This window comes from Colobus angolensis, unplaced genomic scaffold (assembly GCF_000951035.1).
Source record: "Colobus angolensis palliatus isolate OR3802 unplaced genomic scaffold, Cang.pa_1.0 Scaffold23, whole genome shotgun sequence".
In the NCBI taxonomy this organism is placed as follows: domain Eukaryota; kingdom Metazoa; phylum Chordata; class Mammalia; order Primates; family Cercopithecidae; genus Colobus; species Colobus angolensis.
In genome coordinates, this window is record NW_012115488.1 from 21,595,574 (window position 1) to 21,726,897 (window position 131,324).

Sequence of the window (131,324 nt, forward strand, 5' to 3'; positions counted from 1 at the left end):
CTGTAATCCCAGCTACTTGGGAGGCTGAGGCGGGAGAATCGCTTGAACTTGGGAAGTGGAGGTTTCAGTGAGATGAAATCAGTCCGCGCACTCCAGCCCTGGTGACAGAGTGAGACTCTGTCTCAAAAAATAAAAACACACACACAAAAAATAAATACATAAATAAATAATCATTTGGTGAGTTTACACAATAGATTGGAAGAAATAACAAGTTTGCTAAGACATTGCTTTCGAAAATAAAATGCCATGTGCTTCTACTTCATCAAGGTGCACTTGGAAATAAAATGAATTCTGTATTTTTAGAATGAAAGCTTAGGAAAGCATTCTACACATGTATGATGTGCTAATCAAATGTTAAAAGCTATAGACATTTTAATTCTAACTTCATTCAACACGTCAATAAAATTGTGGTGCCCACATATAGTTTTTTTCTCAACTCCTTCAGGAAGGAAATTATAATGCCTAGAAAAATATACAGATATTTAATGTAATATTTTTAATAAGCTGGAACTTGAACACTTAAAGGCCTGGTGGGTCCTGAAGTGTCTCTGGAAATTTGACTTTAAAAGTTACAAGACTTGGTGAGACTAAGTGTGATGACTCATGCCTGTAATCCCAACACTTTGAGAGGCTGAGGCGGGAGTATTGCTTGAGTTCAGGAGTTTGAACCAGCAACATAGTGAGACCTTCTCTCTACAAAAAATATTAAAAGAAAAAAAAAAGCCAGGTGTGGTAGTGCATGCCAGTAGTCCCAGCTACTCAAGAGGCTGAAGAGGGAGGATCTCTTGAACCTGGGAGGATAAGGCTGTGGTGAGCTGTGATCATTGTGATTATGCCACCACCCTCCAACTTGGGCCACAGACAGACACCCTGTCTCAAAAAAAAAAAAAAAAAAACAACAACAACAACAAAAAAAAAACTCTTAAAATTTAGCTTGTTTTTAAAACTTTGTGTGTGTGTATGTGTTTTGGGGCAAAGAATGAGCAAGAATTCCACCTGGAAAAGATTGACCAGGGATCTTGACTTTCTGCCTAGGTTGTACTTTTTGTGACTCACTGACATCTCTGATTCTTTCTTCCTCCTAGGAAGAATTTATTTATCTGCTATGTGCAGAATTTATTAGGCTTTACATACCGTGCTTTGAGGGCTTTGGACTCTCACATTAAGGCATGGCAGGCTGAGGGGCAGCCTGAGGGACATAACGTTAACTTTACACTTGGCCTTATTGCTCCATACCTTTGTTTTTCTATTTGTGAAATGAGATTAAAGATTCTTGTTACTGCCCTGGAAGCTGTGTCATTTAGTATAATAGCCATGAAAGCTTCTTGTGTGTATAAGAACTTTCTTTACCATTTGAATGTGAAAGCTAATTATTAAAACCATACAAGTAGCTCAAAAGATGGGCTGTGAATGAAGTTGCTGTTGGTGTCATGTGCTCTCAGGTCTCCTGGCAGAAATTTAAGTCGTCATGCATCCCTACAATTTACAGTAGTGTTGTGGAGAATAAGGCCTTCATCTTATCCAGGGTTGAATGGTTTAACTCTCCAAAATGGGAATAATGAAGTACTAACCTGAAAGGACTGTTGTCAGCATTAAATGAACTAATCCACATGTGGTTCTTAGCACATTGCCAGTATATAGCTATTGCTCTATGACTCAAGTAGTTATTTTAGTTTCTCCAGGGTAGGGGGAGAGGGGGAAGGAATGGAATTTCAGTGGTCCACATTTTAAACATAAATACATATATAAAAATGTAAATACACTCTTCCCCAATATTTTGAAGTGGACTTTCCTCAGCTAACTTGTTTCATTCATTTATGCAACAAGTGTTTATTCAGCCCACACTCTATGTTTGGCTTTTTCCTAGACACTGACATACAATAGTATACAAGACAGTTGTAGTCACTTTCTTATGACTTGAAGGTGTAGAGAGGGATGCAGATCTATAAACAGAGACTTATAAATTTAGAAACAAAATTTGAAATAATTATAATGCCATGTGATTCATGCCATGATAAGGGTAGTGCAGAGAACCTCAGAAGATATGATGGGATGGCAGGGTCCTGGATAGGTGAATGTCACACAGTGCATCATCTCATCCTAATAGGGTTGGTGATGGTGAAGGAAAACTTCCTAGCAGCACGAATACACGAAGACCTGAAGCATGAGTGGTAGTTAGCAGCTGAAAAAGTGGGAAGATTGAAAGAGACCAAAGGGAGCATGATGCCTTAGAATGGAAGTCAGGCAGAAAATGTAAAACAATACATACGTTAAGAGCAGGAGGGAGATGCATGGCAATCTGGAGAATCCACACTGTCTAAAGGGAAAAGTAGATACTCAGTTTCAGCCAAGTATTGTCAGGTTGGGATGCAGGCCAAGCGTTGCCAGATGCCTTGATTTCTAAAGAGGAGCTTAAAATTCATATTTTATAAATATGAAATCTCCCAAATATGAAATAGCCCAAATGTTTTAAAAACTGTTCTATGGGCCAAACCAGACAAATATGTAGTTGGAATTCAACCTAGGGCTACCACTTTATGACCTCTACATGTAAGAACATGAGAGGAGTTTAATGTGACTAAAGGCAAAAACCTTAAACGGACAAGCAAGGGAAGTGCTGGCTTTGTGGAACTTGCTAAGGAGTGGTGGCCTAATCCTAAGGACAGTGGGTGACATTGAAGACTGAAACAAGATGAGATTTGTGTTACAAGATGCAGTCTAGCTACTGTATAGAGAATGAGTGGGAGGAGGCAGTGGTGGAAGAAGGATAACCATTTGGAAGCTTACCATGGTCATAGGAAGAAGTGTGGCTAAAAGCAAGGTATTCAAGCAGGAGGGAGATGAGTGGATTTCAGAGATATGTATGATACCGCCATGTTGGGATTCAATTCTCCATTAGTCACTCAGACTTTTGCATGTCTTATGAGCAAAGGCACTTACTGCTTTCATCCCAGACTCTCTTCTCAAAGATATTTGTATAGTAGATAGTTTTGGAAGATAGAAGTATTCTTTCCCTCCGAAGCAAAGGGCAGGTAGGTTTTACTGTCCTGTTTAAAATATTCAAGAACCCTAAGCTCAGGGTTCCCCTCTGACAATGCATTGAGTATCCGCTTCACATCACATGGGGGGAACTGAGTTTCAGGAGATTGGCACAACTATGCTGATACTACTGCTACTGATATTTTTGTGACTAGTATAGTCCTTTGTTTCTGACCCTAGAATTTGCTGTTTTCTTCCAGCATCGTCATGAAACTGTGGCACATTAATTTCGTTAGCCTGCAAGTAGGGTAAAAATCTCAGACCCTTAATTACTGAGAGCAATCTAGCCATATTGTCTGTTTAAATTTAAGTATAAATTAATTAAAAATGGAATAAAATTTTAACAACCCATTCCTCCATTGCACTAGCCACATTTCAAATGCTTAATAGCCCATAATGAGGCTAGTTGCTACGGTCCTGGGCAGAGAAGATACAGAAAATTTCCATTGTTGCAGAAAGTTTTATTGGACATTGCTGGTTTAAAGCTACAGATTTTGTTTGTGTTGGTAAGTGAGTAGAGACAGTAGAAGTTGTTGATTTTGACAGCATAAAAATGATGTTTGGCTTCATGTTAGATTCATTGGAGTCCCTTTAATACAAAGAAAATATTTCTGTTTGGATAACCTATACAGTACTTAGTTCAGGCCTCTTAGGGAAAAGAAGTGGAAAAGTATCTATACTGTCAATTTGGAGACTGGGCAGACTAGGAACATGTGGCAGCAGAAGTTCTACATATAAACGGCATTACTCAAATCGTGTGTGACTGTGAGATTAGGATCTGTGCCCAAAGGAGCTTGAACTTCTGAACACTGTCTTGAGCTTCATCTGCTAACCATGCTTAACACAAAAGGACAAGAGTTGCGTATTAACAGTGAGAGTTGATGGCTGCAGCACACCAACATGGCACAAGCATACATATGTAACAAACCTGCACGTTGTGCACATGTACCCTAGAACTTAAAGTATAATAAAAAGAAAACAAAATAAACAAGCAAAAACACAGTGAGGGTCTGGAGCATAGCCAGTCCAGCAGCACCTAGGCAGTGCCTACTGCAACCCAGCTATGCTGGCATGTACTCACAGAAAGGATGGAGGACAGGAACAAGATTTCCAGATGGCTCTTGTTCAGGAGTTTAAGAGGATAGCTTCAAGAAAGGAGGGAACTGGACTCAAAAAATAGAAAACATAGTACTTTAAAATACAACTTTAAATGACACCGCAGAATTAGGGGGAAATGCCAAGAAACAATCAAAGCAGCAGATCTGCTTCCCTCTCAGATAGGAGAAGCTCATTTTGTGGAGAGTGTGGACCACAAGTACTGGGAAGCAAATGCACAAAGAATGATAGGTCCAGCCAACAGTTGCAGTAACAAAGGACAGTTTTTCCCTGCATTGAGTGTACAGTTCACTGCTGCATGTACAACATAAGCAAAACAAAAACAGTGGTAGAAATAAATAAAAGTAAAGTCTGAGGCCCTTATGGAAGAATCATACTACTACCTGCTTTTTCTGTGGCTGAAAATGCCTTATCATAAATTTCATATACTGAGAATTTCACTTATTTATGCCAAAGTAAGTTTGTTTTAAAATAGTACTCATTTGTAGTGCAGTAAAATTTTACTTATATAAAGATTAATTCAAGCTTTTAAAAGTCTGAAGTGTAGAATATTTTAAAGATTGAATTTATTATTTTTAAGCACTTATATACATAGCACCCAGAACCTGTCAGGGTTGCTACCTTTTAGAACTCTTTTGAAGGGAACTTTTATGAAGATATTAATTTTGAATAACATGATAATTGTTGCATGTAATTGGAGGCTTCTATAGTGTTGAAAGAAAACTTTTTTAGGTTATATGTATACCTGTTATTTACATAATTCCATCAACAAAGCCTTATTTTCATAGACATTCCTTTCAAATTCAGTAAATTCTGGGAGAGTCGAAGTCATGTGCTATTAGGTTTTGTGTAAAGGTAGAGTCCCTTGCATAAAGCAGGGATTTGTTAACTAGTGAGATTTTTCTCCATTTAGTTTAAAACCATTACTCTGTTAAATGTCTTTTTCTTTTAATTGTGAATTTTGAAATCTTATTTCTGTAGGTGTAGAAAAGGCTGGTTGTCTCCCCCAAATCCCCCTTCCTCAGCCCCTCTAAATCTGGTAAAGTCACTTGTTCAGTGTGCTTTCGTTTTTCCTTTCTCTTTTATTTGCCACAGTTCTTACCTGTGCTTCAGGCTAGTCTTGCCTTGTGCCTCCATTCTCTTCATATAAACAGCATGAAATTGGAAATACTCGTTATCTGTTGTATTTCTGAAGATCAGAATTTTCCCCAGTTTCATGCTGTCCTTTCTCAGGCAAGGTGTGGTAAGTCATCTTTTGAAAACTGTTTCCAGTAAAACTGGAGTATGCTGTTGAAACTGTTGGTGTGCCCTCTTCAGAAACAAAACCAGGAGACTTGCTGTCTATTGCATGAGTCACTGACGGGTTTCGATGAATGGAAGCAATATTAGATTTTTTTTTTTTCATGCTCATCAATGCTACATCTTATTTTAAAAGAAGTCTGAAATAAGGAAATAAAAGTAAACTAATAAACTCCTTCTTTCCCTGGGGAGAATTTAGAATTATATTGGTTCTCATGTTTTCAGAATAAAGCACTAACAATGAGGCTTACAAAAAAAATTAGGCCTTGTCCTTTAACCCGTGATACCCTGTAGTGCTCAGAGCTTTCTAGTGGGTACGTTTTCTCAAGCTGCACATGAGTAACTTTAATCAGGAGCGAAGTGGTTCTTTTATTATATGCCATTTCCTCTGTGGCCCCTGCCTCACTTAGCTATTACTGTATGCCTAATCGACCACAGTGAAATGTCTTTAAAACATTTTCCAGGGAACTAAGGACTTTTTGCAGAATTTTTATAATAGAAAATGCCAATGAAAGTTTTAATGGTTTCTCTGCACAGATAAATGTTTCCAGAGCAGACTGATGATGAGTCAAGGAGCTGTTAATAGGATATGTAAATGTAACCTTTCACCTAGTTACTGTCACTACCTAAGTCATAACTACCTGGTGTCAGTAAATTGTTTGAACTAGTTCTTGTCTACTTCCCTAATTAAACAGACTCTCTTGGTCCCATTATTATCCAGTAGATAGTTAGCACTGTTACAGTCTGCATTGTCCTGGGTTCCTCCGCTTTCCTTCTGTTTTAATAATAGCTCTAAGTCCTATTACAGATTTTCACTAATATCGTTGCCTCCAGCTTTACCTCAGTATTAGTGGAAAAATTTTTTATCTGTGTATTTGACAGTGACCTCTAGCTCTTGGGTTTCACTTATTCAACAAATATTCGTTCAGTGTCAGCCAGGTACCTAGCACTATTCTTGATCCCAGAGATCCAATAATGAGCCAAAAATTCCTGGTCTGCATTATCATGGAGTGAAGAGTATAGGAGGAAGGCAATCACTAATAAAATATACACATGACAACAACAACAAATAATTATGTATAATTACAAGCAGAGGTAAATGCTCTGAATAGAACAGTACAATTTTGTGGGCTTATATAATAGGAACCTGAGGAAGTGACACTTGATTGGTATCTGAAGCGTGAGTAGGAGAATGTGAGATAGAGTAGGAAGAAAAGTGTTCCAGAAAGCAGAGAGAACTGCCATTTGTGCAGAGGCCCTTTACAGGAGGGAACAAAATGAAATCAAGTAACTGAGGAGGGTCAAGGGGAGAGAAGAGCTACTGTGAGGCTGGACCTCTTGACTGGGGCCAGTCCACACAGGGTCTTGCTGGCCATGTGAAGAATATGGTTTTCCTCATAAGAACAATGGAGAGTGTTTTAGGTAGGAGCTGGGGACTTGATGTGATTTGTGTTTTGGTGAGATTATCTGTGGGGTTGTGAGTTGGATTAGGGTGTGAGTGTCAGTGGGGAGAAGTTGGATAGCTCTTGCATGAATTTAATTTGACATGACTGTGTGTACCACTCTGGTGATGGATACTGGGAAGTGGCAGTGAAGATGGATCGAAAGTGTTTTGGGGGAATACTATTAATTAAACTCAGGAATAAGTCGGGATTTTCTTTTATTTGTTCAACAAATATTTAGTGACTCCCTACTTTATGCTAATCTCTGTGCCAGGCTCCAGAAATAAAACTCTGAACAGTATATAAAATGTCTTTGGACTCATGGAGCTTAATTATTCATGGGAGTGACAGACAATCATTAAGCGTAATATATATAATAAAAACATATATATAATAAATACATATATATATATAATCAGGTACTAGTAAGTCCTGTAAAGAAAAATTAGGCAAATAAGGGAATGGAGAATGATAGCAGAGGGTCCTCTTACATAGGATGGTCAACAAAACCTCTTGAAGAGGTAGCATTTGAGCAAAAACACAGATGCAGTCGGGGAGCAAACTGCAAAGATTCTCTACTAAGCAGAGGTAACAGGTATAAGATATTGAGGCTGGAACAAAGGAACTCTGCCTCTACACCTCCACCACCAAGGAATACCAAGATGACCAGTATGTCCAGAAATACGGAGGGTGAGGGAAGAAAAGTGTCAATAATGTCTTGCTGGTAGCTAAAACTTAAAGCATCTATATGGGGTCATTATTTTCAGTCCTAATCAGTTTCTCAAAGTCCCTTACTATATCGACTACAATCCCAGGTTGCTCTGCCACTAAACTGATTTTAACACAGCTACTGGAACAGCTTCCTTTACCACAGCAAACCCTGCTCAAAAACTGTCAGTGGTAACTGTTTGTCTATCCTGTCCATGACAACCCCTTCATCAGCCCAGCTAAAAATCCCCAATCTTACTTCAACCCCACATGCTGTTCCAACCCTTTCTGTACTTCTTATTCAGTTGAAGCCTTCCCTTTAACATTTGTTTAGGCTTTCCACATAATTTATTCTTTTCTTTTTTGGCATTGTTTTTATTCACCATGAAGCCTCTTTTCTTTCTGTTGGCCTATTTCCATCACTTCCTTCAAGAGTTACTTTTTCTACCTGTTTCTTCTGATTTATTCCAGCTTACCTGGATCACAGAACCCCTCGGCCTACCCAGTCTATGTGATGTTATTTTTGTCCTTCCTTGAGTCACTTGAAGCAGAACTACTTTTAAAGTGCCACCATTGTTCCAAGTTAAAATATTCATGATTGCATTCATTTTTTCTAGAAAAGATTTGGTACCAGTACTTGCTCTGCCATGTATATATGTAACATTGGCCCAAACAGTCAACGTTCAGGTTCCTTGTCAATAAGATGAAGATACCAAGGCTCCCTTCTTTCATTCAGTGTAGTTGTGAAGAAAAAGTGACGTACAACATGTACAAAGTATTTTCAGCAAATGTACATTATTTTTAGTATTTTAGGTGAGTGTAGTCCATATCCTCATCTAAGTTGCAGGTTCTTCACACCATTTCACACAGTGTAGAGTCATATATGTGTGTGCTGCTGGAACTCTGAGGATTCTTAAGCTTCCAGTCACACTATGCAAGCTTGGGCCAACTTCATCTACAACCTGCATATTAGTTTTGTGGGGCTGCTGTAACGAAGTACCACAAACCAGGTGGCTTAAACCCCAGAAATGTATTGTATCAGAGTTCTAAGGCTAGAAGTCCAACATCAGTATATTGGCAGGGTTGGTTGTTTCAGAAGGCTGTGAGAGAGAACCTGTCCCATTCCCTCTCTCGTGTTCTGATAGTCTCAGATGTTCGTTGGCCTATACATGGTTCCTTGTGTCTCCACATCATCTTTCCTGTCTTCCTCTTTGTGTGTCTGTCTCTGTGTCCAAGTTTCCCCTTTTTATAAGGACACAGTAATATTGGATTATGGTCTACCCCAATGACCTCATCTTAACTAGATCATCTGCAAAGACCCTATTTCCAAATTGTCACATTCACAGGTACTGAAAGTTAAGACTTGAACATCTTTTGTTTTTATGGGGACACAGCTCAGCCCATATTGGCATGATACAATACACATACAAGAAAGGGTAACTACAAATGTGATGAATTCGTTCTGTGTTACTAAAATGGTAAATTAGGTGTGGAGCTAGTTTCCCATATGATACAAGGCAGCAGCCCCTAACCTTTTTGGCACTAGGACTGGTTTCATGGAAGACAGTTTTTCCATGGACTGTGATGGAGAATGGTTTTGGGATGATTCAAGTGCATTACATTTATTGTGCACTTTATTGCTATTATTATTCCGTTGTAATATATAATGAAATAATTATACAACTCACCATAATATAGAATCAGTGGAAACCCAAGCTTGCTTTCCTGCGTCTTGACTGTCCCATCTGGGGGTGATGGGAAACGGTGACAGATCATCAGGCATTAGATTCTGATAAGGAGCTTGCAACCTAGATCCCTCTCACATGCGGTTGATGTTAGGGTTCCTGCTTCTATGACACTCTAATGCCCCAGCTGATCGGACAGGAGGTGGAGCTCAGGTGATAATGTGAGCGATGGGGAGTGGCTGTAAATACAGATGAAGTTTGGTTTGCTTACCCACTACTCACCTCTTTGCTGTGCAACCCTGTTCCCAACAGACCAAGACCAGTATCAGTTTGTGGCCAGGGGACTGGGGACACCTGATATAAGGAAAAATAAATGAAATACTTGATAAAAGTTGCATGTGAAATTCTGAACATTCACATAAACTTATTTTAGAATTCAACAATTCCTGTTAATTTTAACTTGCTGAACTTTCATTAAATTGCTTCATTATTATTGCTGCATCAAGATTTTCATTAAAGGAAAAACAGCCATAGATTGTTTATTTCTGCTTATTGTTTTTTGTAGGAAAAAATTAAGGAAAAAGACATATTAGATTTCATTGCTGTTGTAGAAATAAATTTCCTCTTGGTGTCCTCTCATGTAAATGTTGGAAAATGAGGCTCACAGAGGTTAAAGTAGTTTGTCCAAGGTCATATAGGTTCTAAGTGCTGGGACCAGGATTTGAATCCACAGACTCTGGCTTGGGGGCCTGTGTCACTCTGGCAGGCTTGTCATGTGGGGATTAATAAGCTCATCCATGTAATGCACTTAGAATGGAGACCAGCACACAACAAGCACTCAGTCCACTACTGTGATGACAATGACAAACTACTGCTAGTTCTCTAATTACTATAATGGTGTTAACTACTGTTACTACCATTAATATTATCCACTCTGATTCATATTCATACCTAACCATGTCTTTTAAATTTTTTTTCCTAAATTGTTTTAATTTTTAATTTTTGTGGGTACCTAGTAGGTGTATATATTTATGGGGCATATTAGATATTTTGATACAGGCATACAATATGTAGTAATCACATCAGAGTAAAATGGGTATCCATTACTTCACACACTTTTTGTGTGTTACAACCTAATTATACATTTTTAGTTATTTTAAAATGTATAATTATATTCTCATTGACTATAGTCACCCTGTTGTGCTATCACATACTAGATCTTACTTATTCTTTCCATTTTTTATGCCCATTAACCATCCCCACTCCCCCTCCAACCTCTCCACTTCCCTACCCAGTCTCTGGTAACCATCATTCTACTATCTCCATGCGTTCAATTGTTTTTATTTTTAGTTCCCACAAGTAAGTGAGAACATGCAAAGTTTGTCTTTCTGTGCCTGGCTTATTACACTGAACATAATGACCTCCAGTTACATTCATGTTGTTGCAAATGACAGAATCTCATTCTCTTTTATGGCTAAATAGTACTCCATTCTGTATATGTACCACATTTTCTCTGTCCATTGATCTGTTGATAGATACTTAGGTTGTTTCCAAATCTTGGCTATTGTGAACCGTGCTGTGGTAAACAAAGTGCAGATATCTCTTCAATATGCTGATTTCATTTCTTTTGGGTCTATACCTAGCAGTGAGACATATATATCCCAAAGAAAGGAAATTACTGAATCTTATGGTAGCTCTATTTTTAGTTTTCTGAGGAACCTCCAAACTGTTCTCCATAGTGGTTGAACTCATTTACATTCCCACCAACAGTGTCCAAAGGTTCCCTTTGTTCTACATCCTCACCAGCATTTGTTACTGCATGTCTTTTAGAAAAAAGCCATTTTAACTGGGGTGAGATGACATTGTAATTTTTATTTGCATTTATCTGATGATAAATGATGTTGAGTGCCTTTTCATATACTTATTTGCCATTTGTATGTCTTCTTTTGAGAAATGTCTATTCAGATCTTTTGCCCATTTTTTAACTGGATTATCAGATTTTTTTTTTCCGGTAGAGTTGTTGGAGCTCCTTATGTATTCTGGTTACTAATCCTTTGTCAGATGGATAGTGTGCGAATGTTATCTCTCATTCTGTGGATTGTCTCTTCACTTTGTTCATTGTTTTCTTTGCTGTGCAGAAGCTTTTTGACTTGATGTGGTCCTATTTGTCCATTCTTGCTTTGGTGGCCTGTGCTTATGGGGTATTACTCAAGAAATCTTTGCCCATACCAATGTCCTGGAGAGTTTTCCCAATGTTTTCTTGTAGAAGTTTTGTAGTTTGAGGTCTTAGATTTATGTCTTTAATCCATTCTGGTTTGACTTTTGTGCATGGTAAGAGATATGGGTCTAGTTTCATTCTTCTCCATATGCGTATCCAGTTTTCCCAGCACCATTTATTGAAGAGACTGTCCTTTCCCCAATGTTTGTTCTGAGCAACTTTGTTGAAAATGAGTTCATTTAGATGTTTGAATTAGTTTTTGGGTTGTCTGTTCTGTTCCATCTGTCTATGTGTCTGTGTTTATGCTAGTACCGTGCTGCTTTGGTTACTATAGCTGTGTGGTATAATTTGAAGTCAGTTAATGTGATTCCTCTGGTTTTGTTCTTTTTGCTCAGGATAGCTTTGGCTATTCTGGGTCTTTTGTGAATACATATAAATCTCAGGATATTTTTCCCACTTCTATGGAGAATCTCACTGGTATTTTGATAGGGATTGTATTGAATCTGTAGATTGCTTTGGGTGGTATGGACATTTTACCGATGCTGATTCTTCCAATCCATGACCATAGGATATCTTTCCATTTTGTGTATGTGTGTGTCCTCTTCAATTTCTTTCATCAATGTTTTATAGTCTTCGTTATAGAGATCTTTCACATCTTTAATTCATAGGTAGTGAATTTTATTTGTGACTTTTGTTAATAGGATTTTTTAAAATTTCTTCTTCAGATCATTTGGCTGTTGGTATATAGAAATGCTACTGATTTTTGTATGTTGGTCTTTTGTATGTTGATTTGTGTTCTGCAACTTTACTGATTTTGTTTATTAGTTCTATTACTTTCTGAGTGGAGTCTTTAGGTTTTTCCAAATACAAGGTCATATCATCTGCAAACAAGGATAATTTGACTTCTTTCTTTTCAATTTGGATGCCCTTTATTTCTGCCTCTTGTCTGATTGTTCTACTTAGGACTTCTAGTATTATGTTGAATAACAATAGTGACAGTGGGCATCCTTGTCATAAAGATCTTAGAGGAAAGGCTTTCAGTTTTTTCCCATCCAGTAAGATGCTAGCTGTGGGTCTGTCACATACGGCTTTTATTATATTGAAGTGTGTTCCTTCTAGACCCAGTTTTCTGTGAGTTTTTATCATGAAAATACTTTGAATTTTATCATATGCTTTTCCAGCATCAATTGTGATGATCATATGGTTTCTGTCCTTCATTCTGTTGAGATGATATATTACATTGATTGATTTGTGTATGTTAAACCGTCTGTGCATCCCTGGAATAAATCCCACTTGGTCATGATGAATGATCTTTATAATGTGTTAATTGCATTCAATTTGCTATTGTTTTGTTGAGGATTTTTGTATCAATGTTCATCAGGGATACTGGCCTATAGTTTTCTTTTTTAAATGTATCTTTGTCTGGTTGTGGTATCAGGGTAATGTTGCCGTCATGTAATGAGTTTGAAACTGTGTTTTAATAATAATTAATAATTTCCCCAAATACTCTCTGTAGTCCATGAAAAATAGCTTTAATTGTGTCTGTAAGTTTTTCATTTGTTTGTTTTAAGGTGATAAGAGCTATATTGATCCCTGAAGGGGTTTATATTTGTTTTTAAACCTGCTGTTACAGCATAGTATATAATATTTTGTACAGTGGCACCATTTGAATATTGCAGGTGTGTAGAGAAAAAAAAAGCCAGTTTTGGTTAAGCATTTTGGGAGTTATAAACTCCTACTGGCCATTTTAAATTCTCTTCAGACAAGTTGAGAGAGGTCAGAACTGAAAATTTAAAACCTTTATTTTTCATTACAATATATACTTGATTCCAGAGCATGGAGTTTAAGGGTGGTTGGGAACTATGTCACCTAATAACCTTTTTGGTTTCCATTGATAAACATTCTATAGTTCTGTTATAGTAATCATTTTGGTTGTCTTTTCAAAGTGAAAGCAAACCCATTTGCCAAGGGGGAATGCAATTGAAGTTTATTGTTAGGGCTGCATTCTAAACAGGGAAAACATAGAAGATGGAAAGAAAGTAGTCTTAGTTTTGAAAATACAGCCCTCCTGGTATTCAAGCTACCAACTTTGCAGTGTTTACTAAGCAGTTTTTCATCTGTACAACAACCTTGGTGGAGATGTGTCTGGCTCCTTCTCCTAAATACTTTGTCTTCATGTCTGGTGGCTTAGTCTGGCATTTTCAACTACAGGATTACAAAGGAAGGAAACTGGGGGAGTGACCTTTCAAATTATTGAGAGGAGGAAATGGATGTTTATACACTGTTGTTGGCTAGAATTTTGAAGCCTTTCAAAAATAAAGTTGCTCCGTATGCCCCAGATTTTATAGAGAGAAGTCTAGTGCCAACTTGAAAATAATGTTTTGGAATGGTTTGTCACCCCAGCAGCTTGGATCCCCCTGCCACCCACCTGCCCCTAGAGGAGCTGTGGTATGCTAGAAGGGCTGTGACTGGGTTTAAAAGAAGAAATATTTATGTTTTCTTGTCCTAGTAAACTGTAGACATCAGAATCATAACTGTTGCCATTTGTTGAGGTCGTTTTGTAGAGGGGAGAAGAAAACCAGCTTCCTTCTGGTGTTAGATATTTGCGTCAAGTCTTAACTCTGCCTCTTGACCTTGGGCAAATTACTGAACAACCCTCTGAGTGCCTAAGCTTTATCCGTTTTGAAACAGGGATGTATTGGTGTCACTTCTTACAGTGTGGTGGTTGTAATTATTCTTTGAGATTGATGCACATAAAATGCATAGAAAATGCCTGGCAAAGGGTTAACTGCTTAATAAATGTTGGATATCGTGATTATTATATGTTGTATACCTTCTCTACAGTACCTCTAATTTTTTCTATAACCCTGCAGTGTAAGCCTTCATCCCTATTTTACAGAGGAGAAAACTGAGGCTCATCAAGGTAATTGTTTTGGTTTGCATGTGAGGGTGTTTGAATATGGCCTGTTTTGTGCTGTCTTCCTCCTCCTGATTCTTGCCCTCTGTGGTGCCCCCCAACACCGAGCTTGTGAAATAGAGCAAAAGGGGACTGCATTTTGTGTTTTCTCAAACTTATGTGCTAGGATGCTTGTGCAATTCAAGAGATATGCACATGGTTCTCAAATAAGTAAACTATACAGGCCCCTTTCAAAGGAAAACACCCTTACTTCCAGTTTGACTTAATTATATTTGTCATACATAGTGTTACTTAAATATATTCAAAGTTGGAGTAAATGTCTTACTTTATAGAACTTATACAGCTGTAAAATAAAACACATTTACAAATTAAATGCCAACAAAACTATAAAACAGTTACAATTTGAGAAATTACATTAATTTATGTGACAGATGTTGATATTTTGCGGAAAGTAAACTTCTATTTTGGGTTCATCCATACTTAGGATAGATTTTATGTTCAAACTGTGTCTACCTTTTAATTTCATGATTTTAGTATATCACAAATTTTCGAATATCTGGAGTTTCATATGATTCAACCTATCAAAACAATGTATTTTGAAATAAATATGTCAGGTACCTTGGTAGTAATCATATCAAGGTGTTGGCAGTTTAGAGTAATAAGACTTCAGGAATGCCAATTTTAATGGGTGTTTCTTGACAAATGTGGAAAACTGTTTTACTTCCTTGGGAGTCAAGACATTGGCTCAATATTTAAGTGCAGACCTCATGCTAGACTGAGCCCTGAGCTTAGGAGGCCTAGAGTCAGACTTCCTGGGTTCACAGTGCTACAATGTTTTTGCATACAAATTCCTATGAAATTTACATTTTATTGTGATAAACTAAAATTACTGGGTATACAAGTATGAAGATACATAGTTGTTGCTTTGTATTGTATTTGATTGCCATTTACAGTGCAGTGACAATGTAGAAGAGTTCACAGTTCTCCATATCCTGCATTAGGAGTTAGCATACCTTTTCTGTAAAAGGCCAGATGGTAAATATTTTAGGCTTTGTAGGCCACGTGTGATATCTGTTGCAACTACTCAACCCTTTTGTTATAGCACAAAAGCAACAATAGATAATACATAAAATTTTATTTAGGGAGATTGAAATTAAATTTCTTTTTTTTTTTTTTTTGAGACCGAGTCTAGCTCTGTCGCCTAGGCTGGAGTGCAGTGGCGGGATCTCAGCTCACTGCAAGCTCCGCCTCCTGGGTTTACGCCATTCTCCTGCCTCAGCCTTCCGAGTAGCTGGGACTATAGGTACCAGCCACCATGCCCGGCTAGTTTTTTGTATTTTTTAGTAGAGACAGGGTTTCACCGTGTTAGCCAGGATGGTCTTGATCTCCTGACCTAGTGATCTGCCCGTCTCGGCCTCCAAAAGTGTTGGGATTACATGAAATTAAACTTCATATGACTTTTATGTGTCACAAAGTGTTGTTCTTTTTAAAATTTGTTTTCAACAATTAAAAAATGTAAAAAAACATTCATTCTTAGCTTGCAGGCAGTGCAGAAACAGTGAGCAGGGCATTTGGCTTGTTATGGAGGCCTGTCTTAGACAACATTTAATACAGTAAAAAGGTTTCTCCTTTTTATTTTTAATTCATTAGTTAATTAACTTATTTACTTTTTATTTTTATTTTAGGTTTGGGGGTACATGTGAAGGTGTGTTACATAGGTAATCTCATGTCACGGAGGTTTGTTGTACAGATTTTTTGTCACCCAGTATTAAGCCCAGTACACAATAGTTATTGTTTCTCTTCCTCTCCCTCCTCCCACCTTCCCCACTCAAGTAGACCCCAGTGTCTGTTGTTTCATTCTTCATGTTCATAGTTCTTATCATTTAGCCCCCACTTGTAAGTGAGAACATGGGGTATTTGGTTTTCTGTTCCTGCGTTAGTTTGGTAAGGTTAAAACCTCCGGCTCCACCCATGTTCCTACAAAAGACATGATCTCATTCTTTTTTTGTGGCTGCATAGTATTACATGATGTGTCTGACCACGTTTTCTTTATCCAGTCTGATTGATGAACAGTTAGGTTGATTCCATGTCTTTGCTGTTGTGAATAGTGCTGCAGTGAACATTGATGTGCATGTGTCTTTATGATAGAATGATCTATATTCCTCTGAGTATATACCCAGTAATAGGATTGCTGGATCAAATGGTAGTTCTGCTTTTAGCTCATTGAGGAATTGCCATACTGCTTCTGCTTTTCACAATGGTTGAACTAATTTACACTCCCACCCAAACTGTAAGTGTTCCCTTATTTTTATTTAGGCAGCAGTATAGTGTGGGGAGTAAGAGAGCCACTCCAAAGTGAGACTACCTTGCCTTGGAATGTGACCTTTCCATGTCAGGTTTTTCATCTGGAAAATAGCAAAAAATTTAGTTTCTACCTAAAACACTTGTGGGAGGATGGAGTTAGAAAGCAGATAGAAAGCAGACGTGCAACAGTTAAAGCTATGTATGATATGGAGTAAGAAGTCTGTACATAAGTATTGCTATTTCTTTAATTATTATTGAGATGGTACAGTTTTTCATGTGCTTATTGAACATCTTAATTTTTTTATTCTTTTGTAACTTCTGTATTCATATCTGTTATTTGTTCTTTACATATTGATACGTGCAAACTATTTATAAAGATTATCAACCCATTGTCAGATATTTTGCAATTCATTTTGTCTCCTTATTGGCGTTTTGGTTTTATACATGGTGGATTATTTTTTAACATACTTAATGTTTTAATTTTTGTGTAATTCAATTATTAAAGATAATTATTTTAGTTAGTGAAGATAAATTCAATATCTTCCCTTTTTTATTTCTTTTATTTCCCTCTATTCTTTTTATTTTTATAAAAATATTCTTGCTGCGAGGTCAGATACTAGTTACCTATAGTTTTTTTCTAGTTGTATTGTAATTTCACATTTTAGGCTTAACTACTTAATTCTGGAATTTAATTTTGTGTATGTTATGATATATTATCTATGTATTTTTTCCATGGATTTTACAAATTGATTCAACATCATTAATTGAATAATTATTTCTTCCCCATTGATTTAAAATGCTACTTTTGTTGTACTTTAGATAATTTGGTTAAATGGAATATGGCCTGAAAAAAAAATTTAAAGCAAGGTTGTCAATATGACACTATTCTTTGGTCTGCAGTGTGGGTACTTTGGTGTAATATGAATAATTTTGTGTTACTTTAAGAATTTCTGTCTATTTTTAGAACTTTATTTTTTAAATGTAATTTAATTTTATTTTAAGTTCTGGGATACATATGCAGGACGTGCAGGTTTGTTGCATAGGTAAACATGTGCCATGGTGGTTTGCTGCAACTGTCAACCCGTCACCTAGGTATTAAGCCCCATATGCATTAGCTATTTATCCTGATGCTCTCCCTCCCCACCACACCCTGAAAAGCTCCAGTGTGTGTTATTCCCCTCCCTGTGTCCATGCATTCTCATTGTTCAGCTCCCACTTATGAGTGAGAACATGTAGTGTTTGGTTTTCTGTTCCTGTGTTATTTGCTGAGGATAATGGCTTCCAGCTCCATCCATGTCCCTGCAAAGGACGTGATCTTATTCCTTTTTGTGGCTACATGGTAGTCCATGGTATATATGTACCACATTTTCTTTATTCAGTCTATCATTGATAGGCATTTGGGTTGATTCTGTGTCTTTGCTATTGTGAATAGTGCTGCAATAAACATATGTGTGCTTGTATCTTTATAATAGAATGATTTTTATTCCTTTGGATATATATCCAATAATGGGATTGCTGGGACAAATGGAATTTCTGGTTATAGATCCTTGAGGAATTACCAAACTGTCTTCCACAGTGGTTGAACTAATTTACGTCCCCACTAACAGTGTAAAAGCATTCCTATTTCTCCACAGCCTTGCCAGCATCTGTTGTTTCTTGACTTTTTAATAATCACCATTCTGACTGGCATGATATAGTATCTCATTGTGGTTTTGATTTGCATTTCTCTAATGATCGGTGATGTTGAGCTTTTTTCATATGTTTCTTTGGCCACATAAATCTCTTTTTGAGAAGTGTCTGTTCATGTCTTGTGCCCACTTTTTGATGGGATTGTGGTTTTTTTTTTTTTTTTCGTAGATTTCTTTAAGTTCCTTGTAGATTCTGGATATCAAGCTTTTGTCAAGTGGATAGACTGGAAAACTTTTCTCTCATTCTGTAGATTATCTTTTCACTCTTGAGATAGTTTATTTTGCTTTGCAGAAGCTCTTTAGTTTAATTAGGTTGCATTTGTCAATTTTTTGCTTTTGTTGCAATTGCTTTTGATGTTTTTGTCATGAAATCTTTTCCCATGCCTATGTTCTGAATGGTATTGTCTAGATTTTCTTCTAGGGTTTTTATAGTTTTGGGTTTTACATTTAAGTCTTTAATCTATCTTGAGTTAATTTTTATATAAGGCATGAGGAAGGGATCCAGTTTCAATTTTCTGCATGTGACTAGCTAGTTTTCCCAGAACCATTTATTAAATACGGAATACTTTCCCCATTGTTGTTTTTGTCAGGTTTGTCTATTTTTAGAACTTCAAAAAATTGTGGTAAAGAAACAGATAAAATTACTCTCTTAACCATTTTAGAATGTACAGTTCAGTAGTATTAAGTATCTTCACATTGTTCTGTAAAAGATTTCTGGAACCATTTTCATAGTACTATGATACTGGCCAACAATATGTATTTCACATTGTTGTGTAACTATAACTGCATTTATAATTCTCAGAAAAATTTCATTTTCCTTTTGTATGTCACACATTTCTTATTAGGGTTATTTCTTCATATTTAGTGGTGTTTTGAGGGTTTTGTTTTTAAATTTTGTTTTTAAATTTTGTGCTTCATCCCCCCTGCTTCCTTGTATTTTCTGATTTGTTTTTGGAAGTATGCAGAAAAGTTTTTTATTCTAATTGTTTTAGGATTTCACATTTTTACTCTTAACTACTTAATACTGGAATTCAGGGCTATTTGTATCGTAGGGCAATTTTCTGAACACGGGACTTTATCTTACATGAAATGGATCTTTTTCAAAATCACCACGTAGCATTAAAAGTGGGTAATATAAATATGGGAAAAGTGAAGCAACATTATGAATGGATATAATCTAGAGAGAAAGGAGAGTTTTTTTTTAGGAACTGAAGACTTCAAATCTTATTGTTACTCATTGAGCTCTACCTTGACTACGCTGTTTAAAATTGCAAACATTCACTTCTACTACTTGATTGTTTTGCCCTGCTCTCCTTTTCCCCCATAAACCTTGTTATTATCTAACATATAATTTACTCCCCCAGCCCTGTTATCTGTTCCCACTAGAATTGAAGCTCCTTAGGCTAGGATTTTCACAACAGTTTCCTGGGACATACCAGGTGCTCTATAAATATTAGTGAAATGAATAAAACTTTCTAGTAAAATCAAGTATTGAAGTGGGAGTTTCTGGAAAAAAATGACCTAATTGTCTAAGAGAGGGATTCTACTAGAGAATTTAAAAATTAGCCCAAATGAGGCCCTTTCTTCCCAGAAGGAATCTGTAGGTAAAATTCATGTTAAGAAAACAGCCCTTCAGCTAAGAGATAAGTGATTTATACTTGAATATGTGAGGAACAGGGAATGTCACCATTCATTCCCGGGCCTGTTTTCCTCTGTGGGGGTATTTTATTTTTCCCCAGAAATAGAGAGCATATTGGCTTAAGCCCTTTTTAATTTTCCCTACAAAGCAGAGGTCATTTAAGCTATTGTTCTCTATTTTTATGGATTATAAAAAGAGAGAAAGTTGGTTTGCTAGATTAGCGATTAATATGGGATGGTTCTATGTATTTTTGTTCTGTGATGCTGTAAATGAAAGGTCACCTGCCAAATTTCGGTTTGCCCTTGAGAGACCTGCAGTCATTTCTTCTGCAGGCAGAATTGTGTTACTTGTGACTTACCACTTGAATGGCATTGTGCCGTCTTGAGGTTAGCCTGCTGGAGATCAAGTAAGCACCTCTTGGACCCCTAATAGACGGAATAAAAAATTAAAGGAGAAAGCCTGCATCATAGAGAATTTAAAAGGAGGTCGGAGAGTTGCCTTTCTGCTCTCACCTCCCCACATGTCTTTTTTTAAAGAGTTGATTTGTGTTCCCCTGTAATACTTGCATTTGCACTTCTGCATGCTCCTTGATTTTGCCCTGTACTTATATTTATATGTTTATATTTGTTCTGTCTTCCCCATTAGATGGTAACATTGTCAAAGACAAACAGTTTGTCTTTACTTTAAAATTCCCCAGAGCATTCTATATAGTATTTTAGACAAGGAGCATTCAATTAATGTTTACCTGACAAGTAAACAAGAGGGAAAATTAAGATTGCTGGAAGGAGATTGTAATATTACCAAAAATCATATTAAGGATTCAGAATAATCAAAACTGGCATTTGGTCTCCCTGGCATTTAGAATGAAAAAAAAACTAGACCCCGTATAATGGATAAAATGAATCATGGGACTGCTCAAGTAGATTACTATTATTGTTTTCCTTCCAAAACCTAGTCTGTGGCATTTTGTTCCAGAGGAAACTTGAAACCTGTGGTGATTAAATCTTACCAAATTAGAAACCTCTGAAATTAGTCATTCTTATTTTCATTCACTTCGTTTTTACATGGAAGATTGCATAGACAAACAACCAAGTGAAAGAAGCTTAGTTTTCTGGTGGGTTGGTGATGACAGTTTTCTCAGTTTGTCGTTGTCATGGTTCCCATGGTAATATTTTATGTGTAGATGCTGTACAGGTCAGATTGATCTTGTTTATGTTTTTGGAGGGAATACTTTGTGTGTGTTTGAATCAGGCAGTCCTTAATTCTCAGAGATCTACTGATAGTATGAATATAAGATCAGAGTAGAATAGGATTACCTGTTGTGGGAAACTCCTTGGATTTGCCTTCAGAAAACCTGATGGGTTTCTCTCTGTGTCTCTAACTTGTCTTCTGCAAAGTGAAGGAACTGAGTGAGGTAATTTATAATGCAAAGTTTCTCAACCCTATTGGATCCAGTGTCTCCTTTTTTATAGCATATGTTTTGCAGTGCCCTCTTTATCACCAAGAAATGAAACTTATGTGTAATATAATCTGCCTAAATGTGCAATTCAAAAATATGCATATATATATTTCCTAACTTTAATATAAAAGAGCAATGCAGGAATAAATAATTTATAATAAGATAACATGTCTTTCCTTCAATATGTAAATGTTTAGTTATGATTACACCGTAAGACCTAATGAAGTGTTCAAAAGCTTGAGCCTCTATGTAGAATAACAGTATGTGTGACAGCTACAAATGCAGATTGATGTCTTTTTATATTGACCACTCAAATAAAGTAGTTCTTTATCTGTGGTTTCATTTACTGTGATGGTTAATACATGTGTCAACTTGATTGAATTGAAGGATGCAAAGTATTGTTCCTGGGTGTTCCTGTGAGGGTGTTGCCAAAGGAGATTAACATTTGAGTCAGTGGACTGGGGAAGGCCGACCCACCCTTAATCTGGTGGGCACAATCTAATCAGCTGTCAGCGAATATAAAGCAGGCAGAAAAATGTGAAGAGGCGAGACTGACCTAGCCTCCCAGCCTACATTTTTCTCCCATGCTGGATGCTTCCTGCCCTCAAACATCAGACTCCAAGTTCTTCAATTTTGAGACTCAGATTGGCTCTCCTTGCTCCTCAAGCTTGCAGACGGCCTGTTGTGGGGCCTCATGATCATGTAAGTTAATGCTTAATAAACTCCCCTTTATACATATATATATATACACACACACACACATACATAAAAAATATAATAGGATATATATATCTTATTATATATGTATATGTGTGTATATATCCTATTATACATATGTGTATATATCCTATATACATATGTATCCTATATACATATAATAGGATATGTATGTATATATCCTATTAGTTCTGACCCTCTAGGGAATCCTAATATAGTTACCCTTGGTCAACTATGGCCCAAAAATATTAAATGGAAAGTTCCAGAAACAAACAATTTATAAGTTTTTAATTGTACACCATTCTGAATAGCATGATGAAAATGTGTACCCCCTGCTCCATCCAACCCAGGATGTGAATTATTTCATGCTACCCACCTGTTAGACATCTGGGTTATCAAATTTTAAAATAACACGGCATATATAGGATTCTGCACTATCCACAGTTTCAAGCATTTACTGGGAGTGTTGGAAGATATGCCCCGAGGATAAAGGAAGACTACTGTACCACAATTGACATTGTTGCTGGTGTGATTTTTCCAAAATGATGAGCAATTCTTGGCAAAATTCCAAATAAAAGTAAATATTGTGTTTCTTGATTCATGTAGTAACTTCATTTCTAAACATAAGGGATTTTAAACCATGTAAAACATACTTGTGTTTTTATGTGAAATGGATTTGGGTCATCAGCTTAGCTCATCATAAAGACATTTATTACCTAGGTGATTTGTAGGACATTTGAGAGTTTAGTAGGATGTGGTGCAGTACTTCATTAAGAAAAGGTCGTGCACATTGCATGATGTACCCCTGGACTGAACTCCTGCCTACTCTTGCTGGCAGCTCTCCCCACACCAGCCCTGACAATCAGATTTCTAAATCTCACACTAGGGGGCAGTACTGCATCCCATGAAAAATCATTGCTCTAAGGCAGGTCTCTCAACCTCAGCACTTTCCTTCCCTCCCTCCCCTCCTCTCCCCTCCCCTGTCTCCCTCCCTTCCTTCCTTCCTTCCTTTTCTTTCTTTCTCATTTTGGGTCAGGTAATTCTTTGTTGTGGAGGGCTGTCCTGTGCATTGGAGGCTGTTTAGCAGTATCTCTGGCTTCTTCCCCCTGGATGTCAGTGAGTTGTGATAACCAAAAATGACTCCAGACATTGCCAAATGTCTCCTGGCGGGTAAAGTTGCCCCAAGTTTAGAAGCACTGCTCTGAGATCTCTATCAGCTCCAAAAATCTATCATGAGAATGATACAATATTCATTAATATGGATGAAAACATTGCATACAGTACTTATAGATATTGTTAAATTTTTTGTGCCAGATGAAGCCAGTAAGGAAAGCTTTAATAATTCCTCATTCTTGTGTGTGTTTTTTTGTTTGTTTGTTTGTTTTGTTATTTAACACTGGAATTTTATTATTGCCTGGCTTTAGAAGGGTTGAAATTAGGTACAGTATAGGGTGATAAATTTTGTACTATGAAAGCATAGGGAACTAGAATTTCAAGAAAGACTATTCCACTAAGGTCCTTTGGCAAGTAAGAGTTCATTGAATTCCTTTCTGACAAGTTTGACATTCATGTTAAAGGTTACAAAATCAGAATTTTAGTTTTGTAAGAAATTCAGTGGGTACCGTCTCATTTTACAAGTGAGTAAAAACCTAAATGCTAAAGTGCAGTTCACAGCTTAGTTGTGAATCAGGACTTTAATTCATGGTTTTGGTGTCCCCTGTGCTGTTCCTTTTACCACATTACAGTGCTGCACAGCCAGGCTATATTTATAAAATATTTTTAGCTTTCTGCAAGCTCTAAGTCTTGATAGGAAATAAAAAGCAAAATAACATTTCTCTTTAAGACCTTGATCTTTAGAATGCATGCCAGGAAAAATAAGTGAGAAGGTCAGCTGTTATATACCAGGACTTGCATTCATAGATTAAGCCCAGAAATATTTTTAATACTAATGTAATAACAACAATTTACATGGTGCTTCTTGTGGATAAGCCATATTCTTCTAAGAACTATACGTTTTTAATGCTTGTAACAACCATATGAAAATAGATACTGTTATAATCATCTCCCTCATGTAAATGAGGCATCAGCAACTTAAAAAACTTGCCCAAAGTTGTAAGGATAAGTGACTGGTCTGCGATCTGAAGACAGCTAGTCTGCAGTCCACATCCATGTTCTTGTTCACTACTTACTCCAGCCTTAAACATTGAACTGAATAAGAATGGATTGATTTTGTATCCTTGCTTGTGAAATGGATATTCCTAGGAGCTCAACATTTGGAGAATTTCAAACCTGAACACTTTCGAACACATTATATTTTCTTCAAAGAGTAAATCATTCTTCACACTTCTCCAACATTGGCACTAAAGGTGAATTTGCTCTTTATAGAATATAAGAGCTTCTTTCATCTTGTCCATATCTGAAGAACTTAAAGCAGGACTCTGGTATGAAGTTCATAGCAGAAACAAATCTGGATCTGAAATGAAAGGATTATATAAAGTCATCTTCCTTATTTGTTTCACCCTTTGTTTTTCCCCCGGAGGAAGGAGAGAAGATTTTGAAATCCTTTATTGCAAAATGAGTTTGAAATAGATACAAATAATAAATATGACTGACAGCTATAGAGGAGAAGGAAAAAATTTGGCTCTTGTTTTAGAAAGAGACTTGAAAGAAAATCACCTATATTTATTGAGAAGTGAGAAGTAGACGCAAATCTTTCAAACAAAATATTTAAAAGTGAAAATCACGTCATAGGATTTAGAGATATTCCTAAAGTCAATATTTGGTTTTTAAGTTCCAGGTAGTGGAAAAGTCAGAATTAGTTAAATTCCCAGAGTGCTATCTCCCTCCCTTTCTCTCTCTCTCTCTCTCTCTCTCTCTCTCTCTGTGTGTGTGTGTGTGTGTGTGTGTGTGTGTGTAATTTTATTTATTACTGGTGAAACTGCTAGAGGCAACATGTTGGCTTTTTTGGTCAATCAGTTTTTTTTTTTTTTTGAGAAATTATGCTTTTGTGAAAAATCTGCCTTTTCAAAGTTTTCTTTCCTTCTATTATAGTCCCCATATTTTTGGTGTATCTGAGATGCTAATGGGCCTTCATTTTCAAGTTTTTATTTCCCTTTTGGCAATATCACTTTTACACTTTGAAGATGGAAACTTGGCAGGAAAATTGTATGGCAGGGTATATTTCTGTGTGGGGTTGCAAGGGCAGGAAAGATAGAAAGCTCAAATAAAAGATATTTTCATTGAATATGATCTCAGCTGGTGTCGTGTGTAATTACCCAGTTATTTCTCTTATGAAATAAATGTTTGTATTTGTTGTCATGACCAAGCTCAGTTACATAGTTTGTGGGACCCTGTTCAAAATAAAAATGTGGGTGTATTGCCAGATTTAGCAAAAAAATAGAGATGCCCTGTTACATTTAAATTTCAAATAAATAACAAATAATTTCGATTATGTCCAAAATATCCTGGGACAAATACTATTCAATGCTCTATCACCACAAATTAGTTTAAATGACCATTGCTTAGATATGTCTTCAATTTCAGTGAAAGCAAAGGTTAAAACTCATCTGAGTTGCAATAGAAGGTGTTGCCTAGAATCACTGATTTTTTCAGCATCGACACCACTATTTGGAATCATCCCTTTATTTGCTCCCACCTGAAGTTTTCCCACCATGAGCAAGCTTCACAGTAGAACTAAGCCTGAAAGCCTGGGTGGGAGAAAATAATTTACAGATTCCAAATTCTGCCTCAGTACAATTTTAGGAAAGAATATAAATGAAGACCAAAGATCTAGAAAGTAATTCTCGTTAAACTACCTCTGTGCCAGTTTGCACACTGGAATGTCCTTGGGTATCCCTTGGGATGTGCATTCAGCAGTATGAGGGCCACTCGACTAGGATGAAAAAGGGGAAGGTGAATAGAGCCCAGCGTCTGCCATCAGGGAGCATACCAGCTGGAGGGTGATAGCCTCCGGAAGACCTAATTGTAGAACACGTGAATGGTTTCCCTCTCCTCTTGGATCAAATTCAAAATTCCTCATGATCTACCCCCATCTTTCCCTCTATTCTTACCTGGTGCTCCTCTTCTCCCTGTGTAACCTCTAAGCTCCAATCATACCAGCCTTTCTGTCCCTAGCGCACCTAAGCTGCTCCTGCCTATGTGCTATTGGGTCAAGCTGTTTTGGTGGCCTAGAATGCGCTTTTCAGTTTCCCCTCTTGCACCCACACACCTCAGGTTTCAGGTTTTCTTGGCAGCCTAAGCTTGGACAAATTTAGGTATCACTGTTTTAAGCTCTTGTAGGACCCTGTCCTCCTCTGTGTACAGTACTTATTACAAAAGTCACTAACGTTTGGTATTCATTAGCTTAAATTCTGATTACTATTGTGTTTTTCACTTTCTGAGGACAGGTCCCATCTCTGTCTTGTCTAACCAGACATTCCCAGCAGAGAATGTAGCCTCTTCCATGTAAAGGGTGAGCCATACATATTTGTAGAATTGAATTAAAAATGTATCAACGTATTTGTTGAATTGAATTGATGTTAACCTTTATGTGAAACATGACTTTGTGTCAGTCAGTGGCGGGCGTTTACCATATGTTATCTCATTTAATTCTCACAAAATCATTCAGGAATACATGCTTTTAGATAGGCAAACTTTATTTTTTTTTTATTCATTGATTAGGAATTTTTTAGCAAAGCAAGTACATAAATACCAGATGAGTGGTCTTAAATGCCATGTTAAGGATTTGGAACTTCTTACTAAACACCAGTGATTCTCCATATTTTGGAAAGCAGAATCACCTGGAGGATTAAAAACAAACAAAAAAAAAGCAATGCCTGCATGTAATTGGTTTAGGATCAGCAAGTCATTTTATAAAACTTCCCCAAATCGGTTTTTTTTTGTTTGTTTCTGTTTTTTTATACTTTAAGTTCTGGGATTCATGTGCAGAACATGCAGGTTTGTTGCATAGGTATCCCAAGTAGTTTTAATGCACAGCACTGACTGGGACACTAAAAAGCAGTGTTGCTAGCCCAGCAGCATTAACACCACCTATGAACTTGTAGGAAATGCAGATATCTGGGCCCCATCCCGGTTTTACTTAATAAGAAAAGGGAGGGGGAGTCCCCAGCAATCTGTATTTTAGCAAGCCTTTCAAGTGAATCTCATACCCTTTAAAGTTTGAGAACCTCTGTTATAAACAATTGGAAACTTGAAAAGCTTTATACTTTTGTGTTTTACAAAATAACTTTGGTAGATATGTGGGAGACTGAATAAATAAGGGACAAACCAGAGGGTAAGGCAACCTGTTAGAGCTGTTACCTTTAGAAGTATCATGTGGAGGTAAGAAGATGGCACTAAGAACTAGAGTGGTGGTTATAGGAAGAAAGGGAGGTGGTGGGATCGGGAGATGTTTCAAAAAGAGAAATGGTGAAATACGGTGACTGATTGACTTGAAGAGGTTGAGGGAGAGAACGAGGTCAAAGAAAATGTAGTTTCTTTCTGAGTTAGTTAATGACATAATGAAACAAGGCAGAAATGTGTTTAGAAAGTGCAAGTTGGGGGAAACTATAAAAGTATTGAATATAAGGTGTCTTCAAGCATCTAGTAAGAGATGTTTTTGCCTCGTTGGAAATTTGGTTTCTGGAACTTTGGAAACAAATGGGGAGTAAGGTGTGATGTTGGGAGTTCTCACCATTGTATTTAAATTTTTTAAAATCATTCATTCAAGTGGTTGTAGATGTACTAAATTTTTTTTTTAACATGTTCGTTTTATTTCAAATTGAGCGAGAGATGTTGAACTTTACACAAACTATAATCTCTTACATTTGATCACTTATATGTAGTTATTTTTAGTAATTATTAGAATTTATGGAATATGTTAGCAGAATTATGGTAAAGCAAAATTTGCATTTTGTAAATTTACTGTTCCATTCTTGGGTCAAGTGTACAGTGAACATGTTCATTTTCAGAGAAAGAACTGAGAGGACACAAGCAAGAATACATTTCACATTTCAGCTGTTAGAGGAGGCGGTTTTGTGTCATGTAAGCTCACAGATCCTGGAGCTAGACTGAGCTCTCTCCACATGTAGAAGGTGTGATCTGTCCACATGTAGAAGGTGTGACTTTGCACAGGCATTACTTACACTCTCAGTGCCTTCATTTCCTAATATGCAAAATGGAGAAATTAGTATTATTCATCTCAGGCTTTTTGTATGCATTGAATGAGTTAAAACCTGTAAAAGTACTTTGAATAGTGCCTTGAATTTAATTCACAATCATTAATGTAAACTCTTATTAATATCTTTTTTTATTCTCCACTTAGTCTTATTTTCTAAATTGTTGCTATTAACTTTTACTGAGTTTTTTAATGTGGTTTCTGTTAGTTTTATGAACTGCTGAACATCATAGGGAATGATCATAAACTAGTGATTTATAGGAATTAAATTTTGAACCATTCATAGAGAAAATGGAGAAAGGCATCAAAAATGTAGTATAATTTCTAAATAAATAGCAATTAAAAAGTACTTTCCAAGTTAGACACATGCCATTTTTTAGCTCAAAGTTGTGGGTCAGAGAAAGGTACTGGGCTCCAAATTCTTCACAGCTTTAAATGTTACTTCATTCATCGTTCTGAGCATAGTCAGTAGCAAATCAATAATTTACTCTGAAAAGAAACAAGTAACTTACTACTCTTTTGATATGTGGTATAGAGGTCAAGAATATATCTTAAAAACTCTACACCAAAAATTATAAATAAGATAACTACCAAGCAAAGAGTGATTATAGTTAGTAATAATAATGATACATCCCAGCAGATATATTTGACCCCTGTAATGAATGAGAAGAAGGCAACACCTCTGGAAGCAGAAAAAAATCTTACTCTTCCATCTGAGATTTGTAAATTAAGGCTGTTCATTACTGCTGTTGAATTATAATGATCTGAGTTTCACTTAAAATCTCTTAATTTAGAAATCATTATGCTGGTGGAAAGGCCAAGGAGAAATGCTTCATCCTTAACATTTTATTTATCCTCCTCAAAATAGTTTTACCATCCTTATTTTTCAATCTATTTCAAGTAGCTTTGGGAGCTGGCAGAAGAAGAATAGATGTAGTTCTTGGTATTTGCATCTCTAGGTCCCACCAGACCCACACAGCTCTTCTGACTTGAGCATGTTCCAGCCATGTTCTAAATGTAGCTACCATTATCCTGTGCTGTCTAGAGTTCCCATGTTCTGGGACCTGAGACATATTTTCTGTACCTTTCACTAAGCCCAGGAAATCTATCCCAATTGTGGGGACAAAACTGCCTCCTTTAACAGATAAAATGTGAATGTAAATTTCTATGCTTTTCACTAAGCCCAGGAAATCTGTGCCCAACTATGGGCACAGATTTCCTGGACTTAGTGAAAGGTACAGAAAATAGGCTAGTGTATGGTCCAAATGCCTAAACTCAGCTTGAACAAGACCCCAGTCAGCTTCACTCCTGGAAGAGAACTATTATGCAGCTCTCAGCAAGGAAATGTATATTTGATACTTCCTAGGGGACCCGTAGTTCCTTACGAATCCCTTGGTGAGTGAATGGAAAATCCAACCAATTATAGAGCATTTCAGAGAAAAACAATGTTGGCTATCCTCAGGAAATGTTGGTGGGTATTTCCAGTATTCATATCTCCCATCTATGGAACTGGAATTCTCTAAACCAGTATAGTGAGTCTCTGCCTTGGGATTTATTAAATTATTCATGTATGATAGATATTTCCAGGTTGCTGCTATCATTATTGGCAGATTTGGCAAAATAGATCAATTTGCTTTTGATTTAAGAACTAAAATAGTATCATATCTGTGAAAAATCCTTTGCTATTCCTCACTGTAAAAATACTTGAGGAAAGTCCTATTTCAGTTCACTTGCACTCACACAGCTCCAGTTTACTTCACTACAACTCACTGGAATCTAGTAACAGAAATCATCTTATATTTGATATCTGGGATGAGAAATGAACAGATCTGAAGTAATTTTCTTTTATAATTTAATCACAGCCTGCTTTGAATTGTTTAACAAGGTGGGATAATTTATATATTTAAAATAAACATTTATGATAAGAAACTGCCCACATACTTTATTCAAAGGGTAATTACCCTTCATATACGCCATAACTCACCAGCTTTGATGAAGGTGGCAGTGAGTTATTATGGTCTTTACTTTGTCAGAAAGACTTTAATAGCTTCATCATACCACTGGTGTCATAAAGTTATGGATTGTATGCAAGACATAAGTCTATTTATTTTTGATAGAAACTACATTTCTCTCCTCAACTGGTCAGTAATTCACCTTTAAGAATTTTAAAATGGTTGCTTTGTATCTCTGGATTATATTTCCACTCACAATAGAGATGAAATGCCTTACCTATTTTTATATAATTTTAAAAAGCACAAAGGATCCTCACAAATTAATTTTTGTTAAGCATAGTGGAATCCTTTTTTGACACCACTAACATCATAACATCTGTATTATGGGCCAATGGTGCTACATCTGGTTTTTGATGATATGAAGTTAAATATTATGCTGGAGGAGGGTCATACTTTTACCTGAGACATATTGCTTTGTTCTTATTCCATTTGGTTGGAATTCTGCCTATTAAGTAACTATTATTTTATTAGCAAAGTTATGAGTGTTGTGGTGGCATTATTAAAATACATATGTGTTATCTGGAAGTGGGAGATAGAATGTGTTCATTGTCAGGGGAACATGTCAGATGCAGTGATAGAAATTTGGTGGCTCAGTGCCCTGTTGGTTGACACTAATGGTCAGAGGCTGGGTGTGAAGAAACTGGAAGACTATTTATGGATGATGTTACCAAAGAGTGATGGACTTTGATAGAGAAAAGTTAGCTAATGCTGGCATTATTGGGAGTTACACCTTACGTCATAGGTGTAAGCAGTACTTTTGTTTTTTTAACTTGGGTTTTAAAAGCATATGGTGAAAATGAATGAAATAGATCTTTGGCTGTTAAAAATTCAGTATAGAGACTGAATTTGATGATAATTGATTTTTTAAAAATTAGAAGACATGTTTACTGGAAGTTGGAGTTCTAAAGGCAAAACTTATCTAGCAATTCGATTTCTGGATGTGTACCCAAAAGAATTGAATGCAGAGACTCGAATAGACATTTGTATGCCAATGTTTAATATAGCATTATTCAGAATAGACTAAAGGTGGAAACCACCTAAGTGGTTGTCAGCAGATGAATGGATAAACAAAATGTGGAATATGCATATGATGTAATATCATTCAGCATTAAAAGGGAATAAAATTCTGACTCATGCTACAACATGGATAATCCTTGAAGTCATTATGCTAGGTGAAATAAGCCAAACACAAAAGGACAAATGTGGTATGATTCCACTTACTTGAAGTACCTAGTGTAGTCAGATTCAAGACAGAAGATAGAATGCTAGTTGCAAGGGGCTGAGAAGAAGAGAGAATGTGGAATTACTATTTAATGGGTACAGCGTTTCAGTTTGGGAAGATAAAAAAGTTCTTGGAGATGGATGGTGGTAATGGTTGTGCAACAGTTTGACTGTAATTAATGCGACTGATCTGTATACCTAAAAATGGTTTAAGTGGCTAATTCTATTTTATGTATACTTTGCCACAATAAAAAAACAAAACTTACTAAAATGGCATTATAAAGGAACAAAACACTTCCAGTTCTTTAGAGAAGAAACTGACAAGATAAATGTAAGGGTTAGGTAATTATTCATATTCATAAATATTCAGTAGTTATCATTAGACTAAATTTTTGAAAAATACAGTTTTCTTAACTTGTATGTGATCTGGGGAATGATTTGCCCATATTTTAAAAATATTTTATTTCAGTACTTGACATAATTCTTGGAACATGGAAGATGCTCAGTAAATATTTGCTGATTATTATTTGTTCATTCAGGAAATTATAGTCATAGCTTAGTGTGCAAGATAATCAGCTTAACTGCATCTCTTAAAGTCTGCTTACATGCTCAGTGAACAGATAGAAAACACAGCATTTAAAATACGGATAATCAAAACATGTCCTATCCAATACAGTAGATTATGGAAACGAACGTGTCCTAGCTCTGCCACCAATTTTTGTTGTTGATATAAAAAACAGTAACTTTATCTGAGAATGGGCAATTAGTTTGGCTGAAAGACTGCCTCTAGGATCGATAGTGCTATTATTCCCATTGTATAGATGCACAAAGAAGTTTAGAGATATCACAGCAGAGCTTGTAGCCATCTTACTGCTTATTTCACAATGACAGTAGCTTTCACTAAGCCTATGGTTCTTATGAGGATGATTTGACTATTATCCTGGGAATAGATCTAAGTGATAACATGAAAAACCTATCCTAATAGTGTGGTATTAGGTTAGAGAGAGCTTCTTCATATGGTATTAGGTTAGACAGAGGTACTTTTGCCAGGCAGAGAAGCGATGCCTCTCTCTTCATTTCTGTGGGCATAGAATCAATTTTAGCCTCTTACAGAAACACTATTTTCATTATTCTCAGCAGTGCTATTCTAGTTATCAGAAACTGAGCATCAGATATAAGAAGTCACATAATTTTATTTTTCTGAGCAATCATATTTCCCCCCATTGTTTTCTTGAATTATAATTGTTCATTATGAAAAATTGTCAACTGCAAGAAAACATAAGCACAAAGAAGACAATATTTTTAATTCCCATTATTTTACTACCCAGAAATAAGCACTGATATCATTTGTTTGTGTTTCGGCCATTCTGCTGTTCTGTTCATGCGTATATGCACATATACAAACAGAGATACAAAACCGTAAGACATAAACTTAAGATAACTGAGCAGTATTTTTCACTGAGCATTAGATAGTGAACATTTTCTCATGTCACTAAGTGTTCTTTTACAGCTACATCTAAGTAGCTGCATTACATTTTATTTTATGCCTCTATCAGTCCTCTATTACTAGGATCTTAGAAATTTGTTTTTGCTGTTATAAATGACACTCTGATGAAAATACTTTTAGATTAATTTTTTCCTATCTCTACTTTCTTAAAATAAATTCCTAGAAGTAAAATTAAGTAAAAGGGTGTGGATATTTTTGTGTTTGATAAATGTACGCCAAATTGTACTTTTAAAAAGCCATGTGACAGTTGATATTTCTGTGGCAGTCTATATGAGACCACCCATTTCCCGACCTGAAATTAATTTTCTTTCTTTTAACTGCCAATTTGAGAATACATTATAATTTGAATTGATAACTTGAACATTTTTTATTTTATTTTTGAACATTTTTATATTATTTTTACTTCTATATGTACTCTGTTGATGTTTTCCTCTTTTATATTTGTAAGGCTTATTTATGTGTTAAAGCAAAACTTATCTAGCAATTCGATTTCTGGATATGTACCGAAAAGAATTGAATGCAGAGACTCGAATAGACATTTGTATGCCAATGTTTATTGTAGCATTATTCGTAATAGCCAAAAGGTGGAAACCACCTAAGTGGTCATCAGCAGATGAATGGATAAACAAAATGTGGAATATACAAATGATGTAATATCATACCCAGTCGTATGTTATTTCTTTTGTAACTACTTTTTCTCCAGCAGATTCTCCTGTTTTCAACGTTTTGCTAAGTGTTACTGAAGAAAAAATGAAATAAAATTTAAAACCAAACCAAAAAACCTCTTTAGATAACTAACTTTACTTAGGGTTTGTTTCTGAATGCAAGATAGGCATACTGTAGTAAATTCCCTTCTTTCAACCCTGGCTTGAAATCCTGTCAATTAATTAGTTGTATTTAGTCTTACAATAGATAAAGCAGGTAGTTTCACATAGCTTGTTTCTAGGGTTTTATCTAGGACATCATAGGAGTTTCTTGAAGGGAAGTATAGCCATAGGGAACATTTTAATTTAGATCTGCTTCATTACTCCAAATATTGTTGAAACAACACCAGTTGTCAGCTTTACTGGGCAATATACAAACATTTAGAGAAGTTGTACCCATACTGATAAGGGTGAAAATAAAAAATGGACTATGGCTTAGATTTGTGTTCTTTACAGCAGAGTGTTTGAACAACTCTTTGATCCTTTTTTTTCACTAATGGAGATTAGAGCCATTTATTGTTTGGGGGTTGCAATTTATATTTAAACGTGGTATGTATGGAATTTAGAAAATTCACCCTAGACATATGAAGGTTAACATTAATGTGCGTGTATATGTGGGTTTGTGTATATGCTGGAGGGAATAGGAAGTGACAAAAGTAATCTAAAATCATAATGTTGAGAAAAATATTAAAGGTAAATGAAATCTTTATTGTCATAAACTGCTCTCCAATCCAGTACTGATAAACGACATGGGGAAAGATTGTGGAGGTTACTTTCAAAACAAACATTTACCATGTTCCAGGAAATGCATGTATTTGTATAAAAAGCAGGTAGCAATCACATAAACCTTTTTCTTCTTTATCTATTTACCAAGCAATTGACTGTTAAGGCCTTTTTGGTTGCCTTTGGGCACTTTGTGTGCACTCTTTTGAGCTTTCAAAAACATAATGCATGGTAACCCATTTGCCACTGACTGGCATTGTGAAGAGTTGGAATGGGACAGTGTAATAATATGAAAGGCTGATGACAAAAGTAGTATTTGTAATTTGGAATCTATTTTCAGTACATTAGAAGTCTTCCCTATTTAAATGAACCCTGCAAACCATCATTTTTATCAAGTGAAGAGTTTGTAACACATGATTACCGTTGGTTTTCTTACAAATCAGAATACAACTTCAGTTTTTGAGGCTCCTACCACAGTTATCATGGTGGTCTCTTACAGGCTGACACTTTGATTATGAGCAGGAAATGTGCTTTCTGCAGCCACACACACACACAAAGTGACATAGAAGTATTAGGTCATGCAGTAGTACCTAAGTTCAGAGTGCCTCCTAGTGGAGTCTAATGTTGATCAAGTAAAATTGAAATAACTTTTTCGTTCCTCTAAAAATCTCCCCTTTGGTATCATGGTTGGTTACGAGTCTTGGGCCTCACTGGAGCACAACATTCTGCACTAAAATAATGTTTTACTCATACTTTTTCCTTTCTCCCTTTAAAAATTACATAAGATACCTTGTCTGAATGTGTGAATTTTTTTATAGAACACCTAAGATTCTTTGTGTTTAAAATTCCTTCCATATCAATTAAGTCCAAGGTGTCTAGGCTTTTCCATTTCTAATGTTTAAATCAAAGACTTCTTGTAAGTGGGCTGGGTGCAGTGGCTCATGCCTGTAACCCCTGCACTTTGGCAGGTTCGGAGGATCCCTTGAGCCCAGGAGTTTGGGAGCAGTCTGTGCAACATAGGGAGACCCCTGTCTCTTCAAAAATACATATTAAAATATAGCTGAGCACGGTAGCACACACCTGTGGTCCCAGCTACTTGGGAGGCTGAGGTGGGAGGATTGCTTGAGCCTGGGAGGTGGAGGCTGCAGTGAGCCTGATCGCACCACTGTTCTCCAGCCTGAGTGACAGACTGAGACAGTCTCAAAACAAAACAACAACAACCAAAAACACTTGTCAGTGAAAATGTTTGAAATTTTGGAACTATTAGAATGTATTTAAATAAAACATCTATTGCTTAAATGCAGCATTTTAAGTACTAGTTTTGTTTCAAAGTTCAGACAAGCAGCAATATAAAAATATCCCTGGTCATTTAAGAAACTGAGCCAGTAACAGATTTTAAAACAATTTTAAAAATATTAAATGCTTAAAGTAATTATAGCAAGTATTTTATCCTAAGTTTACATACAGAGTTACTTTATCAATTTGTAGTGATTACAGTAAGAGAAGATTACTTTTATACTTAGAATAAAAAAACTTTTAAAGTCTGCAATATATGAAATATGTATTGAATATATTATGCTATATTTATCTGAGTATTTTTGGTTTAACAAATTAAATGCATATTTTTTCTTTTTGAAAAATGTATTGACCATATTTATATAACTACTGATCTTTTTATTTGGTAAATTTAAGTAAAATTTATTACTTATTTAACACTTTTGAATTTATATTATACTTGAGGTGGTTTATTTATCCTTGACCAGCTACCCCCTTGAGACTCTGGCTTTCTGTTTTATAGAACTATTTGAATGATACTTTAAACATGAATACTTGTTACTGGTTATCTTCTGTTCCCCTTATCTTGGGAGTTCAGCATAATGCTGTACGGATCAGGATAACAGGGTCCCACTGAGGTGAAGGAGGGAGGCCGGGAATGGCCGCAGTCTGGAGTGGAGGTATGATTTCGGCAGGTGGAAAGTTGTTTTCCTGAAAGGAATTGGCAGAAGTAGATTCTTACTGATTTAGATACATTTTCCACCAACTGAAAGAAGGAATTATTAAAGTCAATGGTGAACAAAGCATTTTAAGCATTTTGTAAGAAGTGACTAGATGAGGAAGATTTTTTCATTCCTTTTTTAATCAGCAAGAAGAAATTAGTATTATTGAATTAGCAGATTCTTCCTATTCTATATTAAGAAAGATTTAATTTTTGTACCAAGGAAGGTTAGGTGAAGAAAAAGATTTATTTTTTTGTAGAAAACTGAAGATATTTTGATTCAATATGAAGCAGTGATATTTATATTTATGCTGATTCCACCACCAAAAAATTATTACATGTACAAATTAGATAGAGATTATCAGCTTAAAAAATATAGAACATTTACATGTGGCTATGAACATTCTGATGCTAATTTTTTTGTTTGATGACTATGTACTTTAAAATCTGGCATTGTCTTTCATGAGATTCTCAAGTCCTGCATCCATTGTGTTGTTTACTTAGGTTATTTAGCTTTCTTCAAACTTAAACAAGCATTAGCTGATTGCTCCAAAGAATAACAAAAGAAGATTCAGGAAAATGCTTGGGGCCAGGCGCGGTGGCTCACACCTGTAATCCTAGCACTCTGGCAGACTGAGGCGGGCAGATCACTTGTGCCCAGGAGTTGGAGACCAGCCTGGTCAAGATAGGGAAACCTCATCTCTACAAAAAATACAAAAATTAGCCAGGAGTTGGTGGTGTGCTCTGATAGTCCCAGCTACTTGTGGGGCTGAAGCAGGAGAATCACTTGAGCCTGGGAAGTTGAGGCCATAGTGAGTCATGATGGCACTACTGCACTTTAGCCAGGGTGACAAAGTGAGACAATGTCTCAAAAAAAAATAAAAAAAGAAAGAAAAGTGCTTGGAATGGGAGATGAGTTATCCTGAGTTATCCTGCTCTGATACTTCTTGTTTCCTCTTTCTGCTGCTGTCTTCCGCTGCACATCCTTAGGTAAAACTCAAAAATTATCATTGAGATTTTTGCAGGAACCAAATGAGACAGGAAGAAATGCTTTAAACTGCTGTCTAACCTCTAATACTGGTGATGCCATTTTTGAAGTACCACTGACAGTTTAAAAGTGCTTATCAGAGCAACTAATGCTGCTTCAATTTGTGTGCACAGATTGCTGTTAGTGTTGTTACTATCTGTTTTGTATCAGGCTAGCTAATTTCCTAGTTTATTAACTAATTAACTAAATGACTTTCTTAATGGCTACCCTTTTGACAAATGAAGAAATCTTGGCTGCTATGAGAGGGAAAATCAAAATTAAAAATTCACATTGAAAGGGATGAGGAATGTACGTATTTGTGCTGCTGCCGTGTTGTTGGTGTGAGAGAATATCTGGTGATTGACCTTGATCCCTGACTGAAAGTCACAAAAATATGTATAATTTGGTCTTCAGCCATAAAATAAATGGCAAGTCTCTTCAGTTAAAGCAGGGATTTACATTCCTTTGTTTTGGGTGCGGAAAAGGGAATATTTGCCAACCTTATTATCAGAGAGTTTAGTGCATTTTTTTCCTGAAATGTTTTACAGTTTCCATTTTGTCAGACACGTTTTTTTGGAGTTCATAGTTTATTAACCATGAGTTATTCTGTTTAGTTTATACTTGAAGATTTAGAGGCCTGTCGTATTTTGTTTAAAGGCTTCTAAATGATCCAAACAAATCTGAATACCCACCAGCCTCAGCAAAAACTCCTATGATCTGTTGACAGATTTTTGGATGTGGGCCCTTGGAAGAGGTACTGGACATTTGTATCAGGAGCTAATTTGAGATCTTTTGCAAACCAGTTTTTATTTGTTCAAGTTAATGAGGGCAACACCAGTAGAGCTGGACCCTCTGTAGCTAATAGTCTGTGAACTCCACGGGCCCCTCATGAAGTCAGTCTCCAAAGGTCACCTGCAATCCTCGTGAGGAACCAGGTTTATTGGTGAATAGTCTAGGACTCATAGATCGATCTGTACCTCTGCAACCAGGGAATCTGACATGGTACCAACATATTTATTTATTTCCCAGAGTTTGGGCAACGAGATTGGATATTAACAGTTCCACACAGTGGAAATTCACCTTTTAAATAGGGCAAGAAAAACTGATCCTCCTAGTGTCTGGTAGGAGTCATCTTTGCTCTTGCAAATTGGTTACAATTCTTTCACCTGTTTATTGTCATGTTTTTAAGCACCACAGTCAGCCAAATAAGATTAGAGAAAATTGTGAAAGAGAAAGCATTTCTTTCAATTCAGTCCTTTCATTCAACTGTCTTTGCACTTTGCCTCCTTCACTTTCTTTCTTTTGTTTGCTCATCACATTCAGAAGTTCACATTCCCGTATCTTACATGAGTGAAGCTGTAAATTTTTGAAATAGTCATCTGCTATCTATGTAACTATGAGCAAGCTACTTAACCTCTTTGTACCTTGGTTTTCTTATTTGTAAAATGGCAATGGATATTACTTGTGTCATAAAGTTGTTACATGGATTGAATGCATTAAGGTGTCTCTAACACTTAACTCAGTACCTGGTTGTACAAAGTGCTAAATGACCATTTATCTAATAATTGCTAATGGAACCTAATAATAGAATAATGATAGAGAGCCGTATGTTTCATTGCCGAGTTTCAAAATGCTAAACAAAAATGAATTGTGAATTATTTTGAATGTGCAACAGCACAAGGGCTGGTGTTTTGCTTCTTCTGTGCAAATAAACTTAAAGAATATCTTTAAAATACCAAAGGACTGTTGGATCATTCTTCAGAAGACTACTGGCAGAGCAGAGATTGTCCTAAGAATCCCAGGAATAATAATGAGTCTCTTATTTTTATTGGAAAAGGAGACAACAACAGCCATATAGTATTGAACTGGTTGATTATTTTATGTATCTTCTGTAACTTCCATTTCTCTCATAATAGACATGGTGCTTTTAAAAATCCAATGTGAATGCTCTAAATCATATGACCATTATTAAATATTATTTTAAAATTAATATGTCTTGGTGAGTGTATTTCTGAGCCATCACATTCATAAACATTTAGAATATAACCTCATCCATTTTGCTTTGAGAATACCTTATGCAAAATGATTTTGAAGGACATTTTGTTTCCTAGTATGTGTTTTCAGCAGGTGGCTAATGGCTTTTGACTTGCTGTAGCAGGATACAGAACTGAATGTCAGGCAGAATATTTTTTAAAGCTGCATTTCCATTTTGCATAATGAAGCACAGTAATTTTTTGAGATTGTCTTGAATATTTTTCCAAATAATTATTGATAGAGATATGTCAATGTGGTAGGAAAGAGAAGAGAAAATTGGCAATGTTCCAGCATTTAGGTTTTAAGAATATTTAAGTATAATCAGATTACTAAATACAAATATTTTTAAAAATAGTATCAGGTCAAATGTATTTACGTGTTAGAAGTCATGTAAATTACGTGGTGTTAGCCTTCCACCTTTCCTTTATGGTTAGGCCACTGTTACTCCTCCTCCTCCTCCTACTAATAATAACACATTTCAACCCACTCACTTTTCTCTTTGGTAATTTCCGTTTTCTCTTGAAATTCATACAGTATATTCCATGGCCTATTTTTATACAAACTTTAAGAATTATACATACTAAAGAATAATTTTCCAATTTTGTGTAAAAATAGACCATGGCATATACTATATATAATGACAGAGATTGCTCAGGGCCCCAGGATTAACAATTTCAGATCATTGCCAATGTTAGTTTCAAATTAAGTGTTGGCACAAGTTTTTTTTATAGAACCACAGTCTTTGTCATTATGTATCACATTGAATAACACTCAAATTTGAACTCAGTGGAATTTTTGAGATAAAGATGTGCATGCAGCTAGATCAGTGCCCAAAGTACCTTGTCGTATGGGTGATGTGAGACAATGACAATGTAAAGAGTTCTGTTTCTCATACTGTACATATTACACCTGGCATTTTGCCACTGAACTATATGATGAGGGAGGAATATTGTTTGTGAGCTTTGCATTTAAAGCATAATTTCTTAAGTTGAGTTCTAATTTTATTTATTCCCTTAGGTAATTACTGGTTTTCAGCTTGCAAAGGAGGTATATTATTGAATTTTTTTTTTAGTGGTTAAACTTGTATAGTAGTTGTCTTTTCTTTAAATCTAGGCACTAAAAATTCTCCCACATCAAAGTAGCTTGTGATTTTCATTTGTGGCTAGAGAGTTAATCATCTTTCAATAATGCTTTGAAGTTAGCTTTACTTCTTTTTTTCTTCACCCAGCATGGCTTCATGAATAAAACTAACCACTGATAGATATAATGTATTATTGCTCTTGCCTATGGCTCTTGCTAATAAAAATTCCAATTCTGGTTAGTTTGCTGCAATCAAATCAATGTAGTATAGGCATACATTTTTTTCTGTTGTAAAGCCTTCTCACAGAAAATAGGTAGGAAGGAAAGTCTGGTGGGTGAAGGGAAAAGAAGGTAATTCTGGATTTAAAATATTTTAGCTTTTCTGTCTGTTTCGTGTTTTGTATATAACTTGTGTGAGTTTTTACTTCTCACTGTCCTAGAATCCTTAAAATTAAAAATTTTATTGTTTAGGATGAAATTACTAAAAGTTCCTATAAATTAATGTATATGAATCTGCTGTTGTGTGGATGAAGTAACATAGCAATGTCAATCACTTCCTTTGAGAAAATGTGTATGTTTGTTTTTAAAAGCAGCTAGGTAAGAAGCTATCAACTGAAGAATAGGGTAGGTGATGTAACCATTGCTAAAATAACCTGGAATTCTGACAGTTTCTAAAATTATGTCAGCTTGCTTACAAGATTACTTAATCACTAAATCACATCGGACTTGGCATTTTAACAAATAGGATGCTTTGCACTAACATCATCAGCACAGAAAAGAATAGTGCCTGGATGCCTGCTTCACAATGCAACGTGTGTATTTAGAAACCAGAGAACATGCCAGACTGAGTGATGATTGTACAAGACATTCCATACTCCATCCAGATGTACCAGGCTCAGGTGAAAAGACCCTTAAACTGTGGTTAGGGGGAGACAAAAAATGGAGCTTATTTTTGCAAATTTTCATGCATAACACATTGAGTGGGAACATGGTCTCCAGAGTTGGATACACCCAATCAGTTTTAACTATTTGAAGGCTGATCCCTTTGGGCAAGTAAGTTATTCTATTTCAGCAACATATTTCTTAACTATAGCATAGGTATAGTAATGATATCGAATTTATACTATTATTTTGAGAAAGAAGTACCAAAATGAAACTGGTAATGAACAAAAACTGCCAGTTCCAGAGCCTTATAAATCTTTATCATTTATAATATTTTGCACGTAAGGGAACAAACTGTTATACAGGCTCCTACATGACCTCAGGATCCATCTCGACGTAGAACACCAGGAAGTCCCTCCTATTTCATAGAAGTTGGCATTGAACATGAAATGTATTTGTACTCCCTGAGCTAATTCAACTCTACTCATCTTTTCTCCTTTCTCTTTTGTTGACAGCCTCCCTAATGACAATATCAATTCAGGTACTTGGAAAGGTGAGGATGGAGAGATTGGTTATCCACAGCAATGTTTGGGGACTGTGTTGAATGCTTTACAGAGATTTGTGTTAAGTAGGTGAATCCCAAATTTACATTTCCAGCCTTATCCTCTACCACAAGCTCCATTCATGCATTCATTAATTGCCTGGATCCTTCATTTCATTGTCTAATGGCTGTCTAAACTTATTTTACTCACTATTCGCTGTCCTCCAGTCACATTGGGCTTCCTTATGTTCCTTAAACATTCTAAGCTCATTTCTGTCTTGGGACCTTTGTTCTTGCTGCTTTCAATGCCTGGAAGCCTCTGTCCTTCGATTTTTATGCATCATGCTCCTTCACTTTATTCAGGTGTCATTTCTTCTGAGACTGAGGTTTCTCTCTGCCAACTGTATCTCAATCATCCCCCCATCCAGTCAGTCTCTTATCCAATCACTCTGTGTTACAGTTCTTCAGAGCCCTTTTGCATGTATACAAAATTGTAATTTATTTCTTTAATTGTTCCTTGTTTTACCTCTCACTCTAAAATACGAGTTCTCTAAGAGCAGTGGCCTTACCTGGCTCTTAGAAGTGCTCTCAGCAACCTTTAAAGGTGTCATTCTTTTTCCTTCATCTTATAGGTGACAAAAGTGAGGCCCAGGGAAGTTAAGTAAGTTGCTCAAGATCGCAGAGATTGGAAGTGGCAGAGCTGGGATTTAGGTCCCATGCTGTGCTCTAAAGAACTGTGCAACATTGCTTCCTTTTTCATAAATGAAGGTCAGGGACATTAATGGGAGGGAGGGGGCTATGCTGAGTTCTTGGAACTCCCTTTGAGTCTCTGGGCTGGCAGTTATTGTTTGAGTCCCTGGTCTGGACATAGACAAGAGCTGGTCCTGATCACTTTCTACTCTAGCATCCTGGGCTTATCTTCTGTTCCCTTTTCCTTTTAGACTTAGTGCCCAAGACACGTGTAATTAATATTTTACAAGAATGCATTAAATCCCCTACTGCTTGGGAAAAACAATGAAACATCAGATTTTAAAGAAACTCCCAAAGGTCTAGAATCCAGTTTTGAACCCAGATGGAATTTTCCACATGGCTTGGAAAATATATAAGTATATATATTTTTATATACTTGTTGTTTTCTGAGCATTTCTTACTTGACAATGGTTACAGCTATAGCTTTCTTTTTGTGAGTTTGCGTTAATAACATTGCTTTGGTTTTAACTTGCTTACTATAACAAGTTATTATATTTAACATAGTCCTTACTGACTGGAGGATTCCACCTCATCTCACCATGTGATACTGAAGCTGAGCTATTTATATTGTTTTAACTAGACATAGTATAAAATAAAACAGGTTTTCTTATAATTTATACCATTAAAACGTGTAAAGTATCTTTTAGCTTTTAGGAAAAAAAATCAGGGCATTCGATTCAAATAGGATAATTCACATCCCACAGATTATAGGGGAATAATTACTGATTCTTTTTATTCTAGGACATTTGGTATATCTGGCTGCAACTGACCTTTTAGAAGCTATTGACATCATTTGGGAACTGCCAGTAAACCTGCCTTAATCAGTTAAACAGAAGGAATCGTAGCACTGTGGAAGTGACTGGTTGATTAGTTTAAATCCAAACACAGTCCTGCCTGAATGCCCTTTGTGAAACCCTTGCACAGAAAACCTTGCTTCCTTCAGAAGCATTATAACCTACATCCTGCTGTCAGATCTTTTCGGCTCTGCTTGTCTTCTTAGGCTGCAGGCATCCTCCTTAACCCCTCTTATGTTTCCTTTCATTTCACGAAAACAGTATCTATGGTTAGAGTCACAAAAATGCTCTACATTTCCCTCAAACTTCCTTATTTGTATCCTAGGGAAAAGGTATTTTAAACTCCACTAATTGAGAGATGAAAATGGGAACTTATCTTAAACTAGCTTCTTTAGAAAAAAATATATTAAAACTTAATCCAGCTCTTCCTCTGGGACTTATAATCAAAATTAAAATCTTGAAATGTTGAAGTGAGTTTTTGGTATTAGAGTATGCCATCATGTATAATTCCTTTGATTTTTAGGTTCAAAACATTGAAGGCTTTATAATTTGTGTTTAGTTTGGGGAAAATATTAAAGTTAATCGAGTCCTGGGTGAGTTCAGAGCTGGTATAAAGATGAAGTTCTGGACCTTTAAATGGAAGTGAAATTAAAATTCTTTAAGGATAAAGCTTTGCGTAGCTTCAGTCTATTACATAGACTGAGAAAAGGACCCATACAATGGGCACTCTGCTGGGGTTGGTTGCAGAAGAGGGCAGATATTTATGCGGGAGAGGTCAAAGAATTGCCGTAGAACACTTTCACAGCGTATAGTGTGTTGTATTGGAGCAGACCAACATGCTCATTTTAAATATTAAAAAAACTGAGGCCCCACTTAATTACTCAAACTCTTAAAGGCCCTACTTGGCCAATTTCTATTTCTGCATCACCCCATTACAGTACTGTTCCAGAATACAGATGAAGCCTCTCAAAGAAGGTGGTGTCATCCGATTATCTGTGGTTTTGTTTATTATTATTAATTATGATAACTACTGTTTATGGAGTGCTTGTGATGTGCCAGTACTTTATGTATTATCTTTATCTTCATAACTGCAGCATGAAGTAGTACTATTTTTCTTCCCTTTTTGAAAATGAGGAAGTGATGTTTAGGAAAGTCATGGAGGCTAGCCTCAGCAACATAGCGAGACCCCATCTCTACACACAAAAAAATTTAAAAATTGCTGGGTGTGGTGGTGCATACCAGTAGTCCCAACTACTGGAGAGCCTAAAGTGGGGGGATGGCTTGAGCCCAGGAGATTGAGACTGCACTGAGCTGTGATAGTGCCATTGCACTCCAGCCTGGGCAACAGAGAGAGATTCTGTGTCCAAAAAAAAAAGACAGAAAGAAAAGAAAAGTAATGCACTCGACTTGAATCACCAAAGCAGTCAGAGGAGATAATTTTTTTCCTTTGAGTAGGATAATATGGTAGCTAGAGAAATGGGTAACAAGAGATGTTTCTCCCATCCCTCATAAGTTGCCTAGAGAATGTTAGGATGAGCTGAGTAATGATGCCATAGGACATGAGTAAGGAAGAAAAATTAAGGCCATTCCAGCCTTAATTCTTCAGACACAGTGGATTCACTGTGAGGGAATGGGAGCACACCTGCTCTCTGGCTGCAATGAGAAGCAGTAGAGGTCCAGGTGAGGAGCAGATTGGGGCATCAGGGACTCTAGAAGCCATGAGACACAGGAGGAACCACGGAATCATTTTGAGCCTCTGTTTTGTTTTTCATTTCTAAAAGTGAAATTTTGATTTCTACCTTTCCCCACCACAGTGTGTTCTTTAAAAGATTGAAAAAATTGAATTTTAAACACCATGGAAAAACAGGATATAATAAATTTTGTGTTTATTTATTGAATAAGTATTGAGGGAATGCCAAATGCAAGGCATGGTGCTATGTATAGAATAAGAGGTGAACATTGACTTTTTGTCTACCTTTCAGAAGATTAAAGAAAGTAGGAAACTAGGCAACTTGATAAATAACTATGCAAAAGTATGTTTTAAGTGCAGTTCTCAAGGTTAAGAACACTGAAAATTCTGAGAGGGAATTGACTTTTGATGATGGGTCTTGAAGAGCTGATAGGGTTTGGATTGGTAGGGAGGAGAAACAGGAGAAGTGTGAGGGTTGCAGGGGGGGCGGGGAGATAGATGTGGAATTCCAGGGGGAAGAAACAGTAAGAGCACAGGCCTGGAGGAGGGAAAGTATGGGGACACATTTGTGCATCAGATTGTCTAATTAGTTGTTGCTTAAAGTATCAGGAAGTCTGTCTGGTAAAGATGGGCTTATGCTGAAACAGTGAAATGTGCACTTGATTTAGAGGCTCACAGGGGAGCCTTTTAGAGTTTTGGAGTTTGGTGGTCACCTGGTCAAGGAAATGTTTTATAAAGACGCATCAAGGACAAAGTGATGAATAGAATTATTAAAGGGGCGAGACACTGAAGTCAGGGAAGCCAGAACATTATAAGATGCCTGATAAAGAAGACCTAAGCTAGAGGGGCAGTAGTGGGAAAGGAACAGGAAGAGATGGATCAGGGAAATTTGGCTGATAACTGGATTTAAGGGTGATGGGGAGTCGCAACCCTTTTGTCATTAGAAGTTCTTGGACTACTTTTTCATTAAGTCAGTATGAATTAGTTTGAATTAACATATTGAAATCCAAATGCTCATAATAAAGTCCCACATCTCACTGTCACTTTTCAGTCCTTGGAACATCTTAACTGGATTTAGAAAAAAATGTTCTATCGAGATCAGAGGAACCATGACTGTTGCTCGTCTGGACTAGGAGGAAGTTCAAACTAGATTATGAGGCTAAGCTGGGTCAGGATTAAGGGTGTTTTGCCTTATCCTCAGAAAAGTGACTTGGAGGAACTAGCAGAATGGCCACTGTAGCTGCGAGTCAGGGCTTTAGAAATCCTGGCCAAATGTCCCCTCACAGGTGGGACTTTAACCCCCATTTGCTTCTGAATTGGCACTTGCCATGATGAATTCACTTAGATTAAGAAATAAGTAAGTTTCAGGGTCTTGCTCAACTCTAAACATCAGTTTAAGGTGGTTAACTGGGAGAGAGATGAGATTTATAATACTTTTGAAAATTGATAGGGTTATTTCTTTAGGAAATACTGCTGGTTTGTTTGTTTCTCATGAAAGGGCATTTTCATTTTTGTTTGTTTGTTTGTTTGTTTGTTTGTTTTTGAGATGGAGTCTCTCTCTGTCAGCCAGGCTGCTGGAGTGCAGTGGTGTGCTTTCCGCCTCCTGGGTTCAAGCGATTCTCCTGCCTCAGCCTGCCGAGTAGCTGGGACTACAGGCATGTGCCACCACACCCGGCTAATTTTTGTATTTTTAGTAGAGACGAGGTTTCACCATATTGGCCAGGCTGGTCTTGAGCTCCTGACCTCATGATCCGCCCACCTTGACCTTTCAACGTGCTGTGATTACAGGCATGAATCACCATACTCAGCCCCTCATTTTCCCTTCTAACTGTTCTGTTCTGTCAGTTTGAGAGCTTACACTATCGTTTAGATGTCTTTGAAGTCTTAGGATCCTCTTGGGAAAGAAGTGTTTTTTTCTGAATCAAAGAAGGTATACTGTTATCCAGCAAGAACGTGTCAGAGCTCGATGGGGCCAGTGTTGCTGTTGGGTGGGTTTTGCCCCTGCTCCAGGTCTGCTTCTAACCTCTGGACCTCATGCTTCTGTGGGTGTGTACTTCACAAGGTCTGTCTCTTGCTGTCCTTGAGAATCAAAAGAAGAGGTAATTTTTGTGGGAAGCTATCAATTCAAGAAACAGTTTATGATCTTCTCTAATAAGGTGGTGAGATCATGCTGACCAAAATATTTAGTGAAGTGGTGGGAAGAAATAGAACATTAATACAAGATACCGTGACAGTTTTGTAGATTTAGAGGAAAATACAAACTAAATGAGGCCTGGAATTAGGGAATGGAGGTTGGAGAAATTAGGCCTCTTTTCTCTAATGCAAGCATCTCTAACAGGCCCCATAATCTGGCCACGTGGGATCATTTTTCTCACTCACACTTGATTTTTGTTTCTGCTGGTGGTCTTCCATATTTCCTTCAGCCATTCATAGTGTCAGAGACCTCTTGGTTTGGTCTTATTTTTGGATGTGCTCTTTTTAAAATGGTGCCTTTTAAAAGTAAATCTAACAAACCAGCTTTACTGTTGGACTGTTCTGTATGATTTCTACATCTCTGGAAAAGTCAAAACAAGTCCTCCCTTTTTGTGTGTGTATTGCCTAGATAACCTTTATTTGCTTTTTACACCCTAATTCTGTTTAGACAGGTGGGTCATCTCCTCCTAAGAGTTGTTTGAAACAACCTTGAAATAGTCTGGCTAGCCTGTTAGGACCTAGACCACTGAAGCTGTCATTAGCCTTCTCTGAGGGCAGGTAAGCCAGGATTGCAAGCTCAGAGCGCAGTTCAATGAATTTCCATTGTTTGAATTACAATAGTAACTCATATTCATAGTTAAATAAAGACCTTTTAAAAGCATATAATATGAAAATTGGAAGACTCTCCTTCAAACCTAGTCTGCAGTTGACACTGCTAGAAGCAACGCTCCTGGCAATTGGGTGTGTGTCTTCTGGGCGTTTTTCAGTGCATATTCAGATGAATACATGTATTTATTTTAAAATTTGAATATATGTGTGATACACACACACACAGAGTTTTGTACTGTTAATTTATAGTAAACTTTGCGGTTTTGCTTCTAACACTCAGGATCTCAAGAAGGACAAATGAAAGGATAGCAGTAATTCCATTTTGTTGGAAAGCTTTTTCACTTTACCTGAATTTAGAAAAATCTGAATTACTGTAGGTTTTTGTGAGGGTTGACTTTACTATTTTGCTTTCAGAATTTTTTCTAATCTGTATGGGAATGAAAAGCCCAACTTATCAATTAAGTTAAAATTTTCTACATATTCCAGATTGTAAATTGGTGCTATTGTAATCCATTTTACTGTTTTTGTAAGCAGTATTATTGTTATACATTTGCACACTATTTACTCACAAGGGAAACATTAAAAGGTAGGCTTAGCTTCATCTAAATTGAAGTAGAGATAATAATAGTTTCTTTGAACTAGCTGAGATCTAAATATACAGTACAGAATGACAACCTTCATTTTTTATTGTGATATGAATATCTTAAGATCTGGTAAGTTACTTGCTTATCTTTACAATTACAGTATTTGCAGTAGCAAAATTAGACCGCAGTATTGTTTAAAAACATGTCAATCTAATATTCATGGAGAAGAAAACAATAGCTTTCATAGAACAGATGATAAATTATATACTTATTAAAGTGTTGCATCCAATTAAATAAATGTGGTATTTCATTATAGACTTGGTTTGATGTTGAAATATTGTTATTTTAAGCAATTACTTTAAACTGAATATTTTAAAGAGAGGCTGTATTCCTCTGAATGTGGGTGACAGAGGCAGGGAAGGACAAATAGTTCAAAGGGAGATTTAAATTATGTGTAGTTTGGAGGATTATTGGAAGTAGAAGTAATTCTGCCTGTGATGGAAGAGACTTAACCAGAAAACTGTGGCAGCAGTCAACAGATATCTTCTGATTTTGTCTGGGTGTCATAATTAGGCATTTCGCTGGAGGTGTTTTCTGAATAAATGATGTCTTGGCAAGGATTTAGAAGATAAATAGAATGGGCAGCTGCTGCCTCATGGAGAAGTAAATAGAGTCAGTTTTCATTGTTAGCAGCAAGCTGACTTCCAAAGACACAGATGTGAGCTTGCTTTTCAAAGGGAATGAAGTATTCACCATTAAGTATAAGGATGTTTGTAATGTGACAATGTTAATGCTAGTTAAATGAGAAAACCATATATGAATACTTAGACTGTTGCTACCTGGGAGCATTATTTATTGACCTGTGCCTGCGTCAGAGCTTCAGATATGAGAGGAATGATGCTAACAGAATCATGTAAAGATATTTGTTATTAAAAAGTCACATCGCAATTAATAGATTCAGAATTCATCGAGTCCTCTTGCTCTGTGTCACACCCGCTGCCTCTGTGACAACCTTCATTTCCTACTTAGCAAATCCAAGCCTGGTAACTGGAACCCCAGGAAGTTGTTAAAGCAATTAAAGGCTTCTGTCTCCCAGCACATTGCTTGGTTACCATAGTATCCTCTGCCTCCAAGTCTCTCCTGATGATGTCAGTATGCATACAGGGGTTGTTCAGAGCATCTACGTGGGGATGATTCACCCCGCAATAAAGACCCTCTCTCTCATTGCTCGCTTTCCAGTGAGCAGATTTCAGACATCTGTAGCAATGGAAGGTAAGTGCCTTGTTTTGCATATTGAAGAATTACTAAATGCTTCTATTATTCTCTTTCAGGTTTCTTGCTTTCTAAGATATGCTACTGACTGAAATCATAGTGAATGGGAGCATTTCAGTCAATTACTTAGAACAGATTTGTAGTTTGTACTTAAAGTGTGTGTGTGTATGTGCGTAGGTGTGTGTGGGCAGGCACATGTGGGGTAGGCTTATAAAGAAAACTGGATGCACAGTGTAATGTCTGCTACTGTCCCTGGTAAACAGCAATAGGTTTTTATTTCAAACTATTCAAAATATATAACTTCCTTAAAATATTTTGACAAGTGTCACAGGGCAAGTAGGGCTATGTTTTTAAAAGTGTGTAAGTATATTGCATTGGCATTTTAAACGATATTGGCAGTTTAAATAGTATTAACGTGAAATATCTAAGATGGTATGGGAAGATATTAGAAGAGCCATGTTAAGTTGAGAATTTGTATGTTATAGAAATTAAAACATGTAGGACAAAGATTTAGTTGGTGAAAGGGAGATGTATGGAGTTCAGAGTATAGTAATAATCACCATTCCATAGTTATGCCACACTTTTATTGCTTTTCAATATCTCACACAATTTGATTGTAAAAATAATGCTTATATTATTGTGATGAATGCAATTAGTCTTTCATGAAAGTTTTCTTTAAATACTTATCCATCCTTCTTAAGGATAATCCAGCTATGTTCAGCTTTACAGAAAGAATATAGTAGAACCACTTATAACATTCAGATAGAACAGTGATACATGAATATTTGCCTCGAGAAGTTAGTGCTGTTTGTTTTTCTCTGACAGTATGCCTTATCAATAAACAATAAATAATGAGACACACAACCAGTTCCTCTCTATCAGCCTCCTTTTGAATCTCTTCCTTCTGAGAGTTCTGCCCATAAGGTTAGTTTTGCATTTATTTCTTCTTCTGGATTCCCAAGGGATGATTCAGTAGTACATTCTGTGAAGAATGTAATACTTGGCCAGGCACTGTGGCTCACCCCTCTAATCCCAGCACTTGAAGAGGCTGAGGTGAGAGGATCGCTTGAGCCCAGGAGACCAGCCTGAGCAATAAAGCAAGCAAGACCTGTCTCTACCAAAAACAAACAAAACTGAATTTTAATGGAAGTGGTAGATAACAGGAGTTTCTAATTAATTAATAGATAGCTTTGCAGAGAAAAAAGAACAAGAGTGCAGTGCATAGGCTGGGATGGCTCCCATTTCTTTATATATTTGAACGTTTATTCTGTGTGGAAGGCAGGCAGATGGCTTTGCTGATAGGTAGGTAAATGGTTTAGACTGTCCGTCTCTAGAGAAATGTCTAAAATTTGCATTTGTTTCTTGTCTTTTTGAAGCCTTTTGAAATATACCCTGCTGTCTAACTTGCTTTATTTCTGCATGAGATGATTCACCTTTTTACAAAGAATCAGAAGTATAGTTGTGAGAGAAGGTGAAACATTGCTTAAAAATTTAAATTTAATTGCTTGTAAAGCGAAGGATATGTCTTATCTTAAATATCATAATGCTTAGTCTTTGAATTTCTTTCTGCCCTGAAAAGAGGCTAAATGCTTTGACTTAATTTCTTCACTATTTTGAATACTTAATCCTGTTTGTGTTTGAAAGTTTACTTGGTAATTACTATCAGAAAAAGTTTCTAAAAAGTAGGAAAAATTAAGTTACTCCCTAATTTAGATTATAATAGGTTAAATATTGAAGAAACTAAGTCAATCTAAACTGCTTCCATACTGTTTAAAACCTTTTCATTAAAACATTCACCTAATGTTTATGTTGGAAACAAGAATAATATATTCTAAGCTAAATTATATTAGGTTTTTGTTCTTTGCCATGTTAATGTGTGGGGTGACATAGTTTAATTTCTTCAATAACTCTTTGTAGTAATAATTAAAAAAATATTTCTGCAGTGTTGAACCCTTAAAATATCCATGAAAATACACTTCTGCTGACTTGATTGATATGAGCAGCACTATAAAGAGTGTACTATAAAGATTATAGTTTCCTTCATGCTTGAATCAGGAAGTAGTTCCAAGTAGTTTTAGGCGGTGATTTTTAAAATTGGTTTAGGAAAGTTTTTACTTTATTTTTATGCTCTAATAAGGATATTTTAAATTTTACAGATACTTAAACTTGTTTTTGCTGAAATATGGAAATGTCAGGTCTGTAGACTTTTCCAGCATGAGATGAATGAAATATGGCAGAAAAAGGATCACCTTGGCTCTCACTAGAAAGATAAGAAGTTAAGGCTGGGCGTGGTGGCTCATGCCTGCATTCCCAGCACTTTGGGAGGCTGAGGCAGGCAGATCACACTGATGTTGGGAGTTCAAGACCAGCCTGACCGATATGGAGAAACCCTGTCTCTACTAAAAATACAAAATTAGCCAGGCATGGTCACGCGTGCCTGTAATCCCAGCTACTCAGGAGGCTGAGGCAGGAGAATTGCTTGAACCCGGGAGGTGGAGGTTGCGGTGAGCCGAGATCGCACCGTTGCATTCCAGCCTGGGCAACAAGAGCAAAACTCCATCTCAAAAAAAGAAAAAAAAAGTTAAATCAAACCAGTATCCAAAAGAATTAGAAAAACTTATATGGAGAACATGGACTTGGAAATAAACATTTTGTCAGTGGTAGGAGAAGCTCAGGTTGTGAGGCACTGGTTAAGGGCTTTACTCAGTTTTCTGTGTTCACTCAGTGGCAGAGCCAGGGCTGATTGGAACTGGTGCCCACCCTTCTACAGACCAGTTTTCATTTTCAAGGCAGCATACTCTCTAGTTGGAGTTGAGTACTTTTTCCTAACCAACTTTTAAACTTATTTTCTCCCATTACAAGAGTGATGAAAGTAGCATAATAACTATTAGTTTTCTATTGTTGGCTATAACAAATTGCCACCAACTTGGTGGCTTAAAAAGTACAAATTTATTATCTTACAGTTCTCTTGGTCACAAGTCTGACACCGGTCTCAGTGCACTGAAACATCAAGGTGTCAGCAGGGCTACATCTACTTTCAGGAAGCTCTAGGGGAGAATTCATTTCCTTGTCTTTTCCAGCTTCTAGGGCCGTCTGCATTCCGTGGCTCCTGGCCACCTCCTTCCATCTTTACAGCTTGCAAGTACAGACTGAATCTTCACTTTGCCATCTCTCTGGTTCTCTGCAGCCGGGAAATTTATCCTCTTTAGAAGAGTCATGTCATTAGATTGGGCCCACTTGGATAATCCAGGAGAATCTCCCCATTTTAAGATCCTTAATCTTAATCACATCTGCAAAGTCCTTTTGGCCATGTAAGTTAACATATTCACAGGTTCCAGGAATTAAGACATGAATATCTTTGGGGGCCATTATTCTACGCGCCATAGAAGGATAACAAAATGCATGGCTGACTTAATCAACATTAAATTCACACATCCGATATTTTTACTGAAAAATCATAAATTAAACCAATGATTGCCAATAGAGACTATGAAACTTTGACCTAATTCAGTGGATGTAATCATCCCCAAGGATATTAAAATGCCTCAAGATAATTAATGTGAGAAAATCAGATTAGAAAGAAATGTTTCACCAACTCAAATGTTCAAAACTCTTAGGTACAGATGGGAGCCTCATAAAGTGACACTATTCTCAGTTTAATATTTTTATTGAGAGGCTCACATCAGATGAAGTTAATTAAACCAAACTGATTTGGGACTGCAAAATTTTCATTAGTTAACTCCTATGTGAATCAGCCGGGGTTTCTTTAGAAACAGAAGGGTAATACCTGGGCCACTAGAGAGCCAAATGCGAGATCTAGTAACCCTGAGTTTTGAATAACACTGTCATTTATGGCTCTGGCATTAAGCCATATGAGTCACAAGACCTAGCAGATGAATCTGGCAGGTATGCCTGATACAGTTTCCTAGAAAAGGTACAATATATTACATTAATCAATAACTTTAAACATGAGGGCAACAGCTGCAAAAATAGTTTCTTTTATTGTTCACATCCTGTGTTAATCATACATTTAAGCCAAATGATAGCACATGGGTCCATCCACACGAAGCATAAGATAATTTATATCTAGTAGCTGTATTTTAACTTTTGCTAAACACTAGTGGTAAAGATGCAGAAGAGAAAGTACTGTAATATGTTAGTTTTGGACAGAAAGCCTAAATTAACATTTTGCTGTGGTTCTCTGAAGAAAAGGAGATGGAAAGAAAACCAACTGTTTTCCTATTCATATTCTTTTTTATTTTTGGAATCATTTTCGGGAGAAAAACTAAACAGTACCTTAGGACTCTTGCTTAGACAGTGATTTGTGAAAAGCACATTTCTTTGCAGGAAGTAATTATTTTGACACTGATTCTTTTTGATACCACAGTGTAAGCAACCTTAGGATTCTATATGTAAAAAATCTGATTTTATGCCATTATGATATTGATTTGTTAATCAAAATACCATCATTAAAGGAGAGATATTATTTGACAATGAAGTTAAAAATTAAAATCAGTTGACTATTTAATTTAATAAATAATGAAATAGCAATCTATCAAAATATCTCCATAAATAAAATATACATTTAGTTATTTCTTTATGTACATAGTAAGCTCACTTCAATGTTTCATTTCTTTTATCTATCAATAGTATATACTAATGCAAGTGCTCATGTAAATAAAAACAGAACCCAAATACCTTTAAACATTTGATTATTTTTAAAAAGTATACAGAATATTCCATTTACTATGTATTTGATCCTACTACAGTAAATTAGGGAAGAGATGAAATCAATTTTGCTTATTTGAAAAAAAAAAAAACCTCACGGAACTGTCGCCTTCTCTGTGATAGAAGAGACCGTTTAATCTTTAAATCATTTTGAACTGGCTCAGTTGCTTTACTAATTCTTTTGTTAAAAATTATCTTAAAAGTTTATCTTTGAGAGAAATCAGAGATAAAGGAACTAATGGAGACGAGAGTTTTGAGGTTTTGAATCGTACTTGGTCATTGGGCGTGGATGAAATAGAAGCAGACCTCAAAATCAAAAACTTCAAAGATGTTGATTTCTCACTAACTACATTGAAAAGCAGTACAGAGTTTTATTTCCAGGGGGAATTTTTCCCAGTGATGAGAGCAAAGTCATGCAGCAAGTAAGCGATGGAACTAGGAAGTTATCCTACGTCGTAACTACTCCAGAGATTTTGTAGATCAGGGAACCATTGCAAGCTCTCATTTTTCTCACTGATCTTTCTCACTTAATCTCACTGATTCACCTGTTTTTCTTTAATTTATTGTTGCTCTAATTTTACTTCCATCTTTAAATGAGGGTGAAACTTTCAGAAAGACATGCAATTATTGAAACTTTTTATGAAGAAAGTTCTTTTACTTTAATTTGTGGAATGCCCCATTTCTGCCAATGTCTGCTATGGAAATGAGATTCTATAACTGGAACAATTTTTCCATTAACTCCTCTAAAACGGTCTGCTTTGGAGTGAGGATTAATGGAAATAAAGGGTACTCTTTCTGCAGGCAAAATCTTGTGACCTGGGGCAAAGAGGGAGAAAAAAGGTTAAACAGCAATACCTTAAAGGCCATGAAGCCATAGGAACATATGTTAGCCATCTTCTGTGGGGGATGACCCGCAGTGCACTGGGGACTAGCCGGGTTAAAAAGCTTAGAGAGGACTGTGCCTCATACCTGTTGCTTACTGTCTGTCATAGATGATTTTACAAAAATTAAGGAGTCTGTGGTAGGGGTAGGAGACTGGTTCCTGGATGTAGCCCCAGTAATGCTTAGAAATAGAACTGTTCCCATGTGCTTTTCTTTTATGCCAAGGGTGCATGAGGGGGCGGCAACGGGAGACCATCAGGTCCTCTTTAATATTTATAAGCAAGGGAATGAGCTCACTAATTAAAAGATTTTAATATATTCAAACCTTCCAATAAGAAATTTATGCTGCAATTTAAGTTCAAAACTTCCCAAGAGTCTCAGCAGAGAAAATGACAGAGGAATATGATTTGCCAATTGTATTATTAGAGTACAAGAGTCAGGTGGCATTGTTTACCTTATTGCCAAAGGTCAGTTCTGTCTTCTTCCATCAGAATACAATCCAAGTAATTGCTATTGAATGCCCTCACATGTGTGATGGTGCACTAAGTACAATTCTGAATTAATCAAGGACAGTGTGACCTCAGATCTCAAGTAGTTTAAGCTGAAAGCATCGCTCTCTCTCTCCCTGTCTCTATATACATATATTTATATACACATATATATTTATATATACATAGATTTATATACACATATATTTATAGACATATATTTATATATACATATATATTTATAGACACATTTATACATATATTTATATACACATGTATTTATATATACATATATTTATATATACATATCTATTTATATGTATATGGGGGATAACTTTCTTATTACTTAATAATATTATTGTTTTATTTTCATGGTAAATTTTGCCAAGCAGCAGATTGCAGTTGGGATTTAATAAATTCATTTTATTTGCATTCAGTGAAAGAGTATATTTTTCTTAAAATTCTAAATTGCTGTATTTACTTGATGGCAGATCTGCAGTTATTCCATTAAGCTTTTTATCTCTGTCCTATGCTTTCCCAACCCCCATCCCACTTGCCTGACTGTAAAACTCACATATCTTTCTTTTGTGTTCTTTTATGATAGAAAGTGTTTTCCCCTCTTTCTTATATAAACCTGTGTGTGCAGCACACATGCACACACGCACCCCCCATACACACAGTTACTTTACAATGAGCTCTTTCAAACCTAGTCCTTCTCTTTACTTTTGTTCCTCTATCTTCCTTTAGTCTCCCTATAACTTGTATTTTAAACTACCAACTCCTATTTATTGCACCCTCACTGAATGTAAAACACCATGCTACACACTGGGGCCTCCCCATCATTTCCCCACTGCAGATCCTTGCTTCTACAGTTAAGTTAACAATATTTCCTTCTGATGGGGAGAAGGTAGGTAAAATAAAGGAGAGAGTGGGCAGAAGGAAAGGACATTGTTGGTTATAGAGCGAAGAAAGTAAAGATAGAAACCAGGGGAAAGGGAACTGAAACAGAGCACCAAGATTGTGGTGGGATTTTGGAATTGTGTTAGGGCAATAGGAGGAGGTAAAGCAGCAGCAGAATGTTTTTGAGTGTTTTATCAGGCATTTTATGGTGAATAAAATAGATTACTATATTTACACATTGAACTTTCTGCATTAAATTACTAGTTTATCCTTTTCAACTAGCTAGAATCCAAGTTTAAACACCCTTAAACCTTACTTACATTTATTTGACATCACTGTAGCTATTCCAGTATCCTGCCCATCCTCTGGCCCCCACTTCTCCATCTCTCTTGCTTAACTTTTAAAATGAAGTCCCTGTGTAGAAATAACTTGTGCTTCCTAAATGAAACCTAAAGAGGAAGTTGTTCTTATGCCAAAAATCAGTGTATATCTGACTTGATTGTTATCTAGAGTTACCTCCTAACATGTTAGCTCCATGAGGATTTTCTGATTAGGTTGAACCATTGTTGAAAGACTGGTTGTACAGAAACAATAAGCTGGCATTTGTCCAAACTTAGTAAAGTGTTGAAAGTTGGAAGAGCAACTGATTTTTCTAGTCATTGTAGTTTTCATTGTAACAATCTCCTTTATAGAGTTGGTTTGCAGCCTATATATTTTTGTATCGTAGCAGATATTGCACTGGCTATCAAGTCTAAAGTTTCAGTATTTGGGATTTTTTCATCTTTTCAATAATGTCAAAGAAATGTTGGGTTTAGGGGTTTTTAAACTTGGGAACTGGAAAAAAGAAAAAGATCATTCTTGACGAAAGGTTTCAGTGAGTCATCCAGAAATTTATACTTATGCCTCCTGACAGCCAGTAATTATTGGATTGCAGTTATTTTTCAGAGGTGTTTACTCTGAGTTGAGGTTTTATGTTATTGATGATCTGAATCATGAGTTTAACTCTCATGTTAATCCAATAGTTTAAGTCATCTGTCAGCCTGTGTAGAATTACTGTTTTACCACTGGACACACATTTTAATTCTTTGCCACAAAAGCAGTATTGGGTTCAGAGAATTAAGGCATTCTCTGCCTCAAGGAACTTACATTATAGGAGGAGAGAGAAGATGAGAACACAAGGACTATGATGCCACAGTGGTACAAATGCCCTGTTTCTTTGTTCGCCTTCATAGCAAAACTGCTCAAGTATACTCTGGGCATGTTGTTTCCATTTCTTTTACTCTTGGTAGCTCTTGAACCCACTTTTGAGAACCCTTCTCTCCTTCAAAGCCACTCACATTAGGATCACGGGTGGCTTCAGGTCAAGAGAGTGGTCAGTGCTCTGTCCTCTTCTGACTTGACTTTTCAGCATCGTTTGGGACAGGTAGTTTTTCTGTACTCCAGAAAGTGCCCCATTCATCTGGTTTTCCTTCACCCTAACTCACTGTTCTTTCCAGTCTCATTTGCTCATCATCTTCCTGACTCTAAAAGTTGGAGTATTCTAAAGTTTAGTCCTACTTTCTTCTCTATTAATACTCACTCTCTTCATAATTTTATTCTCTTATTAAAGTCTCATGGCTTTAAATTCCATCCATATGCTGACAGTTTTCAAATTCATATTGCTGATTTGAACCTCTTTCACGAGCTCTAGACAATGTATTTATGCTTGGGGTATCTAATAATCATCCTACAAACAATATGTCCCAAACTCCTGATCATTTCCCTCTACCAAACTTGCTCTTTCTGTTTCCTATCTCAGTTATCGCAGAAATCATCAATATTAACATGTTGGTATGTATTTGTCCAGGCTCCTATGGGGATGCATGTTTATTTCTTACTGTCACTCATGAGATCATACTGTGTATGCTGTTTTCTTCCTCTTTTTCCCTCATTTACTGTGAACATGTTTTATATACTCTTAAATATTATTTGAAACCTAGCTCTTAGTAGTTACTTAGTAGTATCACAATTTATTAACTAATCTCTTGTTGTTGAACATTAGATTGCTACCCTTGACTTACTATTATAATTAAAATTTAAAAATAAAAAGAAATACTTCATCATTCCAGTTTTGTACTATCTCAGTATGGTAGCCACTTGCTACATGTGGCTGTTAAGTAATTAAATATGGCTAGTCCCAATTAAAATATGCTCCAAATGTGGATACACACCAGATTTCAAAGATGTATTTTGAAAAAAGAAGGTACAATATTTCATTAATAATTTTTATATTGATTACTTACTGAAATAATATTTTGGTTATATTAAGTTAAATGTGATTTTTTTTTTTTTTGAGGCGGAGTCTCGCTCTGTCGCCTGGGCTGGAGTGCAGCGGTGGGATCTCAGCTCACTGCAAGCTCCGCCTCCCGGGTTTACGCCATTCTCCTGCCTCAGCCTCCCGAGTAGCTGGGATTGCAGGTGCCCGCCACCTCACCTGGCTAGTTTTTTTGTATTTTTTTTTTTTTAGTAGAGACGAGGTTTCACCGTGTTAGCCAGGATGGTCTCGATCTCCTGACCTCGTGATCCGCCCGTCTCGGCCTCCCAAGGTATTGGGATTACAGGCTTGAGCCACCGCGCCCGGCCTGTGATATATTTTCAAAAGTGGTTTCATTTTTGCCTTTTTGCTTTTGAAAAAAGCAAAATTACTCTCAGAAAATTAAAAATTAAATGTATGGTTCACATTATATTTTTATTAGATGGCACTATCGTTAGTTCTTGCTTAGATTTTTGTAACAGTCCTTTAACTTGTCTCCTGACTCCTGCGGTCTAATGTCAATAGAGTGGCCACAGTGATTCTTCCAAAACATGTATCCGATCATGTCTCTCCTCTTCTCAAAACGCTCCAGAGGCTTCTCATCTTATTTTTTAGTAAACCAAGTCCTCAGAAACCACACCTTAGAAAGCTGGTCCCTGTCTACCTTTTGACTTTATTTCTCCCTATCACAAGCCAAACATGTTTCTATGTTGGGCCTTTTTAATTGCTCCTCCCCCTTCCTGGAGTGCAGTTCCTCCAGGTATCTGCAGGGCCTCTGCAGTCGCCTCTTTCAGGTCTTTTCTTCTTTGTAAAACCTTTACCAAAAACCTACTTCAACTTGTTTTTTCTAAAAAAGAAAAGATCTATTTACAATTATGGCCTTTCCCTGCCTGACTGCTACCAATAACCCCTAACTCTTTTTCTTGCTTTTAAAAAAATAGTCTTAGCACTTATCAAACCTAACATAACATACCGTTTTCTTATTAATTACATTTATTTTCTGCTTTTCTCCACCAGAACATAAGTTGCATAAGGGCAGGAGGTTTTGCTTTATTCACTTTATTCAATGTAGCAACATAACAAAGAGTATAATGAATTGTATTCTACTCCAAATTTAGTAAGTTAGCCTAGTAAATAACCTGTTACATAGAGAACACACAGTTCCTTTCAAAAACAATTGTGAGATGTGGCTTCTAGTCTTATAAAAATTAACAGTTAAAAAAAAAAAAAAAAAAGGAAAAGGTGGCATACCAGCTATGTAACTGTCAAATGGTTAAACCTATTCTGCCCTTTACAGACCTTATCCCAGTGACTTCTTGGTGGCACATGACACTGTGGATCACCATTCCCAAGAAATGAGTAGACGTGAGGAAGCATCATGACCTGTCAAGTGTCTTTGCCCAGGAATTCCTTTGTCCAGTATGCCCTTCCCTCTGCCTCATTTGTTCCAGAGAAAGCCTACTTATCTCTCTGATAAGGAGGGTCTCCCCAAGCCCCAGCAAGATGACTTCTCCCCTCCTTTGTACCACCAGTCATGCAAGGTCTTGTTATATGTGTGGCCTTTTTTTATGTTCAGTTACGTGCTAGACTCAGATCCTTCAGGGCAGGTGTCATCTTTATTTACTTTAATGTTCCAAATCTCAATATGTAATAAGCACTTGATAAATGCTTCTTGAATGAATCAATTTCTTTTGTTATGAATGCACATTTAGAGTTTGGAAATCTTTTCATTATATTTGTGCACACATACCTCTTCTTAAACTTAAAAGCATAACAAACTTGAGATTGATATGAATCTCTGAATTGGCTCTTTCATTCTTGATGCCAAAATATTCTATGGTAGTGAGAGGGCGAAAGAGAATAATTGAGATGGGAGGATACAAAATAGAAAGACAAAGGAGAGCTGTTTCTCTTTAATCTCTCCCTATATTCTTTGAGGCTTCCTTGCACTTTGCAGTCAAACAGATCCTGAAACCCTCCAGAGTGGAAGTGCAAACCTTACGTTATAACTGTGCTTGCACATTTTCTGTTCACACAATGATGAAATATGGTGAGTTCCAGAATAAATTCATGTATGAAAATAATAGCAAACAGAAAAGCAAAATAGAACAACAACAATGAAACAACCTACCATTATTTTGGAGAAAATGAGCAGGGTGTCACTTGCTAGAAAAGTTTTGAAAGTGCTTGTATGATCATATGAACATATTCACAAATATAAATATAATATAAATTTGCATTTATATATTTATATATATATTGATAAATTTGTAAATTTTCTCACCTTATTGAATTTTAGTAGGGTGACTCTTAGATATCCCAAATATTTGTGTATAATATTTTATTTTTCAGGTATTGCCTCTTCACTTTAATTCTTTCACAGACATTAGCATTGCCTTAAAAGAAACAATAAAAACCATTGCACTGCAATAAAATAGAAATATTTTTGAGAGGACAGTCATACTACCACAGATTTTGTTCTTAATCAACAGTGCTCATATTTTTGTTTTTTGGCCAGTACTATATATAGGGATTTCTCCTTTCATTTACGAAAGAAAGTACATGGTATGTCTCGTACTCTGAAAATGTGCAGTTCTGGCAGTTACCCTGGATGGTTATGCTATCATAATTAAAACACAGATGGAGCTCATTTCTTTCCCAAGTGTTTGATTGGCAGACACTCTGTGATCAACACTCCTCTCTGCTGAACACATCAGCACCATCTGCCTTCAGTCTGCCTAGAGAGGGTGGTCGCAGTAGAATTTCCCCATCATCACTTGATACTTTAAATAGAGTATGTTCCGTTAGCTGAAGCCATCAAGTAATTTTTGAAAAAAAAAAGTATATTTTTATGACTGTTGGCTTGCAATTTAATGAAATGTTTATTAAGAAATGTGTTTTTTAAAAAATTCATGACTCTTTTTCTCCAATTAAAATATTTAGAACATAGCATAAAATCACCACATCTTGGAAAAGTTAAAGTTTCTAAATAAATAGAGCTGATGGGGCATTTTGTTTTTAGTGAGATTGTTAGAGATAATTTCAAATCAGGGTCCTGTGTGTTGAACCATTCATGCAAGAGCTACTTACAAGTGGAAATACTTCAATATGCTGACTCTTAAGGCTAACATTAAAACAGTTTCAAAAGAATATGCTCATTTTAAAATTTTTATGACTGTTAGATTATGATAAATGGTACTTCTTGGATATCACGATAAGAAATGGATAGAAATTTATGCTCACCCAATTTTAATGCAGATAAGTGAATGTGGGTTGATAATTATGTAGAAAAAGATACATTTAAGATACTGGAAGCACAGGAAAAATGTTATTTTTAAGAAGAAGAAAAAGATAATTATTTCATTGTCCTAGAAACATTTTGCAATATATGGTACTTGTACAAACGTATAGTCTAGATTAGTGAGGAATACACATGTATTATGCATAATAACATGTATTCTGTATATAATGAAATAATAATGAAAAACTGGTTTGAATTCTTCCTTCCCTGTCCACATGGATAAGTAATTACAATTGACAAGATGAAAACATGCTATGTAGTACTTATGGGGAAAACGGAGTGAATTAAAGTTTATTCCACAGAATGTTAGAACAAAGAATAAAGGAATTAAATTTATGAACATTCTGAAAAAGTCTGGAATACACTCATTGCTATGGTTCCCGTGGAAACTCACTTACAAGAAAGGGCAAGAGTGACTTGGACTTGGGTAAGAATTTGAGGATTGGATTGGTAAAGCTAATCACTTCACAGCTAGAGTGAGAAGATGAGTTTTGGAGGTGAGCCAACAGAAAAGAAGGAACACGGTGTGAATATATAGAAATTTATCATCTTCTATACCTTTCAAGATGAACCAACAGGAAAGAAGGAACACAGTGTGAATATATAGAAATTTATTATCTTCTAAATCTTTCAAGATGAACCAACAGAAAAAAAGGAACACAGTGTGAATATATAGAAATTTATCATCTTCTATACCTTTCAAGATGAACCAACAAGAAAGAAGGAACACAGTGTGAATATATAGAAATTTATTATCTTCTAAACCTTTCAAGATGAACCAACAGAAAAGAAGGAACATAGTGTAATATATAGAAATTTATCATCTTCTGTACCTTTAAAGATTAACCAACAGAAGAAAAGGAACATAATGTGAATATATAGAAATTTATCATCTTCTATACCTTTAAAGATAAACTCTGAATTAGATTTTCATTTTGTTTGCCTGTATAATCACCTCTATTCAAGCTTGGAATTTTTTAAGGTAAGGATTGGAGATGGGAAGGGAGAAAGAAGAGTTTTAACTTTATTTAAGAGACATTTTAGCTTATGTAAAAACCATTTATCCTGAGGATCTTACTTGCTTATGAGGGAAAGAATGAGGATAATTTTGATATGAAGGATTGAAATAAGTGTTATGAAGAAAGTGGAAGTTCAGAGAAAGGAGAACATTCCCCAACTCAGAGGTATGTCTATGAACAACTGAACAGAGACTCTCTCAAGTCCTCTTCAACTGGTGCTGTCTTCATTCCCAAACTATTTCTTTCTGGGCCAGTTTTATTTTGTGTTGACATTTTCTAGATAGTTGACATTTACAAATACCCACTTGTACAAATACCCCTTATTATGATTATACATATAATATGACTCTCCAGAGAACTTTATTAAATGTCATTTGGTTAATAACCAACATTTATTGAGTACCTACTGTGTGTCAGACACTTTTCTAAGCACCTTTTCATTTTACTCTCACAGCAAACCTATGAAGAAAGTACATTATAATTACCTTATTTTGCAAATGAAGAAACTGTCTAAAATGACCTAGTTAATCCAGTAGAGAGATTGGGATTACTTGGACAGACTGGCTCTAGATTACCATACAGTAGATCCCCATAGGTTCTTGGAAAAACTGTTACTTTAAGTGCAATAACATATAATGAAACCAATTTTACCATAAGCGAATTAAAGTTAAGTTTCTACTGCATATTTCTGGTCACAAATACAATGTCAAACTTCTAAATAAAAACCTAAAGTGCTTCTCAGACTAAACATTGAAATAAGTGTGAGTTATACATATGTTTAAGGAAGACTAATAAAAACAAGTAAGATAATTATTTACCCAATTTCGGGGGGATTCAGTCAGTGATGATAGTTGTAATGGTGATGGGTTAAATCCAGGGATAAATGTCTTCAAAGAGAAAATTGTCAGGCACAGCTCCTACTACCGTGCAGATCAAAACCAAATAATAACCAATATGGCAGACCCTCTGAGCACTTTCATATTGCATCATTTATTGTTGTACATTTGTATGATTATCATCTACTTTACACATTTTTGTTTGACAATAATTTGTATTCATTTGCTCATTCATCTATTTATTTTCCAACCTGCTTATTCTAATTTAGAGTCACAGGTGGCCAAAGCCTATCCTGGCAGCTCAGGGTACAAGGCAGGAACCCACCCTGGACAGGATGGCATCCCACTGACAAGCACACACACACACACGCACACTCCTGCTAATTCCAAGTGACACCATTTAGCCAAACAAGTTTATCTAACATGCACAGCTTTGGAATGTGGGAGGAAACCAGAGTACCCGAGAAAACTCACATAGACATGAGGACAATGTTCAAACTCCACAGACAGTGCCCTAGCCAGGAATTGATTTTTTTTTTTCCTCCTCATCAACCTTACAATGAAATGAAGTTGAAGGAAACATTATTTGAGGACCTGCTATACTCTGGTGTTATTGAAATAGACCCAGTTCCCAGAACTGCCCTAAATGTGAAGAGTTAATGCCTCCCCAGGATTAAACCCAAGGAAGGGGCAGCAGGGAAAAATGAGAAGATATACCCTTAGAAAGAACAATTAAATCAAATGGAGGAAAGAGGGATGAGAAGAGAAATTACCATTGGGAGATCCTGGGTGAGGAAGCCGACTTTGTAGAGCAGAGGCACCTGCCCTGGCACACACTCAACTTGACCCATACACGGACTCCTGCTACATGTGCCCACCTGGATTCCTCCCCGCTTATCCCAGTCCATGACCCTCCCCTACCCTCTATGGCCAGTCTAAAGGACTGATGTGCAACCAAGAAACAAAGTAAGGACAAGCACTCCTTTAGTGGAAAAGAAGTTTTATTTCGTTTTTTTCCCCCAGTTGAAAAAGATTTCTGAGAAGCTGAGCTAGGTATTGAGTGGGATGTGGAAAAGTAAATATCTGGCCTTCAACCATGATAGTAGAAAGTACACTAGACTGAGGGAGCCTGAATCCCCTTGTCTTAGTCTGAGATTTTAGCTAACACTTCAGAATTAGATTCCTCATGTTTGTATATTTTGTCACCAAAGATGAGAGTTTGAATACTATCAAAAGTTGTTACAGAAGAGTAAAATCACAATGTTTACTTAACAACACTGAGTTGAAATAGAGTCATAAGTTGCTATAAAAATTTTGTTAAATTTTAGGGAAGAACTTTTAAAAAAATAAGTAAAAATTAATGGTAAACCCCTACTTTAAAAAAAATCAAAGCTTAAAAGTTTTTTCTCCTTAAAGTATTTCAAGTACGTGACCATCACATATAACTTTGGTGTGGGAAATAATTAGACATGAAAGACTGAATAACTGGATGATTCAGACTTTCCTACATCTGTGACTTGATTCCTGAAAGGAACACTGGAACAGATGTCAAACTACAATCAGAGTGAGCAATTAAAACCAAGTAATCTTAGAACATACTTAATTAGGAATGAGAGTTATGGATCTTCTTTTATTCTGTGGGTGTTTTCTTCTAAGAGTGGACATTAAGAAAGAAACTGAAACATGACCCGGAATTAAGCTCCAAACTCCAGTAGTCCTGAGTTTATGTACTGTAAACACTTATAATCTATACTCATAAGTGACCTTTTCATAGTCCTGTTCTCATGTACACTTCATAGAGCAGAGTCTGAGCTTGTTACATGCAAGTCGTAGAAAGGGAACTAACTATGTCTCAAATAGACCCTGACCATAAAAAAGATACCAGTTCTGCCTTCTTCTTCATTTAGGAGAAAAATACTTAAAGTTTCATTATGTAATCTTTTCTTTGTGTGTTTATTAAACATTAATTCAGCTTATTATTGTTTTAAAGAACAGCAGAAATGGAAACATGTAAGATGACATTTGGTTTATTAAAGCCCTACAAAACTAGCAGATGGTTTAGGGAAGCAGCATTAAAGATGCTATTGATCCTTAATTCAAGACCATGCTTAATGCTGCATCTGGAAGAGGACCTATTGCAAGGAAAAGACTGTTGAGTTCGAGACTATGTTATTCATAAATCTTTAAGAAAATAAGAGGCAAGTGTTCATGAGCATAGTATACGGAACCAAATAAATTCCATGGCGAGGAGGGTTCTGAGAACATTTGTAAATCTGTAATATTTATTCATCTCACATTTTAATAAACCTATGAAGAATACAATGTTGTGAAATCAGCCAAAACTTTATAGCTACATTGCTTTATCTTAGTCATTCTCTGTACAAATGGAAGGTGTAATATGTAATAGTCACTGGGATAGTCATTTTGTATTTAAACTTCCTTATACCAAATGCAGGATCTCCAAGTTTTTGTCTTTAAATATTTTCCCAACACTTGCAATTTATTTGGTAGTGATTAAAAAGCTGAGTATAATTAATTGGTGCCATGTATAACTATGATAGCTGGCATCTGGTTACTTTTCCTGTTACTCATATTACTCCGTTTTGCTATAACCATTCTATTTGTGAAAGTTTTTATGCTGCCTGCTCAATACATGCTAAATGTTGCTTTAAGTGAGAAAAATGAGACTTCAAAGCAATATTAAATACAGGTGACAGTGTTTCCTAATTAGTTTTATGGACATAGACACAAATCACTTAAAAAATTCACGAGCTCTGGAAATGTAAATTTTCTAGAATAAGGACTCACTCTAAATGAACTTTTATATATTATAAACCACATAGTTAGCATATTATTGCCAGATCTAAAAACCTATGTGTAGATGCCAAATTAGGCTTTAGAAACCCTGCAAGGTTTTGAAATGGTCAGGAAGTGGGAAATAACCCATCGTTGACACAGGTATTGATGACAGACTTGTGCTGGCTTCCTAAGATCCAAGAAACTGAATAGCTAAGGAGAAAGCACCTTTCTTACCTGAGCACTGATGTTATGGTACCCTTGTAGGCTCCTGACCTGCAACATTTCAGCCTCTTGTGTAAGTTAACAGAAAAGGAAACAATCTAATTTAAGTCATTTTCAAATATACAAATTAAATGGCTAATATTTTTATTTTAAAAATAAAACGTTTTCTTTCAGAGCTTCAAAGAAAACTTTGATAATGGATCTCTCTAGATCCATCCAGGTGGTTTTAGATTCTGTAATACCTTTACTTCAACATTGCTAGCTTTCAATCTAAAACTAAAACATTGGTCTTTGGGTGAGAAATTAAATATTGTCCGAATCAAATATATTCTTAATAGTCCAGAAGAATAAACTCAGAAGAGAATCAAAGGTAATCTTAGAAGGAACCCAGTTGCTTACTGTTTGCGTATGTATAAGATCAAATATCAATGCCAGATTTTAATGTCAACATGCGATGCTGGAAAGAACATTTAATGTGGAGTTGTGAGAAACGGACCTGGAGTTCAAGCTCCAGGAGTACAGGTTGTGTGAACTTGGCCAAGTCATGGAACCTCTTTGATGCTCAGTTTCAATATAGAGAATAAGAGTCATGAAAATACTACTACAATCCTGGACAACATAGTGAGATTCTATCTCTACAAAAATGAAAAATAGCTAGGTTTGGTGGCATGTGCTTCTAGTCTAGCTACTTGGGAGACTGAGACAGAAGGATTGCTTGAGCCCAGAAGTTAAAGGCTACGAGTGAGCTATGATTGTACCACTGCACTCCAGCCTGGGCAACAGATCGATACCCCATCTCTAAAAAAAGGAAAAAAAAAAAGAAAATAATACTGCTTTCTAGAGTTAGAGTATTATGAGAAATAAATGAGATTGTTCATGAAACTGACTTGTGCTGTGTAAAACCTGGGTTTTATTTCTAACTCTACCATTTTCAGGCTTTGGATAAATTACTTAACAAAATAAAGCCTTGTTTTTAACAACTTTAAAGTGAGGATAATAAGAATACGGTGTATGCAAACTGATTGTCAACAAAGTATGAGTTCAAATGTTAGTTACTATTACCATTTTTACTAAATCTCTACAAATGTATTTAATGTTATCTAGAGATTTAAAATGTTATAAAATTTTATTTTTTTTAACTTACTTAAAACTTCAATATTTATTTTTACTTGAAAATTTGTTACTCCGTATACTTTCTTATAAATAACTTTTAATCTATGTATTTATATGGAATGAGACATTTTCTCCCTAAACAGATGGTGTTTGCTCTGTGTGTACTTTTTGAGCTTTATGATTCAAGGGACTTGAGTAGAAATGAATATCCAGGGTCCTTTCATTGTTTATAATTTGCTATCGCTAATAACAATTTAAATAGAATTTGTTTTGTTGGTGGATTTAGTATAAAACAACCAAGGACCTTGTAAGACTTTGTAGACATAGGGTAGATTTTTTTAAATTTTGAGAGGAAAAAACATTCGAGGGCACTAAAAGCTGCTGGTGCCCTATGTAGAGAAGGTATTTGAGATGTACCAGAGATCCCTTACCTCTTACAATCCATTTAGAGAGTCAGCTGCAAACCTTTCCTCGGGTAATGGGATTAGCACTCTGTTGTAACTGCATTCCTTAAGGATACAAATTTGTTTCTGAATGTTGTAGCTAGTAATCTTATGCTCCTTGACAGGTCTTACAATGTAACTGCCACTCTTGGAATGGAAAATGTAGACCTCAGACCTCTTCTCTGTCTGCTAGGTTAGGAAGTTCAAAGACTTTAACAGGAAGTATTCAGTCTTGAGGAAGTAAAAATTAGCTGCTCCCCATCTTTACTTTTCAATCATATTATTGAAGGAATGTGATGAGTCACCTAAATTTAGAATACATATAGATGTTTTATAAGACAATTTTTCCTTGTAGTACCCTTAATTTTTAGTACTTTTAAAGAAAAGAATGCTAAGAAATATTTTCAGATTAAGTATATTTGTTGATATTTAAAAACCTTCTGAACAAGTTAGTTTGTTTGGAATTAAGTATCAAAGGAATAAAAGTCAAGAACTATTTGTGGTTCTTCTCTTTGCTATCCTCTTTCTGTGAGTCAGCTCTATTTCCCTGGATGGACAATATACATTGAGCATTCCTAATCCAGAAATCTGAAATCTTCCAAAATGTTAAACTTTTTGAGTACTGACAGCTCAAAGGAGGAGCATTTCTGATTTCAGATTTTCAGATTAGTGATGGCCAACTAAATATAATGGAACATATTCCAAAATCCCAAAAAAATTCCATACCCTGAAACCCTTCTGATCCCAAGCATTTTGGATAAAGGATATTCAACCCATATACGTATGCTGAGCCATTATGGTCCTAGGAAAATAAAACAAGATAACATTTTAGTAAATTTTTTACACACCTTCCTGATATATTCTAATATCTTCTTCTATTTTTAATTTTGTCCTCATAATACAAATGATTATTGAATATTACAAACAATATTCTTACTTTAAGAAAATGTCTGTAAATTTGAAATATTCCAAGTCTGTTTTCATGAAGCGTGATTTTTAATAGGTATGATTCCAGTGGAATGTAAAATAAAAATTACAATATCTTTTGAAGCTTACTATGATTTTAACATTAAAAATCACTTTCGGACTTCATTGAGTAATTTACATAAAAACAAATATTAAAGTAGTGTAAAACTATCTGATATTTAGTTTAATTTTTCCTTTTGAAACTATTCTCAGTTCTTTCTTAAATGTTCCATTCATGGCCGTGCACGGTGGCTGACGCCTATCATCTCAGCACTTTGAGAGGCAGAGGCCAGCGGATTGCTTGAGCTCTGGAGTTCAAGACCAGCCTGGGCAACATGGCGAGAACCTCTGTCTACTACAAATACAAAAAAAAAAAATAGCCAAGTGTGGTGTTGTGCATCTGTGGTCCCAGCTTCTCAGGAGGCTGAGGTAGGAGGATTGATTGAACCTAGAAGGTAGAGGTTGCAATGAGCCTGAGATCTTGCTGCTGCACTCCAGCCTAGGTGACAGGGTGAGACTCTGTCTCAAAAAAAAAAAAAAAGTTATATTCATATTCTGTTCTTGGATGTACCATGTTGACTATACATTTACCTCATCTTGATGGCTTCTGGTCCTAACTATGAATATTGGCTGTGTCTGTGCGATAAGGACCATGTGGTGTGCTCTAGGGAACACTAGCTATAGCATCAGAGCCCTTACTGCTCTCTGTGCTCTGATTGGCCTAATGTAGGTTACTTACCCTCTCTTGCTTCTCTAATCTATAAAATGGGGCTAATAATATACATTTAGGGCAGTAGTGAGGGTTACATGAAATTGCATTGCATCTAACAGTCTCTGGCATATAGAAGGTGCCCAATAAAGTTTAGTTTCATAGTTCATGGCAGATAGAAATGTAAATGTCAGTGTAGGAGATTTAGGATTAGAGCTAATGTAGCTGTGGCCTTGGTAAGAGTTGGTTGTTGGCTTGGTTTACTTTTTATTTTACCAAACAGATGAAACTATGTAATCTCCAAAGTAGTAGAATACAGCTCTCAGCCTAGGCTGAAAATATATATGACTTAATCAATTGCATTTGCATATTAGAAATTCCTACCTCGGGGTTTATTTTTCTTTTTTGAGACAGAGTCTTGCTATATTCCCTAGGCTGGTCTCAAATTCTTGCACTCCAGCAATCCTCACCTCAGCCTCCCAGGTAGCTGGGACTACAGTCATAGGGTTATTTTAGAGACTTAGAGATATATAACAATTCAAAGAGTTTAGCACTTGCTAAACACGCAGTAAATGGTCATTAACATAAAGATGCAGCCCTCTCAGTAAATGATTATTAACATAAAGATGCAACCCTTGGGATAGAGGTTGGGTCCTCTAAATTTTGACTGAAAGTCATATGTACAAAACTTTTTCTGGGTACACCAATTTTAAGTGGTTATAATAAAGTAGCTAAAGTTTGAAAATATGTTCATATAAATTACTTTTTTTTGGATATTTAGTATGTAGTCTTTAAATAAGAGAGCTGAAGATGAGCAAATGGGAGGTTTTTGTTTGTTTGTTTTTGTTTTTTGTTGTTGAGACGGAGTCTCGCTCTGTCGCCCGGGCTGGAGTGCAGTGGTGCCATCTCCACTCACTGCAAGCTCTGCCTCCTGGGTTCACGCCATTCTCCTGCCACAGCCTCCCGAGTAGCTGGGACTACAGGCGCCGGCCACCACACCCAGCTAATTTTTGGTATTTTTAGTAGAGACAGGGTTTCACCGTGTTATCCAGGATGGTCTCGATCTCCTGACCTCGTGATCCGCCCACCTCGGCCTCCCAAAGTGCTGGGATTACAGGCGTGAGCCACCTCGCACGGCCGCAAATGAGAGTTTTTTTGTGATTAGAAAATTGTATTTGTGAGAAATAAGTCTGCAAATACCTTTCATCAACTTTATACAAATTGTCTCTGTATATTATCTTAAAAAATCTCAGAATCTAGAAATAATACTTAGTTTATCTTTCTGGGCCTTTAGAATCATACCAGATTGATGGGTCAGTATTATACAGATCTTGGAGTCTGAGAATTCTGCAGATACCTTTTATCAAATTTATATAAACTGCCTCTGTATATGACCTTTAAAAAATTTCAGAATCTAGAAAGAATACATAATTTATTTTCTGGGCCCTAGAGTCATACCAGGTAGAAGGGTCAATATTACACAGATCTAGCAACACGTATAGAGTTTTTTGCAGGGTCTACCTGCTTTAGGTAAATATTTCTGTCTGTACTGGGGCTTATGTGCAGCTGCCATGCACTGGTGTGACAACTGGTTGCAAGGCTGGCATTCATTCTGATTAATCACCAATGTAATACCAGTTGTTAAATATTTTGAAATATTACCTAGAAATGTTTATATCTATACCTGCATCGCATCCCCATTTTCTCATTTAAGAGTAGCATAATTGTTTTTTTTCTTTGTCTTTCACTGAAGGAAGATTGAAGTCATTAAGTTGGATGGTTTCTACCCATTGGTTAGACTTTTCTACAGAACTATGGTATCTGCTAGGTTGTGGCTTATTTCATCACTGTACTGAATCTCACTACTTTATACAGGGCAGGGCACCTCACCACTGAAATGTATTGTTGAGTACCTTCATCATTGTTTATTGAGCTTTTTGTAGGGTTTTTCGATATAGAACTCATAACTGGTTGTTCATTCTTCTCAATGATTCTGCTCTTACTACACCCTCAGCTCAGTTCCTTTAATGAGAAGATATTCTAGGAAGTTCTGGGTATTAAGCTGGAGTGGTGGAGGTCTTTCAAGGAGGTTTGATATTAGAAATCAGATTCAGTTTCACAAGGAGCATTTAAATCATTTTAGCCAATTAACACCCTAACATGTGATTTAACACCATCAAATCCCCAAGTTGCCAAGAATGTGACCCATGCCTATTTGCCCTGGTATGCTGTCTAGATTGCAGAATAATGTTTGTCTTCTATTAATTAAGAATTCTGTATTTGGCAAATTAAGCATGTTGGCAAATTAAGCATGTTGGCCTAAACAAGTCTCACAAATGTGATAGGAACATTAGACTTCTGACTCTGTATTTTGGATTGTTGCTTTTTGTTTTTGTTTTTGTTTTGTTTTGTTATCTGAGAATCTGAGTTGCAAGGTAGCTCAGAAACCACAAACCAGCTCTCTCAATTAATAGTCAGGATATGAAGTTTGTAGTAGTTACTAACCCAAAAACAGATAAGGTTTAATCTCTATTTCAGCTTTGTTCAGTGGGGATTTTGGTCACTTGGAGGCTGTAAATTTGACATTCTTCAATAAAATCAAAGTCAAGTAGCTAGTTTTTGGCACAGCCTGGACCAGAACCTGGTTCTTTTGATTTCTAGTCTCACTTTCATTTTTTCCTAGTCATTTTATTATAATGTTCATGGAAACCGTTACATGAATACATTTTTATAACCTTGTAATCTGTTATGTAGGCATGAAAAATTAAGACTTTTGACATTTTTATTATATGCAAAGAAAGTAAAAATTATCTTGTTAAAAATATCATTCTTATTATTCAACTTTGAAAACAGAAAAAATGTGTGAAAGAGAAATGTAGCTTCATATGCATATCTTTTAAGTATGACCCTTCATTATTGAGCTTTTTTTTTTTTTTTACAAAGTATGCCATCAGCTTTTTTTTTTTGAGACGGAGTCTGGCTCTGTCGCCCAGGCTGGAGCACAGTGGCCGGATCTCAGCTCACTGCAAACTCCGCCTCCCAGGTTCACGCCATTCTCCTGCCTCAGCCTCCCAAGTAGCTGGGACTACAGGCGCCCGCCACCTCGCCCGGCTAGTTTTTTGTATTTTTTTGTAGAGACGGGGTTTCACCGTGTTAGCCAGGATGGTCTCGATCTCCTGACCTCGTGATTCGCCCGTCTCGGCCTCCCAAAGTGCTGGGATTACAGGCTTGAGCCACCGCGCCCGGCCTGCCATCAGCTTTTTTAAGGACACATTTTAACATAGATTAAATCTTTGAGGAATTAGCTTGAATTATTTATAGGTAACTGCCAAAACATGCATATATCCATGTGTGTGAAATATAAATATGTTTATCAATAACTGAGAGTAACTGTTTGTATCATGATGTTAGGAATAATATAGCTATATTGCATGTAGTTTTTAAAGCCCGGTTGGTGTAGTTTGTGCATTTCCCTGCCTAACATTGTTGGCACACAGTAAATTTCTAACAATGATGATTACTCTGTCTCCATACAGTATTCACTTTGACTAGAAAAAAATTTACTACTATGCTAATGTGGTTCAATTTTTAAAGTATGTTAAGATGCTAAGTAAATGTTATGGTATTCTGTTACAGTATTATAATTTTTTATAGGAACTAGTCTCTCTCTCTCTCCTCTCTCCCCCGCCGCCCCACTGCCCTGTCTCGTACATGTACTACATCAGTCATTCATCTTTCCTATGCCACACTCATGTTTTCACTTTACTGACTTAGTAACCAGTGGTATCAAAGTTTTACCTTCCATTGAAATCCAGCCTTTAAGGATGGTCTCAGAGCCATTCCCTTCACTTCTACTGTGCAATGGTTCTTCAGAATCTGAAAATTCAGAAATGTCCAAATTATGATTACAAGTGGCCAAACTTTTAAGTGTGTCATAGTATTTCAGTCATACTTTGTATCTAAGCAGTGTCAATTATTTGGGGACACACAGTGATTCCTGTTTTAATGAAACGAATGCTATAATATTATTGGAGCTATCATCCTTTTAAGGCAGATTTGACATTGATCGTACCCATAGCTGTGACAAAGCCAAGCTGGTCATTATAGTTTCAGGGGGCATGCATGTCCACTTCCTTCCAATTAATATCCCCATTTTCTTTGATTCCTATATACAGTAGTTCCCCCTTATCCACAGAAGATACCTTCCAAGACACCCCACTAGATGTCTGGAACCATAATAGTGCTGAATCCTATATATATTATGTTTTTCCCTACAAATACATACCCATGATAAAGCTTAATTTATAAACTGGGAATGTGTAAGATTAGCAGCAATAACTAATAATAAAATAGAACAATTATGACAATATACTATAATAAAAGTTATGTGAATATGGCACCTCTCCCTAAGTATCTTATTGTGCTGTACTATGAGTAATTGAAATGCAGAAGGTGAAACCTCAGAAAAGCAGGGACTGCTGTACTGCCCTTTATTTTGCAATAATATATATAACTTTCCTGAAGGAACTAGTTGGAGGAATAAGTCCCAGGAAACGTATTCACATGAAATGTAATAAACCACACGACCTGTGCACAGAACCAATGCCGGATGAAATAGGAGAGCAGAACAGCTAAGTGACTAGGAGCACAGGCTTTGAAGCAGACAGTCCTGGTTTGAAATCTTTTCTTAGTGACTTTCTGTAACCTTGAACCAATTAAAATCAAGAGTGTTTGACTTCACTTAGACCAGTGTTTTCTTATCTGTAAAATGGAGATAATACTGTTTCGTGAACTGTATTATTAGGAAGATTAAAAGAAAAATGTTTAAAAATTGAGCAATTTACCTGACATTTAGTCAATGCCTGAAAATCTCAATTAATATAAAAACAAAATAGCAATACATAGGACAACTGAAAAGAGAGAAAAAATGAATGAATGAGAAACCGGGGACCCTAAGGGCAAATTTTGTGCACATCATATCTTTGCCAGTAGTTCTTCCTGTTTACCTTCTATTGGTTGGGGAAATTTAGAGGTCATGGCCGATAATGTTGTATCAGTGCCTGAGCTCTGCTTTATTATTTATGAATATTTTTGTTTGTTTTTCTTGGATGATGCTATAAACAGTGATTCATCCTCCTTAAATGGAGTCTTTGTTAATTGAAGATTCCTGGTTTCAAGGGTCTCTTTTGTAGAAACAATAAGGATATACAGGAAACAGTTAAAATATAAAACATATTACATGAAGGTCATCAGGACTACAGAATAATGTGGAAGGGAAAGAACACGTTGCGGGGATCAGATTCCATGTAAATGACAGCTCCACTTTTCTATTTCGATGTGGACATTGACATAAAATGGCATAAAAGTATGTTTGACCCCAGGACTCAATAAGCATAATCCTGAAACAGTTACTGTAAAAATAATCTTTTTGGCAGATCTTGTTTGTAAGTTTTTAATTTCTTAGAAAAAAAAATTGGCATTTTTAAAAAGTATTTGGTCCATCCTCACAAATACTTGAAAGACAGCTAGAGACTGAGTTTCTTCACGTTCCAATACATGGATTCCAGAATTACCAAAGAGGACAATGTTGGATTCCTTACCCCTGTCCTCAGGCAGCCACATTTTCTGAGAAGAGATCCTACACTGGGCTATTTTTGATTTTCCAGTAAGCTGTTATAGTGTAATGGCCAATACACAAACATTATGTGTTTGTGGAAGCAAAATGGAGAGATATTAGAATCTTATTCTTGTTTTAGTGGTAATCTTGATTTCATATAGAGGAGAATCAAAGGCATATATAATTGATTTAATGTTTTGGATTTTAAAATTTCAATCAAAGATGGGTTCAAAATGTGTTCTTTAATCCTCCATTGATATTTGGTCACATAAAAGGTTTTATGAATATGTTGGAACTTGCCTGAATTTAATGCCAGTTTACTGATATACTAGTCATGTTTTTGTTTATTTTGTTTTGTGATGATTTTTTAAAATAACAAAAATCACACTATTGTTCCTCATTGTGTGTAATCTTTCCCCTTTCTTTTCAGAAAATTTAACTTGAGCTTGAGTACAGAACTCAACAGAGTTTATAATATTATAGTTCATAGGTAGCTTGTCCATGCCAGAGTTGTATATTGATTAATTTAACAAATATTTGTTTATGATCTTCTATATTTCAGGCACTGTGCTAGGTACTGGTGGTACAGAGAAGTCAACAAAACATATACAGATCCCTCCTCTCATAGAGTGTTCAGTCAGAAATTAAAGTGATAAGAAAAACAAGTCATATTGTAATGGGATTCAATACTTTAGAGCAATAGAAGGGGAGTTGGGATGCCAGGAGCTTGGGGAAGGGTTACGCTTTTAAATAATGAGATCGAGGAAGATTCACTGAGAAAGTGACAGTTGAGCAAAGATCTGAAGGGCAGTGAGAGAGGAAACCACATGGATACATTGGGTGAGCATGTTCTTGGCAGAGGAAACAGCAAGTGCAAAGATGCTGAAGTAGGAGCCTGCCTGTGAAAAGTAAAGGAGGCCGTTGTGCTGTGAGAACTACCGGGAAGGGAAGGGTGGAGGGAAGAGATTCCTGGGATGGGATAAGGGTGGAAAGGTAGGTTCTGTAGGGCCTTTTGATTGCTGTGTGTTGAGAACAGATTGTAAGGTACCAATGGCAAATCAAGGAGATGAGTCAGGAGGCAGTTACAGTAACCTGGACACAAAGATGGTGTCTACCTACCTACTGTGCATTTAATGCTGCATATATTGTATGTAGAGACCAAGTACAAAGGGGTCCTTTCTGTTGATTTTTCGGTCTGAATTCTTTTCCCCTTGTGGTTCAAATCTTACATGGAAGGGAAGGAAAAGTAAATTACATGTTTCACAATTTTTAGTCATGTCTGGTAATAATAATAATAATATGAATCTTGCATGTATATAGCATTTTGTAGTTTTCAAGGCATTCTTACATATATTTTCATGCCTGGCCCTCAAAATAGCCTACATTGAATGGGTAACAGCTCTGAGGTTTATAAGGCGTACCCAGAGTCATGTATTGATCCCTTCTCTTTTCAAGATACTGATTTCAGTGAATATATACAAACTAAATAATAATCAATAACCATCTATTTGTGGAGGAAAGGTTTGGGATATACTTAAAGTATACTTAGCCAAAGACTCATTAAGAGTATGTCTGACATTGGTGGTGGCTGGGTTGTAAGCTGAGAAAATTCAATTGTTATTGGTTCTTTAAAAAGAGAAACACTTAAAAACAGAAACATTTTCTCCTCTTAAATTCACCTTTTCTCTTTGTAGGAGTCACATATCTAAAGATGAAATAGAAAAAAAGTGTACAAAAACTGGAAGAGCCCCATAAGTGTGAGGGGAATTATAATACCAAAATATACTTAATTTTTGCTGAGCAGTAATACTAGATACAGGGTTGCCTTATACATGTCAGAATATTTCAGGCAAAAAAGATTTCACTATGAAATTTAAATAATGAGGCTCATGACATTTTAGTTTTAACCTATAAGACAGCATGGAATACAATGAACATATTCAAATTATGTCAAAGAAAATAGCATAAATAACATTTATGTATGATTTGATTTAAATTTAAAGTATATTTTACATGTCTCAGGGAAAGGAGGGAGAGATTGCAGAAATTGCTATGTATTATAGTAGTTGAGAAAGTAGGATGTGGTATTTTGTATTCAGAAATATATCATGTAACAGCTGTTGCAAAATTTGAATTAAAAAAACTTGAGTGGGCAAATATACCTTTCTAGTCAAAGGGAAAAATATATTACTTGAATTGCGTTCTTGAATTGCCATTTGTCTGGGAGATTGAATTTTCGAACATAGTAGCAGTAAGGCAGATAAATGTAGTGATGTTTGTGAAAAAATTTAAGTGCTCAGGATAGGAATTTGAACTTATGGTTCACACAAGATCAATCCATTCTCTCTTACAAATATGATTGTTGAAAAGATTAATATTTTATGTTGAAAAACCTACTTATTTGAATGTTTCAATTATAATATTCCCTGCTAAAGATATATATATTTTTTCACTTTTCAGTTGAAATAACTGTGTGTAATATGCAACTGATGTTCTGGCTATCAGTCTGACGTACTCTTGCAATATGTAGAATATGTGGTAGGCATAGTCCTTTTGAAACATTCCTTTATGTTTCCCAGTTTTGTTTGTAGAGATGGGGTATCACTGTATTGCCCAGGCTAGTCTTGAACTCCTGGTCTCAAGCAATCCTCCTACCTTGGCCTCCCAAAATGCTGAGATTACAGATGTGAACCACTGAGTCCAGATGAAATATTGTTTTGAACTTCTCGGTAGGGAATGGTTTTGAGGTAGCTGAGGGGTTGATGCCATGGGTGACATCTGAGACAGGAGTTTATAGTTTTCTATTCCTCTCCTTTTTTTAGGTGAACTACTGTTTACATCCTTCTTATTTGCTCCCTCCTTTAAATAATCCATTCGACAATATTATCTAGTGCCACCTATATGCCATGGCATTATTCTAGGGGCTAGAAATACAGCTCTCTGCTCTCTTGAAACTTGCTATCTTGTGATGGACAATAAACAATGTAAACAAATGAAAGTATTCATTATGCATGGACCAAGAAAGAATGAAGCCTGAAATGATAAGAGCTAGCTGTTTCTCTTCTGCCCTTTTTCTTAAAGTAGCCCATAGATTCCTAGTAGCTTTGCTGCATTCACCACTTTCCATCTGCCCAGAGTTGAAGTCAGTGGCATGCTTTACCTCTTCTCCCTTCCTTAGGGATATGCCAAAGATAGTGAGATTGTCATTGCCTAATATGCCTCCCTTTTCTTACTTCCCATTAAGAATACAGTAATTATAATGTATTTCAGAGGCTTTCCTGAGCCTTACACCAGCCTCCTGCTTCATCATCTTAGTACCGAACAATATGTTGTATTTGTGTCAGTTATAGGCTTTCTCACATTGCCTTGCAATATTTGTCTTCTGTCCCCTTCCAAAATGCCACAGCCCACCAGCCCTCAATAAAAGCCAGGTAGGAATAAATAATTTCGATTCACCTTTGTTTTACCAGAGACTAACACAGTGTCTGAAGCCAATTAGTTTCAATAACTGTGTTGTATTTTTTAACCAAATCAGTAAGAAAGGAGAGGAAACCACAAATATTTCCTCTCCTTTCTGATACCTAAATGATGAAATGGAAAAATAAAATCTGATACAAGGGATTAATTTAAGTAACTTAATGCATTCTTGTCAATTAAGTAAAATTTAAAAAGTGCATTAATCACTAGTTTCCCCTCTTTCACTATTTATATTTTTCTCAACCTAAGAGAGCAGGATGCTGAACCATCCTTAGAATTAATCAGGAGAAACATGGGAAACATGCAGAAAAACAACATAATTATATGTGCACTTTTAAGCTACAAAGTGAAATTAGATAAGTCATTTGAAGATCTGTATGATTCATTATAATGCAATCAATTGTGTGGCTCACCTTAAATTATAATGTAACTCTGAGGAAAATACCACAGCCTTAAAAAATATTTTATGTGGATGATGGCATGATAGATGTGCAGAAACCAGTATAGATATTTATAATTTTTCACAGCAAAAGTTTTAAACATTTTAACATAGCATTTAAAGAGAAATTTACATTTCAAATATTTAGTTGCACATGGTTTTATTTGTTTGCTTATCTCTAATATGGAAAGAAATTGATTATAGTTCATTCTTTTAGTTTTAGAACTGTTGCCATTTTTCCTTTGTTAATTTTTAAAAATGTAAATAAGTATCATCAATTTGTAGATTAGCAGTCATTGCCTCCAAATATCATGGCATTTTTTTTCTCTAATTTTTGATAGAGTCTTTTAAGTCTGCATGTGATTTCATCGTTAACAATACCAATCTTAAAGAATGGCCATCATGTTCTTTGGACATTGATTACTCCAGAAAAAGGGGGAAAATATAAACAACAACAATGCCCAAGTTTGTTTGTTGTGAAAATAACCACTCTTAAAGTCTGTTTTTATACTGTTCTTGTAAAACATCAATTATTATACAGTAAAAGATAAATTCAGCTGAATATATGGGGAGAAAGGAAGGAAAGATTTGAAGATTATTTAATAATGTTTTAACTTTTATGTTCTTCATGTATGGCATAAAAACTTGTTTAAACTCCTGAGGTTTTAGTTGAGTGTTTTAAATAAATGTTATTATTTAAGGAAAACATAGTATCACTGTAATTGTACTCTCAACGTAGATGCCTGTTTTTGTTTTGTTTTTGCTTTACTGTGATTTCAGAGGGAGTAGTTGTTTCATGAGTTTCTGTTCACGAGCAGTAAATAAAAATAAGAAGGAAACAGTGAGGAGAAGGCAGAGTTAGTTTCTCTTCATGTTCTAATCCATTAGTGACACATATATCATGAATGTCTAATTCTTCATTAAAATCTTGATTAAGATGGAAGAGTTTCTGGTTTTTCACCTTTAAATATTCTTTAATATGGAGAGTTGACAGTGATGGATTAACTAATATGTAATAAATACGGAATCAGAGATCTGGAAATAATCCTTGAGACATCACTTTCAATTCCCTGATTCTTGGGAGAAGTACACCTAAGTGTTCAAGTTCCTGGAAATCTTTAAAGAAAATTTCATTACTTTTTTATTGTGAGATGTATCATACATACATACAGATGCATGTATAAAGCTTAGACAGCTTAAAGAATAGCTGCAAACTCCTGTACAGAACCACCACCCAGGTCAAGAAATAGAACATTACTAATATCCCAGAAGCCCTCTCCATGTAAAATTTCATTTACTTTCTATCAAAACAAGCTCTGGGTATTTTCAAAGTTTATATTCAAGGATTCCATGTAGAATCATTATTTCTTTTTCCCAAAATGTCAGGAATTTGTTGCTGGAAAGAGTTAAACTCTATGGAAATCCTCTTTAAGCTAGAAGTATTTCTATTCCTGGTACTTTTGAAATGAATTTAGAGGCCGAAAGTGAATGTGTATCATTTAGATAATTGTGCCAGTTGGCCAGGCATGGTGGTATGTGCCTGTAATCCCAGCTACTCAGGAGGCTGAGACACGAGAATCACTGGAGCCCAGGAGGTGGAGGTTGCAGTGAGCCCGAGATTGCTTCACTGCACTCCGGCCTGGGTGACAGAGCAAGGCTCAGTCTCAAAAAAGAAAAAAAAATTGTGCCAGTTACATTTGAACAAGATGTGTAGAGCATCCTTCTTTCTGTCTTTAAATCAGAGAGGCTTCAAAGGAAATGTTATAGAGACTTGGATGAAAACTAAATCCAGCTATGTATTTAAAACGTGTATCATAGCCAAAGAAGTTTTATCCAGTGCAGTGAGTTAGAGTAGCCTAATATCAGAAAATCTGTTAAGGTCCTTTCCCACATTAATAGATTAAAATAGGAAAAAATTATTTTTTAATGGTTTCACCAAAAGTATTTAATAAAATGCCCTGTCATTACAAAAATTCTTAACAAACTAGTAATAGAAAGGAACTTTCTTAACTGGGTACAGGTTATCTGCCAAGACCCACAGCAAATGTCATATATGATGCTGGAACATTAGACACATTCCCTTGAAATTAGAAATAAGATGTGCTCACTCCTACGGCTTCTGTTAATCATTGTACTAGAGGTTCTAACCAGAGCAATAAAATAAGAAAAATGAAAGTTCAAATATTATCTACATACCTAATTGAATTTAATATGCGTATGTATTACACATAATTTTATATGTAAAATTAATATACAATTAATATATTGTATTTTCTTGGAAACAACACCAATCCAAACTAAATTTTCAATGATGATGCTTAAAAGGCAAGAAAAGTAGATTATCTTCGTTTGTTGTTTATGATGTTATCAAAAGTGTTTTTATTGATGAACAATTATGGACAAAATGAAGTTTAGAGAATAATCATGATGTTTATTTTGTCTTGTAAGCTTTTTGACAAAAATTCATCAGTTAAAATGTATTGACTTGTACATAGTGCATTCTTATAACAATGATAATTTGAAGAGGAATTTCCATACAAACGTGGTTATAATACACTGGGTTTCACAAATTTTGCTTTTACTGATATATAGATTATGTAATAGTAGTAGTAGTAGAATATATTATTTGGGATTGAGTTTAGCTGTATAGAACAAAACTAGTGAAATTATTTTCAATAAAATAGAAGTTAATTAATATCATGAATGAAAGAATTCTGGAGATAAGGTGATATATTTTCCATATATTTATGGGACCTAGCCTCCTTGCAGCTCATCACTCTTCCATCTTCATGATGCAGCCCAGTTCTCATGGTCCAATACAGCTGTTAAGCCTCCAATCATCACATGCTCCTTTTAGTCAGCAGAGTAGAGGAAGGGGCAAAGAAGAGCACACAAAACTTTAAAACTTTGCAACATGGCTTCATATATCTGCAGTTGAGGCTGGGCATGTCCTTTTTTAATTGAGCAGTAATATGACCAGCCAAAAATTCGAGTTCTTGTGATGAAGGTGGGAGGGGAAAAGGATATTGCAAGTTAAGTGTCTGTTATAGATGGGTATTTTAATTTAATAATCTGATTTAATTGTTGGAAGATTAGAAGAAACATACTCTTCATGTGATTTTACTTTGTCTCTTTTGGTATAGGAATAGTGTGTCATTGAGCTGGATATTTTAAGAAATGTTTGTCTTTAAGAATAGTAAACAAACTAGTATAGAAACAAGAAATAGCATACATAGTAAGTTTCATTAAAATTCAGCTATTTAGAATGAACTTGCCTAATTCTTTCAGGCAACTCATGCTAATAAGTTGTACTTAGCATAATTGCTGGGTTAATACTCTCTTTTTTCCAGATTAAGTATTTTTGATTTACATTTATTATGACAGTTGTCCTCTGCACTTAGAGTAATAGCATCCTGTTTATATATTCTGGGACCCAGAATTAAGTCTTGTTTTTCTACCTTCTCCACCTGTTCATTCTCAAACACCTACAAATACACACACACACACACACACACACACACACACACAAAGTAGTTATCAGAACATGTACAGTCTGCGTTTTTTTTCTGTCCTTCGAATATCCTAGCAGTTTTGTTGTATATTCATAAAGACTTAAAGACATTTGAAGGTTTGAAAGAGAGGCATTCATTTTAATGCTTCAAGCAAATTTCTGGAGCATTCCCAATCATTTATGAATCTGCATTTATAACTTTACAGATGAACATAAATGAAGAGTTGCAAAAATATAGAGCACCCCTAAAAGTATTTATAAATTTTGTCACAATCAAAATCTCACCAAGACTTTTTCTTGAACTTGAAAATATAGATTCATCAATTTATTTTGAAAAAGAAGCTGGAGATAATAGTAAGCAACAAAATACCGACAAATAAGATAAGGGGAACATGAATTTTCGGATGTCAAAAAGTGCTTATTACAAAGTTAAAACCTGACAACAAAATGGATAGTTAGATCAGTGAAGATGCATAAACATCTGAAAAATATGCTTAAATTTATAGGTAAATAGCATGTGGCAAGTCTATCTAGATAGAATTTAATATGGCTGTACACAAAAATTGAGTAACTGTGAAAAATGAAAGTTTCTTCCTATTGCGTGTCATACAAAAAATGTATTTCAGATAGATCCAAACATTATTGACAAAAATGAATTGGAACTGTAATTGTGATTCTGTAAGTCCTAATCTCCAGATGGGAGAAGGACTTACAAAAGGAAAACACAAAGAACACAAAGAAAAAATATCAATAATTTAACTTTACAAAAATACAACCCACACACACACACACACACACACACACACACACACACATATATCCACATATGTGTAAATGCATAGGAAAGAGACTGAAGAATATTAATATGGTTTGGCTGTGTCCCCACCCAAATTTCATCTTAAATTCCCACATGTTGTGGGAGGGACCTGGTGGAAAGTAATTGAATCATGGGAGCAGGTCCTTCCTGTGTTGTTCTCATGAGAGCAAATACGTCTCATGAGATCTGATGGTTTCATAAGGGGAAGTTTCCCTGCACAAGCTCTGTCTTTGCCTGCCACCATCTGTGCAAGACGTGACTTGCTCTTCCTTGCTTTCCACCATGATCGTGAGGCCTCCCCACCCATGTGGAACTTTAAGTCCATTATACCTCTTTCTTTTGTAAATTGCCCAGTCTTGGGTATGTCTTTAACACCAGCGTGAGAACAGACTAACACAAATATGTACAACATTGTTAAGAGAAGTTACCTTTATTTGAGGAATGGGTGTTGTGTGAGTCTTTGACAGTTTACTCAAGTACTGCTGTTTAATTTGAAGCCTGAAGCAACAACAGTGTAATGAGTTAATGTATCATTTATTGAACCAAAACAATTAGGAATGGGAGAAAAAGCAAAGAATTAATGAACAGTCTGTACTGAATAATTTTTATGAGCCATACTTTGAGAGAAACATAACTTCTTCATTTGATGTATACAACAATGATAGGATTTGATAAATTTGCCATAATCTAGAGACATTCTTATCCCACCATCAGGAACTTTTCCAAGGGAAGAGGCAGAGGAGAAACATGTGGTTCTAAGAAGCAAGGTTCTAACATGGCTCTAAGAAGCAAATCAGCCCACTAGGTGAAAAGAAAGAGTTCTGCAGATTGATCATTGGTACTGTTGTACAGTGTTCTAACCTAAAACCTAATTATGTTTTAAATAAACCACTAGAGCCTAAGGACTTGACCCATGAGTAAATGTACCACTAAATGTGACTACATGGTAAAACACTTTAATGTTACTGGAATTGTGGTTTCTTACATTGAGTATGTATATTTAGTGTAATGACTCTCTTTTTATTCCTCCCTGCAAAGTTACTATTAAATTGAAACTACATCTTAAAACTGATGGTCCAAGAAAATATAAAAAAAAAAAAAATGGCAAATAACTTCAACCCAGTCTCAGCTTATACAAAAGCGAACACAAAATAGATCACAGAGTTAAATGTAAAAAATAAAACTATAAGGCAAAAATAGGAGAAAATTCTTTAGGACCTAGGGCCAGATAAAAAGTTCTTACACGTGACGCTAAATTCCATAAAAAGAAAAACTAATAACTTGGAGTTCATCAAAGCTAAAAACATCTTCTCTGTAAGATCCCTTGTGAAGAGGATGTAAAGACAAGCTACAGAGTGGGAGAAAATATTTGCAAACCACAAATCTGAGAAAGACCTTATGCCTACAATATACAACAAGCTCTCAGAATTGAACACAGTAAAAAGAAATCAATTCAAATAGAAAATGGGCAAAGGACATGAATAGACATTTCCCTGAGAAAGATCTATAGATGACACATAAGCCATCTATAGATGCTCAAGAACATCATTACCCATTAGGGAAATACAAATTAAAAGTGCAATGAGGAATCACTAAACACCTATCACATGGGTTAAAATTTTAAAATAGTAGTAACATCAAATGCTGACAAAGATACAGAGAAGTGGTTCACTCGTACATTGCTAGTGGGAATCTAAAATGGTACAACAATGTTGGAAAAAAGAGCAATTGCATTCTTGAACATTTATCCCAGAGAAATGGAAATTCATGTTCACGCAAAAACCTGTATATACATGTTCATAGCAGCTCTATTTGTAGAAGCTAAAAACTAGAAACAACCAAAATGTCCTTCAAAAGATGAACAGTTAAACTGTAGTATATCTATACTATGTAAGGAGGCTCAACAGTAAAAAGGAATGAACCATTGATACATGCAACAACTTGGATGGATCTCAAGGGATGATGCAGAGTGCAAAAAGCCAATCTCAGATTACCCACTATATGATTCTGTTTATATAACATTCTTGAAACAATCAGGTTTTTGAGATGGAGAACAGATTTCCTAATTGTGCTATTGTACTATGATCATACAAGATGTTACCATAGGGGGAAACTAAATGAAGGGCATGTGGGATCTCTCTGTACTATTTCTTCCAACTACATGTGAGTCTACAATGATCTAAAACATGCCTGTAGTTCCAGCCATTTGAGAGGCCGAGGCATGAGGATTGCTTGAGGCCAGGAGTTTGAGACCAGCTTGGGCAACATAGTGAGACCCCCATCTCTACAAAAAATAAAAAAATTAGCTGGGTATAGTGGCTCATGCCTGTAGTCCAGCTACTGGGGAGTCTGTGGTCAGAGGATCCTTGAGCCCAGGAGTTCGAAGCTGCAGTGAGCTATGATCACACCACTGCACTCCAGCCTGGACAATAGAGCAAGACTCTGTCTTTCTAAAAATGTAATAATAATATATATAAAAACAAAAAATGAATGGGCTCTTAAACACAAGGGAAAAGTAACACAAAACTCAACAGTATGATTAAGTAACTTGTCCAGTGTTCCATAGCTTATGAGTAGCAGAGCTTAGATATGAACTCAGGACCTTTAAAATTTGTCTATGTTTCACAATCCATGCCACCTTTCTGGAATGCTCTACTCTTGAAGTAAACAGGAGTAGTTTTTACATACAGGACTTGGGAGCCATTTCTCCAGACTAGCAGATAAAATTGAGATCAGGTTGTAGGTTGTAGTCAAATTCCTCTCAACCTGTGTTATCCAAAATATCTGGCAGTGCTTCTCAAACATCACAAGATCTCCTGGAAATCTTGATAAAATACAGTTCCTCATTCAGTCTTGAGTGGGCCTGAGCCACTGCATTTGCAATAAGCTCCCAGGTAATATGAAAGCTGCAGTCCGTGGGCCACACATTGAGCGGCTGTTTGTAACTAAGGTGACTTTCAAAATGGTTTATAACAAACAGCGTTTCAGATGTGGTTAGGATGCTGCACTCCAGGGGCACATGAAATGAGAGACAAGGAAATCATTGTCAGGATATATTTTAAGTATGGGGATCTAGCCATAAGGGAAAACAGGAGATGCTTTATTTATATACATAGATAAGTGAAGTGGAGACAATTGACAGGCATTTTGAGTGTGGAAAGAGAAAACGAGTCAAAGCATAATGTTAAAGTGATGCAGTGTGGTCAGTTGCTAGAATATTACCTTTTGCTATAAATGTAATGTTCGCTTTCTACATTCATGTGTAAGGAAAATTACTGATAAGGTGGGAAGTTTATTTTTTCTACAGCCTAGACTCATAAAATCTGATGGCTCCATTTTCATTCATTTAAATATTTGGGGATTCGATTTGTCCTGTGATCTAAACTAATTAAGGTCAGAACATCCAATACTTCCGTTTATTCAGGGGTACAAATGTTTTCTTTTTGTGTTACCGAATAGCATGAAAACATTGTGTCGAAGAGTTTTAGATGCCCTATGTTCAAAGTCATTCTTTAATTATTAATGCTTTTATCAGGCTTTATGCAAGGTACCAGGTTTCCTGAAGTAACTAAAACTTGATATGGCTTTATGTTATGATGGGAAATTAATAAATGAGGATGAGAACTGGGGAAATGAAGTGTGAAATTATGTGGTATTTCAAAGTGTAAGCTTCCTTTGTGATCTATATTTTATCATATACTAGCTCACATTTGGTGGTGCATTTGCTCATGGGTCAACAAGCCCTTAGGCTGTAGTAGTTTCTTTAAAACATCAGGCCTGAAGTATCTACTAACTATACCACTAACCAAATTTCCCAACTTGTGTTTCATGGGGTGTTGAATTGTGCTGAATTACTTCTTAGAACTAAGTTGATGCTTTTTTTTTTTCCTTTTCTTCCTCCCTTAAAATACTCCCTGATGGTGAAAATAACAATGAAATATACAGCTACCCTTGAGAAGTTCACATTCTTACTGGACACCTGCCTCCAGTCTTGCCCCCAACCTCCATTTCAGCCTCCACATCATTGCCAGAATGAGCCTGTAAAACACACATATGATCTTCTCACCTATAGGATAAAGATAAATCCCTAGGCATGGATCATGAGGTCCTTTGTTCATCAGCTTCTGCCCTTTTTTCTGGTCTTATTTCCCATCCCTCTGTGTGTTCTGGTTGTACTTAACTACTTGTAGTTTTAAAAACCCAACTTGCTGTCTCTTGCCTCAAGGTTGATCTATAAGTGGTTTCCTCTATTTTGGATGCTTTTTCTCCACTGTCACCTGGTAAACATCTGGTGCTTAGCTCAGATACAGCTTCCTCCTTGAAGCTGCCTGTCTCAGTCAGACTGTTAAGTTTCAAGGAGTAGAAACCCACAAATAAAAAGTGTTTATACAAGTAAAAGAGCAGGCCACTTCATGGACATCCCAGAATAAGGCAGGATATATAGCAAGGACTCTGGGTATGGAAAAGGACAGTCAAGAACGAAAGTTGATCACGTGCTGTCTTATGGCATTGCTTGATCTCTATCTCTTTTCTTTCTGTGCCTGCTCCCTTCTTCTCTTGATTTGCAAAGTGATGTTCTGGCTTCTCAATTCTTCTGTCACTTCAGCTTGCTAATAGCTTTGCTTTGGCTTACTCTAATGTCAAGTTGGCCCTGATTCCACATGAATTTTCAAATCGACTGACATCTCCATTTCTTCTTTTCAAATTACCAGGGACAGATATTTAGATGGGCCCAGTTAAGTCAAGTGCCCTATTAGCTATGGCTGAAGAGGGTGGTCATATCTTACATGGGTCACACCTTTCAAGGCTGGGAGAGTGTGGTTAGTGCTGCTGCTTTGATTCTACCACTTAGAAGTAGACCATCTTGTTTCTTTCTCCCAAGTCCCATTTTACTACGCTCCTAAGCACTCATTTTTCCTTATACTTCACTCAGAGGGTCTAAGGTACTCAGATTTCAGGATGCAGCATCTTGCCCTGTGTTAAGAAACCCTTCTGCTGGATCACCTGAGGTCAGGAGTTCAAGACCAGCCTGGCCAACATGGTGAAGCCCCGTCTCTACTGAAAATACAAAAACTAGCCAGGCATGGTGACATGCGCCTATAATCCCAGCTACTCGGGAGGCTGAGGCAGAAGAATCTCTTGAATCCGGGGGGTGGAGGTTGCAATGAGCTGAGATCATGCCACTGTACTCCAAGCCTGGGTGACAAGAGCGAAACTCCATCTCAAAAGGTTCTTGTGCCAAGTAAGAAGACAACTTCAGTTTTTTGAGTGGGCATGGTTTCACTGGGATCATTATAAAATATTTGCTTTGGTTGATGCAGTGAATGCAACTCTTTATTGGGGAAAAAATTTTTTTAGTAAAATTTAAAAGAAAATTTGATATTTTAAATTCCTTGTGCTGTGAAAATGTATCTACTTGAGTGAGCTAAAGATAGTAAAATTACATTTAGGTTAATATCATTCCGCTCTCTAAACTACTTCCTAAGACTATTCCAGTGAGAGTACTTCACATGATAAGGGGCAAAATTTTCTAGGAAAACTTATATAGGTGGAACTATCCTAAAGAAACTCAATTAAAACTGAAATCGGTCAGAGAGTTATGAAGTTTTATCTTTAAATACATAATACATTGTGCCCTATTTTGAGAATTTATCTTATAAAACATTAGTTCTATTATAGCAAGAATAAGAACATGGTGAAAATATTATTGATTATTGCCAATGAAAAACATTGGTTTTTGAGGATTCTGTTCCAAATAGGCTGCATGATCCTCCTGACAAACCTGTTCTCCATGCTGGGATTTGCAGAATATATAGAATGATCTTCTGTGGGTGTCAGAAGGAGGAAATGCCTAAGGAAAAGAATTCTGTAAAATTTATTTGGATTAACAAATATATTCTCTTTCTCTCTCATCATGTCCTTCTCTTTCTCCCTTTTTTTTCTTTAAGCAGAAGTCATAGAACTTGATTGTTCTTTACTTTTCCCAGTTATAAGAAGAGAATATTGATACCTGTTTTGCTTTCTCCTTCTGATTATTTTGGGGAATCTTGTGAATATACCTTATAAACTATTGCATTTTAGAAATACGAGATACTGTCGGTGCCTACTGTACACAGCAAAGGGAACAAAGATGACTAACACATGGCCCTTACATGAAAGGGTTAACCCTTCAGCAGATGGATGGATCCTTCCCTGGAAAACTGAAAAGCCTCACTGTGGAAAGGGGAACCCTACATATACTGACTTATGAGTGTCCCACAAAGAAAAGATCAACTTGATGCTCAGGCCTCCTCCAGAGCAGCACCAGACAGCTTGTTAGTGTCTCACTCTGAAATGCAAATACACAGTCACGAATCATCAGACTTTTTAGGGAGGTGTCTGGAGAAAGGGAGAATTTTGAAAAAAAGCGAGAGAGAGAAAAGAACTCAGCTGGAACAAACAGTGTAGGGAGGAACAGACAATAGAACTGAAACTAGAAAATGGAGAGAGTTGATAGGTAAAGTTAAGGAAATCTGAAAACAAAGAGACAGTGGAAAAGAAATGCCAGGAAATTTCGAGGATCATTCAAGCACATCCAACATCTAAATACAGGAGTTTTAAAGAAGATGATAGAGATAAATGGGGAACAGAAATTGTCAAAGAATATGTAACAATATTTATCAGAATCAGTATCTTAAGTCTTCAGACTAGAATGGCCTAGCAAGATGAATGAGAAAAGACCCATATGAGGGCACATCAATAAAAGTTCAGAACAGAAAGTCAAGGAGAAAACTTTAAAAACCCCCAGAGAATGGAGAGAGAAAGAGATTAAGATATCACAAATAAATTATAAAAAATCAAAATGGCACCTGAATTCTCAACAGAATTATATTGTTAAAGATAGTAAAATTATCTTTTTATCTTTTTACTATCTTGTTAAAGATAGTAAAATTACATGCAGGTTAATATCATTCCGCTCTCTAAACTACTTCCTAAGACTATTCCAGTGAGAGTACTTCAGATGATAAGGGGCAAAATTTTTTAGGACAACTTATTTAGGTGGAAATGTCCTAAAGAAACTCAATTAAAACTGAAATCAGACAGTTTTAACAATAGGATTTTAAGTAAGAAGACAGAAGGACAATATCCTTAAAATTCTTAGAGGAAATGATTGTCATTACATAAACCCCTATCCATCCAAACATACTCATGGATATAGCTAAAATAAAGATATTCTCAACATGGATCTGGAACCATGCTCCAATTCCTGAACTCTAGTAAAAAGAAAAAGGGGGCTGGGCACAATGGCTCCCGCCTGTAATCCCAGCACTTTGGGAGGTCAAGGCAGGCGGATCATGAGGTCAGGAGATCAAGGCCATCCTGGCTAACATGGTGAAACCCCATCTCTACTAAAAATAAAAAAAATTAGCCAGGCATGGTGGCACGCACCTGTAGTCCCAGCTACTTGGGAGGCTGAGGCAGGAGAATCGCTGGAACCTGGGAGGCAGAGGTTGCAGTGAGCCGAGATCACACCACTGCACTCTAGCCTGGGTGACAGAGCAAGACTCTGTCTCAATTAAAAAAAAAAAAGAAAAAGAAAAAGGTGCACAAGTAAAGGTAACAATCATGGGACACCACTTGGTTCAGTGGAGAACATTAGTTATATAGTTTAACAACTTAAATATTAATTTAACCAAAAATTGTAATGTGAGTCTATTGGAATGCTGGTGGGATGTGATAGGAGACTTAAATTCTCATCTTCCAAAGAAGTCAATAGACAATTAATGGAACTGTGAAATTGATAAATTAGAATATCAACATATTCGGGAAAATGAATGTCGGTACCAGAATACCCTGCTAGAAGAGTGGAAAATAGTTGCGTCTCAGGAGCAGGATTTGGAGTAGCTGGGCAAGGGAATGCTGTTTTCATTGTAGGTTTTTAGTACTATTTGACTTTTAACTATGTGTATATATTACTCTCATTTTAAAAATCACTTAAACATTTATTTTCTATTTCAAAACTTGATATGTATCCAAATTTGATATGCGCCATTTTCCCTAAACATTATTATGAGATTCTGAAGAACTGTGTCATGTATTTCTTTATATTATTCCTTGTTCCATTCATTCACTTAACTAAGTATGTCAATGTGTTGTTGTGTGCTAGGTTTGGGGATATAACAGTGGAATGTGCAGGATGAAGCTTGATGTTCGCTGGGTTAAAAAAAGACAAATGAGCTTTCTTCTGAACTGAGCATGTTTTATAAGCCCTTAGGAAACAAACATTGAGTAGAAGTAAGCATGGATAAAGGTATTGAAATTCATATTCTGTCTTCTCTGTAACTGATATAAACTTCTTCATAAACCCTCATCCTGCTGAGTAGTTGGAAAATAATTAAATTTGCTCCTTAGAGTTATCCGGCTCACCTGCTTTAATATTCTTTTTTCTTGTAAATATTTGAGTAATTTCTAAATTTAAGTCTCTGTAAGACGCTTGCCCTCTATCAGAGGTAAACTTGCCCTCTATCATTTTGTGTGAGTAGGGAGTTAGAAGAGCCTCGCTGTGAGCATCACTGATCACTGGCAGAGGGAAAAGGAGTGTGGTGAATCACACACTGGCTTTTAAAACTTCAGCGTCGACACAGTTCACTTCTGTTCCAAAGGAGGTCACATGGCCACTTGGTGGCCAGTACTTGACTTCCCCACCAAGCGCGGGTGGGTGGGCAAGTGCGGTGGTGCTTTAAGCTGCACAGTTGTGGGGAGCGGAGCCACGTCTTCTTTACAGCACATACAACGCCCTGCAAAAAATCAGGTATCTGGGAAATTCTGATGTGAAGAATCTAGAAGAAAGAAATGTAGAGGTAGAAAGAAGAGCAGGACTAACTACCGACTACCATTTGGTCTCAAATTCAAATTAATTAATTGGTGGGACAAATATGGGGCGACAGGAAACTCTTATTGGTAGGTTCTATTTTGGGAAGACAAAAAGCAGATTGGTTTATTGATTGAATCTGCTGGAACAGGAGGAAAGAGGGATTGGGAAAACCTAAAACTGACTGAGGAGAACTCTGCTCAGTAATCAGATGCACGATTAGTTTAGAAAATATTATTTTATGTGCATAAAAGTGGGATTGCTTTCCCTTAGAATTTTTCCATAATTTTATTACTATTGACTTTCTCCGTAGGAGAAAAATTTAAATATAAAAGATTCAGGAATGTGAGTGAATACTTAGGTTGTGTGTATATGTATTTTGATTATATATTGGAACACGTTGTGTAATTAAACTTAAATATTTTAATGGTATCTCATTTGCTATATCCTTGGAGGATAATTGGAACTCGATAAAGAATATCCCCTCTAGTGTGTTTTTATTTTACCTACAAAGGCAGCCTTAATGAGCCTTTGTCTCATTACAGTGTAATACTAATAGTGATTTAAATATAAAAATGAAAGGAAAAATTTATCATAAATTTTTTTCTCTTTTAGGCAAATAATACTGCTTAACTCACTCATTTTTCTGATTCTAAAATCAGCATTTAATTAAGATAAAGCTTACTGATAAAAGATGTTGACCTTTTTGATAGCCAGCAAATTTTTGGCATTTTGTGAAAAGATAAGGAGACAATTACAAAGTTTAAGGAACAAGGAAAACAGGCCATTTTAACATATTAATTTGGCTAATTCAGAATGAAACAATTAATAGTATTGTTTTAATATCTTAAAATAACTGTAGCCTTGAGTTCAAGAGAAATACAGCATGTTAGTGCTATGTTATTATTTATGGAGAAAGGACTTTCACCTTTGTGTTTTTTTCCTTAGCCTTGTTTTAATTGATCACATAGTTTAAAGTGTGTTTTCTCATTATATTTGAATGCATTAATATTTATTAATATCATTCTTTCATCTCTGTCATTCAACTTATCTTTTCTATGTAACTATAGATGAAGGTATTGTGGAACAAAATACAAATACTACTATGCCATAAAAGCAGTAATTTGTACAACATATTCTTATTTTCCTAGATGTGTACCCAGCATAACCAATGTGGAAGCTGCTTTCCCCATTGGTATCTATCCCTGAATCAATGATGCAGTCATCTGCACCGGCCATTATGATGGTGGAAATGACTGGTCAGTCTAGCATTGACCATTAATTTTGAATACATCCTTGAAAATCATATTGAAAAATAAAATGGTCAGCTTCTTTTAAGTATCTGATATACCTCTGGACTGATCATGGGGACTACTGATTATTTGAAAGCTTTATTTTGTCAGTGGAATTTTACAAGTTTTGACAATGACCTTAATGTGTTTTTAAATAAGAATAAATATGATCTTTACTAAATGTGTAAATTTTGTATCTTTATGAATAATTTATTTAAAAGCGTGATTTTGTTTTTTTTCATTAGGTTTCTGTTTTTTTCAAATGTTTAAAAACATAACCTTTCAAAAGGAATAACAGTTTTTGGTTGGGATTATTTGAAGTACATTTCTTTATCCAGAGTTTTACATAATGTTATGAGTTAGTCGTATCAGGATCAAAGAAGTTTTTTTTAATTTGTATGATTTCTTCACTGTTTTAAGGAGAGATGTAATTTTATGATAATAGAAATTAATATGGATCATAATGGGAAGCAAATTTAAAATATAAAATAAAATTTGTGCATATATGCTGACTTTTAAAACTCCACTTCAAAGGAACCACCTCCCAGCAAGATAATTCACATAAGCCCTTTAATTAGGAATAAATACTAAATTCAATAGAATTAAGTAAAAAATAGTAAACTTGATTACACATATAGCATTTAGTATTCCTATAGCACTTAGTCATATAGTACATTTGATCTTTTAAAATGCTTTAGCAACAATAAGGTACATTTCTTGTCCGTATTCCTCTGAGGAAATAAGCAAGTATTACTAAGAATCTATTTGTGTAATTTAAATACTAAGCACCTAGTTAAGCACACCATTTTATATTTCATTTGTTTCAGAAACATCCAGCTACTTTTGGAATATAAATGTGCATAATTGACCTCCACTGCTGATTTCTTTGGGCAGTTGGTTCTGCAAGACTGCCTCTGTATAGTTTTCTTAAGTCAAGCAACACACACTTAAGCCTAAGATATATAGTGTCTGTCAGTGCCAGTACCTAATAAATGTTTCCTAATAATCCTGACATAGCGTTGATTATTTCCTTGGAATACAAATTGTTATTCCTGATTAGTGAAGCATATTTGAAATGATTTAGGTTGAGATTTTAGTTACATTTTTGCTAAATTATGGAGTTACCATTTTTGTTTTTATTTTTAGTGTTAGGAAGAGTATTTGAATTTGAGTTTTTAGCTCTGTTTTGTCCTTGACTCTTCAAAGATAATCTGAAGATGTTCTAGTACTCTGAAATAATAAAGATGAGATATAAATAGGTTCAGAATAAACAGTGTAAATTTAGAAAAATAAAATAAAAATTTTATATTTTATCCATTGAAAAAGCTAAATCTGAAACACTAATAACAACTTATGATCTGTCTGGTGCTTTACTCTTTTTAGAATTTGCTCAGATTATTTTTTTTTTTCACAGTAGCCATTTGGTAGAGAATTTATCAATACCATCTATTTAGACAGGGGGAACGAAAGTTTAGAAATGTGAAGGGAATCCCTTCAGGACATAGAACTATCACTTCTGACTTCAAGTCTGCACCCTCATTTTACACCAGTGGTTTTCATTCATTGGCTCAGAATCCCTGGGGGAGGCAGATTTAGGGTGAAGCCCAGAGTCCACTGCCGGGAAATGAGCATTGTGGGATATGAAACAAATAACACTTCTCACACTTATGTGTACTATTGTTTTGAATTATGTGTGACATAAAGTACAAATTTATTTTAAAACATTACTGATTCAGTAATGGTTCAGCTTAGCCTTTATGTATTTTCCTAATAAATACCAGAAGTACAGCCTCTATCAAGTTGGTAGATCCTGCCTTGAATGCAGCCAAAGTTGTGTTTCAATCCCTGCCCCGCTACTTCTGGCAACATGATGTCCAACACGTTCCTTGACTTCTGTGCCTCTATTTGCTCATCTGTAAAATGTAGATAATACTTAGACATAGCTTATATGATTTCATGAGCATTAAATGAAATTATACATGGAAAGTATTTAAAAGGCTGCCTGGCATATAGCAACTACCCAAAAACTATTAATATTGTTTTAATTATTAATAGTGTCATTATAATGTGCAGTTCCATGAAATGTCCTCCTTTTAAAAATGGATTTTTATACTTCAAAGATGGGAATGACTTCTCTATACTATACTGCCCGGGGGGCTCCTTATTTTGGTTTAAATTGGCAAATGTTGGGTATTTCACATTTTTCTGTGACTTAAAAGCTCAACTTTTAGTTATGATATGACTCAGGCTTAGGGCATGTAGCCTCAACAATGGAGAGAGAAAGCTAGTAAGATCAACTGAATGTGCTTGGGCCTCACTTCCTTGATACTTCTGGAAGTCCACCTGGGATGTGTCTCAGGCCTGGAGGATCATGGACCTCATCTTTTTTCAGCTCTCATCTTCCATTCCAGGGTGCGTATTGCTAGTCACTGTGGGAAACCTTGTAAAAATTATTAAAAATTGGCAAAGAACAAGCCACTCTGTGAGCACCTTGTTAAGATAAACCACTTCTTCCTAAGCTCAAGACAGCAAGAAACAGTTTAATAGCAATGAGATAAACTCACCACCTGTTTGTGCAGCAGCATCAAAGAATTCTAACAAACATAAGAATGCATTGATCATTTTCAGCCAGAAGAAAATTATGAACCTCTTCATTGATAGTTCACAGGAAATTTAGGGACACTGATCAAAGAGAACTGTTAGTACTATAGACTAGAAATTAAAATATCTGCGTATAAGCTACTTCAGTACATTGTACTTCTTTCAGTGGTGAATTGCATATTTAAAAATTCAAATGGTTGTCTTACGATTAAGCTAAATTTTATTTTAGCCTCTGTGGCCTAAAATAAAAGACATTAAAAAGGTTTTAAAGCAGTTTTGTTCTTTTGTTAATGACTTCCAAATCATCTAGTTGAGATGAATTGAGAGGGCAGTGTGTAGTTTACACTTTGCAGAATTCCTCTAAGGGATTCTAAACCCAATTGAGCAGAATTATTCAAATGAGAGAATGTTTTGACATTCCTTGATGATTTTTAGGAAAAATTTCCATATGTTTTTCAATTCTATAATAGGGTTATCTGATTATAGATTTCACTTTTAAGTACTATAATAATACAGCTGAGTGGCTTTAAGAAAAGGATAGCAAAACTTTTGTAATAGGAAAGGGTGTGTTTATGGGCATTTTTTCGTACAAATTTGAACATCTGAAGTGGAAAACTTAAGAATCATTTGAAAATATGACTGTGCTATGGGAGGAAACACTTCTGTATGAATAACACCAGAAACAGGAGATAAAGGTCACTGTTGTTTTAAAGTGAAAATCTAGACATTTCCTATAGACTTTTAAAGAAAGAGAATCCTTATTTTGTAACTTCATGGTCTGGGTCTGAGCTGGTTTTCATGTGTAGTTAATACCTCCCACCTCTGAAGTCATTGGAAAGCATTTAACAAAATATATATTAAAATGCTTCAGGAATAACTAGTATGCCTAAGGATGTGGAATCATAAACAGGAAAAAACGTCACAAACATCTCATTAAAAATGTGTTGATTGATTGTAAGAAAAGCAGAAGGAAAGGCAGATCCCCACCTTCAGACTCCATTCATTGAAGCTTGGTAAACTAAATATTTGCCCTTACATGCGGTTACCCTCCCTCCATTCTATACCAACTTCCTCCTAAAAATAAAAGAAACTAGTAACACAAAGACCTACAAAAGAAGCACTACAAAGCATTAATGCAGAAGATCTTTCAATACCTAAATCAGTGGGTCATTCTATGATTCACACTTTTTTTGAAAAAACATCCAAGATTTCAAATGTAGTGAGGTCTTTGACATTACTTGCAAACTAGTTCCTGAAAAATTTTACCGAAGAGGAACAAAGTTCATTAATTTCTGGAATGGCATATTATGGACATAGTCCTAAGTCTAGGTTCTGCTGACTGGCTTGCTTCATGAGTGAAGGCAGAGCTCACGGAGGGTTGTCCACCAAATAGCTCTGCATAACCAGCCCAAAGGTCTGTTCCCCTGACTCAACAATGTTTCAAGGAGAAAGTAGGTGATAGCTGAAAAGGTGTTTTGTGCTCTTATGAAACTAAATTTTATGTGACGTCCTGAGTTTATAAATAAATAAGGTACCTGGTGGGCAAATAAGTAAGATACAAAGAAGTGGTCCACCTCTCTGGCATCATCTGTAATGGTTAATGCTTTCCTCTGCAGTTCACCCATCTCTTGAGCACTTGCCAATTCGGTCTTTAGAGTAAAAAGATGTGTGCTGTTTGGAAGACAGGGATCTGTTTTATTTTACAGTAAAATATGCCAGCATTGAATTTGATACATGTGTTAGGAAGTAACATTTGTATTAGTCAAAGCTGAGAAATTTAATTAAGAATTGTGTGTCTTGTTATTTTCCCCATGGAAGTATTTACAGGGCTGAGCGATTTGATGACTAATGGACATATTTAAAGGGCATCTGTTACTGAGCATGGAAACAAAAAATAAAATAAAATATATTTTTTTTTACTTTTGGCAAGTTCTTATTGCAGTAGGATCATATGCTAAATGGTACCCCTTAGATTTTTTTTTCAGCATGTATGTTCTAATAGGTACCCAGCCAATTTTGACTTGCAAGGGAAAGATACTTCAAATTGGCTGCATGTTAGAAGACATGAGTCCCAAACAAATCTGTGTGCAGAAAATACCATTCAATTTGCTATGTCTTGCTAATGAAGTGAGCCTTAAAAAACAAACCATCAACAACAAAAAATGCCCTAGCAACTTAGTACACCTAAGTGTGGTAAACCCTATGTTCCACCTAGGGTGAAGTTTACCTTCCTAGAGCAAGGGAGTCAGTCCCTCAGTGATCACAACACAGATGATTTTAAGGTGTCAGCTAGTAATGTTAATGAGAAAAGCTGGCCAGGTATGAAAAAATACAAAAGGCAAAAAACAAATGGACAAACAACTGCACTTGAGAGCTGAGCAGCAGTTTAAACAACCACTCCTAGCCTCAGAGACTGAGAACAGATAGGGAGCAGTGGGGACAGTGGCAGTCTGCGGATTGCTGGCCACGTCAAAAAGGGAGTCACTACTTGGCTCAGCTAATTGTTGCTGTGTGGAAATGTGAGTCCAGTGATGCCAGATTTTTATGGCTCTTCAAGAGAGTGGAAATCTGGGTTTTATGTGAAATCTTTCATTTTGAAATGCTTATTCAGAGCTCAAATGTGGGGGAGGAGTTGGGAAAAAACCCATGCAGGCCAAACAAAATCTTCTTCTGGATCAATTTGAATCATAAGCATAGGACTTCGATTTGTTACCTTCTGAATTAGCTAAATGAGTAATGTTTATAAAGTTGAAGAGGGAATGCTTCCTAGTATATGTATGGAAAAAAGACTAGGTGCGTAGTTAAGAGCTTCAACCATGGCGTCAGATTGCCTGTGTTTATGTCCTGGCTGGGTACCATGGGCATGTTACCAATTCGCTTTTTGTCTAGTTGCCACTTCAGTAAAATAGGAATGATAACGGTACAAATTTCATACAGTTGCTGTGAGGATTCAGAAGAGCTAGTTTATATAAACTGCTTAGTGCAATGCCTGGCATATAGTAATTGCTCAATAAACATGAGCTATTATTATTTTGCAAGAAAATGGTATTCAAAGGATTTACCTATTTGTTATACCTGAAGAAAATATCCCCTATGAATGTGGAGGGTCTGTTTTGTGTTGAAGAATATGGATTAAGAGCATGGATTCTGGAGTCAGCAGGCTAGGATTTGAATTCTTGCTGCTTTATCACAATATAACCAGAGCAAGTTAATTTTTCTGAGCTTTAGATTCCTCGTGTATAAAACAGGATTATTAACCCATATTTCAAAGTCATAAGAATTCAGCAAGATAATACATGCAAAGTCAGTGTTGGCATATAAGTCAGTAAGTGTTACCTGTTGTTATGATTATTCTGTTAGAATATTTTCTCCCATTGTTTGGAAGTTCTATTTTTGCAAACACTTTTTTAACTTATTTGTTTCTTATTATATGTATTTAAAGAAAATGGCATTGCATTTGATTTACAAGTTAAGCTTCATCTTAATGAGCCACATTATAACAGTGGTTCTCAACTAGGTGATTTTACCCTTCAGAAGACATTTGGCAATATCTGGAGACATTTTTGGTTGCCATAACTGAGGGGAATGCTACTGGCATCTAGTGGGTGGAGGCCAAGGGTGCTACTGAACACCCTGTAATACACAGGACAGCCCCCACAACAAAGAATGGTTCAGCCCAAAATGTTGATAGTGCTGAGTTTAAGAAACTCTGCATTGCAGCTATATAGCCACCATGACATTTAGTTTGTAATGTTCTTGCTAAGCAGAGGAAGAATTTTTCTTTTATCAAAACATTACCTAACTTTCAGATAGCAGTTAACATGTAAATTGAAATCAATAGAACCATATTTAATAAAATATTTTTAAATGCATATATTCCTATTTTCTTCTAGTTACAAAAGTAATACAAGCCAGTGAAAATTAAAAGACTACAAAAGCATATAAATAGACAGTGAACTCCACCTTTTCCCCAACCATCTCCATAGAAAATCTCTGGAAATGCAACAGTTTAAGTTATATTACTTCAGACTTTTAAATACAGTCACATGCCTCATAATGATACTTTAGTCAATGTCAGAACACATATGTGGGTGGTCCCATAAGATTATAATAGAGCTGAAAAATTCCTATCACCTAGTAACACTGTAGTCATCATAATGTCAACGCATTACTCATGTGTTTGTGGTGATGCTGGTGTTAACAAACCTACTGCCCTGCCAGTCACATAAAAGTTTGGCACATACGATTATGTGCACTACATAATACTTGATAATGATAATAAACGACTGTGTGATTGGTTTATGCATTTACAATACTGTACTTTTTTATCTTTATTTTAGAGTGCACTCCTTCTACTTAACAACAACAAAAAAAATGTTAACTGTAAAACAGCCTGAGGCAGGGTTTTCAGGAGGCATTTCAAAAGGCATTGTTATCATAGTAGATGACTGTTCCGTGTGCTATTGCCCAGAAGACCTTCTGATGGGACAAGATGTGGAAGTGAAAAACTAATATTGATCATCCTGATCTTGTGTAGGCCTAGGCTAGTGTGTGTGTGTGTGTGTGTGTGTGTGTGTGTGTGTCTTCACTTTTAACAAAAAAGCTTAAAAAGTTTAAAAAAGATTTTTTTAAAACTTATAAAGATATAAAGAAAGAAAATATTCTATATAATTGTACAATGCATTTGCTTTTTAAGCTAAATTTTATTGCAAAAGAGTTAAAAAGTTAAACAATTTTTAAAAGTTTTTAAAGTAAAAAGCTACACTACACTAAGATTAATTTATTATTGAAGGAAGATTTTTAAAATAAATTTAGTATAGCTTAAAGGAAACTGCATGAAATCTCCTGTACAGTGTTATAAAGTCTATAGTAGTGTACAGTAATGTCCTAGGCCTCTCACTCACCACTTACTCACTGACTCACCCAGAGCAACATCCAGTCCTGAAGCTCCATTTATAAGTGCCGTATACAAATGTACCATTTCTTATAGACCATATTTGTACTGTACCTTTTCTATGTTTAGATACACAGATACTTAGCATTGTGTTAGAGTTGTTTCCAGTAATCACTATAGGAACATGTTGTACAGGTTTGTCGCCTAGGAGCAATAGACTATATAGAGTCTAGGTGTGTCATAGGCTGTACCATCTAGGTTTATGTAAGTACACTCAATGATGTTCACACAAGAATGAAATGGCGTAACATAACAATGCATTTTTCAGGACGTAACCCCATTGTTAAGTGACACACGACTCTCTATATGTATGCTGTTCTATAATAAACTGTTTAAAAATTTAAGTCTTTTTTCTTCCTGACCAGTTCAGTCCTAAAGCAACTATCTAGGGCAAAGCAGGGTAGATATTGAGGAAGGGTTGCCTGGCATGGGGCATTGGAGCCCATATTAGGTAGGGAGGCATCCATGTGATGGGGTTGGTGACCTGGCATGGAGTGTCAGAGCCCAAACAGGGTGAGGATGTGTGCACAGCCTGGTATAAGGTGTTCACAAAGGGCAGGTGAAATAAAGAGCACAAAGAGGAAGTTCTGGTGCAGGGCTTTGAGCCCAGGTGGGAAAAGGGGCAGAAAGCAAGGAAATGTTCAAAGGATGATAGAAATATGTCAAAGGCCAGCACTTTGGAAGGGCGAGGTGGGCGAATAGCTTGAGTCCAGGAGTTCGGGACCAGCCTGGGAAACATGGTGAAACCCTATCTCTACAAAAAAAACATTAGGCGGGTGTGGTGGTGCACGCCTGTGGTCCCAGCTATTTGGGAGGCTGAAGTAGAAGGATCGCCTGAGCACAGGAGGTGGAGGTTGCCGTGAGCTAAGATCATGCCACTATACTCCAGCCTGGGCAACAGAGTGCAAGACCCTGTCTCAAAATGATGATGATGATAATAATAATAATAATAATAAAATAACCTCTTCACCAAAGCGTATTAATTATAAAGGGAAAAAATAGTTAACAGTATGGTGGAAACAGCTGGAAGACATCAACTTAATCAAATGGTCAAAGTTAATATTGTCAGTAATGAGACAAGTCACAATCATGGCCACTTAATAAAATGCTGTGGTAGACAGCTTCCAAGCGATGGTCCTCCCCACCTAGCCATTCATGCCGTGGGTGGTCTTCTCCTTCAGTGGGTGGGGCTGACCTGTATAGCCAGCAGGATGTTAGAGAAATGATGGTGTGTGGCTTCTGATGCTACATAATAAAAGACTGCTCCCTCTGGAGGAAGCCAGGTGCCATGTTGTGAAGACACTCAAGTAGCCCGACAGAGAGAGAAGCCACATATTGAGGACACGTTTTTCTGCCAACAACCAGCACTAACTTGCCAGCCATGTGAGCAAGTTACCTTGCAAGCAAATCTTCCAGCTCTAGTCAAGGCTTCAGATGACTGCAGTTCTGGTTCACATCTAAACCACAACCTCGTAAGAGAACCTCCCAGCTAAGCTTTTCCTGATGCACAGAAACTATGAAAGATAATGCTTATTGTTTTCACTTACTATGTCTTGGGATAATTAGATCTGCAGCAATGGACAATTAACACAGATGTAGTGAGAAGAGCACACCATCATTTCTGTCATACTCCTGCCAAAGATGCATAACCTGAATCTGGTCCTAATGAAACATACAATAAACACTAATTCAGAGGCATTCTGCAAAATAACTAGCCTGTAATATTCCATAGAGTCAAGGTCATAAAAGCTAAAGACAGACTGAGAAACTGGAGTGAAGCAGACTGGAGACATGACAACTTTCCTTGGAACACCTGATTCTGAACTGGATGATTTTGCTAATAAAAGACATTATTGGGAGAGTGGGCAAAGTTTGGAACCTGAGGATTAGATATTAGTAATGTATTCACGTGATTTTTTTTATTTTGATGGTTTTATTGAGGTTATGTAGCAGAATGTATTTGCTTTTAGGAAGTCAGACTAAAGTGTTTAGGGATGATGGAGCACCAGGTCAGTAACTCTAAAATGATTATGGAAAAAAAGTTATTTGTACTATACTTGCAGCATTTCTATAATTTTCAGGTTCTTAAAAAATTTGTAAGCTATGCAAAAAAATATGTTATAGGATATGCCTTTGGAGGCCAGACGTGGTGGCTCATGCCTGTAATCTCAGCACTTTAGGAGGCTGAGACAGGCAGATCACGTGAGCTCAGGAGTTTGAGACCAGCCTGGGAAACGTGGCAAAAACTTGTCTCTACAAAAAAGACAAATATTATCAGGGCATGGTGGTGTATGTCTGTAGTCCCAGCTACTTGGGAGGCTGAAGCAGGAGGATTGCTTGAGTCTGGGAGGCAGAGGTTGGAGTGAGCCAAAATCGCGCCACTGCACTCCAGCCTGGGCTACAGAGTAAGACCCCGTCTCAAAAAAATAAATAAATAAATAAATAAAAATAAATGCCCTTGGCTTTAAAAATAGACACATAGTGTCCTTTTGGTTTTTTTTGTTTGTTTGTTTTTAAGGGATGCATAGTATTCTGGTTTTTATAACTCTTAAGTTTTTTTTCCACAAATCTCCTATTGAAGGACATTTAAATTGCTTTCAGTTCTTTTGCCATTATAAACATCCAGGTCTTTGTTATTACGAACAATACTAATAAACATTTTTATAAACATAGTTGTGCCTTGTGCCTTGTTCAGTTTTTGCCTAAGAATTAATCCTCAGAAGTCAAATTGCTATGTGAATGGATATGCACCCTTTAGTCAGTTTAATCATAAGTCATTCAAGGAAACTGCATAAAATCCCCTTAAAAGAAAATGAAATTTACGGTTTGGTAGTCATTTTTATTTGTTTTTCTCCAGCAGAAAGTAATTTCTATAAGAGTGGGAACCTTATCTGTCTTGATTATCACCATCCCCAGCATTCAGTCTCAGGCATTCAATATATATTTGTTGCAGCAACAATAATAGAGAACATTTATTATGTGTCCAACACTGTTCTAAGGGTACTAATTTAGTTTTTCCTGGCAACAGCCCAATGAGGTAGGTAATATGATTATGTCCATTTTGCAGATGAAGAAACTGAAGCTAGAGAGGTTAGGTACTTGTCTAGTTTCACACAGTTAATACATAGTGGACCCAGGAATCAGGCAGTTTTCCTTCAGTTTACAGGTACCCACTATGCTGTACTGGGTCTCTTATTAATGAATACACGAATGAATGGTCAAAATGGCCATTATATTTATTTTGCTCTTTGACCAGTAACAAATGCCAGCTATCTTTTTTTTTTTTTTTATGAAAATTAGAAGGAATGGACTGCCTACTTTGTAAGAGCCAAATTAGTTTTATGGTCCTCTGGACTAAGCTGTACTTAACTACTACTAATACTCCTCCTGGAATTAATATCCATATAGGTATAGGTTATAAATCATTCTTACCTGAAGATTTTATGAATATGTAAACAGAACATTTGCTTTGTATTACAAATAAAATAGTAAATCTGGGCCTGCAGCTTGAGTCTAGGAGGCAGAACTTTTATTACTTTAGGAACGTACTCTGTTCCCCAGCTGGGCTCCTTTGCTCCTGCCCTTTCCCTGTTCCTGTAATGCTCATTGTCCACCTCCCACAGTGGAAACTCCAACTGTCCTCCAAGGCTTGCTCGATAGCCACCCCTTCCACTGAATACTGCTTTACTCTTCTTTTTTCTCGCCCTTCTTTTGAAGATGTTTTCCTTCTTCAAAATTCTGAGTCTCTTTTTATAGTACTCATATAGAATACTACATTCTAAATATACCTTATGTTACTGTGTAAAGTTCTCATCTCCCTTAATAGACTATATTCTTTTTTAGATTTATTCATTTTATAAAACTCCAGTATGTATTACAATCTTTTGTATAAAGTACTGAAACTAAGGGTTTTTGTTTTTTTTTGATGAGTGAAGGAATTATCTCAGCAAAATATATTTAAAATTTTTAAATCTTAAATAAGAGTACTAATAAAATGTGATTATTATATGTTCTACATTATCCAGAATTATAAAAAAAATGGGTGGACATGGTTTTTTTTTTTCATATGAGGATTTGTATTTTGTCTTTAGCTTACAAGTCATCCAGAAACAAGAAGCATAATTAGCTTTCATTTTTATAAGACCTTTTGTTCTATTCATGGCTACAAATACCAACTTTGCTTCTACCCACAACTTTTATTCCCTTTTCTTTAAGTGGGTGGTTTAGGGACATAAAAGGTAATAAAATCAAAGAGATAAGTGGAATATTTTTTTCAAAGGCTAGTACTTAAGGGTGTGTTCCTGTTAGAGAATTTTAATACCTAATTTGTTTTCAAGTGTTTGTGTAATACCAAATCTCCTTGCCAACTGGAAGAGGGACTGTCCTTGAATCCTGTTCTGAATGAAATATTAAAATATAACCCCTTCTTCACATATATATATATTAAAAAAAAAAAGAACTTCAGGGAATGTGAAGTATTGTCATTTGATAGGATTGTACTTTGTTGCTAGCAAAGGCAATAGCATGGCCTTCAGGCCAAATGTTTCTCTTCCTTCATAAGGCGTTCTTTCCTTTACCCACAGGATAAGGATAAAGCTGAAGGTTTTTGTTTCTGAAAGCTCAAACAGCAAGCCAAAGAGGAAGTTCAAACAAATATTATCAGTCTTTTAAAAATGTCATTGCTTATGTAAATTAGCTGGTCTTTGACTGCTGGTGAGCCTCAAGCATCCTTGAATTGGTTGGATGTTAAGTCAAGTTTTATTTGTATTTGGTATATGGTATGTTTCTTCTATCTATAAAACACTGATCATGAAGAATCTCATTTCATTTAAGGTTAGTGCTTTTTTATTTGTTTTGGTTCTAGGTTTTTGTTTTGTTTCATTTTGTTTTAGATTAGCTTCACTATCTTGTGATTTCCAGAGGCTGATGTATTACTGTGAAGCATTTCAATATGATTTTTCCTTATTTTTTCTTTTTACTGTTACACATCTTCCCATAGAATTCATTTGAGATTCTTGGAACCATGTTTATAGTTACTGATTAAAATAAAACTTTAATCTCTTTCTTTGGAAGTACAGTATTTTTATATTGTGAATTATACAGTTTTAATTTATGCCTCAGACTAAAATTTGCAGGTTTGATACATAGTCTTAAATATATTCAGTCAAAATATGAATATTTTCAAGTTTAGCCTAGTTGAGTCCTCTTATAACACACTGAGCTGTAACACTGGTTCTTCATGGCCTCTCATTTGTATTAATGTGATGTTCTTGATCATAACCTTTGTCGATAAAATTCATCTGGGGGGGCAGCTTAGAGTCTCCCTACTCTTTCTAATTATGTCGTAAAACTCCAGACTTTGGAAAGGATATCTTTTGGAAGGCATGCCTTAAGTACAAAATGATTATTTTGCATATGAGATGCAGGATTTTTAAATGGGCATTTACATCTTGTATATAAGGTTAGCTGTAGAGTTTTGGTTTGTTTTAAAATAATTCTGAGAACTTGGGCAATTCTGTGATGATCCTTGGGAGTTCTTGGTAGGAGGTATCTTTTCCTCTGTGATGCATGTATATAAACATGCCTTTGTTCTCAAAGTCTCTTCCCATCTGATTGCTGTGGTATCCAAGTGCTTTGTCTTTGCCTCTCTTCGTTTTGTTTTGTTTTGTTTCCTTGTGCCTTAGCCAGTCATTTGTATGATGTTTACATTCAGCAAAGAGGTATTAAGAGCATTTTTGCTGAGAGAAAACTGTGATAGAGGAAGTAAGCAGAAATTCAGAGTGGGGTGGCTGTGAGGGATAAAGCGGGGAAGAAGTAGGAAAAGAAAACAGGAGTGGGTCCGAGGGAGGAAGAGCAAGCAAAGACAGAACACCGGCTCTACAGGGGCTACGCCGTGGGGATTCGTGAAATCTTGGGGGCTGGCTGTGGGGGAGGGAGCTCAACAGACCAGCATTTTCCCCAGGCTTGGGCGCAAGCTTGTGAAACTACTAATCTATTAAAGAACCTCAACTGGGATTTGCTGAGGACAAATGCTGTAACGTGTTAGTCATCCATTATCTGCTTCTATTTTTGCAGGTTCTGAATGATGACTGACGCGGGTTTGGGTGATACGCCTCACAGTCCCTGTCATTCCGGAGTGATAAGGCACCCGCGCGTCTAGCCCCAGCGCCAGGGCACGCTAGCTGCGCTGAAGGAAGGAAAGCTTCCGCCTGCGGGTCGGACAAAAGTCCCGCCTGCCCACGGCTTTCTGCCCGCCGCTCCTGACCGAGACGCCTCGCCGCGGCCAGCTTGCTGCTCTCGCAGGCGGATGGTGTGTGGCCGTCGCAGGACGCCCGCCGCGCCCGGGCCATGAAGTAGCGGTTGCTGGCGGCGCCGCTGCCCCACCGCCGGCCCCAGCCCCGCTCTGCGCTGCCCGGTCCTCTCCCGGCGGGGCCGGAGCGGCGTGGACATGGCTGGCCGCGTCCCCAGCCTGCTAGTTCTCCTCCTTGTTTTTCCAAGCAGCTGTTTGGCTTTCCGAAGCCCACTTTCTGTCTTTAAGAGGTGGGTGTTCGTTGTTCGGGTGCTTTCTGTGCATGCTGTTGAGAAATGTAATCACTTTTATGAACCTGAGTGTTGGCAAAATAGACGAGGTTGATGTTCTTTGCTGGAATGACTTGGAATTTTAGCACAGTAACTTCTTGTGAAGTCCCCCGTGCAGAAAAAGCCCACTGTATTGTAGCCAAGCAGTTCTGGCTTTCAAAACTCCAATTAGAAGTTGTGATTTCCAATACTAATCACTCCCTCTTGGGGAGGTATTTCAGGAACTACAATATAGTCGCTTAGACTTGAATACCTTCTTGTTTATAACAGCTCGAAGAATAAAATACAAAGATACATCAATGTCGAGGAGAAGCAGATCATAGACTGTAATAGCTCACAAGGAAACACTGAGCTGTATACAAACGCCTCATAATTACCTATTAAATATTTATGTACTTGTACATTTGTAATTCACATCGCAGTCTTTTATTTCTTCCTCCTAACAGCTCTGCCTCCTAGCAACATTATGGTTGACTTTCTTGTTTCTAGCTAGTAATTCTGGACACCGAGAATAGTTACAAAAATTTTTACTGGGTTATGGTTAATATTTCTGCCATTTGAAAATTGGCATGCCTGTGATAATTTTTAATGTATTAATACTGTATCTTCATTAACTTGAAACAAATATATGTTTTGACATACATATTTTTATATGACATAATTTTTAAATACATTTTCAGTAAAAACATATAAGTTTTTATTGAATGGAGTTCTAGATGTAGCCTGATTGATTGCATTGGTTATATTTTGTTTACAAATTAGGTATAACATTTATAAAATGAAAATCTGAGTATGTTTAAGAAAATTATATAGTCATCACATCTTTAGAGTTTTCATTGGATTTAAATCAGTCATCTTTAAGGTCACAGAATTCCTTTCTTTCCTCTTCTCATGTTGAGTTTAGATCCCACTATGTTCAAGAATATTGAAATTGCCCTCTTTTTTAAGGTTTAAAGAAACTACCAGACCATTTTCCAGTGAATGTCTTGGTACCACCAGACCGATAATTCCTATTGATTCATCAGATTTTGCATTGGATATTCGCATGCCTGGGGTTATACCTAAACAGGTGAGAGGAATTCTGTCTTTCTTATTCACTTGTTCTGCATACAATCTATAGTTAAAGTAAGGAAACTACATTTACAGCTGTAGTAACTTCTTTAAACCTATGCATTTGCTTTCAAGAATCCAGCTAAGGCTAGAATAATTGAGTATTGTAGAGAGGGTTAAGTCTTTCAAGGTGAATCTTTCACTTAAATTTTGTTTTTAAAATTTTACTTATATTGTCATTTGTGGTTTGAAATGGAATGTCGAAAATTTACATTTTGAGATTCTCTGTGGAGTAGTTAGCCTCTGTAATGCAGCATGCAAGTATGCATTAAAATATGAAAAATTATTCTAATAAAGGAAAATGATATTGAGCAGCTGCATTTAGCTACTTTAAGTATCCTTTTATTGCAACCACAAGTAAAGAAATAAAAACGCTTTTACTGCTAAGAATTTGAAAAACAAAACATTCCACACTTTTAAAAGTTAAGAAAACTGTTCATACAGGTGGCTGATTGTGAGTTTTCTTTAGCCTAACTTGCTCGATATAAGAAACGTATTTTGAAATAATGGCAAAGCTCATATAAATCTGACTTATAGAGCATTTTGAGTAGAACTAGGTTGTTGCTAAGGCTTTCCCTCTTTTAGGTACACACAAGAAGCTCAAGCCCACTGCTGTCATGTGTACAAGGTGTTTCATCAAGCATAAAAAGGCTACAATTAATTATGCTTTGCAGCCAGGCAGTGCAGGGATTTATGTGTGTCATTAAAAGATAGTCCTCTTCTTTTGAAGGGCTGCAGAGACAGGGAAAGACCTGGATGTTGTAGAGCTGCAGTGGCTGATGACTCATTGTTGCAAATAACATTCCATTTTTCTTTTCTTTTTTATTTTATTTTCAGTACTAGGAAAATAAAGGTATTTGTATTCTACTTATTGGGCAGAATTCCCTTTGCAATTGACATCCAAAAGCTCTAGAGAATACGCATGGGCCTTTTTTCGGGACTAAGAATTGGCATTCATTTATTTGAAGACCTGTGTATGATTGTCTATAAATAACTACCACTGTAAAAATGATTTCACTCCCTCCTCATCCCCAAATGACCATGCAGATGACTTTTTCAGTTGTTACTGTGCTAGCTTTTAATTTCATAAGCTTTTTATTTAGTATTTAACCACAAAAAGTGTGATGAGATTCAGACTAGTAGAGAAGAACAACAGTTGCTCACTTATGAAGTGTGCCTCTTTTCTCACTTTTAAAAGTGGGTTTTCCCCCTATATTTGCTTGAACTGAATGTATTTCTTTAGAAATATCCACTAATTGGGTTTTCAAGCACTCTTTTCCCGCAAGAATATTATTTTATCAAATAGTCTTTTGTTGTGGTTCATTATTATTGTTATTCTTTCTTCTCATTATTTAAGAGTAATAACATTTAAATTACTTAATAATAATGGGCAACTGCAGTGGGGTCAGTAATCTCAGAAAGAGGTCTTAGAGGAATTGATTATAAAAGGACATAGAGGAGTTCCATTTTCATAAAGTAAAATGTGCTCGTTCATTTTTATAATCTACAGTTATCAAAATAACTCCATGGGGAAAGAACATACATTGTTTAAATAATTGCTTTTTATTTTAGGCTATCTATATTCACCTTTGCCTCATGCAGTGCACATTTACTGGTTGCCTTTCCAGGCAAATAGCTGGGTGCCTCCTTGCTCCTTCTCTGAGACCATGTGATTCCCAAGAGCTTCCTTCCCAGGCTCCAGAGATGGAACACGTGGACCATAATTGATAATTGACTGTATCCCACCTCCCTTTCCACAATGATTGGTTCGTGTGATTTAGACTATTCAAATCTTAGGACTTTTACTGAGAATGTATTTTTCTGTTGCATGTAAGCAGTAGGCTTGTATGCTAGGGTCTGCTGAGTTCATGAGGGAGCCATGCCTAGAATAAAACTAACATCATAGAGGGCAAGGCAGAGAGATTGAAAGAATGTAGATACTTGGTGACATCACTAATTATGCAGTGTTCAGTTACGTTAGCCTTTCTTGTTTCAATAAAGTTGAGTTGAGTTTTGTCTTACTTGCGACTGAAACTACTGGGTAAGTGATTCAGTTGCTGTGCCTGACAGCTCAGAACTGCTTGTTGAGTATTTCTTCCATTTTTTCCCCATCACTCTACTGACCATGTGCCATGAGTATGTAACTTAGTTCAGCTGACATTCAGATCTTATACTTTGTAAACTTTTATGAGAAATGGTAGACTCTCCATTGAATATGCCCAGGAAGAGGTAGATACAGAATCTTCAGAATCTCTTTCCCTCTGAATTTGGTGTTCCACTGAGGAAGACCAAGAGCTTTGATGCCATACATACTTTTGAAGAAAGTATTATTTTCTTAAAATGAAGGTAAAACCAAAGTTTTACACAAGTCCTTAAGAGGAATAGAGGTGAAAAAAAAGCAAGAAAGAATAATGAAAAAGTATTAGAGGGAAGAAACAAAAGGTAGAAGGGAAATAAGAAGAGCTGACCAAAAAACAAAATGAAAAAAAGGTCCAAGAAAATAGAATGATCCAGAACAAAAATAAAAGGAAAAAATTCAGGAATAACTAGACTATGAAGATAGAACGTTTAAAAATCCTGAAAGAAAAGAGGATGAAGGAAAATGTAAAAACAAGGAAAGACATTGAGTTAAATGGCAGAGGATTTTTTGTTTGTTTGTTTGTTTGTTTTTTTGATGGCAGACAATCAAGAAGAGCAACAAACTCTAAAAGAAAGAAGGAACAGAGAAACAAGAACTTGAGTTGGGAATTGAGAGACATCATGTTAATTAAAGAAATGTATTCATTCCACAAGATTTTTTAAAAATAAAGTACATCTTAAGTTTTGGCAATAATTAAAGCTACATCAATACGTCTGATGTGTATCCTTTCTTTGGAAAACTTGAGATTGTTAGGTAGGCTTAGATAGAGAAACAAGCAGATGTAGAACAGAGGTGGAAATAACCTTAGACATAATACAGATAGTGCAACTAACTAATTTTACAGATGGAATACAAGCCTAGATTAGTGTCTTATCAAGGATATCCAGTCATGTCAGGCCTCTGAGTTGCCAGTCTGCCATACCACAGGACTTTAAAGTGGCAATTAAACATTTCTCCTATTAAACTAGATCCAGTGAGTTCGGAAAAAGTGGTTTATTGTCTGTTGCAATATCAATTTTATAATCAAAATGAGCTCATTCTGTCTCTTCTCTGACTTAAAAAATTTGAAAATAGTTTTCATCTTTTTGTAGAAATGGATAATCAGTGTTTAATCTCTGTTAATCAGTGTTTTTCCAGCCTTTGGGAAGATTAGAGAGAAGAGTAGACAGCTTTTAAATAGCCTATCATAGAAATAAAGTCAGGATCTAGTGTTCCATGGCACTGGCTTCAAATCCAGCAGAGACATGAAGTGGTGATATCTTGAGACTTCTCTTTTAGCACTGTTTCTTTCCTTCTTTATTCCCTTTCTCACCCAGGACCCTCTGGACTTTTGCTGTCACCAACTCTCATATCAAAAAACAAAAGAATTTGATAAACTGCTAGTTCATGGTCATAGTACAGTGATATCAATTTGACATGTTAACTATCCCTTGGGTGTTTGATTTTAAAATAAATAAAGGTATAATTACAATGATTTTCCATAAAGTTTATTGCCTAAATCTAACTCAAATCCAGGGGTTAGAACAGAGGCATTAGGGCTAGGCTGACAGCATCTGGCCTCAGCTCTGGCAGTCTCAACTCAGATTTGTTTCTTAACCAACTAGTTCTGTTCCTTCTTCTGTAGAAAGGATAATAATAGTCTATTATCCTACACTACCAAGGTTGCTCTGAAGACTGAGTGACATGATGTTCAGTTACCTTGCACATGGTAAGATCTCAGAAAATGTATACTAATATTATTATTATGTGTGTTCACGGAAATGTGAATGCACCTTGACATTAGAAAGAAATTGCTAACCCTTAGGCTTTCAGCAATGGCTTCATGGAGAAGCTAAGACGTTGTAGTAATTGTGAAGGAAACAAAAATGAACCAAATGAAGAAAATAGAAAATACAAACCTAGGCAAGAGAAACCTTGGATAAAGAATAAAGTACGCAAAGAAGTAAATCTTTCAGTATCCTTAAGTATTGGTTGTTTTCATTAAAAATGGCCCTATCATAAGAGAATGAAAGGAACACTGAGAATGTATATGCTTTTCTCAGAAATTATTATACATCTTTATATTGCTTGGAGAAGTTATTAAAAGAAGTCTCATCGGTTTGAAACCTTTTGTTTTTTATATATATGTGTGTGTGTATATATATATATGAAGGAAGATATTTAATTTTGTAAAATCATGTATTTTTTGCAAATTTGTTTGCACTTGTAAGTTCTTAAGCTATATAAGACAATCAGGTAATATACAAGTTAAATATAGAATTTTTTTATTAAATTCAGAATACCAATTAAATTAGACTTTGTATGTATGTTACTTAGTTGTTCAGAAGCTTGGCTTTTGTCTAGTTTTGAAGCTACAATAACGTTAGGTTATTTTTAAATTCCATCATTGTGTTAAAAAGATGTACGTATCCTCAGTCAGTGCTGAAAACTCAGAGTACAATTAGCAATGGGGCCTACTTGAGGGTGGAGGGTGGAAAGAGGCAGAGGATTAAAAAACTAACTACAGCCTACTAATACTTTTACCTGGGTGATGGAATAATCTGTACACCAAACCCCCATGACACACAATTTACCTGTATAGCAAACCTGTACATGTACTCCTTAACCTAAAATAAAAGTTACAAAAAAGAAAAAATTAGCAAGAAATCCAGAAAAAAAAATGAGACTTCACTGGAATAGTTTTTAGTACTTTAGGGGTTGTGATTTCCTTATCTTCTCTCTGGTTGTTAGTACATAATATTTGTATTCTTTTGAAATTAAAATTTCAAGCTTTCTCTTGGACATGAGAATAAAAGGAAGGGAGACACCCCACACCACCATTTTTCTGTCTCCCCTCATAGGCTAGCTTGACTTTCAGTTTAAACCTCACTGCAGAAGGGGAGAAAACCAATAGCCTTTTGGGCCCCAGCTGTAGGATATCTCTTATACCTCTTTTGGAGTAAATGGATCCAAGCTCTTCACGAAGCACCTGTGCGGTTGTTGGGAAGCACCTAAAGAAGATCACCATCCAACTCCAGGAGCCCCACGGATTTCCTTATCACCTCTGTGTGGTCAGCAGCCACGGTCCAGCCTACCTTTCCTAGTGCTGTGATCTGTCCACCACTATAGGTCCCATCCTCATCTAATTGAATCTGTACAGTAGAAGAGACATAGCAAATGAGGGTTACTTTTTGAGCCAAATACATTTGATTGGGAAGAACTACCTGGAAAGTCTTAAGAATTATGAGATCACATTGGGGCTTGATGGGAAAGGGTGCAGCGACCCGTAAGCAACATCTGCCATGAATGTGAAAGATAAAAGTCACTCCAGTGGCCAGTCTCTAGAAAGAACAACCCTGGGTGAAGATTGATTGCATTAAGTCTTTGTCTTAAAATGAATATGAGTCGTGGCTTTTAGTGTTTCTTTTTCTTCTATTTTTTTTCTCCTTTCACAGAAAGTAAAACTGGCATGGTGATCTTCCTGTTGAAGGAGACATATTGAGAAACATCCTAGTTCTAGACTAGCATTTACTTTCTATTTAGAAAGACTTATGCAATGTGTATAAAATTACAAGATTTGTGAATAGAGCAACAAAATAAATTAAAATGCTATATCTCCTCCCTCCCCAAATTGAGAAACTAATATTATCTCCATTTTGCCAATGGGAAAGCTAATAGCAAAGAAAGTAGCATGATTTTTAGAAAGGATGACCACCAAGCCCTTTTTTTGTTTATTTAACTGCCACACATTCATTCTTTTTTCCCTCTCTATTTTGAAAGCTCAGGACTGATGTCATTTAAAACAATACACGTCAAAATCTTAGATTAGATATATTTGTATATTTACTCTACTTTATTGGCAAGAGTCAATTATATGAATTAAATAGATTACAAAAATGCTAAATGGCTTTTGTAAATGACAAATTAAAGTCACATGTCATTCACTGTCAATTTAAGTTTAAATTATGATGCTTCCTCTTTGTTTTTACTGAAACTTATTTAATGTCCACTTAGGGAAGATATGATTGAACTGTTAACAATGATTTTTTTCTGTGGGGATAATAGAAACATGCCACATATCTGGGTTCAGAACTGCAAGTATGATTATACCTTGACCATTTTTTTTCCTTTCTTTATAAAAAATGAGAAACAGAAGACAGTATTTATTTTCAATCAATTTTGAGTATATTTGAATTAACACGATGCTTGAGAATATTTTAAAATTAGCTACAGTGCAAAAGACTCCTCATGATCACCTATTTTCTCAATAAGGTTCAGAGTCTTTTTGTTTTTTATTTTTATTTTTCTAGTAAATATTTTAAAGGAGAAGATGTACTGAGTTTTCATTATGTAACACTACTAAATTGGGCACTCTACATACATTGTCTCATTAATTCCAATAAAAAGTCTGTGTTCAAGGCATTATTATCCCCACTTTTTATATTAAAAATTGAAACCAGAAGAGATTAATAAACCTGTTCATAGCAAATAACCAGTAAATAAGAGAACAAGGATTTAAATATAGATTTACTTGAATCTGAAACCCATGGCTCATTTTATAATTCTGGGCTGCCAATCTGTTAATGATCTGTCTCCCACAGAATTTTATTATATGTGTTTTTATTTGTGCAGGTGTGTGTATATATATATAGACACACACATATATTTTATTCTACATATATTGTAAAATATAAGCTCTCTTTCTTTAAGCAAAATATACATTACTGGCTTCATCCTAAATTATTATTATTATTATTTGAGGTAGGATCTCACCGTGTCACCCAGACCGAATGCAATGATACAATCAAAGCTCACTGCTACCTCAACCTCCTGGGCTCAAAGGATCCTCCCATCTCAGCCTCCTGAGTAGCTGGAACTGCAGGCACACACCACCATACCCAGCTTAATTTTTTTATTTCTTTTAGAGATGGGGTTTTGCTGTGTTTCCCAGGCTGGTCTCAAACTCCTGAGATCAAGTGATCCTCCTGCCTCGGTCTCCCAAAGTGCTGGGATTACAGGTATGGGCCACTGTGCCTAGCCCATCCTCAATCCTTGAATAACTTTTTCTTATATATTCTAATGCCTATGGAGAAAGATATGCTACTAATCTGAATACTGGCAAGGTATTCTTGGTCACTTGGCTGTTAAAAGTGATTGCAAAGACTCACTTTGCAATCAAGAATTTTTTTTTTTGTTATTCTTATCTAAATCTAAACTAGAGGTTAGCAGATTCTTTCTTAAAGAAGTGTCATATAGTAAGTATTTTGTTACTATTTTTGTTATTTTGTTACTTTCCGTTTTGACTGTTGTAGTTAGAAAGCAGCTATAGATACTATGTAAATGAATGGCTTGGCTTTGTTTCAATGGAAAACTGTGTTTACTAGAAGAGGCAGCCAGCCCACAGGCTGTAGTTTCCCAATCCCTGATAGAAACAATTGCATATGCCATTTAGGCTAATAAATGGATTTAACATTTGGCATCTCATGAACGGTGTCTTCTGACTTACAGAATATAAAGAATAAAAATACCAATGCAAAGTTAACAGTGCTTTGATCTTTGTTCCTTAGTTACCTATTCAGTTTTCATGAGTAAATTATTATAAACAAAAGTTCTCTTATTTGGAATATTGTATTTCAGAGCTCTCCACCTCACTAGATGGCAATTCCTGTGTTATAATTTCTCTTGGCCGAATACACTAGAGTCTTTATTTATAGTTCTTTTCTCCCTCATAGCCTGTAAACAGTAAGCTAGTAAATCCTGTTCATTTTATCTTCCAAATATATTCAAATTCCAGCCTTTTCTCACAACAGCCATCTTTTCAACTCTGGCCCAAGCACCATCCTCTCTTTCCTGGATTACTACAATATCCCTCCTAACTGACCTACCTTGTACCCGTGCACCCCTGCAATCTGTGCTCCACTCAGCAGCCACAAAGATTCTATTAAAACGGAAGTCAGAACACATTACTCTTCTACTAATACCCTTGAAGAGTTTCCTGCACCACTCACATGTAAAGCCCAAGACTATATACCTCCTTCCAAAGCCCTGCATCCTTCCTGGCCTCCTTTCCCACTTTTGTGTCTCTCATCTCTCATTTCTGTGTTATAAATAGTGCCAATGATAAAGCTGGATATTCGTAAAGTTGTAGGGACAGATTTTAATCAACAATGGATTTGTACAGAAATAACTGGGCATTTTAAAGGGAGAATTAGGGAATAGGAAAAAGTAGTAAGTAGGGTCTCAGTAGAGTTGGGGAAGGGAAACATTACAAAGGGTTAGTTGGCGTAAACCCGATTGGACCAGCTGTGTTTGCTAGCTGGAAATTATTGAAGCTATGATTCCATCCCACCACAGAGACTGGAAGACAATGGCTCTATTCTCAGGTATTGGCTGGAGCAAACGGTAGATTTTTTTGGCAGCCTTGAGTTTTATCAAGCAAGGGCTTTAAGCGGAGCTAGAGTCATCTTAGGGATATGGCATTGAGCTGTTAGAAATTGTTAGTGTTTGTTCAAGTCTTTATAAGCCAAGGTGGAGGCCTAGTCAAGAAGAGGGCTTGGAGGAGCCTGGCTAGGGTTTAGTCAAGGAGATGATATTTGTCAGTCATTATAGATACAAAACAAATCAGCACTCTGTCCAACCACTTGCTGGCTGCAAGACCTTAGGCAAGATACTAAACCATAATATGCTTTAGTTTTCTCATCTGTAAAATTGGGATAATAATAGTTCCTATCTGATAGGGTTGCAGTTAAGTAAATTAATATGTGTAAAGCCCAATAAATGCTCAGTAAATTTAGTTATTAATATTTCTGTCCTGAACTACATTACAATGGATTAGTTAAGAAATGTTATCAAGTAGCTAATGCAAGGCCCTATGTGATAAATACATTAGAATACTTGAAATAAAGAATTACCGAGGATCAACTTGCTAATCAAGAGAGTAATTGCAACAATATTTTAGTCAGGACTGCAATCATAATTTTCTAGAGCACATTATGGAAACGGGTTAGAATCTACATTTCTCTCTTGCTTTATTCAGAAAATATTTGTGGAGGCAGTAGGATTTGAAGAATGTAGTTCAAGAGGTAGGGAGAAAGACTTGGAAACAAAAGTTTAGAATTCCTGTCAAGCTACCATTCTAGAAATAGGGCTATAAACAGATGAAGTTTTCAGAACCTTTACCTTTATAATTTTGTCTTTAAAAGAAACTAGTAATTATTAAAGGCACAATTTGCTAAGAGAGAGAAAAATTTATACACTATAGTCATAAGATACCATCACTGTCAAACATTTAAAATAAAAATTCAAAGTGGGCTGCATGCAGTGGCTCACACCTGTAATCAGCACTGTGGGAGACTGAGGCAGGAGGATTGCTTGAGGCCAGGAGTTTGAGATCAGCCTGGGCAACATGGAGAGACCCCCATCTCCACAAAAAATGTAGAACAATTAGCTGGGTGTGGTGGTGTGTGTCTGTAGTCCTAGCTACTCAGGAGGCTGTGACAGGAGGCTCACTTGAGTCCAGGGAGTTGAAGCTGCAGTGAACTATGATTGTGTCATTGCATTCCAGTCTATATGACAGAGTGAGACCCTGTCTCAAAAAAAAGAAAAAAATTCAGTGAAGGTTAAAATTTCTATATATAATTATAAAGGAATAATCCCTCTATAAGTATTAATACATAAATATCCCTCTGTTGGATATTTGGTGTATCAAATAGATCTCAAAAGGCAAATACATAGTATTTGAATATTTCAGTCAATAGAATAATTTTATATATACAGTCATGTTCTTCATAATGATGTTTCAATCAAATGGACTGAAGATTATAATGAAGCTGAAAAAGTCCTATCACCTAGTAATGTAGCTTTCATGAATTCATCGTGCACATTTTTGTGGTGATGCTGGTGTTAACAAACCTGCTGTACTGCCAGTTATATAAAAGTATAGCACATACAATTCTGTTTAGTACATAATACTTGATAATGATGATGAACAACTATGTCACTGGCTTATGTATTTACTATACTATACTTTTTATCATTATTTCAGAGTGTACTACTTCTACTTCTTAAAAAAAAAAAAAAAAAAAAGGGTTTATTGTAAAAGAGCCTCCAGCAGGTCCTTCGGGAAATATTTCAGAAGAAGGCATTGTTGTAGGAGATGACAGCTCCATGCATGTTATTGCCCCTGAACACCTTCCAGGAGGACAGGATGTGGAGGTGGAAGATAGTGATATTAAATAATCTTGACCTGTGCAGACCTGGGCTAAAGTATGTGTTTGTGTCTTAGTTTTTAACAAAAATGTTTAAAGTAAAAAAAAAAAAAAAAATAGAAAAACGCTTATAGAATAAAGACAAAAAGAAAATATTTTAATACAATTATGCAATGTTTGTTTTTTAAGCTAAATTTTATATGAGTCAAAAGTTTAAAAATTAGTAAGTTTATAAAGTAAAAATTTACAGTAAGCTAAGGTTAATTTATTATTGAACAAAGAAAATTCTTTTTTTTTTTTTTTTGAGATGGAGCCTTGCTCTGTCACCCAGGCTGGAGTGCAGTGGAGTGATCTGGGCTCACTGCAAGCTCCACCTACCAGGTTGAAGCCATTCTCCTGCCTCAGCCTCCCAAGTAGCTGGAATTACAGGTGCCCCTCCCACCACCACGCCCTGCTAATTTTTTTGTATTTTTTAGTAGAGACAGGATTTCACCGTGTTAGCCAGGATGGTCTCAATCTCCTGACCTTGTGATCCGTCCACTTTGGCCTCCCAGAATGCTGGGATTACAGGCGTGAGCCACCATGCCCTGCCAGAAAATTCTTAAATAAATTTGTTGTAGCCTAATGCACAGTGTTTATAAAGTCTACAGTAGTGTATAGTAATGTCCTAGGCCTTCACATTCATTCACCCACTCACCCAGAGAAACTTGCAGTCCTTCAAGTTCCATTCATAGTAAGTACCTGAAATGGTTTGGATTTGTGTCCCTGCCTAAATCTCATGTCAAATTGTAATCCCCAGTGTTGGAGGAGGGGCCTGGTAGGAGGTGATTTGATCATGGGGTCATGGGGGCAGATTTCTCACTTGCTGTTCTAGTGATAGTAAGTGGGTTCTCATGAAATTTAGTTGTTTAAAATTATGTAGCACCTCTCCCTTTGCTCTGTTCTCTTTCTCTGGTCATGTAAGATGTGCCTGCTCCCCTTTTGCCATCTGCCATGATTGTAAATTTCCTGAGGTCTCCCCAGCCATGCTTCCTGTGCAGCCTGCAGAACCGTAAGCCAATTAAACCTCTTTTCTTTATAAATTACCTAGTCTCAGATAGTTCTTTATAGCAGTGTGAGAGCAGTGTAATACAGTATCCTATATAAGTTTACCATTTTTACCTTATGTACCATATTTTTACTGTACCTTTTCTATGTTTAGATATGTTTATATATACAAATTTCATTGTGTTACAATTGCTTCCAATATTTAGTGTAGTATCATGCCATACAGGCTTGTAGCCTAGAAGTAATAGGCCATACCATATAATCTAGGTGTGCAGTAGATTATATCATCCAGGTTTGGGTAAGTACACTCTATGATGTTTGCACAATGACAAAATTGCCTGACACATTTCTCAGAACATATCCCCATTGTTAAGTGGCCTGTGACTGACTGGGTGCTGTGGCTCGTGTCTGTAGTCCCAGCACTTTTGGAAGCCGAGGAAGGTGGATCATTTGAGCCCATGAATTCAAGACTAGCCTGGGCAACATAACGAAATTTCGTCTCTACAAAAAATACAAAAATTAGCTGGGCATGGTGGTGTATGCCTACATTCCCAGCTACTTGGGAGGCTCAGGTGGGAGGATCCCTTAAGCTTGGGAGGTGGAGGTTGCAGTGAGCCAAGATTGTGCTGCTGCACTCCAGCCTGGGCAACTGAGTGAGAATCTGTCTCAAGGAAAAAAAAAAAAACAGTGACATACGACTGCATTTAACTTGTAGTAAATATAATCTAACATATGCATGTAAACAAAATTTATATTTGGGGAAGAGAATATAAATTCCCAATATGTAGAGAATATTTATAAAAATTACATAGCAGGATATTAACAGATTTTAATTGACTATAATAATTAGAATTTTTGTACTCATGTCCACTCATAATTCAATAAAACTAGAAATAGACCAAGAAATGATGTCATGGAGGACTTAGCTACTTAGAAATTAAGGACCATTTTTCTGCACAATCCCTGAAACAAGGAGAAGATCAAATCTGAAATTTTAAATTGTCTGGAGAGTAATGATTCTTTAGTGTATCCAGGAAGGAAAATACTGGATAATAATACCCATGAGACCCAGCTAATGAAGTACTCAGAGAAAAAATAATAGCCTTAAATTCCTTTAAATGAAAAATAGAATAAAGTAAAATACAAATATAAAGTCAACTTAAGAAATGAAGATAAATATTAAAATCAATTAAAAAATGAATGATGATAAAAACTAAAAATAATAAATAAGTTTAAAAATGGAAAACATCAACAAAATAAATTATTTTTTTGAAATGTCCTTTAAAATAAACTCATGGCAAACCCAAGCATTTCTTAAATGCCAAAAATTATGCATTATTAGGAGTTAGGAGAAAAGGAATTTTTAGACACTGTTATGTGCAACTGTGTGTCAGTATATTTTATAATCTTGAGGAAATGGATGATTTTCTAGAAAAATAACTGATATTTACATAAGAAGATATTTGAAAACTTAACAGACCACTAACTGTAGAAGAGACTGGAAAATTGAAAAAAAAATTTTATACATACACACACACACACATACACACTTCTAAAGATGAGAATTATTTAACCAAAAACACTGAGAAAAATTAAACACACAAATGGCAGAAAAAGATTAAAATACCAAATATATAAAGAGTTCCTATAGAATTTGGAGAAGACAAGCAGCCCAAAAGAAAAATAAATTAAGAATATGAATGTAACAGAATGACAAAAATTCAATTGTGTGAATAATCAGATAAATTAAGGGAAAAACATTACTGTATTTTTTTACCCATTAATTTTGCAAAAATTCAAAAGAGCTATGACATACAGAGCTTTTAAGGATGGGAAGACATGGGACCGTTTCATACGTTGCTGGTGGGAGGGTGCACCGCTACAAGCTTTTTAGGAAAGTTATCTAGAGTTATCTTCTAAAGTAAAACTACTCATATCCTTAAAATTTGGGGAGATCATTTTATAGAATTTTATGAAATAAATGAAAGTCTGAGTTAGAACTACATCTTTTGCCCTAGAAATATTGCCATTGTATATTAAGTGAGAAAAACAAACCTCAGAGTCATGTGCAAAAAGGGGAACCCAACCTTTTTTCTTTTTTTTTTAATGTCAGTAAGTGTTGGGGGAACATTTGGTGTTTCTTTGGTTACATGAATAAGTTTTTTAGTGGTGATTTCTGAGATTTACATGCACCTATCACCTGAGCAGTGTACACTGTACCCGGTGTGTAGTCTTTTATCCCTCATCCCCCTCCCACCTTTTCCCCCAAAGTCCGTCGTATCGTTCTTATGCCTTTGCATCCTCATAGCTTAACTCCCACTTATGAGTGAGAACATACGTTGTTTGGTTTTACATTCCTGAGTTACTTCACTAGGAATAAAGGTCTCTAGTTCCATCCAGGTTGCTGTGAATGGCACTATTTCATTCCTTTTTATGGCTGAGTAGTGTTCCATCGTGGAATATATACCACATTTTCTTTATCCATTCATTGTTGGATGGGCATTTGGGCTGGTTCCATATTTTTGCAGTTGTGAAGTGTGCAAGTATCTTTTTAGTATAATGACTTCTTTCCCCTGGGTAGATACCCAGCAGTGGGATTGCTGGCTCAAATGGTAGTCCTACTTTTAGTTCTTTAAGGAATCTCCACACTGTTTTCCACAGTGGTTGTACTAGTTTATATTCCCACCAAGCAGTGTAAAAGTGTTCCCTTTTTACCACATCCACACCAACATCTATTATTTTATAGTTTTTTTTATTGTGGCCATTCTTGCAGCAGTAAGGTGGTATCACATTGTGGTATTGATTTGCATTTCCCTGATTATTAGGGATGTTGAGCATTTTTTCATGTTTGTCATCCATTTGTATATCTTCTTTTGAGAATTATCTAGTCATGTCTTTATCCACTTTTTAATGGGATTGTTTTGTTTTTCTTTCTGATTTGTTTGAGTTCCTTGTAGTTTCTGGAAATTAGTCCTTTGTCAAATGTATAGATTGTAAAGATTTTGTCCCATTCTGTGGGTTGTCCATTTACTCTGCTGATTACTTCTTTTGCTGTACAGAAGCCTTTTAGCTTAATTAGGTCCCACCTATTTACCTTTGTTTTTGTTGCAGTTGCTTTTGGGTTCTTAGTCATAAAGTCTTTGCCTAGGCCAGTGTCTAGAAGGGTTTTGTCGATGTTATCTTCTAGAATTTTTATGGTTTCAGGTCTTAGATTTAAGTCTTTGATCCATCTTGAGTTGATTTTTGTATAGGATGGGAGATGAGGATACAGTTTTGATCTTCTACATGCAGCTTGGCAATTATCCCAGTACCATTTGTTGAATAGGGTCCTTTCCCCACTTTATGTTTTTTTTTTTTTTTTTTTTTTTTGCTTTGTCGAAGATCAGTTGACTGTAAGTATTTGGCTTTATTTCTGGGTTCTGATTTTGTTCCATTGGTCTATGTGCCTATGTTTATAGTGGTACCATGCTGTTTTGGTGAGTATGGCCTCATAGTATTGTTTGAAGTCAGGTAATGTAGTGTCTCCAGATTTGTTCTTTTTGCATAGTCTTGTTTTGGCTATGTGGGCTCTTTTTTGGTTCCTTATGAGTTTTAGGATTGTTTTTTCTGGTTCTGTGAGCAATGATGGTGGTATTTTGATGGGAATTGCATTGAATTTGTAAACTGACAATATGGTCATTTTCACAATATTGATTCTACCCATCCATGAGCATGGGCTGTGTTTCCATTTGTTTGTGTCATCTATGATTTCTTTCAGCAATGTTTTGTAGTTTTACTTCTAGAGGTCTGTAACCTCTTTGGTTAAATATGTTCCTAAGCATTTTATTTTTTTCACAGCTATTGTAAGAGGGGTTGAGTCCTTGATTTGATTCTCAGCTTGATCACTGTTGATGTATAGCAGTGCTACTGATTTGTGTACATTAATTTTGTATCCTGAAACTTTGCTGAATTAATTTACCAGGTCTGGAAACTTTTTGGATGAATCTTTAGGATTTTCTAGGTATATGATCATTTCATCAGCAAACAGTGACAGTTTGACTTCCTGATTACCAATTTGAATGCCCTTGATTTCTTTATTTTGTCTAATTGCTCTGGTTAGGACTTCTAGCACTGTGTTGAATGGAAGTGGTGAAAGTGGCCATCCTTGTTTTGTTCCAGTTCTCAAGGGGAATGTGTTCAACTTTTCCCCATTCAGTATAATGTTGGCTGTTGGTTTAATTAATGGGTTTTATTAATTTAAGGTATGTCCCTTTTATGCCGATTATGCTGAGGGTTTTAAACATAAAGGGATGTTGGATTTTGTCAGATGCTTTTTTGTGTCTCTTGAGATGATCACGTTTTTTGCTTTAATTCTGTTTATATGGTATATCACATTTATTGACTTGTGGATGTTAAACCATCCCTGCATCCCTGGTATGAAATCCACTTGATTATGGTGGATTATCTTTTTGATATGCTGTTAGCTAGTATTTTGTTGAGGACTTTTCCATCCATGTTCATCAGGGATATTGGTCTGTAGTTTTCTTTTCTTTTCTTTTCTTTTTTTTTTTCTGTTATTTCCTCTGTCGGTTTTGGTATTAAGGGGATACTGGCTTCATAGAATGATTTAGGGAGGACTTCCTCTTGATCTTTTGGAACAGTGTCAATAAGATTGGTACCAGTTGTCTGAATGTCTGATAGAATTCAGCTGTGAATCCATCTGGTCCTGGACCTTTTTTTGTTGTTATTGGCAATTTTTTTATTACCATTTCAATCTTGCTGCTTGTTATTGGTTGTTCAGAGTTTCTGTTTTTATCCTGGTTTAATCTAGGTTGTATGTTTCCAGGAATTTATCCATCTCCTCTAGGTTTTCTAGTTTATGTTCATAAAGATGTTCAGAGTAGCCTTGAATGATCTTTTGTATTTCTGTGGTGTCACTTGTAATATCTCCCATTTTGTTTCTAATTGTACTTACTTGGATCTTCTCCCTTCTTGGTTAATCTCGCTAGTGGTCTATCAACTTTATTTATCTGTTGAAAGAACTAGCTTTTTGTCTCATTTATCTTTTGTATGTTATTTTGGTTTCAGTTTTGTTTAGTTCTGCTCTGGTCTTTGTTATTTCTTTTCTTCTGCTGGGTTTGGGTTTATTCTTGTTTCTCTAGCTCCATGAGGTGTGACCTTAGATTGTCTATTTGTGCTCTTTCAGATTTTTTGATGTAGGCATTTAATGCTGTGAACTTTCCTCTTAGCATTGCCTTTGCTGTATCCCAGAGGTTTTGATAGGTTGTGTCGCTATTATTGTTCGGTTCAAAGAATTTTTTAATTTCCATGTTGATTTTACTGTTGACCCAATGATAATTCAGGAGCGAGTTATTTAATTTCCATATATTTGCATGATTTAATGATTCCTTTTGGAGTTGGTTTCCAATTTTATTCCACTGTGGTCTGAGAGAGTACTTGATATAATTTTGATTTTCTTAATTTGTTGAGATTTGTTTTGTTGTCTATCATATGGTCTGTCTTGGAGAATGTTCCATGTGCTGATGAATAAAATGTGTATTCTGCAGTTGTTGGATATAATGTTCTGTACATATCTGTTAAGTCCGTTTGCTGTAGAGTGTAGTTTAAGCTCATTGTTTCTTTGTTGACTTTCTGTCTTGATGATCTGTCTAGTGCTGTCAGTGGAGTATTGAAATCCCCCACTATTATTGTGTTGCTGTCTATCTCATTTCTTAGATCTAGCAGTAATTGTTTTATAAACTTGGGAGCTCCAGTGTTAGGTGCATATATATCTAGTATTGTGATATTTTCCTGTTAGACTAGTCCTTTTATCATTTTATAATATCCCTCTTTGCCTTTTTTATCTGCTGTTGCTTTAAAGTTTGTTTTGTCTGATATAAGAATATATATTAGTTCTGCTCATTTTTGGTGTCCATTTGGTTTTTGGTATGGATTATCTTTTTCCACCCCTTTACCTTAAGTTATGTGAGTCCTTATGTGTCAGGTCACTTGGTTGGTGAGTTGTATCCATTCTGCCGTTCTGTATCTTTTAAGTGGAGCATTTAGGCTATTCACATTCAATGTTAGTATTGAGATATGACGTGCTATTCTATTCATCGTGCTGTTTGTTGCCTGAATATCCTGTTTTTGTTTTTCTTCATTGTGTTATTGTCTTAAAGGTCTTGTGAGATTTATGCTTTAAGGAGATTCTATTTTCACATATTTTGAGGATTTGTTTCAAGATTTACAGCTCTTCTTAGCAGTTCTTGTAGTGCTAACTTGGTAGTGGCAAATTCTCTCAGCATTTATTTGTCTGAAAAAGACTGTATCTTTCCTTAATTTGTGAAGCCTAGTTTCTATGGATATAACATTTTTGGCTCAAAATTGTTTTGTTTAAGGAGGCTAAAGATAGGGCCCCAATCCCTTCTAGTTTGTAGGGTTTCTGCTGAGAAGTACACTGTTAATCTGGTAGGTTTTCCTTTATAGGTTACCTGATGCTTTTGCCTCACAGCTCTTAAGATTCTTTCCTTCACCTTGACTTTAGATAACCTGATGACTGTGTGCCTAAGTGATGATTTTTTTGCACTGAATTTTCCAGGTGTTCTTTGAGCTTCTTGCGTTTGGATGTCTAGATCTCTAGCAAGGCTGGGGAAGTTTTCCTCGATTATTCCTTAAATAAGTTTTTCAAACTTTTAGGTTTCTCTTCTTCCTCAGGAGCACCAATTATTCTTAGGTTTTGTCATTTAACATAATTCTTGGAGACTTCATTCATTTTTAAAAATTCTTTTTTCTTTGTCTTTGTCAGGCTGGGTTAATTTGAAAACTTTGTCTTCACATTTTAAAGTTCTTTCTGTTATTTGTTCGATTCTGTTGCTAAGACTTTACAGTGCATTTTATGTTTTTCTGTGTCCTTGATTTCCAGAAGTTGTGATTTTTAAAAAATTTGTTAGCTATAAGGATAAATTGAGATTTTTCCATTCATATCCTGTATCATTTCTTAAGTTGGAATTTACCTTTCTCTGGTGCCTCCTTGATTGGCTTAATAAACGACCTGAACTCTTTTTCTGGCAATTCAGAGATTTTGTCTTGGTTTGAATCCATTGCTGGTGGGCTAGTGTGATCTTTCGGGGTTGTTAAATAAACCTGTTTTGTCATATTACCAGAATAGTTTTTCTGGTTCTTTCTCATTTGGGTGGACTATGTTGAGGAAAGATCTGGGGCTCAGGGCTGCTGTTCAGATTCTTTTGTCCCATGGAGGTGCTCCCTTGATGTGGTGCTCCCTCCTTTCCCCTAGGGATAGGGCTCCTGAGAGCCAAACTGCAGTGATTGTCATTTCTCTTCTGGATTTAGCTACCCAGCAGAACTACCTGGCTCTAGGCTGGTATCGGCAAGTGTCTGCAAAGAGTCTTGTGGTGTGATTCATCTTCAGGCCTCTTAGCCCCGGATATCAGCACCTGTTCCAATGAAAGTAGCAGGGGAGTGAAGTAGACTCTGTGAGGGTCCTTGGTTGTATTTTTCTTAAGTGCACTGGTTTTGTGTTGGTTGGGCTCCAACCAGGATGTGGCACTTTCAAGAACGTATCATTTGGGGTACTGTAGGGAAGATACAAATTTGCCCAAGGGTTAGGCGGTGGGCAGGGCCATAGAGTTCCCAGTAGATTATGTCATTTGTCTTCCCCTGTCAGGGCAGGTAGAGAGAGACCATCATGTGGGGGCATTGTTAGGCCTGTCAGAGCTCAGATTCTTTTTGGGCAGGCTTGCTGTGGCTGTTGTTGGGGATGGGAGTGTGGTTCCTAGGCCAATGGAGTTATGTTCCCAGGGGGATTATGGCTGCCTATGCTGCATCACACAAGTCACCAGGAAAGTAGGGCAAAGCTGGCAGTCACAGGCCTTGCCTAGCTCCCACGCAGCCTGCAGCCTGAAAGGCTGGTCTCGCTCCCACCACCCCTGCCCCCCAACAGCACAGAGTTTATTTCCAGGCAGCTGGTGAGCCGGACTGAGAACTTGCCCCAGGCTACAAGCCTCCCAACTGAGAAAGCAAGCCAACTCACAGTGCTTAGGCTGTCCCAGGGAGGCTGCAGGGGCAATCCACTTCCTTCAAAGAGTCTGTGGGTTCTCTTGGTCTTTCTGGTATGTTCCTGCAGTAGTTCTTGGAACAGAAATTCACAGTGTGCGTGTCTGCATGCTGCTCTGTCTGTCCAAGTGGGAGCTGCAAGTTAATCTTGCCTCCTATCTGCCATTTTCCTCTTTTCTGTAAGTGTGATCCTATATTAATAAAAATAAATAATAACAAAAATCCCAATATATGTGTGTCTGTTTGGTTATATATTTTTAAACTAGCATGGAGGAAGTTGTAAAGAGTCACATCAGCCTGTAAACACTGGTTCCCTTGGAGAGGTAGCAATGGAGGAGGATAACAGAAAATTTGGGGAATATACATCTAAGTTATTTTATCATTGAAAAGATCATTTATTATTTTATAATTGTTAAAAATTAATAAAGAAATAGGCCAGTCGTGGTGGCTCATGCCTGTAATCCCAGCACATTGGGAGACCGAGGTGGGTGGATCATGAGGTCAGGAGTTCAAGATCAGCCTGGCCAAGATGGTGAAACCCCATCTCTACTAACAATATTAAAAAATTAGCCGGGCATGGTGACACGCGCCTGTAATGCCAGCTACTCCGGAGGCTGAGGCCGAGAATTGCTTAAACCTGGAGGGGTGGAGGTTGCAGTGAGCCAAGATCGTGCCACTGCACTCCAGCCTGGGCGACAGAGCAAGACTCCATCTCAAAAAAAAGAAAAGAAATAAACAGTATCACCAACAAAAAGGATACAGATAGATAGCATGTGTTTTGATATAAGTCCCTACTTTTAGAAATCTCTAGAGGGGTTTTCTAAACACAGCCTGTAACTGATAAATTTTTAATTCCTATTCCCCTGCTTTGCAACAGTGCTATTAAAAGAGCTTGATTAATTAAAGAATTTAAGAAATTTGGTACATGTTTGGAAACAAATAGATCCAGATTTGTAGAAGGTCATTCTTCTATTATAGTCAGTCTAAAGATATTTGTGGAAAGCAACCATGCATATCTTTTCCACATTAGCAAGAAAAGTGATTCTCTTTGCACTTATTAGCCACCAGAAAAATTCTCTTTGTTTCACTTATTTTCAGATTTATGTAGTCTGAATTAATATTTCAATAACCCTCTTCAAGAAAAGCATTTGGAACTATTCCACATGAATGTTGCATTCTTTAAGCAAAAGTGCAGAACATACTTTTTCAAGGCACAGATTGCTTTTCATAATGTTTTCTCCGTAATCATGTAAAAAGGGACAAATCTGATGTACATATTAGAGAAATGGCTCTGTCTTAGCAGGCAAAAGTCACCTCATTCAACAAAGCTCACAGCAGTTTTAAAGAGGAGGGTATATAAAAATAGCAAGTACATTTCTCTGTACAATGTGTCATACTCCCACCCTCAGCTAATCCAGTATTAAATGAAAACATTTGCCATGGCAACATCGATTTACAAAGGGCAAATGATGTTTCTGAGAGACTGGAGTATTTCCTTTTATAGATTTCAGAAGCACACACAGTTAACACTTTAGCAACCTTGTTTAATATCTAGATAGATAGATAGATAGATAGATAGATAGATAGATAGATAGATAGATAACTGAAAAAGCTTTACTTGATTATTTTTAAGTATTGTAATTTGGCGATAAAATCCAAAACAGAACCACAAACTCCTAACAAAAACTGACATCAAAATAGATTCAAGCAGAAAAGAAAAATCACTAGAACATTTTAGCCTTCGTTTTTTATGGGAATAACAATTATTTCATGTGGTAAACTGTGCTAAATAAAATCTCTGAGTGATCATTTTGCTATGAAAATGAAAATTCTGTTTAGCTTACTGTTTCTATAGTTGATGTTATCAGTTATAGTATTTAGCCTCCTCATTTTGGACATGTTTAAAATATTTTATCTTTATGTATTT

At 36.1% G+C, this 131,324-nt stretch overlaps 1 protein-coding gene across 2 annotated transcripts; it reads left to right on the forward strand.

Annotated features, from left to right (window-relative positions):
* The first annotated feature begins 49,853 nt into the window (after positions 1-49,853).
* LOC105513447 (peptidyl-glycine alpha-amidating monooxygenase-like) lies at positions 49,854-115,464 on the forward strand. 2 transcript variants are annotated; one of them, XM_011944314.1, is made up of 4 exons: positions 49,854-50,025; positions 108,359-108,823; positions 109,811-109,931; positions 114,953-115,464. In XM_011944314.1, the coding sequence occupies exons 2-4, from the start codon at positions 108,732-108,734 to the stop codon at positions 115,052-115,054; spliced, it is 315 nt and encodes a 104-aa protein (XP_011799704.1). In that variant the 5' UTR covers positions 49,854-50,025; positions 108,359-108,731; the 3' UTR covers positions 115,055-115,464. The 2 variants fall into 2 exon arrangements, with proteins under 2 accessions (XP_011799704.1, XP_011799703.1); XM_011944313.1 differs by lacking the exon at positions 49,854-50,025 and having other exon boundaries at positions 108,041-108,823.
* The last annotated feature ends 15,860 nt before the right edge of the window (positions 115,465-131,324 follow it).

Excerpts from the sequence above, each read along its gene's own strand:
- LOC105513447 (XM_011944314.1), top strand. The coding sequence starts at position 108,732 with ATGGCTGGCCGCGTCCCCAGCCTGCTAGTTCTCCTCCTTGTTTTTCCA. Across the intron at positions 108,824-109,810 it reads CCACTTTCTGTCTTTAAGAG|GTTTAAAGAAACTACCAGAC; the intron begins GTGGGTGTTCGT and ends CTCTTTTTTAAG. Across the intron at positions 109,932-114,952 it reads CTGGGGTTATACCTAAACAG|GCTAGCTTGACTTTCAGTTT; the intron begins GTGAGAGGAATT and ends CTCCCCTCATAG.